General features: G+C 34.6%; 12 protein-coding genes, 1 non-coding gene and 1 pseudogene across 16 annotated transcripts; 6 read left to right on the top strand and 8 right to left on the bottom strand.

The window, feature by feature from the left end:
• The first annotated feature begins 2,935 nt into the window (after nt 1–2,935).
• On the top strand, nt 2,936–7,166 carry LOC114730420 (uncharacterized). Its single transcript, XM_028917477.1, has 3 exons — nt 2,936–3,340; nt 3,533–3,880; nt 6,096–7,166. Exons 1-3 carry the CDS (start codon nt 3,032–3,034, stop codon nt 6,591–6,593), a joined length of 1,155 nt encoding a protein of 384 aa, XP_028773310.1. The 5' UTR covers nt 2,936–3,031; the 3' UTR covers nt 6,594–7,166.
• Nucleotides 7,167–13,381: 6,215 nt separating this feature from the next.
• Nucleotides 13,382–15,945, bottom strand: LOC114730439 (myb family transcription factor APL). Its single transcript, XM_028917522.1, has 8 exons — nt 15,684–15,945; nt 15,517–15,593; nt 15,330–15,396; nt 15,093–15,159; nt 14,893–14,935; nt 14,270–14,772; nt 14,184–14,202; nt 13,382–13,989 (listed from the first exon to the last, which is right to left on the bottom strand). Exons 1-8 carry the CDS (start codon nt 15,850–15,852, stop codon nt 13,624–13,626), a joined length of 1,311 nt encoding a protein of 436 aa, XP_028773355.1. The 5' UTR covers nt 15,853–15,945; the 3' UTR covers nt 13,382–13,623.
• An 8,157-nt stretch (nt 15,946–24,102) lies between these two features.
• On the top strand, nt 24,103–29,571 carry LOC114730410 (ALA-interacting subunit 3). Its single transcript, XM_028917464.1, has 8 exons — nt 24,103–24,501; nt 25,265–25,323; nt 25,426–25,500; nt 25,582–25,692; nt 25,838–25,908; nt 26,639–26,951; nt 28,297–28,586; nt 29,274–29,571. The coding sequence occupies exons 1-8, from the start codon at nt 24,423–24,425 to the stop codon at nt 29,326–29,328; spliced, it is 1,053 nt and encodes a 350-aa protein (XP_028773297.1). The 5' UTR covers nt 24,103–24,422; the 3' UTR covers nt 29,329–29,571.
• Nucleotides 29,572–31,909: 2,338 nt separating this feature from the next.
• Nucleotides 31,910–36,676, bottom strand: LOC114730409 (ribosomal RNA large subunit methyltransferase I). Its single transcript, XM_028917463.1, has 8 exons — nt 36,566–36,676; nt 35,473–35,698; nt 35,262–35,396; nt 34,640–34,862; nt 33,908–34,094; nt 33,234–33,418; nt 32,675–32,812; nt 31,910–32,325 (listed from the first exon to the last, which is right to left on the bottom strand). Exons 1-8 carry the CDS (start codon nt 36,660–36,662, stop codon nt 32,197–32,199), a joined length of 1,320 nt encoding a protein of 439 aa, XP_028773296.1. The 5' UTR covers nt 36,663–36,676; the 3' UTR covers nt 31,910–32,196.
• Nucleotides 36,677–40,202: 3,526 nt separating this feature from the next.
• LOC114730411 (ent-kaur-16-ene synthase, chloroplastic-like) lies at nt 40,203–46,467 on the top strand. The gene is made up of 14 exons (XM_028917465.1): nt 40,203–40,312; nt 41,613–41,665; nt 41,764–42,049; nt 42,153–42,333; nt 42,535–42,752; nt 42,868–42,988; nt 43,170–43,267; nt 43,355–43,578; nt 43,674–43,786; nt 43,879–43,977; nt 44,397–44,612; nt 44,716–44,857; nt 45,134–45,379; nt 45,872–46,467. The coding sequence occupies exons 1-14, from the start codon at nt 40,264–40,266 to the stop codon at nt 46,217–46,219; spliced, it is 2,394 nt and encodes a 797-aa protein (XP_028773298.1). The 5' UTR covers nt 40,203–40,263; the 3' UTR covers nt 46,220–46,467.
• A 299-nt stretch (nt 46,468–46,766) lies between these two features.
• Nucleotides 46,767–62,527, bottom strand: LOC114730429 (inosine-5'-monophosphate dehydrogenase). Of its 2 annotated transcripts, XR_003738836.1 has the most exons (5): nt 61,220–62,527; nt 60,911–61,090; nt 59,864–60,121; nt 59,038–59,189; nt 46,767–46,868 (listed from the first exon to the last, which is right to left on the bottom strand). XR_003738836.1 is itself a non-coding variant. In XM_028917500.1 (4 exons), exons 1-4 carry the CDS (start codon nt 62,213–62,215, stop codon nt 59,118–59,120), a joined length of 1,506 nt encoding a protein of 501 aa, XP_028773333.1. In that variant the 5' UTR covers nt 62,216–62,527; the 3' UTR covers nt 58,754–59,117. The 2 variants fall into 2 exon arrangements, 1 of the variants encoding a protein (XP_028773333.1); XM_028917500.1 differs by lacking the exon at nt 46,767–46,868 and having other exon boundaries at nt 58,754–59,189.
• On the top strand, nt 52,071–58,533 carry LOC114730428 (ent-kaur-16-ene synthase, chloroplastic-like). Its single transcript, XM_028917499.1, has 14 exons — nt 52,071–52,635; nt 53,853–53,905; nt 54,004–54,289; nt 54,393–54,573; nt 54,776–54,993; nt 55,102–55,222; nt 55,390–55,487; nt 55,575–55,798; nt 55,894–56,006; nt 56,099–56,197; nt 56,617–56,832; nt 56,936–57,077; nt 57,347–57,592; nt 58,043–58,533. The coding sequence occupies exons 1-14, from the start codon at nt 52,587–52,589 to the stop codon at nt 58,388–58,390; spliced, it is 2,394 nt and encodes a 797-aa protein (XP_028773332.1). The 5' UTR covers nt 52,071–52,586; the 3' UTR covers nt 58,391–58,533.
• A 3,527-nt stretch (nt 62,528–66,054) lies between the features above and the next one.
• Nucleotides 66,055–68,288, bottom strand: LOC114730407 (vegetative cell wall protein gp1-like). The gene is made up of 3 exons (XM_028917460.1): nt 67,798–68,288; nt 66,545–67,543; nt 66,055–66,119 (listed from the first exon to the last, which is right to left on the bottom strand). The coding sequence occupies exons 1-3, from the start codon at nt 67,883–67,885 to the stop codon at nt 66,088–66,090; spliced, it is 1,119 nt and encodes a 372-aa protein (XP_028773293.1). The 5' UTR covers nt 67,886–68,288; the 3' UTR covers nt 66,055–66,087.
• Nucleotides 68,289–74,908: 6,620 nt separating this feature from the next.
• LOC114730426 (metal tolerance protein 9) lies at nt 74,909–89,823 on the bottom strand. 3 transcript variants are annotated; one of them, XM_028917498.1, is made up of 7 exons: nt 89,542–89,823; nt 88,954–89,066; nt 88,446–88,691; nt 88,242–88,278; nt 76,536–77,104; nt 76,257–76,406; nt 74,909–75,438 (listed from the first exon to the last, which is right to left on the bottom strand). In XM_028917498.1, exons 1-7 carry the CDS (start codon nt 89,747–89,749, stop codon nt 75,133–75,135), a joined length of 1,629 nt encoding a protein of 542 aa, XP_028773331.1. In that variant the 5' UTR covers nt 89,750–89,823; the 3' UTR covers nt 74,909–75,132. The 3 variants fall into 3 exon arrangements, with proteins under 3 accessions (XP_028773331.1, XP_028773329.1, XP_028773330.1); XM_028917496.1 differs by lacking the exons at nt 74,909–75,438; nt 76,257–76,406; nt 76,536–77,104 and adding exons at nt 86,714–87,143; nt 87,634–87,864 and having other exon boundaries at nt 88,198–88,278; XM_028917497.1 differs by lacking the exons at nt 74,909–75,438; nt 76,257–76,406; nt 76,536–77,104; nt 89,542–89,823 and adding exons at nt 86,714–87,143; nt 87,634–87,864; nt 89,154–89,451 and having other exon boundaries at nt 88,198–88,278.
• Nucleotides 82,318–82,391, top strand: TRNAI-AAU (transfer RNA isoleucine (anticodon AAU)). The gene has a single exon. It is a non-coding gene; the product is annotated as a tRNA-Ile (tRNA).
• On the bottom strand, nt 82,767–84,469 carry LOC114730427 (uncharacterized; annotated as a pseudogene).
• Nucleotides 89,824–96,068: 6,245 nt separating the features above from the next.
• LOC114730437 (metal tolerance protein 9-like) lies at nt 96,069–99,650 on the bottom strand. The gene is made up of 6 exons (XM_028917521.1): nt 99,461–99,650; nt 99,253–99,365; nt 98,476–98,721; nt 98,123–98,203; nt 97,793–98,023; nt 96,069–96,536 (listed from the first exon to the last, which is right to left on the bottom strand). Exons 1-6 carry the CDS (start codon nt 99,648–99,650, stop codon nt 96,180–96,182), a joined length of 1,218 nt encoding a protein of 405 aa, XP_028773354.1. The 3' UTR covers nt 96,069–96,179.
• Nucleotides 99,651–103,384: 3,734 nt separating this feature from the next.
• On the bottom strand, nt 103,385–104,842 carry LOC114730436 (uncharacterized). The gene is made up of 3 exons (XM_028917520.1): nt 104,581–104,842; nt 103,534–104,472; nt 103,385–103,425 (listed from the first exon to the last, which is right to left on the bottom strand). The coding sequence occupies exons 1-3, from the start codon at nt 104,840–104,842 to the stop codon at nt 103,385–103,387; spliced, it is 1,242 nt and encodes a 413-aa protein (XP_028773353.1).
• Nucleotides 104,843–119,397: 14,555 nt separating this feature from the next.
• LOC114730459 (DCN1-like protein 2) lies at nt 119,398–127,051 on the top strand. The gene is made up of 12 exons (XM_028917546.1): nt 119,398–119,471; nt 119,542–119,651; nt 120,404–120,465; nt 120,919–121,055; nt 122,743–122,801; nt 123,031–123,054; nt 123,912–123,994; nt 124,082–124,146; nt 124,288–124,337; nt 125,224–125,325; nt 125,433–125,492; nt 126,513–127,051. The coding sequence occupies exons 2-12, from the start codon at nt 119,649–119,651 to the stop codon at nt 126,645–126,647; spliced, it is 780 nt and encodes a 259-aa protein (XP_028773379.1). The 5' UTR covers nt 119,398–119,471; nt 119,542–119,648; the 3' UTR covers nt 126,648–127,051.
• The last annotated feature ends 1,967 nt before the right edge of the window (nt 127,052–129,018 follow it).

Raw genomic sequence — 129,018 nt, 5'->3', positions numbered from 1 at the left:
TAAAAAGTTATTAAATTTTAAATGATAGTTAATTAAGTTTAATGTTTTTTTATCTGTATGAAATATATTAAAAATGACTTATAAATAAAATCATAATAGTATAATCAAGCTTCTGTGTGTGTTAAGAGTATATAAATGGATATAATATAGAGGGGAAATGGATATGGTAGAGGATGTGGATTTGTGAACAAAGTGAAAAAAGATGGATACATGCATACATATGGATGTGGTTATGGATGTGGCCTCTTCAACCAAATGTGAAAGAAACTCTTCATCCTTCTTTCTGCAAAAAAGCACTTCTTAGCTTACAAGATCTTCCTCCTTTCTCTATAACTCATCACTCACTTATTGTCTTCTTCTTCTTTTTATTATAAAGGAAAAAATAAATAACTTTACCCACCTAATTAATGGATCTTTGTCTCTATTATTATTAACTGATGTAACATTCTTCCTAATATTCGCATTAAGACAAGACAAGATGGTGTGGGAAAAGCCGTCAAATAAAAAAGGATTGATAATAATGGACAGATTATGGAGTCAATTGACTACTTTTCTTTTTTAGTTTTAGTTGGGGAAACTTCACTTTGGCCCAAAAAAAAAAGTTGGAGAAACTTCACAACAATACAGCAGAATGAGATAAATAAACCAATAAGGTTGGGTCTAGTAGAAGGGACTAATCCCTCACAACGTGGCAAATCAAAATTCGAATATCTGCTGGAAAAGGTGTCCACATTTAGTACTCGATAGTGCCTCGAATAGGATTGGCTCCAATAAGAAGATACATATGCTTTAGCCAAAAAAAAAAAAAGAATGAGATAAATAAAGAAGAAATTATTAATAGTATAACTAAATTGTCTGAAAAAATAAATTATAAATTTAACTAGGACTATGCTGTTTGCAATTAAAAATTGCGGGTCATCGGTTAAACAATTTACCCTTCGAATATTGGTTGGAATAGTAAAATAGCACCAATAAAAAATAGCGTTAAGGATAAAAATTAAAATTCCTATGAATTTTTTTTTTTTTAACTCAAATCTACTCATGCAAGTTTGATACTGCTACTAGGATGAAAGGAAGGTGGTGTAATGATGAGGCAAGGTTAATATTGGTTGGGATTTGAGAAAAGATTCAAAACAAAAATATGATAGTAACATTGGATGAGATTAATAGATTAGTACACTATATATATTAGCTAGTTTATATCTCAAAAGAAGATATATGTAGATTTGTCCCATTGCTTTGGGATAGGATCCATATGATTTAATATTACTAATGATCCTACCAACTCTGTATCATAAAAAATTAAAAATAAAAAAAAGCTTCTTTAGCCACGTGATTATCTGTGTAAATCATGCTCCATATTTTTTAATTTAATATGAATTTATTCAATTCTATAAATTGAATCACGCTCATAAAACACTATATATTAGGCATTAATTTGGCAATATTGTGAAATAATTGTGTGGTTGTAGCTATATTTAAACTTGTTGATTATAAGAATGACACAAGAAGAAGCAAGAGACATTTCCAGAAAAGAAAAAGATGAAAAGGATTACAATTAAACAATTAAGATAATGTGATTACAGTGTATCATAAACTATGCGAGGCTTATTCCATATGGTGGTGTTCTCTTTCCCATAATGGAATATGTGGGGCCCTTTTGAAATTTATATCTACTTTGAGAAAGTGAATTAATAATAATTTTGATCCATCAATTGAGAATATTATAATTTTAGTTCAGCTGTGTTATTCATATATATAGCAACACTCATCATTTTCACAACAGTACACAATCACACTAATGTAATTAAGCAATATAATTTATTAATTATAAGCTTCACTATGTCATATAGTTTGGTAAAAGTTGCGATCATGAAATCACAGGTCTTCATATTTGGCTTATCTTGAAGAGCCAATAGAATTTGAGGCTGGTGAAAGCTACTAATCAACACCAACACTCCGTCAACTTACTTAACGAACAAGTTCGGCTATATATATAGTACGAATCGTTTGGTCCTTATATATACAAACAATCTATTTGTTAACATGTAACTTTACATTCTTCTTTAAAAGAACAAATAAATCATATATTCTATTTTTCTTTAAAAAGAACCAATGCATCAAAATGTTACCGACAGATTTTCAACGGATTAGCAACAAAATATTCCACTAATAATTTTTATTGCTAATCCAATTAGTGACAAAATAATTAGCGGCAAAAAAAACTGGTTCCATCTCTAAACACTGTCAATAATCACATTTTTTTTTTGAAGTTATATTTCATGCGCATTCTGAAGCTCAAATAAATGAAGAGGATTGTGTTAAGTTTTCAATCAATAATAGTCAACGTAAAACTTTGTCAAGATTGATCTCTTCTACATGAACATAGATCAATGAAAGTCTATAAAAAAAATTAAGTGAGAGACCTTGTGCGTAACTTTTGTGCAAAAACCATCCATTTTTTTCACAAGTCACACTAACTTTGAGATGAGTTTGACTGCATATGGAGGAGGAAAGGGCAATTTTGAGTATCAATTAGGCTAAGCTGGTAACTCTCACTACTGCTACAAGAAAATTTTAAAATTTGACACTCAGTATGTATAAAGTAGAAGACACACTTAGAACAAAAGAATATATACGATGGAATATAAATTCAGCAGCGAAATTTAAAAAGAAGCGTAATTTTGTGGGAAAAGTGGAGAGTGACGGCAAGTAGAGATGGATGGATCAAAAGGGTGGGGCTCAAGAGAGAATAAACAAAGAGAAGTAAAAGAGAGGATCAAAGAGAAACGACAAAGCTCGAGTGCCGAAGCAAATAAGATGAGAATAAAGCAAATAGACAGCCCAACATGCGAGTCTGTATTGTTAATTACATCCCCTTGCTTTAACCCTCTCTCTCTACAGATCATCTGTCCCTTTTGTCTCCCCCCTTTTATACTCCTCCCTCCTCCTCCATCTCCACCCTGATACCCTCTTCTTCCTCCTTTCTTTCTGGTTTCATATAGCAGAAGAAGTAAAGTTCATCAGAAGCATGGGTTCCAAGGGAAGGTGGAGGCAGAGTTGGGCTCCACAGCCATTGACGCCATTAATGGAAGGGCCTGACCCTGAGATGCAAGAAGAAGGAGGCAAGAAAGAGAAGTCATGGGAAGTGATCAGAGAATGGTTTAAAGCTCAGAAGATATCACCTTCTGGCAACTTTGCTCAATCTTTCTATGGCACAATTCAAGCAAAGACACAAGATTTGAGACTCATTCTTGGTGTCTTAGGTTGTCCCTTGGCTCCTATTCCCTTAGCCCATGACCCTACCCAAACCATTCATCTCACCAAAGACGTCCCTTTTGTAAGTTCTCTCTCTTTCTTCATTTCTGCAATGTACTACATTTTATGAGATCTGTACTCTATAAATGGGGCATTGATGATGGTGATGAGCGATTCAACAACATTGCATATATAGTGCATGGAACGAATCAGTACAACATTATTGAAATGTCGGTGTTGCATAAGACATTGGTTAATTGCAATTGAAACACAGGAAACGTCCATAGCGAAGTATATAATACAGCAGTATTTGGCGGCGACGGGGTGTTTGAAGCAGCAGAAGGAGACGAGGAACATGTACGCGAGCGGCGCCGTGAAGATGATATGCTGCGAGACGGAGATCTCCTCCGGCAAGAACGTCAAGTGCATTGGGACGAGAAGCAGCGAGAATGGCTGCTTCGTTCTCTGGCAGATGCTCCCCGGAATGTGGTCCCTGGAGCTCGTCGTCGCCGGCCATAAGGTCATCGCCGGGAGTAACGGTAAGATCGCCTGGCGCCACACGCCATGGCTCGGCACCCACGCCGCCAAAGGACCCCAACGCCCCCTCCGTCGCATCATTCAGGTATGTATCTTCGCAAATATTCCACACGTACCTTTCTGAAATTCTTAAATTTAATCTAAACTCGTATATTTATATACGCATGTAGGTTATGTGTTAATCAACTGGCTCTAATATACTTAAATTTAATCTAAATTCATATATTTATAAATTACAAAGGAGGTCTTATAATTAGAATCAGAGGTAGTGTTATCCACCTATAACACCCTCATAAAAGATATTACCTTCAGTCTTTAATATAAAAGCTACTTTACTAATTTGAGTAGATTGAAAAAACTAGTTAAGTTAGTTATTGATAATAAATAGATATTAATTTTTCTAAAATATCCTTATTAATCAAGTATATTGGTTAGAATTACCATTATTACAAAAACTACTTTAAAAAAATACATAAATATAAGAAACAAAGTGGATTGAGGTTTTATATTTAGGACCAAATAAAAGTCAAAAAAATTATTATATTAAAAACCGAAGTAGTACAACATATGATCTTGTAGCTTCTAGTGAAGAAGATGTAAGTTATCAATGTTTGGTACCATGGAATTAAAAGAAAAATTTTTTTAATAAGTTTGATTTGAAAAATTTAGGAAGTGGGGTTGAATGGAACTTAATTTTTATCTATAACCCTATTTTTTAAATTTTTTTAAATCAAACTTAATTAAATTTTTCCTCCCCTTTCCTTTCCTCCATTTCCTCATATCAAAACCGACCCTTAGTAAATAAATAGTACTAATGTGTATGTTTTTATGGTTGGGCTCCGTGGTTTATTATAAAATATAAAAATCATTTTAAAAAAACTATTAAAATTAGTTAAAAATAATAAATATATTAAAAATATATGAATATGCTTTTATTTATTAGTGGTAGGTGTAAGTGATGAGAAAAATGGAAAAATGTATCAGGAAAAAATAATAACAAAAAAATATATTAGTGTATTTATTATTTAGTCAAACTGATATAAAATCTTGTAAAATTAAAAAAGGACAAATCAATTTTAAAAATTTAAATCCTATAGTAAGGGAATGATTTAGTAGTTTTTACATAAAATATTTTCTCATCTCAGAAAAAAATGCGAGTCAGTTTTTTTTTTTTTGGGGGGCCCCGGGGGGGCGACTCAAAGGAGCAATGGGAACAGAACGGTGTACCAAACAAAGATAAAGAAAGGACAGCAAGATTACAAAAATGAAATGGGAAAGAAGGGAAGCATGGGAGTGGTGGGGAAGTGTCCTTTGCTTTACCCAACACTGAAAGAGTCACCCACTTGTGCTTTTTACGACACTTGCTTACCACGTCACTCTCCTCCTGACGTCACACCCCCACCTCTTCCTATTTGCCTCTCTCATCTTCTCGGGATTCCCCACCACCCCCGGCACTGCCATTCCCTGCTCCCTCCGCCTCGTGTTACACCCCGCCCCCCCTCTTTTCCTTTTTTTGCTGCTTTATTTGGGAAAATTACCTGATCACTGAAACAAAAAAAATAAAAATTAGTTAATTAATTTAAATATATTAAAAAAAATTATTTGAAATAGTGATTTATACTAAATATGTGTTTTTTCATAAAATACCTTTACTAGTAATGTGTATTAGTTAGAATTATCATTTGATGAAACATTTAATATATATAACTACTTCAATAACTATATTAGAAAACTAAATAAATATGAGAAAAAATGAATTAAAATTACATATTTAAAACAAAATTAAATTAACTCTTATATTAATGACCGACAATAATAATTATTAAGAAAACTCAAGATTTATACTCTTTATTTGTTATTAGAAACTTTTTATAATTATATTTTTTTTTGGACTTCATAATAATTTTTCTTTTGTTCTTATTTTGAATTTAAATAGGCAGGTAACCGTGAAAGACTGTAAGATGTAATTTAAAAAATAAGTACTCTTCTAATCCTTAATATAAGAACTGTTTAATTAACTTGATTAGATTAAAAAAGTTAGGTAAATTAGTTAATTATGAGAAATGTGATATGTTTTTCCTAAAATACTATAATCATCTTTCTTAATATCTTTTCTCCCTCTTTTACTTGATTATGGTTAAGAGAGTATCCATAAAGTTAATTTAAAAAAAATTGATAAATATGAGAAATAAATATTATATTTAGGATTAAAATCAATTTAATAATTAGATCTTATATCAAGAAGAAGAAGTATACAGTGAGTGCACAGTAAAGTTGATCTCATTAATTTTTTTTCCCAGGGTTTGGATCCAAAGTGCACAGCCAGCTTATTTGCGAATGCACAATGCTTGGGCGAAAACAGAATCGGAGACGTTGACTGCTTTGTCCTAAAAGTATCTGCTGATCGTGCGGCTGTGGTTGAACGGAGCGAGGGTCCCGCTGAGGTAATAAGGCACATATTGTATGGGTATTTTTGTCAAAAGAGTGGGCTTCTCATATATTTGGAGGACTCTCACCTCACAAGGATTGAAAGCCCGGACGATAATGATACAGTGTATTGGGAGACCACCATAGGCAGCACCATCGGTGACTATAGAGACGTTGATGGGATCTTGATCGCTCATCGAGGGCGATCCATTGCCACGGTGTTCCGATTTGGTGAGATGTCGATGCAGCATAGCCGAACCAGAATGGAAGAGATCTGGACCATCGATGATGTTATGTTCAACGTTCCAGGACTCTCCATGGACCATTTCATTCCTCCAGCCGATATCTATGACAATCTTAATTCTCCTTAATTAAATAAACTAAAAGTAGGTTTTTCATTTTTGAAAAAAAAGTTATATTAAAGGACCAAGATTTCAAAAAAAAAAAAGTTAGCTTAAAAGATCTTAAAAATTATAATTATTTTCAAGAATCATAGTTGTTTAAGAAAAGTGTCATTAAATTTTAGAAAATAAAGCATTTTAAGCTATGAATTTTCTAAAATTTAATACTAAATTTCTTAAAACTTGATTACAACTTTGGTTCTTGAAAATAGTTAGAAATGTTAAGATCGTTTAACCCTTTTTTTTTTTTTTTTGAAGATCTGAGTCCTTTGATATAATTTTTTTCCTTTAGTTTTGGGTTTAGAAGTGTAATTCTACATTTTGGGGGAAGGTATAGTTGGAGAATATTGTGGGGGTGGGTGTATGTATGTAATTTCTTTTGTTTTTAGTTTACTAATGTAAAAGTTCCTGTAATGAGTAGTTGGTGTTTCGAAGTCAATAAGCTAAAATGACAAATTGTAAGGGAAGGTGAAATGGAATAAGTTACTTTTCTGAGAATAGTGTTCGTGTGAAAATTGGATAATTATATAAACTTGTTCTCAATTATTGCATGTGCAGTTGCGCACACAAATTTTCAATGACATTTTCCAATGGAAGAAAATTAAAATGTGCCATTTTAAATAATTTATACAGCCCTATTTAAGCATTTAATAACGTTAAAAGTTAATAAGAGGGTTGTTTGAATAGAAGCAAAACCATGATTTTAAAAGTACTTTTACGGTATACGAAGTAAATATGTGGAGGAATTTATCTCAATTTGCAAAAAAATACTTTTTAGAAACACTTTTGGGTTACCCCAAACACCCCCTAAGAAAGGCAAATTAGTTTGGTTATAAAAAATTTACAATAAATGATAAATCACACTATCGATATGTACTCTTTCTTTCTGATCCTTATTATAAGACATTTTTGCAATGAGATTAGTGATCTTTATTGCAAGTCACCCCTATTTAAATTTAAAGGAAAATATTTATTTTATTTTTAAACAAAATCAATGATTTAATTGGTATTTAGATAGAAACTAAACCATGATTTTAAAAGTGATTTTAAGATATACAAAGTAAATATATAAAGGAGTTTGTTTCGATTTACAAAAAAATACTTGTGAGTGTTCCTAAACACCTCCTTAACCACTTTCTTTAATTCTATTGAGTCAAATAGAGATGCCTTATGTTAAGAGAGAGGGAGTGAAATAATACTCTATTTCATTCCTTATATTTAGGGCATGTTTGGGTGCTCCAAAAACCATAGTTTCAGAAGTACTTTTCCGCAAAATGAGGTAACCTCCTCCACATATTTACTTTGTAATCCGTAAAAACATTTCTGAAACCATGGTTTGGTTTCTATCCAAACACTCCCTAGTGCAATAATGCATACAAAAACATGCTTAGCTTATTCTGCTCTCAACATTACTAATTAATCTTGTTTAGTACGAAACATTAAAAATAAAGAGTAATGATTGAGATTGGGATTGAGAAAAACTATTAAAGAGTGTTTAGTATGAGTAATCTTTTGTTATATAGGATTATCTAATCTCATATAGATGAGATTAAGGAATACCACATTTCTCCATGATATTTTCCAATCCCACATATATGAATTTGTCCAATCCAAATAACAAGTAATCATTCATACTAAATATTCTTTTAACATAATTTTTTAATATCAAATTCAATCATTACTCATCATTTTCAATATTTTGTGCCAAATGGGACCGTTAATGCCAAGACACAAGTAAAAATGTTAGGTGGTGAAGGAAATAAATGGTAATAAAATGTAAGGCCTAAATTATAGTAGTGGGCTTATGGATGGCCTGATTATTCGCAGGCCCATTATCAATTTCTTGAACTGTTCTTTAAGAGGCCCATGATGATCTATGAAGTTTGTATCACTGATGCAAATTATAAACACTGTCACCGATGAGGGTTTGGTTTAATAGAATAGGTTAACTCCTCATAATACAGTAAAAGACTCCCATATTTAGTATCCAACAATGTGTTAAATAAGATTGTCTTTAATAAGATGATACACGTACTTGGGAAAAAAAAAGGTAAACTTCTCTCTTTTGGTTAATTACGAGAGTTTAATTAAACTTCAGATTTTTTTTATCCACATGTCATCTCACATTAAGTCATTAATTACTTAAGATAGCCTCAATATAAATGCCCTATTGCTTTTGCTTAATTAAACAACTAATTCACCGGCTGGTTGCTTCTGATGTTGTTGTGAGATATCCATTAATTTCATGAATTAATTTATCAATGATAACTTCTGAATCAACATATTTAACAACCGTTCAGTGCTACTTCAGTCCTTAAGCCATGAACTAACTAATATTGTAATTAAGAGCTGGATTAAGCCAAAACATGCGAATGCTTTGCCATTAAGCAAACCATCACCAGTGAGAGAGACAGAAAAAGCAAAACGTGTGACAGATACATAAGTAGATCTTAAGTGAAAAGCTATATATGTTATATTAAAGTAAAGATTGATTAGGGGTGGCATGTTGTCCAAATTTGAACAATGTGTACGTACTTTGGTTACTTTCCATGTATCTTCAGAGAATTGATCATGTTAATATCTCCAAACCAAAAGTCTCTTATTAACGTTACTTGATTATGAAGCAAAGGCATGTCATAATTAAATTGAGACTCAATTAAAAGCCAACTTAATTGAGAAAAAGAACAGTGGAAAGAAGGAGACAAATTTAAAGATAAAAATTGCAAATCAAGATAACTTGTGTACGTAATAAATCTTCTATATATAATATTGCTCTTGATCAAAAGGGATTTCCTTGTCTTGCTTCTGTTTTAGCAGCAAAGCATATATAAATAATTACTTAAAGTTCTACCACATTACTTTATGCAGATCTCAGAGAAATAATTCACCAATAAAAGAGCTCTATCTCTTGAGAGACTCATCATCATCTCTAGATCCGGATTTTGTGTAGTCCTCATTGGTATTTTGTCTAGTTCAATGTTCTGCTATGTCATCTACTGTAGGCTTTACAATGATATCATTTCACTTGGCGCACCAAATGATGCAGCCAGAAAAAAGTATTGGAAGATACTAACTCCGGTTTTTAATATAAAAGCTAGTTTGATTTTCAATTTGGTCCTAAATATATGATGTCAATCCATTTTGTTTCTGATATTTATCATCCATGTTTTCTAAGGTAGTTCTTATAGTAGTTGTATATGTTAAATATTATTCCACCAAATGAGACTTGATTAACAAGGGTATTCCAAGAAAGATAACACCTAATTATTACAAATAACTAACTTAACAAACTTCCTTAATCTACTCAAATTAGTCAACTAGCTCTTATATTGAAAACTAGATGTAGTATTTATATTATATATGCACAGTTTAAGTTGTTAGTCTTGAGTCAAAATGGTTGAGTCAGCTAAGGTATGCTTACGTGTACTTGCCTCAATATCCATATCAGCATATACGTCATATTCTATACATAACATCGGCACAATTCCGATTTACCAAATTCTCTTCAGTTCGAAACAAATGATTAATTATTGAGGTGAAAAATCACACACTGCACTAGATTCACAGACTTTTGACCATTCACTCTAATGACTCTATAATATTACTCATCTCTTCGTTTTCTTTGTTTTCTTCTTCCCTGAAATAAATAATAAACAACAGAGAAAAAGAAGGATGACAGTTATATATTTAATTTCTTGCCTGCAGATATGGTAACTGAACTTGTGATTTTCAGTAAGCTCTTTATAAGTGTCTGTGAGAGAAGGGAAGGGAAGGAAGTGGGGACAAAAGAAGCTTCTCCACTTTACTTTGTTAGAGCATTAATATATGTATATATAACAATATATGGAACATGCACTCTTTGGGCAAAGGAAGCTTGGATCGACTCAGATATAGTAAACCCAACATATATAAAGTGTTTGAATCCATCTGCTAATGATTTCACATGAGCATCGATCTTCGTGCATGCCTTGACCACTCATGATCATAATATCAACTTCCTAGCTATATCTCCTTATCTCTTCTTTAAGAAAGACGAAAACTATGATCCAAGAAATGTGTTTCTGTCTGAATATACATTATTGATCGGACTGCCAGCAAGTATAAATAATCGATAACAAAAATTACAAAGAAGAACATATTTTTCTTCTTATCAAACACTTTCTCTGGCCTGCATTACTATCAGATAGTTATCATAAGTACGTACCTTTCTTTAACATCTATAAACTGATAATGAATAATGCCTATGAAATTTAATATGTTTTATGATAGGGGGAAAATAAAAACAAAGAAACTAAAGAAAAAGCAAAGGTGGGTAGATCTGGAGGTGCATGAGCATGATCAGCATATATTCAGCTTTAAGTGGTAAGAGTAGTAACTTTGTGCACGTAAAGATAGAAGCTTCCTCGATATGCGCACGCATGGGAGTGCGTTGTATTCTTCCTACTCTTTAGGCTTTATTAGCTTTTTTCTTCTTTCTCTCATTCTTTCTTTCTTTCTTTTCTTTCTGTGAGTACTCTCCCGGTCTTAGTGGTATGAGAGTGAGGAAGCTACGGTTAACTTTCTCGCCAACTTGCTAGTGCTTATAAAATTTCTCTGCGACCAATAAAGGTATTGGCACCCACACCACCATCTTTTATTTTATTTAATTTCACAGCAAAGAGAAGCTTCATGGATCTTCAGAAGAAAGGGGAGAGGGGAAGAGAGAGAGAGAGAGAGAGAGAGAGAGAGGCATGTGAGCATGTGAATGGGCGCGTATAGAGATATATGGATATAGAGACATATATATATGTATATATGTATACACACACACACTTGATTTAAAGAGACAGTTTACACTCTGGAAGGCAAGGCTAGCTAGTCCTAGGGGTCTTAATAGATCTATGAAGAAAATGCACCAAAAGATCACTACATATTATCTAAAGCAGTTGTAATATCAGTTAAAGGATTGTCTCTTGTCGTTCTTTTCTTTCTCTCTTTACATTAGATTTTACGTCTTGAATTGTTCAATCCTTTACTCTTGTCTAAGCTAATGGGGTTAGGATAACTTGGTATAAAAGAGAATACTGTAAAAACTTTTTACAGTTAGTTACATGTGGTCACTTATTCTCAGTCAATTTATTTATCCAAGCGTTAAACATATAATTAGGTATATATCATGGGCTTTAAGAAACATGGATGTGATATGCTAGAAATGATTCTGTGTGCCCTTTAACTATTGCTTTTAAAAATACATACATATATTTAAAATGTACAAAGCCTTTTCGTCAATTATATTTTTCCCTATTTGCTTCCATTCTATATATATGCCAAGCAGCCCCTGAATACTGTTTACATTATTATTGTGGGCTTTTGCTTCCTTTTTTATAGGGTCCATCTCTATCTGTTGATTTTCTTACAAGAATATATCTAAAGGGTAGATGTCATGTGTTTATGTGAGTAGCTAAATCCACATAAATTAAAGCCCTATATATATATATATATATATATATTGCCAGCACATAAAGCCCTCATAATTAGTTCTCTACAGATAGTTTTAGAATAATGATTGATATGTACCTTCAATTCTTAATATAAGATCTAATTTGTACTTAAAGATTGAAGGTAATATTTAATTTTGCAAACTCTAAAAATAACCCTTATTAAACTGCGCATATTTTGTTTTTAAGGGAGTTCATGTGTATGCTTGGAAGATAAAACTGTGTTGTTTAATTTAAGAAAACTCAAGAGAATGACAAAGGCATATAATTTTGTTTTAATTTTAGAAAAAATGTGTAAATTTTGAAGATAAAAAAATCCTATAATCATGTAAAATATAAAATTTATAACAAACCATACTATTCATGAAAACACATGCTCTACATAATACACATAAGATTCATATCTAGCTAGTTTTAGTCCCAAAAAGAAAAGACCAGAAAGTTCATCTATATATATCTATATGCTATTTCCGATCCTTAATATAAGAACTAATTTGATATTCAATTTGATTATAAATATAAGATCCAATCTACTTTGTTTTTCATATTATCTATTTTGTCCTTAAGCAATCCCTATAGTAGTTGCATATGTTAAGAAGTTACTATCAATTGGTAATTCAAACACATATGATTATAAGAGTATTTTAGTAAAGATACTACAAACAACTAATTTAACAAACTTTCTTCATCTTCTCAAATTAGTCAACTAGATCTCATATTAAGAACCAGAGGTAGTATATAATATAAAATCTTGAGGATGAAGATAAAGAAGAAGTTATTCGCAAGAATATATATGGAGGAGCAGTAAAGAAGACGAGGGGAAAAAAGAAGAGTTGTGAAAGACAGTACTCTGTGTCGGTTTCAATTTATGCCTTAGCAACTTCAAGAGAAAGCTACCAAACAACATGGAATTAATGTCTGCCAATGTTGTATCATTCTCTCTACAGCGACTTCACCTTCTCAAAGCTCATTATATTCTCTCTTTCTCTTTCACACCTTTCCCCCCACCACCTTCTTCACCATATAACCCTCCTTTTCCACTCGTGTTTTCATTGAGCATAAAGAATCTGTAACTTGGCTTCTTATTACTTGTTTTCTTTTCTATTTTCCCGAGAGATTTGCCAGCAGCATATGATTAGGTTAACTTATAATGAGTATGTTGTATTAAACTAACTTCACATATTAAAGCTTCATTATTTCATTAAGTAGTTACAGACCTCGAAATCCTCAAACAAATATCAAAGTATGATTGGGTCGTGCAGTAGTCACTAGCCAAAGGTAAATTGAAGTACAATTATACCTCCTCATATTAAAACATGACGACTCAACTACTGATGCCCTCGAAACCAAAAAAAAGAAAAAAATTAGAACATGACTTACGGTTTGCCATGCAAAGGCATTACCATATATAATAGTACAAGAAAAAAACGAGAGATACTTAATAACCCTAACTATTATATTTTCAAAACCCTAGATCGATCAATCTTGACCGTACAATGATTATGATCAGTTTCAAAAAGAATCTAAAATGGTGTACCAGTGCTAATCATAGGACTCATCCTTTGATCTACTTGTTGAAGGGAATGTGCCCTTTTTGAAGATGGCCCTTCAAGCTTCTTATTATGATCAGTGGTAGTATCCCCTAAAGTGTCCTCTACTTGATGAAGCAAAGGCTTGGTGTCAAAAATCTCCGAAATAGCAGGATCAATATTAATGTTATTCTCAGAACTGGTGGTGGCTCTATCCAGTGACACTGCCCTAAAAGGATCAGTATCAAGACACGAAGAGGCAGTTCCCAGATCTTGATGAAGCCTTAGATCTTCACTGTTCCAAATCAAAGGCCTCTTGTTATTATTCATCATCCCCACACACAGATTTTCAGTGCGTTGCTGCTATTTGGCATGAGCTGATGAAGATGATCAAGCTGGTCACCACCACCGCCATAGATGTTAAGCTGATCTTGAAAAGGAGGGAAGTTAGTGTTCAGAGGGATGGAAGTGAAATGATCTTGAGGAGGTATTATATTGGCTTGATGATGCTGAGGAGGAGGAGCTCCATTAATGGGACTCATCCTTTGATCTACTTGTTGAAGGGAATGTGCCCTTTTTGAAGATGGCCCTTCAAGCTTCTTATTATTATCAGTGGTAGTATCCCTAAAGTGTCCTCTACTTGATGAAGCAAAGGCTTGGTGTCAAAAATCTCCGAAATAGCAGGATCAATATTAATGTTATCTCAGAACTGGTGGTGGCTCTATCCAGTGACACTGCCCTAAAAGGATCAGTATCAAGACACGAAGAGGCAGTTCCCAGATCTTGATGAAGCCTTAGATCTTCACTGTTCCAAATCAAAGGCCTCTTGTTATTATTCATCACCCCACACACATTTTCAGTAGCGTTGCTGCTATTTGGCATGAGCTGATGAAGATGATCAAGCTGGTCACCACCACCGCCATAGATGTTAAGCTGATCTTGAAAAGGAGGGAAGTTAGTGTTCAGAGGGATGGAAGTGAAGTGATCTTGAGGAGGTATTATATTGGCTTGATGATGCTGAGGAGGAGGAGCTCCATTAATGTTCTTCAAATTTTCACCTGCAAGTGTTTGATAAGCCTTCTCTAATATGCTCTGCATGTATTTCCCTTGAGCTTCAATCCTCAGCTGAAGATGTTTCTGAACCTGCTAAATTTATGTTGTTGATTAAAACTTTACAGGAAATTAGAGGATTTCCATATATATATTATATATAGATGAATAATTACTTGGAATCTATATTGTATTTATGGAATATTTGATTACCTCTAGTTGTTCGTGAAGTCGTCGCTGCACCTCCATTTGCATCCTATTTGCACCAACCATGTGTAAGTTAGTATTGAATGCAAGAAAATTGAATTTTCCAGAAAAACACTCAGAAAGGAAGGAAATGGGGAAAGCATAGAAAAATCAAAAATATATTCGAATTTGTTGACTTGTTGCGAAAGAAAATTGATAAGGCATACTCGTTCATATTGCGACCGATCATGGCGGAAGAGGAGGCAGAATTTCGTTGAAGTTCTAAAGCAGACGCTGCCACTATAGTGTAAAAGGATCAATTGTAAATAATATAAAAGAAGATATATATATATATATATATATCATGAAGTGAAAAGATCAAGAAAGCTCAAGGAAATTCTTCATCTTAAAGATAAAATGAAATAAAATAAGGATGAACCCTAGAAAGAAGCGTCGATAATCACCTCTCATGCCATCCTTGATCGAATGATCATTGAAGTCCTTGTGTGGCTGCTTTCCAAGCCTAAATTTCTAACAAAAACAAAAGAACGGGAGAAAAAGACATTTGAAATAACCCAAACCAAAGACCATAAAGAGAGAGAAGAGAATTAACAAAAAGCGAAAGAGACATTGAAGGGTTTGTGTTCAAACCTGAAGGTGACTCTTCAAGTGGTAAAGCGTGAGACCATTCACACCCATCACCCTCATGATCGTCTTGGGTGTTGCCTCTGCAAGTTTCATACATCAAACAGAAAAAAAGCATTAGTTACAGAAAAAAGAAGAAGAAGAAGAAGAATATTGAAAAGATGGAATAGTACTATCAGGGCCTCCGAGCTGGGTGACGGCATCGACGAAGCGTTCATGGAGTTCGACGGTCCAGCGAAGGCGAGGCTTGGGGTCAGTGGTGAGGACGAGGCCAGAGTCAGGTTGAACACACATGCCTCGCTCTTGGGAATTCATAGATGAGGCCTTCTTTGAAGGGAACATTCTCTCTCTCCCCCTCTCTCTCTCTCTCTGTGTTTCTGAGAGGTTGCCTCTGAGAGGAATAGGATGAGATTCAAGAACAAATGCGATGTGCAAATAAAGAAGAAGAGAATAGGGTGCGTTTTTAACACCCCGGACGGCGCTTTAGCTCTAACCCCGGAAAGAGAGAGAGAAGCTCACAGCATTGAAAAGATAAAATAAGTATTAAGGCCAAAAAAAGTAAGTAGATTCAATCTGTGAAATAAATATATATAATAAGGTAATCTGATTTTTTTTTTGTGCCAGCAATATAATAAGCTAATCATCATGGAGTAAAAAGTTCCATACATATATGTCAGTTATATATTTTTCTAATTATACAACATGTCTAATAATTTTGTGCCTCTTCATAATATAAATACTAATTTTATTTTTACATATCTAATTTATAAAATTAAAAGCTTTTCAGTCTAACATGGAAGCCTCCTTTTCCAAAAGGTGTCTCTCTCTCTCTAAATTTCATCTTTATCTTCCTCTCTACTAATATAACGTTGTCCTCTTTAATTAATTAGACTGACAAGTCTTACCATGTCATTTATAAAAATTACCCTGACCAGTCGGTGACTAAGAATGATTGATGATATAGATATATGAAAGCTATGAAACATTTTTTTTATAAAAAAAAATCAATGTAATTTTGTATAAACTCATTATATAATTAATATATACTTCTGTTATATGTATGTGATTCAAAGATGTTTAATCGTATTAAAGTTATAATTCTTTTTTATCGCTATATGTGTATTGACGAGTAAAATAATCCACTGCAAGAAGGTTCTAGCATGCAAATATAATATTACTACTGCTAAATGAAGCATAGAGATACCCTTTGGATATAGTTTTGTAGATATAAACCTTTTCTGAGGCATCATGACTAGAGACCCCTCATGCAATGATGATAATTTGGCGATAGTATACTTTATATATATATATATATATATATATATATATATAGGGTGTGAGAGCGGGGAGAGAGGAAGAGAGGGGATGATAGTGTTTGGTGACTAATGCATTATGGACATAATCTCACATTTGGCTGTTTATGCATTCATATAGATATATATATATATATATATATATTCGTAGTACGACATCCTTTTAGGAATAATTATTATGAAGGTACTCATCTCATCATCATCAACCCTAGCTATATATATCTTCAATGGCATAATAACGAAAAGGTTGGCTTTATGTCATTTTCCCCATAAAAGTTTCAATCATATTCATTCCAAATGAAAAGTGTAACACCCTTAAACTATATTTATATTTTGATTTTCGTCAGGAAACCCATTAATATTTGCGTTATGGTAAGATTTGGTTAGCGAAGATTTATCAGTTCTTCTCACATATTAAAGTCAAAACTCGGGATAAATTTCTCTTTCCAATATTTTGGATATATAAGACTTGTTGGTGTAAAGGGGAGGACTCATTGTATATCCATATCTTTATATAATTGAGTTGGATTGTGATTTGAAGAGTTAATATGTATTTAACATAAAATATATACTTGTAATCAACATATATACACTTTGAGTGATCATAAATACTATTTTTGGCCTTTAATATAAGAGATTGATATATAACTTATTTGTGGATATTAATTAAAACAATTAAGTTAATTATTTGTAATAAGTAAGTGTTATTTTTTCTAAAATATCTTTATTCGTTTGGTGCATTGGAACTATTACTTGATACTTATGTAAATCTCTTAGATAAAGTGGATAGAAGTCTTATCTTTAAAGCCAAATTCAATATCTGACTAGCTCTTACGTTAAATATGGGATGTGGTACTTAATTTATTTTATGTGCTAATTATATTTTATACATTGACTCCGAAAATCCATCTGCTCCTTTGAAGTGCCTAATTGACATATGCTATCTACACAACAATATGATGAGGTAGAATCATATGGTCCAAGAGATAAAATCATAAGAGATACACATCTAATTAAAATTCAATCAAATTCACACAATTTGCCTAAATTTAACTTGGAACCCAGTTCAGCACGATTGACACCAATTACATGCTAAAAGCCTAAGATTAGATGCTAAAAATAGTTTTTCTGACAAAAAAAAAGACGCTAAAAATAATGAAATAAATGGGAAATATGAATTCCTTTTAACTTAGATAAACACATATATCTCTCTAAAGATATATCGACGATCCATTCATTACTTGTTAAAGGGAAAAAAAGATTGAAATACTCGTAACCATCTTTTCCTTTTTGGTAAATGAGCTTAAAAATTAGAGACTCATCAAGATCATATTCAAAAATATTGCAGTCAAAGATGAAAGCTATAGATGTGGAAAAAATGGCCACATATAAGGATTAGAAAGGCACAAAAGAACAAGGAAAAATGGAACCTCTCAACTTTAGGGCGTGTGGTTGGTAATAAGAGGGCACATGAACATCAACAGCGCATAAAGAATATTGCAATATGTGTGAAGCTTTTTATGTCACTAGTGATCAGTGGGGACCTTGAGCTTCTGTTAAGCTTTTTTTTTTTTTAAAACCACTCTTAATTATAACACACCCTAAACATTTCCTTACTTTTTCTTTATTTATTTGTTTTATATCACTAGACGATGGATGTATTAAGTTTTTCTATTGTAAGATTAAGGAATAGAGTCATGATTTAGGGAAAATGACAAACAAAGGAGCTAGAAAATGTGATATTCCAAATTAGATACCTAACACTTCAAATCTCAAGGGAGAAAGTGGTGCCTAATTTGGTATTTTGCAAATGTAGTCAAATAACTAAAATGCTTTTATATCAAAATGTTTATTAACAAGTTGTGAATTAGTGATGATAAGAAATATAGTGGCAATGGCAAGTTATTTATTACCAAGTTGTGAACTAGCAATGAGAAGTGTTGAATAGTTAATGACAAAAAATATACTGGCAATAATAAGTTTGAAACTTTTTTTTTAAAATTTGATACAAGAAAATTTTAGTTATTTAACTACGTTTGCAAAATAACAGATTAGGCACCACTTCTTTCTCTATCATTTCCAACTCTTAGGTACATGAATTAGGAAATGATAATTTCATGATTTTTTTTCTGAAATTTTTTCCAAGATTTAAGATGTGGAGTGCTAATTATAACATTGAAAATCATATATTCTTCTGATGTTATTTTGTATGTTACTTCTAGCATATTTCACTTAAATTAAAAAAATCTTAAATCTGATTAGCTCTACTTTTTAAAATTTAAAAAATTTGTAATTTTACTCATGTTTAATTAATATATACACTTTTTAACAAAATAACAATTTACACAATGATAAATAAAGGATCAAATATATTTATGTTAAAAATTAAATGACGTCATTTATATAAATGAGAGAATTGCAATTACGTCCCACCTGAGGGAGTTAAATACAAAAAAATCCTTGAAAATCATGAAATTATTCTGAAGTCCCAAGAGACTCTTTTTGCAATAAATTTTATTTGTTTTATTACCAAATTACCTTCTTCTTTTTTTTAAGTTTGTATTAACAACTAAAAGAGCAGTGGGTGACAATTTAGGATGTAAGGATTGACAACTATCGCGGCTGGTTTGACAACACATTTTCTCAGCATATCACGCCCTAAGTTGTCAAACCAGCCGCGATAGTTGTCAATCCTTACACTCTAAGTTGTCAACCACTGCTCTTTCAGTTGTCAATACAAACTTAAAAAAAAAAAAAGAAGGGTAATTTGGTAATTAAAAAAATAAAATTTATTACAAAAAAGTCTCTTGAGACTTCAGAATAATTTTATGATTTCAAGGGACCATTTTGTATTTAATTTTTTTGAGTAGGACCTAATTGCAATGTTCCCTTTATAAATAAGCCAAGGAAAAAATTTGTTATGTCTTATAAATAAGACTAAAGTGTTATAGTTTAAAGTTTTCATGAATTGGTAGCAATATATGGACTTTTTTTTTTTTTTGTTAATGCAGTTGGCTAAGCTCTATATATTCGTAATCCCATCAAAAAACAAAAATTTAAGGAACAGTAACAGAGAATAAATGCTTTCTTCTTTGACAATCAAAGAAGATTCCTCTCCCCCAAAGGCTTATAACTTCTGGCGGTCATATATTTATATATCAGCTACGTTCATCGACATTTCTATCTTAGTCATATTTTTCATTACAAGATATCCAGGAAGCTAGCATGCATTGGTCTGAAAAAAACCCATTAATTTTTTTATTAACTGCTTCCAATTAATGGATGATATATATCTGTTGAAGTGGGCTTCTTGATGAATAAGATCATTAATATATGTAAATTGGCTGTTAATATATAAGCCTTTAATTTGTGATATATGTAATCAAGTAAAGCTAATAATGCTTTCTCTTTTTGGTTCAATATATATTCAGTGGAAAAGTGGGGTTCGGTTGTTCTACATATAAATGAATGCCATGTTTGCTTCAATTTCAAGCATCGATCTTTATAAATGGGGCTGCATATGAATATATTCTTCTCTATGAATATATTCCTCTTTTCTCCAATGTGAATTTGTGGGTCCCCTTTTTATGTGTTGAAATTCCCTTACTTTCCTTTTTTTTTTTTTCCCACTGTTTACATCTCTAACTTCCTACTAATATGGTCCATTAATTGTGGTGTGGCTTTTGAGCCCCCAAACTTTTTATTTTGGTTGGACGAAATTAATATGCGCCCAGCGCCCCTTCCCACACTTTTTATTTTATTTCTTTCCAGAAAAAATGACACATAGAGAAGTTTGAAAATGTGAAATGTCAATTTAGAAAGCTAAGAAAATATAATGACAGAGAGGGAAGTCCTTCCCAAATTAAAATTTGAAATTCAGTGAAATGATAAAAATGTCCTTTGTCTTTTTTTTTTCTTAAAAAAGCCTTAGCCACTCACCGGTGGCCTGCGGTCACTGCCTGGCGCCAACGTCGGCCACTAGTGTGGTGGCTGCCGGCGAAGTTTTTTTGTCACAGTATTTTTTTTTTGCATGGAAGAATATTGGTTCAAAGTGGTGGCGATGAAATTTGATTCCACAACCCCTTGGCTATTTGGGTCACGAAAGGAAAAATGACCATTGAGCCATCAAAGACTTCTTAATTTTATAATGCAAATGAAAATATAAGTTGCCTCTTTTACTGTGATTCCAACCCGTGATAACAATTTACCTAAAGATGACAAGTCTTAATTGAGAAATAACAAGCCTAAATTTGATATTAACAAAACAACTTTTCCTGATACATGACAAGTAGCAGCATGTATATTAATTAAAAGTGACCATAATTTATTTGAAAATGACACGTCTTTATTGGAAAATACAAGTTTAAATTTGATATTAACAAAGCAACTTTTCCTGATACATAACAAGAAATGACATGGACATTCATAAATAAATTGTTGTCATTTTTCACAAAAGACATGTCATTTTCCAGTAAAGACGTGTCATTTTCCAGTAAAGACGTGTCATTTTCAAATAAATTATGGTCATTTTTAATTAATGTAGATGTTATTTCTTGTTATGCATCAGAAAAAGACACATTGTTGATCTCAAGTTTAGACTTGTCATTTTCCAGTAAAGACATGTCATTTTCAAATAAATTATGGTCATTTTTAATTAATGCACATGTTACTTCTTGTTATGTATAAGGAAAAGACAGATTATTAATCTCAAGTTTAGACTTGTCACTTTCTAGTAAAAACATGTCATTTCAAATAAATTATGGTCATTTTTAATTAATATACATGCTACTTCTTGTTATGTATCAGTAAAAGTTGCTTTGTTAATATCAAATTTAGACTTGTTATTTCTCAATTAAGACTTGTCATCCTTAAATCAACTTATATTTTTGTTTGCATTATAAGATTAAGAAATATTTGATGATCCAATGGTTTTTTTTTGTTGGTCCAAATGGCCAAGGGGTTGTAGAATCAAATCTCTCCCCTGCCACTTTGAACCAATATTCTCTCATGCAAAAAAAAAAAAAAAATACTGTAACAAAAAAACTTCACCTGCAGCCACCACACTGGTGGTTGACGTCGGTGCTTGGCGGTGGCTGCTAGCCACCAGCAGCTGCCGGCCATCAGTGAGAGGCTGATTTTTTTTTAAAAAAAAAAAGACGAAGGACATTTTTATCATTTAACTGAATTTCAAAATTTCAATTTGGGAATGACTTCTCTCTCTGTTATTATCTTTTCTTAGCTTCCCAAATTGACATTTCACATTTTAAAGCTTTTTATGTTTCATGTTCCCTTCTTTCTATCTTATATATATAATACAACTTGTCGAATCAATCACATCAAATTAAAATGTTAATTAAAATTAATCAACGTCAATAAATATATAAAGAATGTATTTCACTCTTCTGATCCTATTTATAAGTCACTTTTAATATGTTTCACACAGGCCAATAAAAACATTAAACATCATTAGTTCTTATTTAAAATTCAATAATTTTTTAACTTTATCTCTATGTAATATATAATATACCTTACGAGAACAAAGTCAACACAATAATATATGAAGGGTAAAGTTGTACATTCATATAAAAATTTTCTCTTTGCCTTATAAATAGGACTAAAAAGTTTCTTTTTTCTTTGCCTTATAAATAGGACCAAGGGAAGATTATTTATGGAGGAGAGAATGAATGAGAGATAGAGAATGAGGGGTAAAACGATATATATGTGTGTGAGAAATAACCAATGAGATGATATTAATATATAATTAACAAGGGAAATTTTTTTTTTAAAAAAAGAGCTGATTAAAATTTTAGACATTTTTTAGGGGTATCTTACCAGTAGAACCATGTTTATACCAAAAATTACATCTTTTTTTTTTATATATATATTTAGAGGAATGGAAGGGGTAATTAATATTTTCAATAAACTATAAGGTTAAAGTGTAGTTCGCTCCGTCCAGCTAAAATCAAACATACCGAACTTACTTCTTTGATTCAATTTATAAGTTATTTTTTATATGTTTCATGCATACTAAGAAAAATCTTAAACTTTATTAACTCTCATTTAAAATTTAATAATTTTTTAATTTTATCCTTATTCAGTATATATTATACTAAATGATGATAAAGTCAACACAATAATAAATAAAAAATAAAATTGTACATTCATATAAAAATTTCTCTCTCGATCCTATAAATAGAACCAAAAATTTTCTTTTTTTTCTGCCTTATAAACAGGACCAGATGAGTAATTCATTAAGCTCTTAGACATTGTAAGTTTGATGTTAGCTCATATATGCAAGTATATATCTATGTTAAGGATCATACACACACAAGCATGCATGTGTCATGCGTGATTAGAAATTTAATATAATGAATATAAGAAATTTGAGTTAAGTATGACGTAAAAAAATTTCAGAAAAATTAACTAGCACTATAAATGGACTTTAATCATTAAGACATTAACACATAGTTTGTGAGGATCCAACAAAATTATGGGCTAAGCATTTTTTTCTTGTTTAATTCACAGACATGACTTGGGCTTATAAGTTTCCTTTTTGGGCTGGACAAAAGGCCCAAATCTGACAAGAAGGATTTGACCTGGGCCCGAGCGTACATCGCCCTTTGTCAATTTTAATTTTCCCATTAGATTTATTAATTTTGGTGGACTGAGAATAATAATTGAGGACAAGAAACTAGACCAAATCCATGATGATTTTTAGGCGAAGAAGTGGGAGGGTGGAATTTTTTTTGGCAAAAAAAAAAAAATCTTACTTAAAATAAATATATTTTACATATCCTTCTATTCTTTTATATCATCTCCTTTAGGTAAATACTCGTGGGGAATACCAAACAAAACAGTCTTGTTACAAAAAATGCCAATAACTAAAATAATCTCACACATTTTTATTTGAGATAGAAAACTACAATACTGCCCGCTGTCTAATTATAAGACCTTGTTAATATAAAAGAAGTCTTATAATTAGAATTAGAATATCATACAAACTCGTAAAATATTGAAATCAATGACTATTCAATGATCCTCGGTATTTTGATATGATATCTTTGAGTGAGATTGTAATTCATGGAATTTTTCTTTTTTTTTGGCTTCCTTTTGCCCCTTTCTTACCTTTCATACTTTCTTCAAGAATTTTCTTCAAAATTATAGTTATTGTGAAAACGAAAACTGGGTCCAAACTCCAAACCGTGTTATTGCATTGTATTTGTTTGACTTGCCTCTGGTCTCTCTCTAGTTTGGTCTTTACGCTCTTTCTTGTTTTTCTAGATGCACTGGGGGACGGGCGGCCTCAGGAACCATCCTCCTCCGTATCTTTATCTTTCTTTGCAAATAAAAGTCAAATCATAACGAGCTAAAGCAACCCACCTTCCTCACCTATAAGCTGGAACATTATTATCAAATATCTCTATTTTCTTTTCCCAAAATTCAAGGGTTTCTTTAATTCCCATATCTTAATTCTTTCAAGTTCATCGGCTTCGTTGTCGTCGTTTCCTTCTCCAATTCTCCTCTGGCTCAGGTGGGGTTTTCTTTTGAATCAAGGGGTTTCCAAAAAAGTCTTTGAGGGGTTCGGAGACGGATTTGGGTATGGCGTCGTCGTCGAGCTCCGGTGTTACTGGATCTACTGATTCAACAACTGCAAGAAGACAGACCAAGCGACCCAAGTGTAATTTCTGATCTCTGATCTTATATCTTGCTTTATTCAGCTTAGTTTGCAGTTGCGCAGCATTAGTTTATCTGTCTTTGTGATGTAATTATGATTTATTGATTTGTGTTGTATATATCACTTAAAATTTATAATTGGATTGTTGAAAAGAGGAAGCTCATGGCTTTCTTAAGGTATAAGCTGTGCTAGCACTTAGTGCATGACATTGAGACGCCTGTTGATCAAGCTCTAATATATGGAGGTTTTTAATTACTTGAAAGTCCCTCGTTTTTTGTTTGCAAAGGTTCACAGCAAAAAAACTACTATAACGTCACAATACAAAGTCTGTTTCTTCCGACTCCAATAGCATCCTCTAGTACATCTTCGCCTTTTCTCCTTGCTAGTCGTTTGTTTCCGGAGAATCTGTGAGCGGCCATACTTATTATGTGTTTGGTGATTTTGTAATCGGTTGATCCGATGGTTGGCCCAGCGATATGGTTATTTAAACTATTGATGGGAAACATATGCTGAATTTGTGGATACAAGAATGGTTCTTATTGTAATGAATTCGGATACATGGAAGTTCCTATTGGCAAGCTAATTTTCACCTCAGTTTCGGGAGAGTTGACGTTATATTGATTTCCATTTGACTTTTATATGGCTTCTTCACGTGGTTGTGGAGTTCTTTGTAGTTGCTTAGCATGTTCTACTTAAACAACAAATGCATTTGTCATGTAAACTTTACTGACGAGAGGTATCTTTCTAAATGTCTTATCCCTTTCAGATTCAAAGTTTACACAACAAGAACTTCCAGCATGCAAGCCAATTCTTACACCAAAAGCGGTAGAACTGCCTATTTTTATGAATTGCATTTGACTTACTTCGTTGTGAAAGCTGTTGTCCGAACAGGATGGAACTTTATTTGATTTTAAACATTTTTTGCAGGTTATTTCAGCATTCTTGTTCGTCAGTGTTGTCTTCATTCCTATTGGAGTTGCTTCCCTATTTGCTTCACGAGATGTATGCCTAAGTGCGATTATGCTTTAAATTTCAATGTTCAGTCTGATTTAATGCTGACTCTGATTATCTTCTTTCTATCAGGTTGTTGAAATTATTGATAGGTATGAGTCTGCGTGCGTGCCAAGTAATTATACTGACAAGGTAGCTTTCATCCAGAGCTCTGCAGACAAAACATGCAACCGGACTCTAACAGTAAGCATCCTTGATAGAAATTTCTCTTTTTAATTATTCGATCATCATCATACTGTTCATTATTTTTTTAATGAAAATAATGTTCATTATGTTCTAATAAAAGTTGCTCGCACTATAATGTTTTTATTTCTTTTCTCATGATAAGGTGAAAAAGCGTATGAAATCACCTATTTATGTTTACTACCAGCTGGACAACTTCTACCAGAATCATCGAAGGTGTGTACTTGAATTATCTTATCTTCATGTTTGGCATTTATATGAAAACCTATGTATCTCTCATTACTTTTATTCGTTATGAAAGAGGAAGGTGTGGTATATAATGAGTTAGAATTCCCTGGCCCAACTTTCTACAACTGTCGTTGACAATTCCAGCTTTTGTGGTTTTTTCCACTCTAATTTTGGGAATTTTTTTGGGTGAAAATTTCCTTCTTTTTCATTGTGATTCATACAGCAGAACTGTAGATAGACTGTGGGCCAAAGGATATATATCGCTCATAAGAACTGATTTGATCAAGTTATGCTTCGTGTTCACCCATGTTGTTTGTTTAAGCAACATGTTTGTGTTTTTCATATGCAAGTAGATTTTTTCCTTGATGATTAATATGTGAATGGAACAATGGCACTGTTTCTTCCTTGTCTTCTCTTTTAAGGAGGGGAAGAGAAAGCAGGGTATTGTAAAAGCTGCGGTAGTTGTTACCATTTTTTGTTTATAAAGCTCCTGTCAATCTTAGGCCCTGACTCTGTTGGGAGTGATGAAGAGTCTATTTGCATGAGATGGTCTTTTCAAGTCCCATGTGCCACCTTACACTGTCTATGTATTTATCTTATCATTGTGGTAGTTCATAAGTGAATCCAACTGGGTTCCGTCTTAAAATTTCCTGCTTATAGTTAGACATGATGTTAAGTAAATCATTGTTTTTGTTTATGGCAATTTTGCATTATTCAGGTATGTTAAAAGCCGAAGTGATGTGCAGTTAAGAGATCCTAAAAAACAGAGCTCTGTAAGTGATTGTAAGCCGGAAGACATGTTTAACGGATCAGCAATTGTGCCTTGTGGTCTTATAGCCTGGAGTTTGTTCAACGACACATATAGCTTCTCCTTGAACAGCAGGAATTTGACTGTGAATAAGAAAGGCATCTCTTGGAAGAGTGACAGAGACCACAAATTTGGAAATGATGTTTTCCCGAAAAACTTCCCCAATAACTTCAAGAATACGAGTGCTCTTATAGGTGGTGCGAGTCTTAATGAATCTATACCAGTAAGTCTTTATTTGAACTCATGTTTAAAACAACTTTGTTGACGATTATTTGTTTATTCAGAAGAGCCTTTCAAATATTCTGGTCTTGTATTAGTAATTAGTTTCAATATTTTTTTAATATGAATAAAAAAGGAGAAGATAGGTTCGTTACATTAAGAAAAAAAGATCGGAAGTTCCCAAAAGTTCCCAAAAGTAATTGAGCGTGAGAGCTAAATGAATCAAAAGAGACTGAATCAAACATCATTACATCAATGTGGATGTGTAACTTCGTCTTTTAACAAGGCTTTGTATGTGATTTAAAGTTGTTTTGATGTGCATATCGTAAATTTAGTCTTTGGGCATTCTTGCAGGTTTATGTTCGTGTATAAAGCTTGCATATGTTTGTTTTTTGTTACTTTATTAGAATGGGGATGAGTAGGCAGTGTAGTGATGTATAGACATGTCTTGCATTTTGGGTATTCATCCTTTTGTGTTTTTACTATAATTTTAGCCCCTGATCACTTTTTGATTTGAAAGAAAGAGACTAACATAAAATTCTCAGAGACTTGGAATGGAATTACACGTGTTTGTATAATTCTAGTCGGCAGCATATAGGTTATCGCATGGCATCAGATAGAGATGTTGCAGTTCATGGCATCACCGCATTATGATTCGAAAGCTTAATGCAAGTAACTATTGATCATATATTACATTTTTTGAGGATACAATTTGGTATTTAGGCTACGCCTTTAGCAGCGCGGGCTATCTGCTGCTGGACCTTTTGATTGTACTTATAGCCATTACTTCTGTGATCTCTTTTCTTCCATTTGTTATGCTTGCCATATAGTTTTAAATAGAAGTTTTAGTTACACTTAAAAGTTTATGAAGGGGGTCAGAGTCTGGTCAACGCAATTAGGTGTATTGGTAATAGCTTTGACCAGTTCCTTCTTGAGATATTAATTTGCATCGGGAAAATATCTTGTCTGTCTTGACTATAAAATGCTGGGTGTTTGCATGTGTTCCCACTTTTGAGACCTATTCTAAGAGCTTTAAGTCCTTAGTAAGATTATGATGAGTCGAAAAATCTTTGAATTGTTCATTCAAATGGCAGTCCTGTGGTGCTTACTGCTCTTTTTATCCAACAACTCACCCATGCATTTTGACATTGATGAGTCCAATCTTGAATGAAGCAAATAGCAGGAATTATTTGGAAGCCATTTGTATAGATTGAATTACACACAACCCCTCTCTTTCTGATCTGCTGTATATCCTATTATCATCATGTGTTTAATTTGAGTTTCTTAATTGGTAGCTTGCATCAAAGAGATGAGTTGCTCACTTTCTTGAATATTTTTTCGTGAAACAGTTAAGTGAGCAGGAAGATCTTATTGTGTGGATGCGGACTGCTGCACTGCCAACTTTTAGGAAGTTGTATGGAAAGATAGAGACAGATCTGAATCCTGGTGACTCCATTCAAGTGATATTGGAAAACAACTACAACACATATAGTTTTAATGGGAAAAAGAAGCTTGTGCTGTCAACTACTAGCTGGCTTGGTGGAAAGAATGACTTCCTTGGTATCGCTTATCTCACCGTTGGAGGGTTGTGCTTCTTCTTGGCTTTGTCTTTCACCATTGTATATTTTATCAAGCCAAGGTAAATACTTAAATTCTCAACTACTTGTTCCCATGGAAATTTATTGAGGCCTGGCTGTTTTCGAGTGGTTTACATTTGCTTTAGCATGATGCATTGATGTCTTCCACCCGAAATGGTGTTGGATGCATTCTCTGTTCCCCACATTAGCCTGTCAAATAAGCAAAATTTAGTACTGGATTTTGGTTTCTGACCAACCTAGTGGAATTTCTTTCTTCAGATTACTTAGAATATTAGGAGTTACCAACTTCTACTGACTATTGCCTTCTGAACTCCAACTCTTGCATGGTGATATTGGTCAGTTTGATGAGAATCATGCATTTGTAATTGTGCGTTGTCAAGTATCTGGTGCTTACCATATTTGTGTCCTTTCCTGTAATACAAGTGAACTCTTTCCTGCCTTGTGAAGTAAGAGAGAAAAGGAAAGGAATATGATTTTCTGCCAAGTCTAAATTAGCTGAGGGTTAAAGATAGTATTCTGGTTGTAGTTATTAGTGATCCATCACGGCTTGTACAATAATGTATAGGGAGTTATAGAAATGTGTAAACTGTCAAAAGATTTTACAGATACAAGTCTATGTACTCATTTTTCATTTATATTTCTTGTTCATGTCAAACTTCACAAATCTACAATTCTATTTCGACAAATTTAAACCTAATGTGTTTCTGATCTTTTATGTCTCTATGTAGGCAACTTGGAGATCCTTCATATTTATCTTGGAATAGAAATCCAGGAGGGCACTAAGCCAGAGAAACTGTGCTTGGTTGAACTTTCAAGGCTCCAAGGCGCTAGGGTCTTTTTACTTTGGCTGGTGTAATTTTGTATATCTATATTACCAATGTGTACTAGTCACTCTTAAGAAATTACACTGTATTTTTTCTCTTTCTTACATTATAATTTTGCTTGTATGTGTAGAAAATGGAATTCGATGTGGTTATAGTCGCTTCTGATACAACTTGGGAAAACATGAGTCCTTTGGATGATTCACTACTTCTGCCACGTCATATAAAGGCCCCGTCATCTAAATTACCTGCAAAATCTTGCAACAGAAAACATTTAACACATTTCTGTAACAGAGTGCGCGCGCGTACAAGTGGAAAATCACTGATAACCATGCCTTGAACTTTATATGCTGATTTTCTTTTCTTACCCTCAACTGTTTAAAGTTGGCAGAATATCAACTTGGGCTTTACAAGGCAATAAGCAGTAGAAATTGCAATTCGAAGACCTAATATGCCAAATAATGGGAAAGGTTTTTCACTAAGTTGGTCATGATCCAAAAAGATCCGGTACTAAATTTTGATTATATAATACGCAAATGTGTGAAATAGTGAGTGCTTCCGACAGCTTTTTAGGTTGAAGACACAAGGAACACATCACGCAAAAGCAAATGCAAGTCAATCCATGAATGGCCAGATTTCAGAACTAATTTCCACGCAAGCAAACTACAGGGGACTTGAGTTTAAACCTTGGCTTTGATAACACAGACAATGGTGAAAGACAAAGCCAAGAAGAAGCATAATCCTCCAACAATGAGATAAGCAATACCAAGGAAGTCATTTTTTCCGTCAAGCTAGCTAGTAGCCGACAACACAAGCTTCTCTTTGCCATTAAAACTATGTGTCGTAGTTGTCTTTTAATGTCACATAAATGGAATCACCAGGATTCAGATCTGTCTCTATCTTTCCATACAACTTCCTAAAAGTTGGCAGTGCAACAATCCACATCCATACAATAATATCTTTCTGCTCACTTAACTGTTTCATAAACAATATTTAATGAAGGGACCAACTTATCTCTGAGCAAGCTGCCAATGGGGAAACTCAAATTAATTACATGGTGATAATAGGATATACTGGAAGTTAAAAAGACAAATGGTTTCCAAATAATTCCTGCTAATGCCTTTATTTTAAGATTGGACTCATCAAAGTCAAGAATAGTAAGAGGACAGAGGGAGATCATAGCGTTAATAGCTCTAAGTTTGATCAAAAGATGCAGTGGCGAAAAGCCCCATCACCGAAAGCATAGTTTAAATGTCAAATTTTATACTGAAAAGAATATAGTTTATGAACACCGTGGACTTGCATTAAGCTTTTGAATCAAGATGCTGTAAGCTGGAATATCTCTCTTTATCTGGTTCCATGCAACAACCGATATGGTAAGCATTTTTAATCACTTGTAGATTCCAGTGGCATTTTTATCTGCAGAGCTATGGACGAAAGTTGCCTGTCAACAATTTGAACAACCTGACAGAAAATAGGTATTTATAGGTATGGTCAAATTGTATCACAGTTAAATATTTTTATTGGCAGTTTAAAGGTGTAATTCCCTGCAGTAGTTTAGCACATTGAGGAAATTTTCCTCTTCAGTTGAATTACTTCAGAAAACTAGATGCTTCTCTCCCCTGTAAACCTATGCAATATAACATTGTGGTTATTTCTCTTATATTTAAACCCCACTATCAATAAATAAAAATTAAAGTTGCTGGGAATGTAATGAGATGTATGGAGAAAGATTGAAAGATTAAAAAAAAAAAAATTGTATGAAACCCAAAAGGCACATTTTTAAAACTTATGATTAGTTTGGTGTAATGAAACATTCCACGCAAGAGATGGGTAATGCACACGTCAAGAACAAGTGGAAAGAAGGGAGCATTGGTCTCGTGCAAAGGCCGTCACGATTACAGAGCTCTTGGCCAAAAATGGAAGTTGAGAGCAATGGAGGCTATTTTAATAAATGGTTCTCTTTATACAAAAAGTGAGGAATGAATTCTGTGGAATTAGCAGGATTCAGGAAATTGATAGATCAAGCTCATCCTCTGGAAACTTCACACGCGTAGTTATTCTTCAATTCACCTTGCCCTAATATGAAAACTAGGGAAGTCATTTTGTTTTAGGACCGCGATCAGGTAGCATCTGAAGCAGTTAGCATTTGAATATCAGAATTTAAGTACACTGAGCGTGGAAATCAGAAGCTATGCATGGAGCCAATGGCATTATACCCTAATGATATGAAAACTCTTATGTAAATGTGAAATTCCATTTATAACCTCAGGCCATTAGTACTTACCCTCTAATTAAAAAAAATGAAAAGAAGATCCTATGCATGGAAGCATTGGAAGGTTTGGTTGCAATTTAGCCGCAAGAGTGTAAGAGTGGCGGATGCCATGGTGAAAAAGGGCACAATACGTGTTGTTTCCATTCCAACAAACCAAACAAGGCCCGACTGTGTCAGGCACCTAGTTTGCACTACTTGAAAATTTTGAATTGTCTGCATATTTTTTTTAAGTGAATGAATTGTCCAAACATTTGTACAAGAGGAATGGTCCTGGTTAACAAAGAATTCCTTTACAGTACGATTCCAAAAAAAATTGACAACTCTAGCATTGGCAACTGCAATAGGTTTTCTAACATCACATTACATTGCTTTGCTTCCACCAATATGTTAACCTATTGGGGCGTGTGAGCTATATGGATCAATGAAAATCATTGCCTTTAAGTTAGTTCGAGAAGAGCACAATTTGTGCTTGAGATATTAAGCAATATTCCAAATTACACCATACATAGAATTACATGGAAACAATCAAGTGAATGGACCTCTTAATCACCAGCCTCACAGAACTCGTAGTAGGATGTTGGATAGGTATGCACCTTCTGGGTAAGATGGGTCCACAGGATGATCACAAGCTGCTCCAGCCTGTCTTAGAACAGTGATTTTTCTCCCTGCCATGGATGCTGCGCCCTACCAAGATAAACAAATCCGTTTTCGAAATTTTTATTGACTTTTGCTGACAGGCAACTTTAACTGATTTTTACTATGAAACGCAGCAAAACATGTTGATATCGAGCAAAGGATATATCACATATAACTATGTAGAACTTTTTTCTGAAAAAATGGGATATACTTCCAAAGCGCATAGGCCTCTTTTTTTTTTGGTTAACGATATCACAGATTCCCAGTTTATGTAAATTACAGAAAAACCTGAACCATATACTTTCTGTCTTAAATTTAAATCATATCTCCGCAATAAGGAGTCAAACGATCCTTGGGTGACAATCTCGTTAAAAGCCTAGAAAATATAGCTTAGTACCTGAAGAATCCGCAAGAATAATCCAGTTTGGGCTACAGCTCCTGAGCAAGAACAAGTCATTAGAAGGCCGCCTCTTTTTGTTAGTTTCATAGCCAATGAATTCAAATTCCTGTACATGCCTGATGCACTGTGCAGAACCTGACGCATAAAAGTCACATTAATCCGATATTAAGATAGAGATGAATACCATATTTCTTAACATAGGAAGAGAAGATTTACACTCCATGCAAAAAATTTACTTATACAGATTTTAAGAAAAAAGATGAATAATTGAAATTGCCCGTATATTTTCTTTTAGTAATTCTGGTAAGTTTTAGCTCAGCATTTTTTTAAATACAAGTTAAGAGGTACGATTAGTTTTCTATTATTGCTGTATCCACAAACATCTCATATAAAAGGTATGCTAACCCATGCTAAGATCATTTTGCTTCACTTAGGTTTCTTTATCTCTGCTTAGAGTTTCCTGAAGCCCTTTCGTCAACATATATTGCAGCATAATTATATTCCTTGGTAGCAGTAGTCAATACCTTTTCTCACCCAGAAAGAAAAATAGCCCTACCTTTTTTGATGGTGCCAGCTTAGGAGGATCAATGATGACAATATCCCATGACTCATTTCTCGAGAGAGCACTCTTCATAAATGCGGTTGCATCTGCCCTCAAAAATGTTATTCTTTCAGGATCCATATTGTTAAGTACAACATTTTCTTTAGCAAGCTCCAAAGCTGCAAGTGATGTGTCGACACCTGACAAAAATGTAGAGCTAGTGAGGCATTTTAAAATAAATCCAGTCCTGTCTTTCAGAGTCAACATCCACATGGGCATTCATGTGCATCTTGCAAAGAACTTTATCCAAGAATAAGTTACAATGAAACCCCAAGAAAAATTCACCTCTGATAAATTTTAAAGCAAAATTTGAAGAATTTCAAGCAAAGGAAAAAGATTTAACTAATTTAACAATCCTTCCCACAGGATCACATTTGCAACTAATATAGAAGTAAATTTAGAAACAAGTAGTTTAGCTGTCTTCAGTTCCAAATATAAGTCGCAAGTGCAAAATTCGACCATTATCCCTTGCATAACATTTCACATGCTCAATCATTGAAAATTTGTATACTCCCTTTCATTTTAGAAATCAGAATCATAAGTCAGTTGACCACCCCAACTTTCCACAATAGGGTAAAGTATATCATAAGCTATCACATTTCAATAAAGAAACTTGCAACACTACGTACCAGTAACGTTTACAGCACCTCCACGTACTGCATTTAGAGCAAAACCTCCACTATAGCAGCAAATATCAAGAACCTTTTGACCATCTGAAATTCTTGATATAAAGTGGCGGTTCTCGCGTTGATCTGCATAAAATCCTGTCTTCTGACCCTTGAGAGAAATTGCATACAAAATTCCATTTTCCATAATCTGACAGGGGAAAAACACACCATAAAAATCCCGCACGCATTAGTTTCATATTGGAGTGCATCGTTTTCTAAGACCCCAAGCAGTTGCTTTAAGCCGTTCAATTTCATGAGAAAGAATTGTTGCAATTGATGTGCAAGTTTTACCATATGACAAGCATGCCAAACAAACAAAACATAAGTTGGGAATCAGTTGGAATATATAATACACTGTTAATGTGATATCAGTGTACTTAAGGTCATAAAATTATAACCTATTTCATAAAAAAGAATATCCCAATTTTTTCCTCTGTGGATATCCAACAGACTGGCAAGGTTCACTTGGCAGAAAGGTGCAACAAACAGGTGGAAACGAGAGTGGAATTTTGTCAGGACATCACTGCGATAAAATAATCAGCCTTTCATGACAAGCAAAATAGGATATTGTTTATGCAAAATACATCTTTATTTATTAATATTTCTGGCTTAGACTACATAGGAAAATCCACATATGAAAGATTTTCCTGCAGGAACAATTTGGAGTTCGAATGCATTTAGTTGAATGTCTACCTTTGACCTTTCAGGACCAGTAGATGAATGAATTTCCTTCGAATCTGACACATCCATGCCTTCTTCTTTTAAGATATCAACAGATGGTCGCCAATTTATGTGATTGATATCGTCAATTTTACCAAGACATGCCTCTATGTCTGCTCTGTACTTCTCAACCCAAGCAGCAGATGACGCTACTACAGCTACATCTCCAAAGATGTCAATGATCAGTCCTGATAATCTGCAAGGAAGTAAGATTGAAGTTCAAGCATGCAACCCTCTTGAAAATAAATTATTAGATTTGATTGGACCTACTCAAAATAAGAAGCACTACAAATTGAAGACATTCACAGAAAAATGAAAATTCACAAGTTACATCGCATGCACAAGAGATGTTAATATTACTAGGTTGTATTATACAAAGAAACACATCATCTACTCTTAAAATCACTCTAAGATAACAGCAATATAATACTTTAATTTTCCTCAAGTCGATTAGGCTAAATAGTAAATAGTGAAATGTATTCATTAGTGTATACTTGCTGGAAAAATACCAACGGTGATTGTTGAATTGAGACATAATATACTCTGTCCTTAAGACTAATACTTAAAGAAAGAATGAACCATCCCTGAAGCTCACCTATCTCCCTCACTATTGATTAGACGATATGCATTTGTGTGGGCTGAAGGAAGACCCAACCTTTTACGCAATTCAATAGCTGAGGCTATTCTTGTTTCAAGCAATTTCTTGATGTTCAAAGCAGACGATGAGTCACTGTAAGATCAACCAATAAAGCTCAGGGGCTTGATGAAGGGGCCAAAGTGAAACAGAAAGGACTCGCATATATAACCTAGTAGCTTCATCTTCAAACTGCATAAGCCGAACACAGAACATAGAAACTGAGTTGTACATGCCCCACCCAATTGGCTTCTCAGTCCCATCGGCCACCAGAACAATGTCTCCAGTCTTAGGAGGTGGTCTTCCAATTATTCTATCAACAGCTCCACTGTATACCATTGGGTTCCCATCCTTAAAGAGTTGTGACTTCCCCTTTTTCAGCACAACCTTTGCAATACCTACTAAGATAAATAGTTCCAGTGACTCTCCCATGTCGCTTGCACAAATTAATTGTGGATATTATAATTACCTGTTCATTTTACAAATGATCCCACTATATTTGATAATTATCCAGTACTTTTATAGTGTGAGAATCAGCTAAAGAAGTCTGATTCTACTTGATATCATTTAAGCACAAGCAACCAAGCACGGGACATAATCACATAAATGCTACAGATATAAACTCATTTTATTTTCGCCTAGGTAAAGAAGGAGACTTTACAAAATATATTACTAAAATACTAAATGATGGTTTGTTTTAATACTGACTTTCAATCAATTTAAGTTAAACAATGATAGAAGAAAAAAGGCATTATTACAGTTATAAACATTACGTTACTGGCACTACAACTCTATTTCTTATCCTAAAATAGTGAAATTCTGCTAATGCTGCTGAAACGTTCCAGAAATTATATTCCAAAAAGAGGCATTTATTTCCGACAAAACCAAACTGCTTCAGCAAATGGTATGTCACTATCTATTACCAAAGTTCAACTAAACTATAGCTTCCGAAGGCATGAAACAAAAGAAACCAACTCCTTAACATGTTTAATGCCAAAAAATGTTGGAAAACTGTAATCCAGCACAATCTCTTCCAGGCCCATTATAATTTCCGGCCATAAAGAAGTTTTGGGGGGGGGGGATGATGTTCATCAATTATTCATTATTTTCAACTACACTGGCACCTCAAACTGGATAAAGAAGTTCAAATGCTATTTGTATTAAAATATCGCCCAAAACCAAAGCAAGTCCCATGTATGATGAGCAGAATTGCATGTATGTCCCAGCAAACAGTATCGAAAAAGCTGAGAAATAGATATAGAGACCTTTTGGTTGATGGTAAGCAATGTCTTGAAGTGTAGGAGTAGCTGGTAAAGAAGAAACTGAGAGAGACTTTACCAGGCGCGAAGGAAGCTGCATCATTTCTAATTTCTAAATGCTCCGCTGTGGGACGGCTGTGGATCAGTGGATGTTCCAGGCAGAAGAGGAAAGCGAATTGGAAGAACCATGCGGATCGGTGGGCAATTGAGCTGGGCTTTTGTGGACAAAATTGGTCTGGGATTTTTTGGACAAACTTGGGCTCGGGTTAAACAATCGAATACCATTTTTTCTCTTACAAAAATCTCTTTTTCATGATTTGTTCAATTGTTGTTGATGGTTGACTTTTCATGGATATTTTATATCCAGATTCTTTTTTTTTAGAGTTTTGATCTCCTTAAAAAATTTTGAGAATGATTCAATGATTAATGATTAATTAATTGATTATCGTTTCATAGCATTTATATTTGTATTTTTAAATCTACAACTTAAATATTACTTCCGGTCCTAATTATAATAGTTTCTCGTTTGTAAACTACAAACGAAATCTTATAAATAGGACCGAAAATAATAAAATATATCAATTTTTTATTTTTTATATGACTATCTAACTACTATTGTCATGTTTCAGTAAGAATATTTTTTTAAAAAATGGTTTTCTGTATTCACAAACTTAAATTTCAAACCTCAAATTTAAGCCGCAAAAGCTCCTTTCACTAACCTGATGGTGATTAATGAATACGAGCACCTTTAATATTATTAGTGAAGAGCATGTGACGACAAGTTTGACAACTAGTTTATAATGTCTTTTTGATAAATATATTCCTATTAAATTAACGGGTTAAAAGGGGAATTGCAATGAGATTTAAAAAAGCGATTTAATTACTCTAAAATCTATTAAAATAATAAAACGGAAAGCTTTTTGCTTATGTAAAACAATAACATCACAATGATGTTGTTATTTCTTAGTTGCTTGATTATTAAAATAATAAGATAACGCTAAAAAAGTTCTTTAAAAAAATTAATAATTAATTTTTTTGTTCGTTAGGTTCTATCTTCTAAGGTTATCGATCCCACTTCGGTCTTCGGTGTCCCCTTTGATTAGTTTTAAGCTAATTGACTCCTTGTCCTCACTGATAGTGTTCTTTTTTTTTTTTAATTGATAAAATATTAAAAATTTCACTTTTTATTGCATAAAAAGTTAAAAAAATTTAATTCTCAATTCTCATCCAAGATTTTTTGGTTAAAAAAAATCTCGCTGGTCAAAATTATGTATGTGTATTTAAATGAGAGTAATTGTTTCTAATTTCAACATTCAACAATCTTCATATATACAAATGCAAATGCATTCATTTAGAATATGATTAATTCCAAATAATGAACAAATGCCTTCCTTCATGAACACATTCAATGTATCACTATGCAAAGTATTGCCACTAATATTCAAATTGATGTTTGACAAGTTAAATGCTGTGTCACAAGATGTACTTAGGCGTCATTAGGTCAAGCTTTCATAAATGTAGGAGATTTGTTTGGAATTCACTTCTTCTCCTTATTTATTACTTCTCCGCTCCTTAATATAAGACCTCTTTAACTAATTTAATTAGATTAAGAAAGTTAAGTAAGTTGATTAATTATAAGAAACATGAAATATTTTTTCTAAAACACCATAATCATCTTTCTTAATATCCTTCCTCATTCACTTACTTGATTATAGTTGAGGGAATATCTATAAAGGTAATTTCAAAAAAATTGATAAATATGATAAATAAGTCTTATCTTTAGGATCAAAATTAACTTAACAATTAGGTCCTATATTAAGAACTAGAGGAGTATTATTTTAGCAAAATGATTAGTTAATAACACTTAATTATCTCATTCATTTTAGTCATTTTTATCACAACAAAAGCTTCGTCATTAATTATAATTCATTTTATTTTCGGCTCCATAGTTAATTAGTAACATAAGTTTGTCTTATTTAATCACTATGATAAGATAGTTTGAACATGATTTAAACAAAAAAAGATAGCATGAACTCGAACATTATTTATACTTCAATTCATTTTTATTTTTTTGAAGCATGCTAAAATGTTTTCTTCTCCTTTAGTTTGATATTTTTTGAAAAATTATTTTAAAATATTTTTCAAAATAAATATGCTTATTTTTAATATTTTAATAAAGCTTATTAAGATTTAAAATTTAATTTCAATTCTCATTTTAGAAGTTTTGGTTAAAAAAATCTCCCTCATCAAAATTATGTATGTGTATTTAAATGATAGCAATTGTTTCTAATTTCAACATTCAACAATCTTCATATATATAAATGCGGTTCGGAACCTCTCATCTTCTTTTCTCATCCTCTTCCCTCCTCTTCTTTTGTTAACCGTTAGATTAACATATTTTAATGGTTCAGATTTTAATTTTTTATAAACTATTTATAAAAAAAAACTTAAAAACATTTAATGTACTTGCAAACCATGAGAATTAAGTTTTAATATATTTTGTAATTTATCATTTATTTATTTTTATAATTTAATATTTTAATAATAGTTTTAAAAATATTTAAATCTGAACCATTAAAATATTAATCTAATAGTTAAAAGAAAAGATAAGATAAGAGGATGGAAAGGGAAAAGGAGAGACTCTAGACTGATATCAAATGCAAATGCATTCATTTAGATATGATTAATTCCAAATAATGAACCAATGCCTTCCTTCATGAACACGCACAATGTATCACTATGCAAAGTATTGCCACTAATATTCAAATTAATGTTTGACAAGTTAAATGCTGCGTCACAAGATGCACCTAGGTGCCATTAGGTCAAGCTTTCATAAATATAGGAGATTTGTTTGGAATTCACTTCTTCTCCTTACTTATTATTATTTTAGTAGAATGATTAGTTATTAACACTTGATTATCTCATTCATTTTTGTCATTCTTATCATGACAAAAGCTTCATTATTAATTATAATTTATTTTATTTTCGGCTCTATGATTAATTAGTAACATAAGTTTGTCTTATTTAATCACTACGATAAGATAGTTAGAACCTGATTTAAACAAAAAAAGATAGTATGAACTAGAACATTATTTATACTTCAATTTATTTTTATTATTTTGAAACGTGCTAAAATGTTTTTTTGTCTCTTTAGTTTGATATTTTTCAAAAAATTATTTAAAAATATTTTTCTAAATAAATATACTTATTTTTAATATTTTAATAAAACTTATTAAGATTTAAAATTTAATTTATATGTTATCCAATTTTTTATAAAATTACAATGCGATATTAATTCTATTAAAAACATGCACATGAAATAATAATTAATTGATTTCATTTTAAAAAACATTACAGTTGGTAAAAAGTTATGATTTCATTTTTAAAAACATTATAGTTGGTAAAAAGTTATGACCCAGAATATATGGAAGGAGCTAATTATAAATTTCCAATGGTACATACATACATTCGAGGGTATGTGGAAGGGGAGTGTACGATCTTCGGTGCTGAGTGGGTCAGCGAAGTACTCCTACTGACGCGTGTGTCCCTCTCTCCTTCTATATATATATATATATATATATATATATATGTATGTTCATGCGAATTGAGTCAATCACAATCACCCTGGCTCTGTGGTGGGGATTCTGCGTGAGCTTCATTTTGGAGAATAGTGTCTCCAATTTCTGAGAATCTGAGGGACAAGAATGTCTCTCTCACGCCCCATTGCAGCTCTGAATCTCACTTCAGCTTCAGGTTTTCATTTTCTTCCCCTTCTGCATGTCGTTCTATTTCTCTGCGTGTATTATGCCACCTTTACTTCTGGAGGAGGGAATTTGAGTTTTTCCTTTTGCTTTCCTTCTTATTTTCTGTTGATTCTAGATGCCCAGAATGTTCTAATGTTATTATCTTTCATTGCATGTGCTCGGTAAAGTTTCAAAACTTAACAGGTTTTGTTTGTCATTTTCTTTCACCAACAATTGAATATTCGAGGGGGTTTGCGACGCCCAGATTGCTTCTCTGCTGTTGTTTTTCTCTTTTCTGTTATAAAAGTGGCATTTTTTGCCCGCTCCTTTGCTGTCTTTTCTGCTATTATCTTCTTCTGTATACTCACCGTCTTAGTGATCGCACCGCTATAGGCATTCGCATAAGCGTTAATTAATCACCTACTTCGGCCTTTTCTTTATTATTTTCTATCATTTTCTTGTTCACTCTGAGTTTTCTGATCTGGGTGGGTTCTCTCTGGGCGATGTTGCCTTTTTGCCAGTATTTTCAAACCTCTTTCTGCATGATTGTTATCTGCAGTCAAGCCAATATTCAATAATTTAAAACAAGCACAGTAGTCGTGTTTCACTTTTAGCATGTCAAAATAATGGGGTCTCTTGTTCCAATACCTTTAATCAGAACGCTATATATTTCTTGTTTGAAGAGCAAACAGTCCATTGTCTGAAGCTCGAGAGTTAGGAGCTAGGACAGACTCAGGCTCCGCTAAATCAAAGATCCAAATCTCGACGCCTCTTAATTACATTCCTTGCACGTTCTCCCTAATTTCAATTATAATGACCCTTTATTATAATGTCATTAAACATCTGTTAATTCCACATGCAAAGTAGAGCGGATTTCTTGGGTGAATGTCATTGACGGACTAATGTCCTGTTTGGTAGAGAGGAAAGGTTGGAAGGAATCTCCTTTCTTCCTTCCTTTTCATCTCTCTCTTTTTTTTTTCAATTTTTTTTTTGATCTTTTATAATTACCTTTTTAAAGTTTTTTTTTTTGGTGAGTTCAAGGAGTGATTCCTTACTCAAAAGAATTACAAAAATGACTATTTCTGTTCCGTTCTACTCTTCCATTTCATCATGTGTACCAAATGAGCCATACAAAAACGGAAACCATGATTATTTTCAAGTTTTTAAAATATCATTTCTGTTTCATTCTATTGTTCCATTTCATCATGGGTACCGAATGAGCTCCAATGCCCCATTTCATCATGTTTTCTATGCACATATAAATCAATGAATTCTTGTTTGAAAGCCTCATGTGATTTCTTTTCCAACAGCTTGTTTGTCAGTTGAATCAGATGTGAAGAAAAAGATGAGCAGCAGTGCTTTGGTATGGCTTTCCTATTTTTAGCATCTCTTTATCTGGATATATTTTTGTGAGAACTGAGGACTAACAAGGAAATGAAATTCGGCTTTTATTGCATACAGTGCCTTGAGGGGACTAAAGAAAAAATCAAGAAGATGTTCAATAAGGTTGAACTTTCTATTTCTTCATATGATACGGCTTGGGTAGCAATGGTCCCTTCAATAAATTCTCCTAATGTTCCCTTTTTCCCTGAGTGCGTGAATTGGTTATTGGAGAATCAACTATTTGATGGTTCGTGGGGTCTTCCTGGTCATGATCCTTTGTTATTGAAAGATGCCCTCTTATCTACCTTAGCTTCTGTCCTTGCTCTGAAGCAATGGGGTGTTGGTGAACAACAAACTACCAGAGGTAATTATGGCCTATTGCATGTAGCTTGATTTCTTTATTTGCTGTTATATTAATGCATTTTTCATTCTTCAAAAATAACAACACTTTTTTCGTTATTTTGTAGGTCTTCAATTTATTGAGTCAAACATTGCTTCAATCACTGATGAGAAGCAACTCTGTCCTATCGGATTTGATATAATTTTCCCTTCTCTTCTTGAGTCAGCTCAAAGTTTAGGCGTATATCTTTCTCTTGGATCAACTAGTTTAGAAGGACTCATTCGCAAGAGAGAGTTGGAGCTTAGACAGTAATTTTCTGGTTCTCTTTGATTTTTATTTGAGATTTTGCCTATTTAGGTGTTATTTCTTGGATGCTTGAATAGTGCAGATTCCTTTCCAGAATCTACTGACTATTTTATAGTTGCTAAGAGTCTAAGAGTAGGGAGACCTTGTTCAATTTACCGAAATGCACCAAAATGACCTACACGTGGTCTGTTTGTCTTGAATAGAGGCTATCAAAGCAATTCAGAAGGGCGGGGAGCATATCTAGCATATGTTGCAGAAGGTATCGGGAAAAGTCAGGACTGGCAAATGATCATGAAGCATCAAAGGAAGAATGGATCTTTGTTTAACTCACCTGCCACAACAGCTGCAGTTTTTCAACACCTAAAGAATGATGACTGTCTTAATTACCTTCGATCAGTGTTAAAACAGTTTGGGGATGCTGGTTTGTATCACAGATTTATTTGTGTGATTTTTTTTTTTTTTTTTTTATACGATTGTGTGATTTCTTTTTAATTACACTAATCATGTATTGACTGGACAATTTTATGAATTAACAGTTCCAACAGTTTATCCTCTGGACGTATATGCTCGTCTCTGTATGGTTGACAGTCTTGAGAGGTTAGGTATTGATCATCATTTCAGCAAGGAAATTCAAAGTGTGTTAGATGACACATACAGGTAGTAAAACATTTTTAAATTCTTGTGTAACATATCAGTTATTGTAGATTATTAGACTAAGAAAAAAAAGGTTCTTCTCCATATGAGATCAAAGTAGTGATATTGAGATACCATCAAGCAGAAAGTTTCATTTTTTTTTTTTTTTACCATTGAAACTGTTTTATGGTATGAGAGTATGCAGATACTGGATTGATGGAGAAGAAGAGATATTCTTAGACCCCACTTGCTGTGCCCTGGCATTTCGCTTATTACGACTCCATGGATATGATGTTTCTTCGGGTGGTTTAATTTTTTGCCTGTTTGTTGTTTAGAAGTGTTCTTAGTCAAGCAAAGATGAGAAGTTCATCAATCTATTATCTTTTGTAGATTCATTTAATCAATACTCGGAAGATAAATTCTCCAATTCCTTGAAAGGATACTTGAAGGATGTCGGTGCTGTCTTAGAGCTATATAAAGCTTCACAAATCATGATACATCCAGGTGAAGAAGTTCTGGTGAAACAAAATGGCTGGACAAGACATCTCTTGAAGCAGGAATTATCACCTTACCAAGTACACGTTGAAAGGCTTTTTAGTCATGTTGAACAAGAGGTAGTTTCTTACAATAATCTTTTCTATAATCTGGTTCTATATTTTTCTGCAACCTTATTGTACATGCTGAAAACTGCTGTCTTTTTTAACATTAGGTCAGTGATGAACTTAAATTTCCTCATCATAAGAAGTTGGACCGGTTGTTAAACAGGACATCAATAGAGCACTATAATTTGGAAGATACAAGGCTTTTAAAAACTTCATACAGGTGGGCTTCCACTATTTTCTTCAATTTTCTAAGCTTCCCTTTCTTTCACTCTCCATCCTGCGCTCAAATTAATATTGGTTGGCATACTCCAGGTCTTTCAATCTTGCAAACGAAGAATTTCTGAAGTTGGCAGCAGAAGACTTCAATATCTGCCAATCAATACATCGTGAAGAATTTAAGCAACTTGCAAGGTACAAATCTTCGATGTGTTTTTCAGGTTTCAATAATGTTTTGCAGACTGGAATATCCTAAAAATTTTCTACATTGCAAAATTATGCATGGCTGGTGACTCTGGAATGTAAACCATAGCTGACCCCCGAACTATCTTCCTCAATCTTGCTTTCTGCTTTGCTTCTTTTGTTCATACAACTAGTTTTGCTTGCTCCGATATTAACTAAGGCACATTTCTGATTGACTACAACCCCTTTTTTGCCCCTAAAAGCTGAGATCCACATATTAATTTGCTCTGTTGAGATATCACTCAAATTTGATTCCCATAGAATATTTAATTTGCGAAACATTATTTCACGATCATTTGAGTATCTTCCCAAGGACGACATTGCAACAGTATTAGATTTTTCAATACTAAAGTGATACCAAACATATGCAGGTGGGTAGTGGATAGCAAACTAGACAAGCTCGAATTTGCAAGGCAGAAATTAGGCTATTGTTACTTCACCAGCGCAGCAACATTGTTCTACCCTGAGCTTTCTGATGCCCGCATAGCATGGGCGAAAAATGGGGTGCTCACAACAGTTGTCGATGATTTCTTTGATGTTGGTGGTTCTGAAGAGGAGTTAGTGCAACTAATTCAGCTGGTTGAGAGGTATTTTCATATTTAAACTAAAAGGCTTATCATTTCCTTATTTCGTCTCATTTTCTCCTAGAGCTTCTCTTCACAGAATCATGTTATGAAAATTTAACTGCAGATGGGATGTGGATCTCAGTGATGTTTCTTGTTCTGAGCCAGTCAAGATAATATTTTCTGCAGTTCGGGACACAATTTGTGAGATTGGAGAGAATTCATTTAAGTGGCAAGATCGTAATGTAAAAGACCATGTTAAAAAAATTGTGAGACAAATCTTCACCTTTCTGAGGATATATTTTACTGTTCTTTTAATAATACCAAGTGTTGGCATCTTTTACAGCTTAATACCACCTGATTGGATGTTTCAACTTTCAAGAATGTTTTCTTGAAATTCGGCCCATATATAGGAAGAAACATTTTGAAACTGAATAATTTTCATGCATAGTCCTTTTTTCTTCTGAATGTTAAAGACACCATAATTTGCTACCTTTCCTCTAAATTTGCATTCAATTTTAATGATCAACTTATTTGCTTTGCAGTGGTTGGATTTGATGGGATCTATGTTGAAGGAAGCTCAGTGGTCGAAAACACAGTATGTTCCGACAACTGATGAATATATGGCAAATGCATATGTATCCTTCGCCTTGGGACCAATTGTGCTGCCAACACTCTATCTCGTGGGGCCTAAGCTTCCAACTGATTTGGCTGAAAATCCTGAATACAATCGACTGTATGAGCTAATGAGCACTTCTGGGCGTCTCCTTAATGATTTTAATGGCTACAAGGTATATCCTCCCATTTCTATCCTCTCTGCCTTTGCTGCCTAAGCATCTTCTCAATTTTAAGTGGGAAAATGACGATCAGTTAGAACTGATTTTAATCTGCTAGCCTATCCGAACAGTACGAAACAACAAACTCATTAAGCATATTTATCTCCAATGAAAAGAAACATTCCGACGGTCCTATGCAGGGATTTTCTCAAAATGAATTTTTTTTTTCCAATTAAGTGGACAAAATTTGGACTTGCTTTGCCTGTCTTCTGCTAGAGATATTCATAAAACTAATCGAAGCTTATACCTTACGACTTAAAGTCAATTGAAATGTATGTTGACGTGGCGTCAAATAGTCAAAGCCTGTGGCTAAGATATGTAGTTCGATTCCCGTTGATCGTAAAGATGTTAATAAAATCAATCATTGCTTTTACTTCTGAGTTCAAATTAGAGTTGAAATGGTTTCAGAGTTTTGAAAGTGTCTGATGTTTTCTGTCTGTCTTGCAGAGGGAATCTGCACAAGGGAAATTGAATGCATTCACTTTGCGAATTGCTCAAAGGGGTGGGGATGTTACTGAAGAAGATCTGATTCAGGAGATGAAGGATATCATTGAGGAAAACAGAAGAGAGCTCCTGAGACTGGTTTTGCAGGAAGAAGGTAGCACAATTCCAAGAGCTTGCAAGAATCTGTTTTGGAACATGGCAAAAGTTTTGTATCTCTTTTACTTGAAGGACGATGGGTTCACTTCACATGAGTTATTATCTACTGTAAGTGACGTGCTCGAAAAACCGGTCGTCCTCCATGAATTTTCAAAGGATGCAGCTAAGGAAAACTTGAATCCTGTGTCAACTTAGGAACGAGGGTGGTGATGTCTCAGTTCATCTGATTTTGGGAGGCCGCCTTGTGAATAAATCGATCTCATTGAATTGCTTTCTTACATAAATATTTCATCATATGTGTGTCCTACGCTTGGCAAATGATCATGTTCCCCAAGTCACATCTTTCAGAATTGAAATTTTTACCTTGTGAATGTTTCTAATTATTGGAGAACAGATGCTACCATCTCCAAATAATTCCAGTAAATACTTTCCATTGGGGAAAAAAAAGAAGAAATTCTTGACAATGATAAAAACCACTAATTTGACATAGAGCCATTTAATAGAAAAAAAATTGAGAATGCATTCGAGCACGCAAGTAGTTCCGAGAGCGGGGGACAATTATCCAAATAACTGAGATGACTTCTACTCAATTTCGAAGCTCAATAACAAAATATATCATCTCTTGCAGCCCTTTTAACAATACATTCCAACTGAATGCAACGAATTTTCTGCAAGTACTGCAGAGATGAAAACATTAAATCATCATTCAAATATTAAATCGGCAACATTAAGCTTGACTCTATAAGACAATCATAAATATAATTGATGGGAAAGAATTCTTATTCATAAAATGAGGGTGGAATCTTTTCCTTTGCAAGTCCAATATTTTCCCTCCCGAATTTCACTATTCATACAAACTTTTTTGCCACTTAGAAACATTACTTACTTGATTCTCAAGTTTGTGTAGCACCCAATCCCTCTTGACAATTTGGTTTATTCAGGTGACTTTTTTGCTGATTTACTGAGGGATAATTTCCTCTTTTCACTAACATTTGCTAATTGTAATTTGAGACCAGTCCCTCCTGACAATTTGATTTATTCAGGTGACTTTTTTACAATTTTGGTAATTTAAAGGTCTTTATTTGCCATTTTTCCTATATCATTTTTTATTTTTTATATGACTATCTAACTATTATTGTCATGTTTAAATAAGAATAATTTTTTCCACACAAACTTAAAATTTGAAGCCTCACATTTAAACTGCAAAAGCTCCTTTCACTAACCTGCTGATGATTAGTGAATACGAGCACCCTTGTTATTATTTTGGATTTGTTGTTCTAATTATCAATATTATTTATCTTTTAATCCTGTAATTTAAGAAGAACTTAATTACCAAGATGTTCCAATAACAAGTGAGTATCATAAATTAGTTGTCAAACTTGTCATTGTGTATTCTTCGGATGTCAACAAATTTTAGAATAATTAAATCCCTTCCCTGAAATCTTATTGCAATTCCTCTTTAATTTTAAATGAAAAATTTTACCTAAAAAATAATAAAACGGAAACCTTTGGGCTTATGTAAAAAATAACACCACAATGATGATGTTACTACCTCCGGTCCTTAATATAAGACTTCGTTTGACTTTTATATTGATCCTAAATATAAGACCTCAATCTACTTTATCTCCCTTATTTATCCATTTTTTCTTAAGTTAATCCTTATAATAATGATAGTTTTAATCAATACACTTGATTAGCAAGGATATTTTAAGATATACAATACCTATTTATTACAAATAACTAACTTAATTGGTTTTCTTAATCTACTCAAATTAGTCAAGTAATTTTTATACTAAGGACTAGAGGTAATATTTTTTATCAATAGATTAGTTGAGGGTTATTATGCAACTAATAAAATAAAATACTAATTAAATATGAGAATAGTTTACTTCAAGAAATACAATGATCTTAGTTGATTGATTATTATGGTAAAAAAAAAGTTGATTGATTATTAAAATAGTAAGATAACGTTAAAAAAATTAATTATTAAAATATTAAAATATTTCATTTTTCATTGCATAAAAAGGTTAAAAAAATTTTATTCTCAATTCTCATCTTAGCATTTTTGGTTAAAAAAATCTCCCTGGTCAAAATTATGTATGTGTATTTAAATGATAGTATTCTAATTTCAACATTCAACAATCTTCATATATACAAATGCAAATGCATTCATTTATAATATGATTAATTCCAAATAATGATCCAATGCCTTCCTTCATGAACACATTCAATGTATCACTATGCAAAGTATTGCCACTAATATTCAAATTAATGTTTATTATATGTGTGTGCATGTTAGCTTGACAAACAATGCTTGCTAGCCAGATCCAAATACTGTATGTCACAAGATGCACTTAGGTGCCATCAAACCAAAAGGCCTTCTCAGATCAAAAAAAAAAACCAAAAGGCCTTTGACGCATTCATTATATATTAGAAGACATAGTAACACAAAACAATATGGATATTTGTGTATGCATTCACTTTCATGAGTGTAGGATACTTGTTTGGAATTCACTTCTTCTCCTTATTATTATTTTAGCAGAATGATTAGTTAATACTACCTTCGGTCCTAATTATAAGAGCTAGTTGACTAATTTGAAGAGATTAAGGAAGTAAGTTGAGATAGTTATTTGTCCTAAATAGGTGTTATTTTTCTTAAAATATCCTTATTAATCAAGTGTATTAACTAGAACTATTATTGTTAGAAGGGCTACTTTGGAAAAAAAATGTATAAATATGAGAGACAAAGTGGATTGGGGTATTATATTTAGGATCAAAATAAAAGTCAAATAGAGTCTTATATTAAGGACTGGAGGTAGTAACACTTGATTATCTCATTCATTTTCATCATTCACAAAGTACAAAAACTTCGTTATTAATTATTATTCATTTCATTTTTGGCTCCATGATTAATTATAACATAAGTTTGTTTTATTTAAGTACTAAGATAAGATAGTTTGAACTCGATTCAAACCAAAAAAGATAGTATGAATTCAAACATCATTTATACTTCAATTCAATTTCATTATTTTGAAGCGCGCTAAAATGTTTTTTTTTGTCTCTTTAGTTTGATATTTTTCAGAGAATTATTTAAAAATATTCTTCTAAAAAATATACTTATTTTTAGTATTTTAATAAAGCTTATTAAGATTTAAAGTTTAATTTATATATTATCCAATTTTTTATAAAATTACAATGCAATATTAATTCTATTAAAAACATGCATATGAAATAATAATTAATTGATTTCATTTTAAAAAACATCATAGTCCAACCCCCACAACTTGTGAAGCCACTTAAACTGATCCTGATTCAAGTCTCGTTGCTCCAATAAATGTTTAAGGGGTAAATGATCGGTCTTGATAATGAATTTACAGCTGCACAAGTAAGACCTCCACTGTCGCACAGCAAAAATAATAGCTAATAATTCATGCTCATAGGCAGGTAGAGGTTTCTTCTTAGAAACTAAGGCCTTACTAGCAAAAGCCACTGGATCGCCATTCTGTGAAAGGACAGCTCCCAACCTTGTACCCGATGCATCAATTTCAACAGTGAAGGGTTGCTGGAAATTGGGAAGTGCCAACACCGAAGGGGAAGTCATAAGCTTTTTTAACGAAACAAAAGCCTCATTTGCGGCAGCAAACCACTAGAATGGTGTATCCTTCCTTAGCAAATCTGAGAGTGGTTTGCTGATTAGACCATAATTGCGGATGAATCGTCGATAATACCCTGTGAGGCCTTAAAACCCACGTAGCTCCTTAAGATTAGTTGGAACAGGCCAACCAGCCACTGCTTCAAGTTTCTGTGGATCATCTTGGACACCCTGCGCAGAAATAATATGGCCCAAATAATCAATTTGAGTGGCAGCGAAAATGCACTTAGAGAGCTTTGCAAATAATTTATGATGTCTTAGTGTAGATAAAGCCAAATCCAAGTGTCGCATGTGGAAACCCCAATTTTTGCTGTAGACTAAAATGTCATCGAAGAAAACTAAGATAAATTTCTGTAGGAATGCCTTGAAGATGTAGTTCATAAGGCCATGAAAAGTTGCTAGAGCATTTGTAAGCCCAAAGGGCATCACACACAAAATTCATAAAGACCCTCATGTGTCCAGAAGGCTGTTTTGGAAATATCCACCAATTTCATTCTTATTTGATGGTTGCCCGATTGTAAATCCAACTTAGAAAAGAAAACAGCACCAGTGAGATCATCCAAAAGTTCTTCAATCACTGGTATGGGGAATTTGTTCTTAACAATAGCTTCATTCAACCTCCGGTAATCAACACAAAAACGCCAAGCACCTTCTTTCTTTTAAACTAAGACAACAAGGGCGGCAAAAGAGCTAGAACTCTCTCGTATAATTCTGTTCTAAAGCATCTCATGAACTTGTCTTTCTATCTCTGTCTTTTGAACTGGCTCATATTGGTAAGGTCTACAGCTGATAGGTTTATCATATTCATGCAGAAGAGGTATCGCATGATCAAAAGGTTTGGAAGGGGGTAATTATGTCGGTTCTGTAAAAATATTAGCATAGGTGTCTAATAACTTACGCAACTCTTACTGATGCCCTGATGGAAGAGAAGCATTATTTTTTATTCCCACTTGCCAGGAAGAGGAAGCATTTATAAGAAACACGACAGCAGCCGCAAAAAACTCATGGTTTGAAGAGAGCTCAGTCAGATTCGGTGAGGGTAAATACCCCATGCCGTGTAACTCGACCCTTTTCCCATTGTAAGTAAATTCGAACAGCCGTAATTCGATATCCATAGTAAACCGCCCCATGGTTCTCAACCATTGAGTCCCCAAAATCATATCATACCCCCCAATTTTCATCACCAAAAAGTCAGCAGAGAAGGTAGAATTTCCCATGTCCCAAGACAGATTATGACAATATTTAGAGACCATTACCTGGCGAGCATCAGCTACTGTGAGTTGAATAGCATTCCATTCTTAGGGCTTCAATTGAAGGAGTTTAGCTACGGACGTGTGCAACACATTGTGCGTACTTCCAGTGTCCACTAAAACAATCACCTTCTGATTCTTAATCTGACCCATAAGTTTAAGCGTGGGAGCCTTGTCATCCCCCTCGATGGCGTTAATGGTTCCGACAGCATCCACTTGAGCGACCCTAATCGCGTCCTCAAAGTGTTCATCATCCTCGTCAATCGCCAGAGTGAACACATGGGATTCCTTACAGCGGTGGCCAGCAGAGAACTTCTCAGGACACCAATAACATAATCCCTTCCTTCGACGTTCATCCATTTCTTTTTTGGAAAGCTGGCGCGTAGGCTTGGAAGAACCAGTCGTGCTACGGGTAGGAGACGGTGAAGCAGCTGCCGAAACGGTGGACTGAGGCACAGATTGGCCCATAGTTCTATCCTTCAGATGTGCTGTAACATTTGGGATTGGGCTCGGTCTAGGACCCACTAGAGACACCGATGGAGGTCCAGAAGAATAGCCCCCCATTGGAGACCCCGAACAGTGATAGGACGCCGGCGTATTCTCATGGAGTGCGGTAATGGTGGATTCCTGTAATCGGGCCGTAGACATCCCACTCACCAAGGATGCAGGAGCAAAGTTGAGAACAAACTTCTAGATATCAGGCCGAAGACCACCGATAAATAGGTTAATGGCAACAGGTTCAGGAATATCAACTTCAAAAAGGAGTTCATCAAACTTTTGTTCATACTCCAAAACAGGGTCCGAGAGCTGCTGAAGCTTCTTAAGAGTTATCAGAGGGTGTTCATCACGTACATTCACGAACTAAATCTCCATCTACTGAAAATACTCAGTCCAAGAAATATCCGTGAAGGAACGATGACGCATGAATGTTTGGTGCCATCGCAAAGCGTGGCCCTCAAGATGAATACTTAGGAGGCGGATACGCTGGTCAGCTGGGGAGCCATCGACATCAAAAAATTGACGAGCCCTACATGCCCACCCACGAAAATCGGATCCATCGAATTTGGGGAATTCAACTCTGCTCTGCTTTGTAGCAATCGAATAACCAGAAGAGGGACCCAAAGAATGTGGGGATACACGGGGAAGCTTGTGGTTGCGAAGACCCCTCGCCAGACACAGGTTGCTTACCGGCAGGAGAATGCAGACCCGAGAGTTTGGCCGAGATATCTTGCAACGTTACCTTGAGGTTGGCAATGTTCGACGACTGTTGCTCCATACGGACCGTAACAGAATTCAGGATGGTTTGTTGAAGGTCGAGACGACGCTCAATGTCTCCAAGACGCTCCGTCGAGGATCGCGTCTCCGGCGGTGCCATGGGCCAGAGAGCAAAGGCTCTGATACCTTTGATAAGTGTAAAAGGAGAAATAACAGAATATTCTTCACGAATCGCAATTCAGGCAGTACAAGGTATATAACCGAACCTCAAGACACGTCACACACTCATCCTCTCTCTTGTAACTAACTATTCGGTATTTACCTTTTTCCCGAAATATATGCGAACTGAGTCGATCACAATCACCCTGGCTCTGTGGTGGGGATTCTGCGTGAGCTTCATTTTGGAGAATATTTTCTCCAATTTCCGAGAATCTGAGAGACGAGAATGTCTCTCACACGCCCCATTGCAGCTCTGAATCTCACTTCAGCTTCAGGTTTTCATTTTCTTCCCCTTCTGCATGTCGTTCTATTTCTCTGCGTGTATTATGCCACCTTTACTTCTGGAGGAGGGAAGTTGAGTTTTTCCACTTGCTTTCCTTCTTATTTTCTGTTGATTCCAGATGCCCAGAATGTTCTAATGTTGTTATCTTTCATTTCATGTGCTCGGTGAAGTTTCAAAACTTAACAGGTTTTTTTTATCACTTTCTTTCACCAACTTTCCCAATCGAATATTCGAGGGGGTTTGCGACGCCCAGATTGCTTCTCTGCTGTTGTTTTTCTCTTTTCTGTTATAAATGTAGCATTTTCTTTTTTTGTTTATTTTTTTCCTTTGCTGTCTTTTCTGCCATCATCTTCTTCTGTATACTCACCGTCTTAGTGATCTGGGTGGGTTCTCTCTGTGTGATGTTGCCTTTTTGCCAGTATTTTCAAACCTCTTTCTGCATGATTGTTATCTGCAGTCAAGTCAATATTCCATAATTTAAAACAAGCACAGTAGTCGTGTTTCACTTTTAGCATGTCAAAATAATGGGGTCTCTTGTTCCAATACCTTTAATCAGAACGCTATATATTTCTTGTTTGAAGAGCAAACAGTCCATTATCTGAAGCTCGAGAGTTAGGAGCTAGGACAGACTCAGGCTCCGCTAAATCAAAGATCCAAATCTCAACGCCTCTTAATTACATTCCTTGCACGTTCTCCCTAATTTCAATTATAATGACCCTTTATTATAATGTCATTAAACATCTGTTAATTCCACATGCAAAGTAGAGCGGATTTCTTGGGTGAATGTCATTGACGGACTAATGTCTTGTTTTGTAGAGAGGAAGGGTTGGAAGGAATCTCTTTTCTTCCTTCCTTTTCATCTCTTTTTTTTTTTTTAATTTTCTTTATCTTTTATAATTACCTTTTTAAACCTTTTTTTTTTTTTTTGGGTGAGTTCAAGGAGTGATTCCTTACTCAAAAGAATTACAAAAATGACTATTTCTGTTCCCTTCTACTGTTCCATTTCATCATGCGCACCAAATGAGCCATACAAAAACGGAAACCATGATTATTTTCAAGTTTTTGAAATATCATTTCTGTTTCATTCTATTGTTCCATTGCATCATGGGTACCAAATGAGCTCCAATGCCCCATTTCATCATGTTTTCTATGCACATATAAATCAATGAATTCTTGTTTGAAAGCCTCATGTGATTTCTTTTCCAACAGCTTGTTTGTCAGTGGAATCAGATGTGAAGAAAAAGATGAACAGCAGTGCTTTGGTATGGCTTTCCTATTTTTAGCATATCTTTATCTGGATATATTTTAGTGAGAACTGAGGACTAACAAGGAAATGAAATTTGGCTTCTATTGCATGCAGTGCCTTGAGGGGACTAAAGAAAAAATCAAGAAGATGTTCAATAAGGTTGAACTTTCTATTTCTTCATATGATACGGCTTGGGTAGCAATGGTCCCTTCAATAAATTCTCCTGATGTCCCCTTTTTCCCTGAGTGCGTGAATTGGTTATTGGAGAATCAACTATTTGATGGTTCGTGGGGTCTTCCTGGTCATGATCCTTTGTTATTGAAAGATGCTCTCTTATCTACCTTCGCTTGTGTCCTTGCTCTGAAGCAATGGGGTGTTGGTGAACAGCAAACTACCAGAGGTAATTATGGCCTTCTGCATGTAGCTTGATTTCTTTGTTTGCTGTTATATTAATGCATTTTTCATTCTTTAAAAATAACAACACTTTTTTCGTTATTTTGTAGGTCTTCAATTTATTGAGTCAAACATTGCTTCAATCACTGATGAGAAGCAACACTGTCCTATCGGATTTGATATAATTTTCCCTTCTCTTCTTGAGTCAGCTCAAAGTTTAGGCGTATATCTTTCTCTTGGATCAACTAGTTTAGAAGGACTCATTCGCAAGAGAGAGTTGGAGCTGAGACAGTAATTTTCTGGTTCTCTTTGATTTTTATTTGAGATTTTGCCTATTTAGGTGTTATTTCTTGGATGCTTGAATAGTGCAGATTCCTTTCCACAAGCTACTGACCATGTTATAGTTGCTTAAGAGTCTAAGAGTAGGGAGACCTTGTTCAATTTACCGAAATGCACCAAAACGACCTACATGTGGTCTGTTTGTCTTGAATAGAGGCTATCAAAGCAATTCAGAAGGGCGGGGAGCATATCTAGCATATGTTGCAGAAGGTATCGGGAAAAGTCAGGACTGGCAAATGGTCATGAAGCATCAAAGGAAGAATGGATCTTTGTTTAACTCACCTGCCACAACAGCTGCAGTTTTTCAACACCTAAAGAATGATAACTGTCTTAATTACCTTCGATCAGTGTTAAAACAGTTTGGGGATGCTGGTTTGTATCACAGATTTATTTGTGATTCTTTTTTTTTTTATGCGACTGTGTGATTTCTTTTTAGTTACACTAATCATGTATTGACTGGACAATTTTACGAATTAACAGTTCCAACAGTTTATCCTCTGGACGTATATGCTCGTCTCTGTATGGTTGACAGTCTTGAGAGGTTAGGTATTGATCATCATTTCAGCAAGGAAATTCAAAGTGTATTAGATGAAACATACAGGTAGTAAAACATTTTTAAATTATGTGTAACATATCAATTATTGTAGATTATTAGACTAAGAAAAAAAAGTTCTTCTCCATATGAGATCAAAGTAGTGATATTCAGATACCACCAAACAGAAATGTTTTTTTACCATTGACACTGTTTTATGGTATGAGAACATGCAGATACTGGATTGATGGAGAAGAAGAGATATTCTTAGACCCCACTTGCTGTGCCCTGGCATTTCGCTTATTACGACTCCATGGATATGATGTTTCTTCAGGTTGTTTAATTTTTTGCCTGTTAGTTGTTTAGATGTGTTCTTAGTCAAATAAAGATGAGAAGTTCATCAATCCGTTATCTTTTGTAGATCCATTTAATCAATATTCGGAAGATAAATTCTCAAATTCCTTGAAAGGGTACTTGAAGGATGTTGGTGCTGTCTTAGAGCTATATAAAGCTTCACAAATCATGATACATCCAGGGGAAGAAGTTCTGGTGAAACAAAATGCCTGGACAAGAAATCTCTTGAAGCAGGAATTATCACCATACCAAGTACACGTTGAAAGGCTTTTTAGTCATGTTGAACAAGAGGTAGTTTCTTACAATAATCTTTTCTATAATCTGGTTCTATGTTTTTCTGCAACCTTATTGTACATGCTGAACACTGGTGTCTTTTTTAACATTAGGTCAATGATGAACTTAAATTTCCTCATCATAAGAAGTTGGACCGGTTGTTAAACAGGACATCAATAGAGCACTATAATTTGGAGGATACAAGGCTTTTAAAAACTTCATACAGGTGGGCTTCCACTATTTTCTTCAATTTTCTTAGCTTCCCTTTCTTTCACTCTCCATCCTGCGCTCAAATTAATATTGGTTGGCATTATCCAGGTCTTTCAATCTCGCAAACGAAGAATTTCTGAAGTTGGCAGCAGAAGACTTCAATATCTGCCAATCAATACATCGCAAAGAATTTAAACAACTTGCAAGGTATAAATCTTCTCTGTGTTTTTCAGATTTCAGTAATGTTTCACGGACTGGAATATCCTAAAAATTTTCTACATTGCAAAATTATGCATGGCTGGTGATTCTGGAATGTAAACCATAGCTTAGCTCCAAACTATCTTCCTGAATCTTGCTTTCTGCTTTGCTTCTTTTGTTCATACAACTAGTTGTGCCTGCTCCGATATTAACTAAGGCACATCTCTGATTGACTACAGCCCCTTTTTTGTCCTTAGAAGATGAGATCCACATATTAATTTGCTCTGTTGAAATATTACTCAAATTTGATTCCCATAGAATATTTAATTCACGAAACATTATGTCACAATCATTTGAGTACCTTCCCAAGGATGAAATTGCAACAGTATTAGATTTTTTGATACTAAAGTGATACCAAACATATGCAGGTGGGTAGTGGATAGCAAACTAGACAAGCTCGAATTTGCAAGGCAGAAATTAGGCTATTGTTACTTCACCAGCGCAGCAACATTGTTCTACCCTGAGCTTTCTGATGCCCGCATAGCATGGGCAAAAAATGGGGTGCTCGCAACAGTTGTCGATGATTTCTTTGATGTTGGTGGTTCTGAAGAGGAGTTAGTGCAACTAATTCAGCTGGTTGAGAGGTATTTTCATATATAAACTAAAAAGCTTGTCATTTCATTATTTCGCCTCGTTTGCTCCTAGAGCTTCTCTTCACACAATCATGTTATGAAAATTTAACTGCAGATGGGATGTAGATCTCAGTGATGTTTCTTGTTCTGAGTCAGTCAAGATAATATTTTCTGCAGCTCGGGACACAATTTTTGAGATTGGGGAGAATTCATTGAAGTGGCAAGATCGTAATGTAAAAGACCATGTTAAAAAAATGGTGAGACAAATCTTCACCTTTCTGAGGATATATTTTACTGTTCTTTTAATAATACCAAGTGTTGGCATCTTTTACATCTTAATACCACCCAATTGGATGTTTCAACTTGCAAGAATGTTTTCTTGAAATTCGGCCCATAAATAGAACATTTTGAAACTGAATAATTTTCATGCATAGTCCTTTTTTCTTCTGAATGTTAGAAACCATAATTTGCTACCTTTCCTCTAAATTTGCATTCAGGTTTAATGATCAACTTGTTTGCTTTGCAGTGGTTGGATTTGATGCGATCTATGTTGAAGGAAGCTCAGTGGTCGAAAACACAGTATGTTCCGACAACTGATGAATATATGGCAAATGCATATGTATCTCTCGCCTTGGGATCAATTGTGCTGCCAACACTCTATCTCGTGGGGCCTAAGCTTCCAACTGATTTGGCTGAAAATCCTGAATACCATCGACTGTATGAGCTAATGAGCACTTCTGGGCGTCTCCTTAATGATTTTAATAGCTACAAGGTATATCCTCCCATTTCTGTCCTCTCTGCCTTTGCTGCCTAAGCATCTTCTCAATTTTAAGTGGGAAAATGACGATCAGTTAGAACTGGTTAGCCTATCCGAACAGTACGAAACAACAAACTCATTAAGCATATTTATCTGCTATGAAAAGAAAGATTTAAACGGTCCTAAGTAGGAATTTTCTCAAAATGATTTTTTTTTCCCAATTAAGTGGAGAAAATTTGGACTTGCTTTGCCTGTCTTCTGCGAGAGATATTCATAAAACTAATCATAGCTTATCACGTGGCGTCAAATAGTCAAAGCCTGTGGCTAAGATATGTAGTTCGATTCCCGTTGATCCTAAAGGAGATGTTAATAAAATCAATCATTGCTTTCACTTCTGAGTTCAAATTAGAGTTGCAATGGTTTCAGAGTTTTGAAAGTGTCTGATGTTTTCTGTCTATCTTGCAGAGGGAATCTGCACAAGGGAAATTGAATGCATTCACTTTGCGAATTGCTCAAAGGGGTGGGGACGTTACTGAAGAAGATCTGATTCAGGAGATGAAGGATATCATTGAGGAAAACAGAAGAGAGCTCCTAAGACTGGTTTTGCAGGAAGAAGGTAGCACAATTCCAAGAGCTTGCAAGAATCTGTTTTGGAACATGGCAAAAGTTTTGTATCTCTTCTACTTGAAGGACGATGGGTACACGTCACATGAGTTATTATCTGCTGTAAGTGACGTGCTCGAAAAACCGGTCGTCCTCCATGAATTTTCAAAGGACGCAGCTAAGGAAAACTTGAATCCTGTGTCAACTTAGGAACGACGGTGGTGATGTCTCAGTTCATCTGATTTTGGGAGGCCCCCTTGTGAATAAATCGATCTCATTTAATTGCTTTCTTACATAAATATTTCATCATATGTGTGTCCTACGCTTGGCAAATGATCATGTTCCCCAAGTCACATCTTTCAGAATTGAAATTTTTACCTTGTGAATGTTTCTAATTATTGGAGAACAGATGCTATCATCTCCAAATAATTCCAGTGAATACTTTCCATTGGGAAAAAAAGAAGAAATTCTTGACAATGATAAAAACCACTAATTTGACATAGAGCCATTTAATAGAAAAAAATTGAGAATGCATTCGAGCACGCAAGTAGTTCCGAGAGCGGGGGACAATTATCCAAATAACTGAGATGACTTCTACTCAATTTCGAAGCTCAATAAAAAAATATATCATCTCTTGCAGCCCTTTCAACAATACATTCCAACTGGATGCAACGAATTTTCTGCAAGTACTGCAGAGATGAAAACATTAAATCATCATTCAAATATTAAATCGACAACATTAAGCTTGACTCTACAAGACAATCATAAATATAATTGATGGTAAAGAGTTCTTATTAATAAAATGAGGGTGGAATCTTTTCCTTTGCAAATCCAATATCGTCCCTCCCGAATTTCACTATTCATACAAACATTTTTGTCACTTGACTTCATCCACAGCTTTCAGAGAAAGCTACATAGTTTCATACTTTCATACCCATCAAAAATATTTCTTTTCATAAGAAACCAACCCATGAACTCCACCTTCCACCTGTGCTGCTCCAGTTCGGACCTGGAAAAGAGAGAACCAAATAATTTACAACATAAACTACTAGGGTGTGTTTGGATAGAAACCAAACCATGGTTTCAGAAGTGTTTTTACGGATTACGAAGTAAATATGTGGAGGAGATTATCTCGTTTTGCGGAAAAGTGCTTCTGAAACCACGGTTTGGGGATACCCAAACAGGCCCGAACTCAAGTATATCAGCATGTACAAAAAGAAATTTGGGATTCTAAGCTTTGCAAATTGCAGCATAGGAATACAAAAAGGGAGTTGCCATCTACTTTATTGGATTCAGTGCTGGAATAAGGTATTGATCCCAACTTCTTGAGATAACACTTAAGCAAGAATCAACATCTTCTCCAATAGGCAGAATAGACAGGATAAGGAACGTAAAAAATGCCAACACAACAAATTTCAGAAAAGGAGAAGCCATTATAAATCTATCCTAATTTATCTATATTGTAACCCTTTTTTCTTGAGATAACACTTATTCAGCTCAATGTTACAGTAACTTTAAAAAAAAAAGGCACTACGGAATTTTAGAATCTGCCCTTCTCCATGAAAACTAGTAAGTTATTGATGAATGCATGTTCAAAAAATGAGCTATCTTGATTTTGAAAATGCTTCAGCTTTGTTAATAAAAATTCAACAAGACATCTAATTGTGCGCTGATCATTCATACCTCTAGCCTTAACACCTTAGATCTTAGAAGATCATGAGCAGCCTGCAGAGAGGAGGCACCAAGATCTTGAAACCCTTGCTTAACTGCTTGCAGGGTGTATGGTACGAACTTCAAGACAGAACCCTTATCTTTAACTGCTCCAACAACCCCCTGAGCAATTTTTAGCTTTGCAGTATCGCCCAAGTATCTTGCATCACTACCTTTTGTCATAGCTTCTAAAGAGCCCATTCCTCGATACTTTTTGACACGTACACCATTCTGTTACAATGAAAATAGCTGTTTAAATTACTAGAATCTTAAATCTCCATTTCACATGAACAAGTCTTCAAGCCAGAGAAAGAAGTAAAACAATCAGCACAAGAAAAACAAGGTCAATTATGAAAGCCACTGCAAAATTATTAGACAGCAAATAGGAGAGCAGGGGAAATAAAAGAAGATATAAACAATTTAATTAGATGTAACAACATGTTGTCACTCACAAATGTACGAGTGTTTATGTACATTTTTTATTGGGGTGTGTTCACAACAGGTACGTGCTTTCACCAAAATCATAGTTTTGGTTGTTTTCAACATGAAACCAAAATCGCACTAAATCAATGCATGAAAGGCTAATTTTCTTAGATAACAGCAATATTGTACCACAAAATTATCATTACTATGTTGTTTGTTTTTTCCTTTCCTTTGAAAGTTCTCCGTGTTTATATCTCACAAGTGAACTATGTTTTCAACTTAGAATCACACTGGATATCTCTATTAAAAAGATGTTTCTAATCGCCACATGATTCTCACGCCAAGGAAAAAAAACACTCGATCCTAATAAAGACAAAACTAACACAGCCTTCATTGTCACTCCATCCCTAAAGATGGCATAAGTTGCCACTGAATACACAGTTTATCAAAACCCAATAACTTATGGCATAAGCAAAGTTGAAAGGTCCATATATATATATACACGCACACAGACACAGTCGTTTAATCATGTTAGTGGTGACTTCTCTCACAACAGTACAGACATGTTCAATGCGTTATTTTATTAGATTTCAATACCCGATACTCGTAAGCACCAGGAGCTTCAGTGCTCCCCGCCAAGAAGCTTCCCATCATCACAGTAGATGCTCCAAGCGTTAAGGCTTTAACAATATGACCAGAGTTTGAGATGCCACCATCAGCAATAACAGGAACACCACTTTTATAAGCAATCGATGAGACCTTGTAAACAGCTGTTGCCTGACAAACAAGTAAAACAAAATCAAAAGTTTCAGATTTCCATCATTCAGAAATTAGTTAAGAGTGACAGAAATAATAAAAAAAAAAAAAAAAAAAGTGGACAATTTGAGTTCTAATTATGATTCATACCTGTCCTCGCCCTACTGCACAAACCTCTTGAGTCGTACATATAGATCCAGACCCCATACCAACTCGCACTCCATCAACACCAGCTTGAATCAAATTGTCAGCTTGGTACATAGTAACGACATTCCCGCCTACAACATCTAATTCTGGATACTTATTTTTTATGTATTTTATCATCTCCAACTGGTAGATAGAGTTCCCTTGAGAGCTGTCCAAGACTACTACATTCACTCCAGCCTTCAGTAGGTATTCTAATCTTTCTTTGTCACTTTCCCTTGTGCCAATTGACGCACCAACCAGCCACTTCCCATCCGCCCCCACAGAACCTGCTGCCAGTTTAGGATACCCTCTAATCCTTTCAACATCCTCCTTCGTCACCAAATCCAACACCTCGTCGTTGTTCATCAAAGGCACGAAATTTGACTTCTTCTCCTCCATAAACGCATGGATTTGTCCTAAATCAAAGCTCGACGGTACTGAATCCGACGAGTTCACCATATAGTCATATATCTTCACCTCTTTATCGTTTAGTTTCCGCCAATCCAACTTCGAGACATAACCCAAAAGCTTAGATGTCGAAGTGCCCGACTCAGTCACCAAAACATACGGTGAGTCGCCAAAATCATCAAGCGACTCAATCCTCCCAGAGGGTGCTTTGAAGACAGGGCTGGAGAGAATCGGCACTCGACGCGACTTAGCGGAACGTACCATGGCAGCCTGATCGGACGGCGTCGTATTAGAGTGGATAAAAGCGATCCCACCAAGGGCAGCCATGGCGACGGCCATGTGGGCTTCGGAGACGGTGTCCATTGGAGAAGCGACACAGGGGATATTTAGAGGCACATTACGACTGACTCTGGTAGCAAGCTGAACGGCATCAGTAGGGAAGTCAATGTAGTGAGGCAGGAAAATGACGTCGTCATAAGTGTAGGAGTAACCCTGGCAGAAGAGCTTCTCGGCAGTGAAGCCGTCGTCAAACGGAGGCGGTGTGTAGTCCATTATCGGCGCCAGCAGTATGCTGTGGTGAGGGTTCAACAAAGGGGACAAAGAGTGACTTCGTTTTTTGTTGTTTATCAAATAGAGCGACTTCACTGCACGAAACAAGAAGAAACAGACAAGGAGAGAGTGCGAGAGAGCTGTGAAGATTGGAAAGATGAACAGAAGGGGATAAGGAAGGAGGTAGGGAAAGCTTGAAGCCTGCCTGCAGGAGATTCGATGAAAGCAGGAGAGAATGGGGAACAGGGTAGAGGAGAGACGGCCGACTTCCCGACGCACTGTGGACTGAAACTGGAAGAGGAGGCTGAAGATTAGCCTAACAGGCTTCGCTTTGACCCCACACTAAACGCAAAGCATCATGAAATATTAAAAGAAAATAATATATCGGGCTAACCGGCTAAGGTTCACCCAATACCTCAAATTATTTTCTCAGATACATCATTACATTCATATCTCAAGCTAACATAAAAATTAAATTTGACTGTTATCTTACTGACTCAATCGAAGGTTGATCGAAAAATCCTACATGGTGAACATGCAGGTGTATGAGAGCTGCACACCCCAAGTATTTTCTTGAGCAGCATCTTAAAGTTTTGTCGTATAAAATACTCTTTCGATTCTTAATATAAAACCTATTTAATTAATTTAATTAAATTAAAAAAAGCTAAATAACTTAGTTAATTATAAGAAATATGATTTTTTTAAGGCACTATAATCATTTTTCTTAATATCTTCTCCCATCTTCTACTTGATTATGGTTGAGGAAAGATTCATAGGGATAATTTAGAAAAAAATTAATAAATATGAAAAACAAGTCTTATATTTAGGATCAAAATCAACTCAATAATTAAATTCTATATTAAAGATCAGAGGAGTATTTTTTAACTATGTTTAATAACTTGAAATATTTTTTTGATACATCTAGTACTCTAAAATATTTTTTTAAGTACATCTAATACTCAAAAATATTTTTTGGTGTTTCCAGCACTAAGATAAAAAAAAATACTTCACGAATTTTTTAGAATGTTGGATATGTCATAAAATACTTTAGGATCTACCCATCCAAAAATATATATTTGGATATTGGTTCCACCTTAATCCTCTATCTAAAATAGCCAAAAACCAAATTCAAGTAAATGCCCAAATGACAAATTAATATAATGAAACCAAAAAGAAATGAACAAACAAAATAAACAGGATCCTTTTGATTCTTTTTCATAAGAAGACAGCTTTTTTTAAAAAAAATAAAAAATAAAATGACAAATAATTACTGGGCTTCTATTATTAAGTACAAACTCAAAACTGCTGTAAATTACAGAAACCCAAGCCTCACGAAACAGAGCCAACAAAGAAATAAATAACAAAAGAACAAACAGGATTCCTTTTGAGTTTTGATTCTTCAAATCTCGCTCTCCGTGCATAGATCCATGATTGAGATTGGGATCTTCCACAAGCGGTGCTAATACATGTTGGCAGTGCGGATACGGGCCAGCTCGAGAGCTACGAGTTCAAAGCAGTGCGGACTGAAGTAGCCCGCGTCTTGGCATACCAGCCCGAGCCTACCTACATATTCTTTTTTTTTAAAAAAATAAAAATTATTATTATTAATATAGGTTGAGCTTAATTTAAAATGTTAAAATTAGGCTTTAAATCTTGAATTTGAGTAGTAAGTTATGATAAAATAAAGGAAAGATTAAGTTATAATTTAAGAATATATTTTAAAAACTAATAGATTTTTTTATAAATAATTAATTTAACTATTTTTTTTATTCAAAGTAATTTAGTTTTCTTATCCAAATTAATTAAGTAGATATTTTATGTATAAATGTATAAGTATCACTTGTTTATTTAATTTTATAAAGGCTTTTATAATGACACAACAAATAAATAAAAAATAAAAGATGGATGATGATCTTCGTATAACTACACACAGAATCACAAATATATAAAGTGTTTAATTACTTATACAATGATATGAAAGAAGTAATGTTTAATTGTTCATGTAGAATTTAAAGGTCAAAATATTTTAACTATATTAGAAGTTATATAAACAATTAAAAAAAAAAAAAAGCAGGCCCACCCACCAACCCGCAAGCTAACCCGCAGCGAAATGAGCTCAAAACAGTGCAGGCTGGAATAGCCCGCACCTTGACGGTCTGGCATATTGCCAACCCGAGCCCGCCTTTTTTTGCGGGCTCGCGGGCCCAACCCGTATTACCAGCTCTATCTTCCAATATTCAAATATAACTTTTCTTGATTTTAGCATATTTGATTAAATATTTGAGATCTCAAAAATGTGCTAAATGAGTTATTTTTCGTTCAAACAAGTTCTTTCTCAATATAAATAAATATCCAAACAATCATTCAACAATTCATTCTCCATGCTTTTTTCGCTTTTGGTTCTTGATGAAGTTCAAAGCGAAGAAAACAGAGTTTCAACTCTGTTATTTTCACGAGTAGTGGAAAGCCCAATTTTACAAGTAAATTCTCCGATGGATAGACAATGCAACACATACTTCCAGGCTTTCTAGACATGACACTAATTTCCCTCAATTCTGACAAATTCACAATCAAAAGTTGAGTAGCATCGTAAAGAAGAAAAATTGGGAATAAATATCTTATTAAAAATTTAATTAGCAAATGGTACTAAGAATGATAAGTTGCATAAAAAAAATAATACTCCTCCACTCCTTAATATAGTATCTAATTCTTGAGTTGATTTTGGTCTTAAATATAAGACCCATTTATTATATTTACCAATTTTCTCTAAATTACCCCTATAAATACTCCTTCAACCATAATCAAGTAGAAGAGGGAGATGGGATATTAAGAAAGATGATTCTGGTGTTTTAAAAAAAAAACGTGTCACATTTCTTATAATTAACTAACTTACCTAACTTTCTTAATCTAATCAAATTAGTTAAATAGATCTTATATTAAGAGTCGGAAGAGTAAATTACACATAATGAAAGTTAAATTGCACATAGAAAGAATAGATTGCTTACAAAAAAAGGCTTAGTAGCACAAATAGGTTTAGTTAATGTTCCAACTTAATCAAGAGATCAAGATGATCTGTAAAGCATGCTAAAATACTTCCAATCTTCCATTACATTTTAAAGCATCATATTCCTATAATCCTATCGTACATCAATTCATGTTCCAAATTTTATTGAAATTTCTCTGTCCAACATTTCCGACTTGATTGCTTTCCCCCCTTTAACGTTGCACTTTGCAATATATTAATCCATATAAAACATAAAAAAGCGTGTGAAGTTGTTGTGATAATATATTTATTTACTCCTATGAAATTTTCAAAACCAATTTAATTACTAAATCTAGTCTCTAATATAATATAAGTGACTAATTTAATTAAATTTTTTAATATCTGATACCGTAATTTTAAAAATATATTACTACATCAGAATGATGATATTAGACTTCTTTTTTATAGAGACCGGCAGGTGAAGCTTTATCATGTAAGCGGAAATGAGCTCACTTTTGCTGATAGATTAGCTAAATTTTCTCCTAAGTTAGAGGGTAGTTGGTGTCTCCTTGATCGACTATCACTTCTAGAGCAAGGGGCGAAGATTGATGAATGTGACTAAGGATTTTTTATTGTTTTCCTGATTGTTTAGTGTGTTTTTCAGTTTTTATTAAAAAAAAAAAAAGATGTACACTTTCAATTTCAATGCTGAGTAATGCGCACGACATGGAAGTCAAGATAATCGTTTGTATATTTACTTACGAAGTCCAAAACTACATACGTCCCTTATTTCCATTCATTAAAAAAAATTAGGGATTTTGCTCAGGAAAGTGATGTCTCTTCTTCTAATATGGTTGACATCCAAACGTGGTCCCTCTTGTGCTCTATCAAATCAATCATACACAAAGCGGCATCCATCATAGCCTGTCCACAACAAACAACTCTGTTAATTAATAAATAAAAACTGTGCTTTAATCTTTTATCTTTGTTTTAATCTTTCAAGTTTTATATTTTAGTCCCTTAAATATTTTTATTTATTTAAAACATTAGTCTCTATAATTTAATAAAACTATTTTATCCCTTGAGAAACCAAAACTTATAATTTAAAACTTCGAAGACTAAAAGGGTGTTTGGCTATTGCCAAAAGCACTTCCTAAAGGCACTTTTCTGAAAAACGAGATAAATTCCTTCACATATTTGTTTCGTAAACTGTGAAAGTATTTTTAAAACCATAGTTTGATTCCTATCCAAATACCCCCTTAAACTAAAATGAAAACAAATTTGAGAGAACAAAAATTATATTGACCCACATATATATATATATGTAATTATTCATTTTTGTTACTCACTAGGATCAACTGCAACTAGCATGGCTATCCCTCCAAAGTCGCATGATGCACCACTAGCCTTGCTTGCTTGCCAGTAGCTATTGAAAGCGTATGATGCATGCGCATATACAGAATCGGGTAAGAAGCATGGCCCATTGGGCTGTATTGGTCCACAATCCGCTCCGGACCAACACGCATAGTTCATTGCCTCTTGCATGATCGGGTCGGGAACTGAGGGCTTAGCCACACACCACAAGGCGGCAACTGGGGCAACATAGGGCGGCGGCGGCACAAACGGTGGTGGATAGATTACTGGTGGTTGAAATACTGTTGGGCTAGGAACGCCGCCACCTCCGGGGGACGGGAAAGAACTTGGCGGGGTGGGGAAACCACCACCAGGAGGGGACGGAAAAGTACTTGGCGGGCTGGGGAAACCGCCACCAGGAGGGGACGGAAAAGCACTCGGTGGGGTGGGGACACCGCCGCCGGTAGGGGAGGGGAAAGAACTTGGTGGGCTAGGGACGATGCCTCCACCGCCAGGGGAGGGTATTGGATATGGTGGGCTCATCCCTGGTGGGCCTGGATAAATTATGGGCGGGTTTATCACTGGCTCTGGGGAACCTGGGATAGTGGTAGGTGGGCTTGGAACAATTTCAGGTGGACCTGGAGGTGGGCTTTGAATTGGAGGAAGTGGTGAAGAGTAAGAATAAGGAGGCGATGGTGTGGGCAAGGATCCAGATGGGCTTTGAGGTGGGCCTTGGTCCGGAAGAGTTGGGCTGGGAACACCCGTAGAAGGAGGATTTGGAGGATACACACAGAACGGAGGCGTGCCATTATCCGGCGATGGAATTGGCGCGAGAGATTCGTATGGAGGCAGAGAAAACGGTGAGCTAAGGCTATAGGGTAATACATTTGATGAATCTGTGGATGGATCGAGACTAAAATGCTTAATGGCTTTCAATTTCTTAGAATGCTTGTTGCTTGAACTCTTGCGTTTACGCATTATTGATTTTTCTGCGTCTGCACAGGGGAAATCAAAGAGGTTTATGAACTTATCTTCGTCAGGTAAAATTTCTCTTGATCTCGATAATATCACAAAATGGAATTTTTAACATCTTCGTCTGCCACATTGCTCCATAACGCCTCTCACGCAGCAAATCAGCGTTGATTGTGTATGATCAGAATTACTAAAATGTATATTAAAACATGGGATGAAAGAAGTAGGATTAACTCTAATTAGTTCGGAAGAGAGTGATAAGAGAGGGCTTACTTACCACAATGAGAGGGGGAAATAGCTGCTAGAGTCAGATAAAGGAGAAGCAAGCCAGCTCGTAATCTCAAGTAACCTCTGCTTGTTCCCATGACCCACCCTCTTCACTCCTGACGACGGCTTTATTGTACCAATTTCAATCCAAATTCCGAAGACCAGAAGGTGGTACGATAAAGGGTGGGCTTTTATACATGTAGAGGTTGGTTAGATTTGAAGATTGTTCGAGTGAAGGACAAGTGAGGGTGATGGAATACAAGTGTTTCTGTTTGGGGGATAAAGAATGATTCTTTGGGCGGCACAACTTTGCTTTGCTGGAAGATGTATGAATGAAGAAATGCTAAAATTGCAGAAAAGTTGCCACAAATGTGTTCGTTTTCCAGGAATCAGTAGTTCACTCACCGTCTCCTCAGCAGTATTCTTTGTTCGCTAATTTCTTTAAAGCTCATTTCATGATGTTGATGGTATATATGCTTGCTTCGCCACTGGAAAAAGATGAGACTTGGGTTTTTTAAGCTCTTTTGTCTTGCTTGCTTTTCACTCCAATTTCTCTCTCCCCACTCTCTCTTGCCCTCCTTCTTATGAAGACACCAACGCCTCCTGGATAGTAGCGTGAAGAGGAGGGATTGCCTGGTCGACCAACTTTAGGAAAAGTATGTTATAGGCTACCATATATCAGTCTTGCATTACTTGTCCGCGTTTTAATTTTCTGATTTCAGAGTTGTATTGTTCACGCACTGGATGGAGCCTGCCTCTTGAAGTGTGTAATTCGAAACAGAGAAATCATAAAGCTTGAAGATGCCAAGCAAAGCAAGACACCCCAACTAGAGAAGAACTAATTCGAAACACAGCCCATTAACTCGGTCTCTTCCGTCTCAGGTATATATATAGAGTTGAGTTTGTAATTTCTACCTCTGTTAATTGGTGGGTATTGTTGATAGTGTCACAAATCTTATATACTGTTCGGAATGGATGAATCGCTAATGGAGTTGTATTTCTATCTGATATTTGATGGCCTCCCTGATATTTGTCTCAGATGTCCAACTTTCTCCCACCTCGTGAAGCCCATTAAGCTGCTACCCCTATTCAGAATTAGAAAAGTTTTTCCGAGGGATATGTTAAACAGTTTCTAATGCAAACTAATATAATACAATGTTGACTGTTAAATTATTCACACCCATTTTTTAGTCCAGCAGACAAATGGAGCAAAGAGCTTCGTTATGCTTGGGCCGTCAGGCGATCAATCTGCCCAAATAGGTGGAACTAAGTTTACATGAATAAGCAACTTTACATGAACGCTGGGGACTGAATAAGCAACTTCACATTATTGCTAGGAAACAAATGTAAATCATTCTTAACTGTCTTCGCTCTCCAGTACCATATAGTGACCATGAAAGTATTTAGAACACCACTCATACGAGTGTCTGTGTGTTTGTGTTTTCCTCTTTGAATGAGTGAATACTTTCTCCTCTAGACGTATAAGGACTCTTCTTCTTCTTATATACGGAAACTTCTTTTCAAAAAAACGGGGTTGCTCAGAGCCAAAAAAAATGGCTAATCTTCCCTCAGATGGTTGGAAGGCTATCCAAGATTTGGAGAGGAGCTGTGAGCTTGCCACCTAGCGTCCCCTTATGGCCACTTAACTGTCCACATATCAATTTATTGCCACGTCATCACTGACCTGACACCATTAATGCCATGTAAGCACTCTAGGGGTAGTTTTGTATAGAGCTAGTAATACGGGCTGGGCCCGCGGGCCCAGCCCGCCAGCCCGCCAAAAATGGCGGGCTCGGGTTGGCAAAATGCCAGCCCGCCAAGGTGCGGGCTACTCCATCCCGCACCGCTTTCAACCCGCTCCGCCGCGGGCTAGCCCGCTTTTTTTTTTTTTTTTTTTTTTTTTAAATTTTAAATTTTAATTTTTATATAATTTCTAATATGTTATACAATATAATTGGAGGATTTTAACTCCCAAATTTCATATTTACATCTTCTCATCCATGTAATTGCATATGTAATACATACATAAAAGATCTATTTAATTAATTTGGATAGAAAAAATAGTCAAATTAATTATTTAGAAAAAAATATGTGTTAGTTTTTTTAAAATATCTTCTCAAATTATAAATTAATTCTCACATTATTTTATTATAACTTATTACTCAAGTTTAAAACTCCAAGTCCAATTTAACATTACAAACTAAGCTCAAACTTATACAAATAATATTTTTTTTTAAAAAAAAAAAAGTTAGGCGGGCCGGCGGGCTAGCCCGCCAGCCCGCCTTGGCGGGCTCGGGCTGGCAAAATGCCAGCCCGCCAAAGTGCGGGCTACTTCAGCCCGCACCGCTTTTAGCCCGCACCGCTGCGGGCTGGCCCGTATCCGCACCGCCAGCCCGTATTCCCAGCTCTAGTTTTGTAAGTAGAGTTAATTTTAGGGCCCAGCTTTGGTAAACTGGAAAAGTTATAGGGAGTGCTTTACAAGCTTTTAAAGCACAAGGACATGCTTGAAGACGGGTATGCTCAAAATCACATGAAAACCCTTGAGCTTGTACTGTGGACAAAGCACAAAAACCCCTACTCAATGCTGAAAAATGGCATAATGAACTTGTGATCGCGAAAATATATATTTGTCGCTTTTACGTTTTATTTACATGTACGAAATTCTAACATTTGCATTTGCTGGCTAAAAAGCCAGTATTACAGATCATGTCTAAGGTTACAGAAAATTGAAAAAAAAAAAACACACGAACAACTTCTAAGCAGTACTGCATCTCATATAGTCTGTTACCTGAAGACCCTTGATCTTGAAATACGGACAAAACACAAACCCATACTCAATGCTGAAATATAATATTATTTAAAAGAATAGACAATGGAACGGGGGCTTTTTAGGTCAGAGGCTATTTCTGTTGAAAAAATGATAAAATGAAGACACGTTTGATTTTATAAATTTTCTTTACACAGGATAGAGGATCATGACAAGAAGAGACTCATGCCCAGTAGCATATATATTGTGGGGCCTCTCTGTTCCTACCTTCTTTTTCTCTGGTAGTAGACATTTTTATTTCCATTGACGCACAATCCACCAGGAGAATTCTGAGTTGTACACTGTTTAAGAATTGCATAATGATCAGAAAACGAATGGCAACAACTTAAGTTTTCCAGAGACAGCATATACTTATTCTTCTGCACTTGAAGTCTCCTGGTCTAGACTGTCAATTGCTGGGATGAAAAGGTGGAGGCGTGTGGCTATAAAGGGCCTGGATAACATAAAATAAAGAAGATCACGAGAGGTCTTTATGTGTTTTTTAAGGTCGGGGGGATGATGACAACCCTTGAATTGTGAATAGTTCTTTTGATGCTTTGACCCACAGAAGGATTTTGAAATGGGACCAGTGGACCCTTTTTCACCAGTTGTGGAATATAATCCTGCACCAAAGAAGGACAAGAACAAGGGAGGCCTCTCATGTATTTATGCCCAGCTCCTCTGCAACCTGAAAAGTCACTCAACTTGGGACACTAGTTTATGTCATCAATTTCATTATTATTCTATAATTTCATTTTAAAATCAAAACACATTAAATTTTCAATAAATGACAAAAAAGATCTTAATAATTAGATGCATTTGCTTAATTGTTGGAAGATTATTTGCAAATGATTATATGTTCAGTAATAAATTGTGGGAGATGAGGGTTGATTCCCTTTGACTATTTATATGTATTGGCTAAAACAATTTTTTTAATCTTTCATAATAAAGATGGAAACATTATGAAATTTTCATACATCAATGTTAAATTTTAGAAAATCAGTGCAAAATTTTTGCGTTTATATATATATATATATATGACTAAAATGAGTTATTTCTAATTTTTAATATTAAAAGTTGGAACATCAATTGCAAAATATGTGCAATTCTGTGTGAAATTTGGGAAGATTGTAAATATCAATTTTTAAAAAAAAATAACAAAATTATGATGAACTTTAAATGAGGTGCGGGCATAGAATAGTAAACTAATGTATATATTTTATCTAGGTCGCACCATACAAACAGAAATTTATTTAAAATATGGTGTGAGGATTAAGATTCCAAGGTCAAATTGGTGTAGGTATCATCAATTAAAGTAGTTCATTACAATGTTCTCTTGTTTGAATATCCAACAAATTGTTATTATTAGTGGCAAGCTCTCATTAGTCTGACCAATAAACACAACTTTACAGAGTTTACCTTCAACTTTTTCTCTTTTTCTCACTTAATCTCCAAGTTGAGTTAGCTAAACCATACGTATCTTCGTTCACATATGAAAGGAGCATATCATGATATGATATTTCAAAAAGAAATTATATTCCATTTGCTTTTAATTTGTTATGGTCAATAATGTTACTTTAAAAAAAATTTATGGTTTCAACTTGGAAATGGAAACTAATATGAATTTTATTGTTTATTACTAGAAAGACTTTGTGTATTTATGTGGAGTTTAAAATAAGCCCACAATTTTAATGGATGGTATTGCTTCCTTTAACTTCTGTTGATGAATCCAGGTTTAAATCTTTATTGAGAGAGGTACCTACATTTAGTGCTCGACAATGCTTCGAATATAATTGCCTTTGATATGAAGATTCACGTGCTTAACCAAAAAAAAAAAACTTTTATAGATGTAAATAGAAAGAATTATATTTTTTTGTTGTTATAAAAAAAGAATTATATTTTTTTGTGTGACATGCTTACATGATTATTTTTGTTGAATTTTGAATTAAAAAAATTATTTGTATAAATTTAATCAAATGCGCATTATAAGGTGGTAGGTTGACGTCCTTTCCAGTTGAAGTTATCTTTTTTTATATATATAGACACACATATATATATTGTGCAATATTTTCACCACTTGATGAATTAGTGGGTTGACCCATTCTTGTGCAATGTAAGATATTTTTGTTGAAATTTGACTTGAAAAATTGAATAGCTCCAACAAAATTATCCATAAACTTTTATTTCTGAACTTTTTTTAAAAAAATGAATTTAAGATTAAAAATTTGAGACAACAATACATGAAATTTAAAATCCGACCAACAAAGCACACAACTCAAGTCAAATAAGAGATTGTGATAATTTAATTAAAAATTTTAAATTCCAAGCCCTAAATATCCAAATTTATCAAACATTTGTTGGCAGAGCTTGCTACGTACCCCGATGTTTCCACTCGACTCTATTTGAATTTATTGGAGCTTGATATGCCTTTTGGACACCATGTGCAAATGCCAAGTAAAAAAATGGGAAAATTTCACTGTAGGACCACAGAAGACAACTAATCTCAAAGAGCCCCAAAACTTTCTGAAACCTCACTGCAGGACTAAGGGGCCAATCTGATATTAATTCCACAAATGAAATGACGCCACTGCCCCTAGTAGGAGGGAACAAGTGCGGGAGAGTGCATTTGCAATGAGAACTAGCCAATTTGCAGAATAAATACATATGTTCACACGTGGAATCAGTCCGTTCACATGTGGACTGGTTCACCTGATGCATGCGTTCGTGAGGGAACAAGTATGGGAGACGCATTTGCAAGGGGAACTAGCCAATTTGCAGATGAAATACATATATTCACATGTGAAATCAGTCCGTTCACATGTGGACTGGTTCACCTAATGCATGCGTCCGTGAAGGAACAAGTGCGGAAGAGCGCATTTGCAAGGGGAATTAGCCAATTTGCAGAATAAATACATATATTCACATGTGGAATCAGTTCGTTCACATGTGGACTGGTTCACCTGATGCATGCGTCCGTGAGGGAAAAAGTGCGGGAGAGCGTATTTGCAAGGGGAACTAGTCAATTTGCAGAATAAATACATATATTCACACGTGAAATCAGTCCGTTCACATGTGGACTGGTTCACCTGATGCTAAGGGTAGTGGCGTCATTTCGTTTGTGGAATTAATATCAGATTGGCCCCTTGGTCCTGCAGTGAGATTTCAGAAAGTTTTGGGGGCTCTTTGAGATTAATTGTCTTGTGCGGTCCTACAGTGAAATTTGCCCTAAAAAAATCCTTCACTCAATATGAATTTGGAGGGGTGCAGATTGAATTAAAAAAAAAAAAAATCTCCGACCTGCTTTTCTAATCTTATTTACAAGACACTATTAGCATGTTTTATCGAAATTAAGAAAAATATTAAATTTTATTGACTTTGTTTTGAAATTTAATATTCCTCTGATCCTTAATGTAAGACCTAATTAATTAATTTGAATAGATTAAATATGTTGGTTAAATTAGCTAATAAGATTTTTTCCCCTCAAATTCTTAATTGCCTTCCTTAATTCGCTTCCTCCCTCTCCAACTTGATTATTGTAGGAAAATATCAATAGGATTAATTTGAAAAAAAACTATAAGTCTTGCATACAAAACCAACATTTATTCTTAAATTAGATCCTATGTTAAGAACTAAAACTGAAAGAGTACTTTTTTATTTTTAATTCTTATTTAATTTATGTAGCTTTTGACAAAATAACAGTCTACAGACCAATACAATAAAGCTCAAATTGGATACTTATATGATAGAATGAACAAGACCACTTATATTATGGGATAAGAAAACCTTCTCCTTGCCTACCCTACCCCACCCCATAAAATAGGTGGACATGCCACGTAGGAAGATCATGTGGGTCGATGAAGCAGGTCAGGATTGTGGGTCAGCCCATCCCAGAGGAGGACATTGGTGTCCATAGAAAGTCCTTAGTGGAAGCTCCAATCTTTGAAACACTTTAGAGCCCTACCCAACGGCAGAGGTACCTTCCCCACTCACCATTTTTGTCCAAGAAGCAAAAATTTAAAAAAAATGTAAAAATTCATTTAATATTTAAAAAGTGATAGAGCAGTATGCTCATAACCCACAAAGTTATAAATTCAAATTCTACTATCGATGTGAAGACATTATTGATAAGCGATTTGTAAGTATTTCTGTAAGTACTTTTATAATCTAAAAGCATGCTCTATTTCTACTAAGTCTCACTACCCAATTCATCTGAACTTTTCTTATATATAAAAAAGAAAAAAGAAAAGTAACAAACACAGGTGCTTCCACCGCCTCCTAATGTTGATTCCACGCTTTCCCACTCACCATTTGCAGGTTTTTATGTGCTTAATTTTCAAAATTTATAAATAATTTTCTCCAAAAATTCAAAAGTTATGACCATAAAGTTCCAGGGACATATGCGATATACATGATCTAGAAACCCTTTCTTCCCCAAAAAAATTACAAAACTGTCTTAGCTAGCTAGAAAGTTATTGCCTTCTGCAGAATGTTAACTACTTCAACAACAAAAACAAAAACAAAAAAAAAAACTTGTGATGTTCAAGCCCAGATGGCTAGAGAAGACATGGAAGCTATGCCGAGAAGAAGAGAGAGATGAGCAGAAAGTTGAATCTTGGAGTTGGATTGAAGCTTAGGGTTCATGAAATCAGCAGCAAGAAGATCAACCAAAGCCATATATATGAGAATTCCTGCAGATGCAGAGTTGAAGACTCCTTCCACTATGAGAGCCGCTGGGGTGTTGCCTCTGTAAACTCCTGATATTCCCACTCCTATCGCTATCCCCATTGGCGTTGTCAGTGAGAAAAATATTGCCATTATTGCTGCCGATGTTGACTTGAATTTTGCCTGCACATACCCAAACATGTTATTACAACATTTCATTCCATGGAATCACTTTATGTACACATACACATATTTATATATAGAGTCACTTTATGCTTATTCAACAAATGTAAAGCTCCTCACTTTATATTCAAAAGCAGGTTCTTATTCCTTAATCACTGCTCTCTCTCTCTCTCTCTATATTAGTTGTGCAAGCATCATTCAAATTTTGTTATTCTTACAAAATCCTTTAAAATTTAGAAAATTTGACTGAAAAGTCCCCCATTTGTAAAGTTTATTACCTAGAGATAACTAAAGACCTAAATTTTTATATCACACATCTTCAACTGTGCACAATAAATATATATATATATATATATATATATATCTTTAGCTATATATGTGCAAATGTTCGTTTCACACATAGTTGAACATTGATTGCATACAACTAAAAAAAAATTGCACTACCGAAGATAGATTGCACCTAGGTGTCTTTAAATAAACCATTTTGTAATAAAAAATTTCAGCAATTCTTTCTAAACTTCAAAAAGAGGTGAAAATCTCAAGCTTTTTCATCAAGATCCCTTTCCACTATTGAGAAAGCATCCAAATGAAACTTTCTTTAGTCAAATTTTGTTCCTAATTACATATTACTTTCCTATTACCTTCAATCCTAAATCTAAGAGTTGGTTTGTAGTGCAAATTGCACTACAAACCAACTCTTATATTTAAGATTTGAGCAGTATTAAATATGAATTTGATGGGTTCATTATATTTTGGCCCATCAAAAAGATAAAATTTAATAATTATATATATAAATATACACACGCACACATATATACCTGGCAAATGCAGCCACCAAGACCCATGCCCTCAAAAAACTGATGAAATGAAAGTGCCACAAGAAGAGGCTTTATAGTTTGAACGCTTTGCGCAGCTCCCAGTGATATCCCAATGATCACAGAATGAACCACTATTCCTAACTCCAACACCTTCACTCACAAATAATTAACATCATCAGAACAATACAATTATGTATATGTATATATATAATCACACATAATAAACCAATTAACAAACATATAATATATACTGATCATCATAACTAATTTTTTAACTACCTGCGATATGATTCTGTGACGGATCACTTCAGCTGATGATGATGTTAGTAGTTCGACATCGTGAGATGATCCATGAGCATGGCCATGTGTGGCGTGGGTATGCACATGAACGTGACCAGCATTTTCATTTCCTGATTCTAATTCATCAGCATCTGTAGAAACTTGCTTTGAGCTGTTGAAATGTTGCTTCTTATAGTACCCTGTGGCGATTGAATCTGTCATTAGCGTCACCACCGAAGCCGCCATGGCGATGAGGCCGGTGAACGGGAATTTGGACCACGGGCCGTGCTTCAAGCACGGCGAAGTGAGAGTCTCGAAGGCGTCTGGTAATATATGAACGAACCCAGTTGCGAGGATCACGCCGGCGGCGAAAGCCTTCACCATGAAGAACACGTCGTTCTGGGGGTCGAGATATGGGACTTTCCGGCTCAGTAAAGGGAGGCTCACCCCAAGAGCACCGGCGACGAGGATGGAAGCGATAGAGACGACTTTGAATTTGAGAGTTTGGCTTGGTTTGTCCTTTTGGGTGGCCGCGTCTGGTTCTGCAACATCACACGTGCATTCACAGGAAGCCATTGCTGGGAGAAGGAGGAGGAGAAAGAGGAAGACGATGCAGTGATGAGTTTCAAAGTTTGGCATTTTTGTGATCGAGAGAGAAACTAAGGATGGTTGGCTTCTTTGAGATGAGCGTGTGAGGAAGATTTCGGAAGAGTGTTGTTATTTAAAAGGCCAAAAATTCTTGTGTTATGTCAAAAACATATTTTAAAATTACAGTTTCATTTAGTAACATGAGCTTAGAAAAATGCTTTTTAGCTCCAAGTAAATATGTAAAGAGAATTTTATTTTGTAAATTGTAAAATTAAAACGGATATTTTAAGATACTCTCAACTTCATAATGGGAAAAATGATAATTTAGTCACTGATAAAGAATTTGATGGTAACCAAAAAAACCATGTATGATGTAATTGTCTTCCATCCTGACGTCACTTTAAAGTTGTTTAATTTCTCTCATTTAAATGCTTAATAAAACATTAATTATTCGACGCCTTATTAATGAAGAATATATTTGAAAGCTCCTTTGTTTAAATCAAAATCACGATTTTGACGGAAGTAACATTTTGATATATTCTCCCAAACCCGTCATTAATTTGGTTTTGAGTCAGTTTTATTGTGTATCATCTTTTTTGACCAGCCATTTGTTTCTTTTGTAATATCTTTGTTTTTTTTTATGTTATCATCCAGTATCAAGTGCTTTTTTTATTCTATTAATAGGTATTCAAGTAATCAACCGATCCACTTGGCTGGGATCTAGAGTTCGATCATATATGGGTGTGGGTTAAATTTGATTAATTTGAAAAAAAAACTATGAATTATATGTATTTTATTTACCACGAAGACAGAATGTTATGTACACGACTAACGATATAAATATAAAGATATTGTAATATTAAAATACCTGTATATAATATTATTTTTTTATGTTATGTTCTGTCCCTCTTGGGACACACGATAAAATGAATCTTATATAATACTAATAAATATTATGATTTTTAATATAAGACCTATTTAATTAATTTGATTAGATTAAAAAATAGGTAAATTAGTTAATTATAAGAAATATGATTTTTTTAAAAACATCATAATCATCCTCCTTAATATCCTCTCTCCCTCTTCTACTTGATTATGGTTGAAGGAGTATCCGTAAGAGTAATTTAGGAAAAACTGATAAATATGATAAATAAGCTTTATATTTAGGATTAAAATCAACTCTACAATTAGTTCCTATATTAAGAACAGGAGGAGTACAAATTTTTTAATAGGATCAAATATGAATATAAATTTTTATATTTCATAGCATCCATGCTCATTATTAACCAATGGTTAGTGAGAGAAAACAAAAGGAAGAAGAAGAATAAAAATAATATATAAAATATTTAACAAAGGCCCGACGAAAGGCTAATAGGGTGTGAGAATCTTATGCAGCGAAGGACAACCACTGAAATTAAGGTAAAAGGTGAGATACACATACGGATTCATTAATTAAAAATTGTTGAACGGTACTGAGGACGGCATGTGATGTGTTGAAGAATGTTTAAAGCCTTTGAACACTAATTATTAAGAATAATAGTGATGAGTACCACTTCATAATCATAACCTAAACTTAGTTCATTGCCTAAATCTTTCTCTTTTAATTAAGGACCTATATGCATTGATGTGTCATAATAGTTGACAGCAATTTAAGTAATTAATATAGAGTAATTAATAGTCTAATAGAGGAATTTCTTAGAGCTAATGAAACCATTGGGGAATTTGGAACTCTTCATGGATTAAAGCTGTCAAAGCAAGTCAATTATTAAGGAGTTTCTTTAAATTGAACTTTGATCTCTATTAAAGTTGTCTAATTAAGGTAAAAGTAGTGTTTAACATGTTTAACTTCAATGTACTACTATAAATAATTGACTACTTACTTATAACATTTTGGTATGACTCATTTGACCCGCTAGCTAAATTGTCTATTGTCTCTAATCACCTCTCCACTTTATTTTATTTTTTAACTTTTAATTTGAGCTTTTCTTCATTGATTTCCTATTATTGTTCATCAAAATTTGATTTTTCACTTTCAATCTCCTACTAAAGTGGCTATGGCACTACTAAATTTGGCGTCAATTCATAATTGATGATTTATTTTGACATGTTAAACAGACAGATCCACTTAACCTATCTAATGAATCTGATTTAGTTTTCAACGTATCTAACCAATCAGTAAAAAAAGATTTGCTCTTTTAACTCATGATACCTTAAGCATGTGGCCTATAATGAGCAAATTGACTGGCTTTATAACTTTGTTCTACACCCATCAATATCAATGTAGCATAAGAAAATTGAATGCAATGACATTGCTATTTTACTATTTATGATATGATTACTAATTTAAACTTTTAGTTTGGACAAATACTTTATTGATTCAAATTGTATACATCTTTTTTCTAAATTTTATATCTTTCTACAAGTATAACAGTCCATGCCAGTTTAGTCATATATTTGCAATGTAACTCAATGTGAAATAGTGATGTTGATCCCCAAAGCCTACTATTCCCTCCAAGCCCTGTTTGTTTCTTGCATTGATTCCCTTCCCATTGTTAAAAACTTGATGGATTTAAATGAGTAGAATCCGGGATTCATCTGCAACTATATGATTCTCCGTATCCATTTATCAAAAACCTACTCTTCTATACATATGTACATTTTCTTTCTTCCTTTTCCCTTTTTTTGGGGCCTCCTACTGTGTATGTATGTGGGAGCGAGTCAATCGATGAGCGCAATATGCTGAGATTCATGAAGCAACGGAGGGAAAGAAAAGTAGAAAAGGTAAGAGGGAAGGAGGCAGTGGAAGAAACATGTCTTGCACACACAAAAGTTATCAACTTTGTGCAAATGAGGACAGGATGTTGTCATATGACCTTAATATATTCAAACTTAACCTCAAATTAGCAGCCTAAAGTGCCTTCATTTCCTCAACCTAACCTAACTATGTCGATATTATGTCCTCAATCTCACCTCATCATCTTTTCCATGGTGGAAACTTCAAATAAAAAGTGCCTAATAAAGTTATTGAGCCCATCAACTAATATTAATTAGTATATTTATAAATCCTACACACACACACACACACAAAGGTAACTGCAAAGCCGTCATCATATATCTGATTTCATCCAAATTAAAAATAAACAAAACCAACGGCAATTCTTTAGTAAATACAGTTTAATACTTTTCTAAAGTGACAATTATTAAGTTAATTGCTATCAACGTCCTTATCTAATGTCAATAAAGCAAGATACTATGATATCAACTCGTACCAGAGAATTTTCATGAACGGTATGTGATTAAAATAAAGCCTTTACCCCAAAAATTATACCTTGGACAGCCGATTAACTCCTTAAACGCTATATTTATGTTACATTTGAACACACATCACTCCTTGACAAGTAATTGGTCATATGAAAAAAGAACGAGTACGTTAAAAGAAATTCAACAAATTTAATTAGTATGCTTAGAATTCATGAATAGACTTTGGATTTCCGGTTCGGAACCTCTCCTCTTCTCCTTCCATCTCTTTCCTCCTCTTCTTTAATCATTCGCTTAATATTTTAACTGTCTAGATTTAAATTTTTTTAAAACTATTATTCAAATATTAAATTATAAAAATAAATAAATAATAAATTACAAACTATATTAAAATTTAATTCTAATAATTTTCAAATGTACTAAATATTTTTTAAAAAATTTTATAAGTAGTGTATAAAAAATTGAAATCTAAACCGTTGACATATATTAATCTAACGGTTTGAAAAAAGAAGAGGAGGAAAGAGGAGGGGAAAGGAAGAAGAGAGGCTCCGAACTGTTGGTTTTCTTTCATATTATGGATGAAAGCTGAAACTAGAGGATTTTGCCTGACCCTCGTGAAAGCAAGAAAACTATTTGGAACCAAAACCAAAGGAGAGTTGTACAAAGATGGTCCTAGCTAGCAAGGTAGATGAACACATGAACAGATTAAATTTGGCTTTATATGGATTTCTATGAGCATGTGGTTCAGAACAGGAATAGTGGTTGGGAGTAGGAGAAAAGGTTGAGGACACTTGAGGCTGACTTGAAACCGAAGAGCCACAACCTCTTCTGATGGTCCTATCCAATTTCATCATCACTTGTTTTTCTTTTTAAGCACATGTAATCCTTTATTAGAGGTAATCCTATTCGAACCATTGTCCTGTACTAAATGTGAACATTCTCCTAAATAGGAATTCAAACTTTAATTCGCCAAGTTGTAAGGAACTAGCCCCTTCTATTAGATTTATTAACCCTAGTTGGTCATCATCACTTATCGGACAATTGCCTTAAAGTAGTGTACATCATCAGACAGGGACTCTAACATTGAGCTTAAACAACAAGAAGTGGACTCTGACATAGGGGTTTGCATTGCTGACAAACACACAAATGCTGGCAACTAAACTTGGGCTGACAAGTCCCACAGGAAACTTCAGTGAAAGGCATGATACCCGTTTGACAAAGACAGCCATTGTGCTCATCATCCATATCCCATGAAGGAGTATGTTGCTTCGTCCAAGGACCATTCTAAATCATATACTGAAGATCAGCTCTGTGATGGAAATGCAAAACAAAATTATTATGGTAAGCCTGAACAATAGTCATCCATACTTGGAGCTTCCAGTGCAAATTTAAAAGGATCTTGAGCTGAGATGAATGCATCCTGTTTCTGTAGCAATCCCAGCACTAGAAGAGGCATCATCATCAGATGCATAAAAAGTAGGAGCAGAGTTTGAAAAACCCAATTTAGTTTATAATCAGAATGTTTGGCTTCTCCCATTTTATTTCTTCAATGAGTTGATCCTTGCTCAGATTTTGATCATACCTGTATATATTTAAGTCAAATACACATTCTGAAGTCAGAAAATTTTTACTCTTTTCTTGATAGAAAAAAGTTTAGGTGCCCGAAGGCACTATCTCATATACGCATATACTTTATACTTAGCCAGTCTATATATGTTGATGATGTTATGAGGCCTACGTTTTTGGTCGAGTTTCTCTGTCCTTCCTTCTAGACGATTCTTCTGATTGCAATAGTTTTGTTTACCTTCTTTCTCAATCCATAGCTAATGGCATTCGTCTCTTGGGGGGGGGGGGGGAATCCGCAGTGTTATGTGATTGAATAACTTCTATTTTCTTTGTGGACTAATTTATATTGGTTGAACGTGTGCATCAACATGGCCTATTAGCTCAGTTGGTTAGAGCGTCGTGCTAATAACGCGAAGGTTGCAGGTTCGAGACCTGCATGGGCCATTTTCATTTTATTTTTCTTCTTTTGTTGTATGGGAACTTTCTTTTCTACCGCTTTTGGCTGACAGAAAAATCTGTTCTGTTTAATCATTTATAAAACTAAGCTTTCAAGCACTCAGAGATTTACCATTATCTGCTTTCATGCTACAATTGAACACAACAGAGAGGTAATAGTATTATAAAGTATTGCCATGAAGGCAAATAAAACAGTCTGTCCTCTGATCAATGTCAAAGACATTAATTAAACCATACTTGATCCTGCCGTATAAAAGACAAGTCAAATGTCAGGAATTAGGCTTTTAACGCAAAGAAATACAAATGTGCAAGAGAAAACCCAGAAAAGATGGCATTGAAGTGAAGTGACTACAACCCACAGTATAACAAGAAACTCCAACAGAAATTCAATATTTATGAGAAACCAACAGTATTGAACTCTGCAACATACTTAATCTCCAGTTACTCAAATGAACTTCGCAGGTTATGGCATATCTATATATACACACAAACAATACACGTCATCTATAACAGCTAGAACCCATTAGCATTCCCTGCTCAACTATATACACTCCGGTCCTTCAACTAAACCCTTACCTGCTAGCCATTCACCAAATTAGCTACATCTAACATAATAGGATTTGAATCCTACACATTGCCTGAGAAACAGCTCAACAAGCACCAGTCTCACATTACATGATATTAACATCACAAAACAAAACCAAAAAAATAGTATCTTCCATTTTGGAAGTACCAATACTTCATTGTTAGTTGCTATGAACATGTGGCTAGACCATCTTGTGGTAGCAGAGTCTCTTCGTGATGTAATGTCTCTCTGACTACACGGTATAACTCTATCCAAGAAGAGAGGCATCTACAGGAGCTGCTAAGAATGTAGGATTTGGACTTGCTGGGCAGGCAATAATCAGATCAAGAACTGAAACTGGTTTGACAGTTCTTGGGAAATTGAAGGCTAGATTGTCCACTTTGTGCTCATAAATTTTTCCATTTCTGTCCAGTTTATACCGTGAAGTTCCTTGAAATTCCCCTTTGGATTCCCAAGGAACTCTAGGGATTCCTCTCAAGTTCCACCTTATCAGAATCTCATTCTCTGAAGGTTGCCATATCCGATAAACATCAAGAGCAATCTCACGGAACAACATTTTCCCATGAAACCGCAATGCCCAGAATATCAATTTGTACTTCTCAATTCCAGTAAATGTGTTCAGAGGGTCCATGAATGTTATATCATCCCTGAAATGATCAAAATTCCACCTTTCTGAGAAAAAGCTAAGCTTCAAAAACACCAATAAAGAAGGAAACTAAAACCCAATCTTGGCATGACGGAAACTAAAACCCCATCTTGGCATGACCCACTATCAATTGTTCTCTCATATATAATTGGACTCTATTTCAACATCATAGTCCTTTTTATCCATAAAAAATTGAACAAAACCATCTAATCGCCTCTAAAAAGTAAGAACTTGACACAAAACCGTACTTGAGAGTATAAAGTAAAAATTGGGTACGTATCAAAGAAGTGAAAGGAGAAGAAAAGAAAATGACCTGTAAATGTCGAAATTGAGATCTTTGATGAAGAGCAAAGGCAGGTCTTCACGGAGAGTACGAACAGCAAGGCCGAGATTGAGAAAGAAGTCGTGTTTTTTATGACTTTCGTCTTGGGCAGGAGGAGGAGTGTCGACCTGCGCAACCTGTGAAGTGGGATTCTGGAGAGTGGTCAATGAAGACGACAAAACTGACGAAAGAGGAGAGAGAGAAGAGGGTTTGGAAGGAGAAAGGGTTTGGTGAAGAGGTTTCTCTTTGAATTTAGTGGAATGGGGAAGGAGAGAAACAGGGAGGTTGTGGAGAAGAAAAGCCATGGCCTTCTTCCTGCTCAGGAAACAAACCAAGGTGGTTCTTTTCAAATTTGGGACGCCCGGCACATAACCTTGAAATGAGATTGCAGAAAATTCAGAAAATGATTGATTATAATATCCGCACAAAAATGTTAATCGCACAAGATTAAAATGGATAGTATAAACGAAATAATTAAAAAAAATCAAAGTATTTATATTCCCAAAAAAATATGTTGTTCATCTTTCCAGAGTAAGTAAAGGTATAACTAACTTTGGCGGGAGGGAAATGACCACCGTATAACACAAAGGAAAAAGCAAAATTAGTTGATGGTGGATGGAAAATAGATATTTTGGGATAGACACGAAACGTTTCAAATATCAAGCACATCATAATACTGCCTCAGGTTGTTAATATCAGGATTAGTTGAAAATTGTATCTAGTCTTAACTTTTAAATATAAAACACTAATCTATTTTGCCTTCTGAATTTGTAATTTATTCTCTAAAATATCCCTATTAATTATACATATTGAGAGAGTTTTTATTCAAGGAGAGTCAATAATTTTTAAAAAAATTTAACTTGTATTTATTGCAAATAACTAATATAATAAACTTTTTCGATCTACTTAAATTAGTTAAACAGCTCTTATATTAAGGATAAAAAATAATAGGTACAAAAAGGCATGCATTTGATACGTAAATTATTTGAATTTTAGTAACAGGCTATGAAAGGGGAAAAGGGAAAAAGAAAAACATGAAAGAGACAAACACATAATTGAAGAGACCAATCCTGTTTAAGTATAATCATTTCTTCAGCCATCACTAGCCATTAAAGCCAACATAATTAGAAGATAAGATAAGATGGAACTGTTGAAGCAACCAAACAAAATAATGAGAATGCGAAAAACAGGAGGGACATAGAATGCAATAATGTAAAATAGCTATCAAAGAAGAGATGGGGAAATGAATAGTGGGGTTGTGATGGTGAATGGCCAAAAAAAAATAAAAATAATAAAAAGATTGGTGCATTATTGGATTGGACGTGAGGTTTGTGCCTTGGATAAGAGCTGAAGGAAGTGACAATGATAATACAAACCGACTCGGATTTGAGAGGGTCCAAGGATTCTCATCTGGATATTCTTTCCACTCTGTGTGCCCACCACAGCACATTCCTTTTCTTTATTCCCTTCCCTTCAGCATCTTCCTTCATCCTTCCAAGGAAAGAGTTGAACACACAACTTTATATTTAAGTAAAACTTTAGGGACAGTTGAGAAGATAATTTAGAAGTTCTTTAAAGACTCTATTCGTTTTCCTAACAATCAATGAAACCTGAGAGAAATCTCACGGCTCATGATTTAAGGCACCTAAGTCCATTTTTAAGACTTTGTTTATAGGATTTTTGGCAGTTATATAAATACTTTTTTTTTTTTTGCTAAAGCGTGGATATCTTTCTATTAGAGACAATCCTGTTCGAGACACTGTTAGGCACTAAAAGTTGACACTTCTCCTAGTGGAGATTTAAATCTTGATTTGTTATTTTATGACGGATTAGTATCTTTAACTAGACTCAACTCGGTTGGTTTGTATAAATACTTTCTTAAAGCTTAAGTACTCTTTTTTTGTGAGTAATAAAGACTTTTGCCGATTTTTGGCCCAAAAGAGACTTGTTCGGTCTGCCTCTAGCAAATCCCCTCGGGCTTTTGAAGCCCAATTAAAGACAAACCGCAACCCCTGTTTCTCGTATTATAAAATCCTATTTTAAAAATTAATTATCCTGGTAAAAATAATTAATTTCTTGAAAAGTTCTTCTATTAGTGTATTCTATCCTATTATTTGTCTCAGAAACGAAATAAAAACAACGAATACGGAAATAGAAAAGATGCTTTGAAAAACCAATGCACAAAAATTGATCCTAAAATAGGGAATGAGGATAAATGGTAAATGAATTTGAAAGGGCAGATCCTAAAATCAATGTACAAAGATATACATAACTTGCACTGGTATTATAGAGTGTTCATTCCAGAATACTTGTTGAAATGCAAATTTGAAATTTTTATTTTAAAAATATTAAATAATCGAAATTCTTTAATTAGTGTTCCCGATAAAAATTTATTAATGAAGATTTAGTCATAATAGAAATTATTGTTCCTGATGAGAAAGTAAACAAAGCAAAATTAGATTCGGCCTTATAACTCTGATATGTTCATTAATTTATCCCATTAATATAAGCCGCGTTCCTTAAAGAAAACTCAGTTATATATTATCATTGATACTCTAATTTTTCTGTAGTGCTTCAATGAAGTAGTTTCAACCAGTCATACTGATTTAATTTAATGTTCGTTCTAGTTATCGTCTTCACTCCTAAATCCCATATCCTTTGATTTGACAAAGAAATTACTTGCATCATAACCCTCCAAAATATGGCCAACAGGGGAACTCGCAACATAGCTTCAAAGTCATTTGCTTTTAAAAACAAAAAAAAAAACAAAAACAAAAGAAGTAGATTGAAGTCCCTAGTGCAGCAAAAGCCAGGCAGAGATCTCCTGCAGAATCATCATCATCATACCATGGTCTTGTGCTCGGGCCTGTGAGTGAATTCAAAATCTATGTGCACAAAAGCCCTCTCAACTTCTGGAAGCTGTTCAAGCTTCACCTGAAGTGTCTCCCCAATATTGTGTGCTTCGTTCAGAAGCATGTCTTCTGGCAAGACGATATCAACTTCCACAAAGTAATGAGCACCAAAAGTGTATGCTCTAACTGTGTCTATGTGCTTAATTTGCTCATGGTGATTCCATATCAGATAGGTCAGTTTTGTCAGATAATCCGGCGGCGCTGTTCTTCCGATCAATGACCACACATTCTCAATCACAGTCTTCGCCCACGTGTTTATAGTATATAATGCTATCTGCCATTAGATTTTCAGTGAATTTCATTAGTTCATCAGTCAAAAACTGGCCTTGCAAGAGCAACCTAAGAAACATGCAATCAAGATAACACTGCGTGGACACTTAACTTTTGGGTTCCATTTGAAGTGTTAAGCATCTGATATCATATGGCTCTCGTCTCATTTTAATGTATTGGGGCTTCATAGGCAACAGGACATGCACAAAACAAATATGAACGCTGACTTAAGGTTAATTAAATCTGAAGTGTTATGATCATTGTTTGATGAAATTGTCAAACATGCATCAGATATGATATATGGCTCCTATTTTTATGATTTCGTGCTTCATAGATGATAACTTCGCTTCAAGATCATACAGGGTAGATGATTGAAGACAATATGGACGGTGCATAATCATGAGCTGATCAATATGTGTATCAGATAAGGAAAAATAGAGTCTTTGCCCTTTGGAAAGAAAAGAAAGCAAAGTGCTAGTAATTTCTAAACTCACAATGATAGCTCCTGTTGGATCAATCCACCAGCGGAACTTGACAGCAAGCACAGCAGCAGCTAAGCCAACTGAATTGGTGACAACATCAAAGAAATGATCTTGTGCATAGGCTCTGACTATTTCGTTTTTGAATCTTCTACAGTAGACCATAAGAATGAACTTCACTAAGGTCACAGTAGCCATAATCCCAATCATCCAATGCAGCTCTCTGGTATTCATGTCTGACTGGTGCTGTAAGAAAAGAATCATTAAAGAAATTAAATAGTATTGATAATGTTTACACGAAATCAATAACAGAGACCTCTGTGCTGCTATGCTTTTGAGGAACATTAATGTGCAAGAGTTGATCCAACTGTTTGGTATCTATTTGACAAACCATCAATATAAAGAAAATGACGTTCTTCATGAAGATATGTCGTTGCATGGAAGAGTGGGCTTATAACACCCATGTTTGAGACCAGATATGACAAGGTTATGGATCTAAAGGGTATAACAAGCATAACTGTTCCAGCCATAAAATGGTTTCATCTAATTTAAAGTGACGCAAAAGTTGAACTCAAATACCCCTGCAATAAGTCTCCTGGCAGACTCAAGCAAAATCTGCAGTCCCAGGGTTGCCATCACAGATGCAAAAACAATGATACCCTGCATCAGAAAACATGATCAGTATGAATCTGCCATAGGCCTTATATGGCTCTAATAGCATATAATTTTCATTCCCCCTCTAATAGCATTGTGAAACTACTCTACTCCTGGCTACATGAACAAAGTAACTCTGCTGGACTGAATCAGCTTATAGACTCACTTCTTACCACTGGTTGCATCCGTTTCTTGCCAATTGGGTAATGATATTGGTTTGGGTTTTTCATGGCATGGGAAGTGAACCACAATATCAACCCAGATAAGAGATCCAGGAGGGAGTCTAGTGTTGAGGCAATGACTGCTAACGATTGGCTCATAACTGAAGCATAAACCTTTGCTGAAAATAACACCAAGTTAGCAAAATTTGACACATGAACTGCCACTCTCTCCCTCTTTGCTAGTTGCTTCATTTCATCCTGAAAGACATAGCAGGAAAACCAAAGCTTTAGTTTGAAGATTACGAAGAATTATACATCAACAGATGTTCAGATAATCTATGACCGTTTGACAACAAATTTCACTGGGAGTCTGTGGCTGTATTCAACGGGTACATAGTATTCTGGTTCTATGTTCCTTTCATTCGTGTTTTTTTCTTTTTTGATAAACTCCTTTCATTCGTGTTATTTATACAGAAAATCTGCCAAATTTTAAGTCAGGGTGGGTGAAAGGATAATTAACCTCAGTGAGACTTCCGGGAAAGAAACCCGTTTCATTCATTGTATCCATCTCATTGAATCCTTCAAGGAGCCTTTCTTGGTTCTTGTAATATTCTGCCACCTTGCGTTGCTTTCCTACAATTAAAAAGTGTTGTAACAATAATATATGAATTGTGAGCATAGAGTCTAGCGAATGGAGACGATAGTCACAAGGAAAAGTACCATATGCCAAGACATAACACCAAAGACTTGAGTCTAACCCACATATTCTGTAGGACAGGCACAGGAAATATAGCAAACGATTCGTGAACATAATTTCAAATTAAACCAAGTAGAAAAGTAGGCAAGATATTTATGAACAGTTAGCTTCAGATGGAATTCGGTCTTTCTTACGCATGCAACATATTCTTTTCCTCACATGGAATCACCTAGTTTATAAACACGACTACTTCAAAAGAATCAAAACTGCAACCAACACGATTCTCAAATTTATAAATACACCAGACTAGATACCCACTGTTTCTATAATAATAACAGAGGCTTTTCATATTTAAAAAATAACAGATCCCTTCAAGTCTAACGACAGCGAAAAGAAGTGAAAGAAAATTACGGGGTCTGCGAAGAAGGCCTTTAAAGCCGAAAGAACGGTGATTAGGATGGTCACCACTATGGCTTGGCAAACGAAACTCCTTAACATTGAGTCTCCAGGACATTGGAGAAGAAGGCTTCGCCGACTTGACGTCCGACGACGGAAGAAGCGGTTCCCTTCTGCCGGCTTCCGTGATGGCGCTACTGCGACACTCATCCACCTCTGCCATGATTTCCGGATTCTTCTGAGAGCATTACGCTTTCTGTTGGTGGTGGTGGGAATGGCCGTGTATAGCACTTTACACGAAGGTTGTTACAACAAGGACGAAGTATGGGGGGAATATAAAGGACAATTTTACATCTGTTAATAATAATAATAACAATTAATAATCAATCTCGTGATCACTAATTCTTAATTTTTTTTGGAAGGCAATTAGCATTTTTCTTATTTTAATGCAATATTCATAGGCATAAAAACACAACATTTATTCTTTTTCTTAATATAAAAATTACCTTAATATAAAAATTAATTAATTAATTTGAGCAAATTGATAGAATTAAATAAATTAATTAAGTATAATAAATATATAACATACTACCATTATATAATAATATATTATATATTAATTTATAAGTTATTTGTAAATTAGACTAACTGGAAGAAAAATAATAAATATTAAAAATAAAATAGATTAAGATTTTATATTTAGGATTAAATCTAACTTCTTAGTTTGCCTTTGTATCAAGGATGGAAAGGAATGTAATTTATGGGATTCACCAATTATCTTCTTCTCATATTATCATTTGTAATTTTAATTATTAAAATCTGTGAGGTGTACGCTTTTTAACAGAAAGTGTCCAAGAACATGAGGTGTTCATACCGAAATAAGCAATATATAGATTATATATATTATATTGTACTTTTAAAAGACGTCCACAAATTTACTATATTTTGAATAAAAAGACAGCTGATTTTCCTTGAAGTAAAGTAGGGTAAGATTTAAAAAAGAAAATGAGAATAAAAGAAAAGGTAAAAATAATGCAGCCCACATTTTTTTTTATAAAAAAAAAATTATCTCACCCGTTTCTCTGTGTGTGTTTTGGTTTCTTTACTTGACTCTCCTCTCTTTTAGGAGATCTAAGTAGAAGACGTAAGTAACAAAATGAGCCATTAATTTGATAACTTTAATGGGCATGTTGGGCATTAGTTTGAATTTGTTGATGATAATGGTAATAATTTGAACATTGGAAATAACTGGAGAGCTAGAAAAGGAAAGTTGGGATTATCCCCTTTGACGTGTCGCTTTTATATTGGAGTTTTGAGGCTATTCGGTTGCGGAGAGTCACTGTCTGAGAATATTTGATAATATTATTATTATTATATTATTTGTGGCTTTTTTTTTTTGCCTCCAGAATATTTTATGCTCTCAAATTTTATCTCTGCTTTAAAGCGATCGCCAACACATAATTAAATAATATACTAAATTTATTAAATTACTATATATGTTATTTAGTATAAGAACTAGTTAACTAATTTGAATAGATTTAAAAAAACTAATCAAGTTAGTTATTTGTAATAAATAGGTATTGTATTTCTTAGAATATTATATTGTCTAGAATTATTACTATTACAAGGATTAGGCGGGGAAATGGATAAATATGAGAGAAAAAATAGATTGAGATCTTATATTTAAGACTAAAATAAAAATTAAACAAGCTCTTCTATTAAGAACTGAATGTAGTAGTATTCATAAAATAGATTATATATATATTAATTTTTATTATATTTGTTGACATTTTAATTTTTGGTTAGCAAGTGCTATTCTAATTTTTTTATAAAAAAAATACCTTAGACTTAAAGCACAATAATATCTTGTATTATAATGCGATAAAGCTTGTATTTTTTTTAAAACCAATGGCATCTTGTTATTGGTGCTGCTAGTTAAATATATTTATTTCATCTAAGACTTAATCTAATTTTTTTTTCAATAAATCAGGAGAAACCCCCAAAAAATACTCAAATATTCATCAATATACAATAACGATCAAATTACCATTAGTATGTATCAAATTGATTTGCCAAGAGTTCTATGTCATGTAATATTGGCGTTTTCTATTTAAAGTTATTACAGGTCACCTACCTTGATAGTGTCTACTAGTATTATTTTGGACCAAAACCAATTAAAACATCATAATAAACAATTATATACTTCTTCTCAATTTATGAGACATGGAATGAGATGGATTTCGTATGGTACAGTTGGCCCCTATCCAAAGAAAGCGAAAAAGCTGTTAAGCGCACTAAAGAAGGATTAATGCATATCCGTTACTTGATGTAATAGTCAGTTAAGTAATTTGAGTATATTAAAAAAAATTAGTTAAGTTAGTTATTTATAATAAATAAGTGCTATCTTTCTTAAAATATATTTATTAATCATATGTATTAGCTAGAATTATCATTTGATAAAGGATTTAATATGTGTAATTATTATAAAAACTATTTTATGAAAAAAATATAAATATATGAAAAATAAATTTAATTAAGATCTTATATTTAAAATCAAATTAAATATCAAACTAGTTTTTATATTAAACATTGAAAGTAGTATATTTGTATTGTGGAGAGACGTGCTCTTTTTTTTTTTGGGGCAATAATGAAGAGACGTGTTTTGTTGCAAAAATTCTTTTTGATAACTTGTTTGACTTGACGTTCTTCAAAGTAAAACAAAACAAATCTTTCCATTCGCTTTCATGGAAAAGTAGTTTGGAACCATAACTTTAAATGTTGGCACACGTAGGGTTGGCTTTAATAATTTTTGGAATAATTAAGATTAAATCCATATAATGAGTAATTTTTTTATTTTGTTTAAATGTATAACTTTCTCTTTTTATTTTAAAAACAAGGTAGAAATTGTCATTGTGTATGTTAAACGGGAAAAAAAAATAATTTAACCGTATTAATACTAATATGTTCATTTTTGTGGAGTATTAAACAATTTTTTGCCATCTATGGAGTATCAAACATTTATGGTAATTGATTGAGATAAATTATTCTTGAATTTTATATAAATGAAAAAATAAGCATGTAATCATGTGTTTTGATCAAATTTAAAAATGACATATATAATTTTTAATAATGATATTCGTAATAAAAATTTACAAATAAAAAAAATATAATCTCAGAAAAAGCAATAAAATAAATTTACATCATTTTTGAAAAAATAACAGTAATTAACAAGAAAGGAACATTATTCCTCAAATGCTTAATTATCAAATCATAAAGAAGTTAGGTCGGCACAAAGACTTTCCTAAAAGAGTGAGATGTTTCAATCATATAAGGAATTGAGCAGGGCACAATGGGCACCATTTGCAAATTTTTCTTTTTTAAAAAAAGAAATCTACTTTCCGTATACATATTTTTTTAAAAGAAACTTTGCGTATATATGTGGATAAACTTAAGCATGCTCATTTTTTGGGTGGAATAAATATGCTCATTTAATAATTATCACCATCATTATCATATTCATATGGCGGAGCATGTTGATGTGAGAAACAGACAATAAGTCCTCTCTTTTTCCTTCCCACCCACTTAGTGCGAGTATTATTTTTAAGGGTTACGCTGAATCAGCATCCAAAATATTTTTTCGGCTGATCCAATATACTAAAATTTTTATGATACATTTAGCATCTTGAAATTTTTTTAAAAATATGTCTATCATTTTAAAATATCTTTTTTTGCATCCAATATAATAAAGTATTTTTTTCGTGTGTCTCACACTAAAAAATATTTTTTGGCGCATCCAGTATCAAGGCAAAAAAAACTACTTCAGCGTGCTGGATGCCTCTGAAAAATATTTCAGGGTGTTAAATACATCACAAAATATTTTGGGGTGCTATATGCATTGCAAAATGTTTCAGGATGCTAAATGCAAATGAGAAAATACTTTCTTAATCCCATGTTCAATTGATTTATAAAGGCTGGCAAATGAATTTCATACATAATACTCCTTCGATCCTTAATATAGGACCCAATTCTTGAGTTCGTTTTGATCATAAATATAAGACCCATTTCTCATATTTATCAATTTTTTTCTAAATTATCCCTATGAATAGTCTCTCAACCATAATCAAGTAGAAGAGGGAGATGGGGTATTAAGAAAGATGATTATAGTGTTTTAGGAAAAATGTGTCACTTTTCTTATAATTAACTAACTTACCTAATTTCCTTAATCTAATCCAATTAGTTAAATGGGTCTCATATTAAAGATTAGAGGAGTAATATGGTTGATACATTATATTATAAATATTCAAAGAATATTTTAATCATCTAAAAAGCAGAAAAACGTGAAGAAAAAAGAGGAATGCTTTAAGCATTAAGCCTTTAAAGCTTTGACTGTGCTTTTTCTAGAAACATAAGATATTTAAATTAACCCATTCGGAAATAAATGATTTGATTAGGTACATAAGTAACAGATTGTGTGTTAGATATGGCCTTGGCCTGTTGATGGGTGCTTTTAATACTCGAATAAATAATAAATTACGTCGCTCGCACTAGGAAGAGATAAATATCAATGCCCCACTATTAAAGTCTATCATTTAATCATCATGTCTGATCTGTCTAATTATTACTTAATCATTCTGCATAGTGCATGTTACCAAAATGATAAGTCTTATATTAAGAAAATATGTATTTAATTGATTGGAAAGAGAGAGCTTATTGATTAAGAAAGTGATTTCATATCTGAGATCACAAAGTGGATAGAAGGATTAATTAATCTTTTCAACGCACTAATTCTAATCTGGTTCATCATGCTTGAGATCTTTTTGCAGATCACCTAGTGTATGTTTAATTTAGATATCAGTAACATAAAATGGTGTTTGAAAATGTTCAGATTTTCTGGCCAAAAAAAAAAAGAAAAAAAAATCAGTTTTGCCCAAAGTAATCTACTTGCACTAAGTAGATTTTGATCAGACTAGTCTAATGATATGCTTATCTCACACTCCTCCATTTTTAAATGTAGGGGTTGGTTATACGGTTGATTTTGATCCTAAATATAAGATACTGACCAACTCTTTTGTCTATTTTATCATTTTTATGAAATTAATTTATATAATATATAAACTCCACATAATCTAATGTTATATAAGTTATTTCAGATAAATCTTATTTGTTATAATTAATTATTTTATTTAACATTTTTAATCAAAAACGTCCTCCATGAAGTATAGGAGCTTGAGAAACCATTAGAATAAAGACATATTTTAAAGGGGCCAAAAGATATTGTTTCAGAATCCATTGGACAATTATTTGTTTTTGAATATCCAACAACATATATATAGTTTGAACAACGGTAAAAAAAAAAAAAAGCAAACATATTGGACATTTTTCAAAGACATGAAGAGCATATATTCTAGCAATAATATAAATTAAACTTAACTTCCTCCGAAAATTGAAGATAAAGGATAGACATTTTCTGACGTACAGAAGTATTTATATATCAATTAGTGACACTCATTTTAGGTCCTTTTTTTTTGGCCGAACATTTTATGCTATACAAATAGGTATATTGAAAAAAAAAAGTATTGATAGTAATTGCGATACATGTTAGTATTTGAAATAACTTTTAAAATTTAAATTGCTTAAATTGTATTTAAGTTCAATTGTGTTACAAAATATATTAAATGAGTTAAGGGAGTGTTTGGGATCATATAAAAGTACTTTTTAAAAAGGAGAATTATAATGAAATCTCAAACAAGAAAAACAATTAAAAAACAAGTTTCAGAAGTTGTCATTCTCACTAGAGGACTTGTTATTATAGACTGTTGAAGTTGTTATTGGGACCTTTTGGTAACTATTTTTCTTCTGTGAGATTTGGTTGTAATTCCTCCTTTTTAAAAACACTTTTTCGTAAAATGAGACAAACTCCTTTACATATTTATTTCGTATGCCTTAAAAAATACTTTTAAAATTATGGTTTGGTTTCCACCTAAATACCTATTAAGTGTATTATAGCTACCGAGAGTGAAATATTAAAATTACTTTAATCATAAAACTTTCATAAATGCCACAACTTAGAAAGCTAAACAATGATAGAAGAATTAATGAATCACATTATAAGCTCTTCAACAGATATAAAGTCATGGGATAAAAAGAAAAGCCTAAAATGAATCCACATAACAATTGTTCCTTTAGTCCTATTTATAGGATAAAGAGAAGATATTTTTTGATGCTATCTATAAAGCACTGAAAGAAATTTTTTATATAAATATCCAATTTTATTCTTCATTTATCATTGTGTTGATTTTATTTATGAGATATAACATATATTAAATAGAGATAAAATTAAAAAATTGTTGAATTTTAAATGAGAGTTAATAAAATTTAAAATATTCCTTAATCTATGTGAAACAGAAAAATGTTTTTTTTAAAAAAATCAAATCAAATCACAATTAATCACCACACTCACCTCAACAATACACAAGTTAATTAAAAATTAAACAAGAAATAGCCACGCCTCATCACATCCTCATGTAGTCCATTTTTTTTTTTGGCCAAACTCATGTAGTCTAAACTAGCTCTCTCACGCATCGGCGCCCACGAATAATTTTGTTATTTGGGCCTGAATTAATTAGGTCAAACATTCTTCAATTTCCCCCAAATTAATTTTGTGGCTGAGCCTGAGGATTGTGCGAGAGCTTGTGATCGGCGTCAAGGTCGACATGAACGAAGGCTCGTTCGATCTCAGGGAGCTTCTCGAGCTTATGTTGGAGAGTCTCGCCGATGTCATGAGCGAGAGGAAGAGGAGTGTGTTGAGGCAGTACAATGTCGACCTCCACGAAGTAGTTGCAGCCGAAGGTGTAGGCCCTCACTGTGTTTATGTGTTTTATCCTCTCGTCGTGGTTCCATATCAGGTACGTCACCTTGGCCAGGTACTCCGCCGGCGCCGTCCTTCCGATCAGTGACCACACGTTCTCCATCACCGTCCTCGCCCAGTTACTTATCGTGTATACTGCTATCTGCATTTCCCCAAAAAAAAAAAAAACTTCATTGCTGTTTCTGGGCTGGCCTTTTAGGTAAACTAATGGGCCTTAACTTATCTACATTGTAAGCTGTTAAGAAAAGCTAGAATAGGCTAGAATGCCAACGTCAATGAACCTAGGAAAGTTACTTATATTTAGTATCAACAGGGGAAAAAAGAGGGTAGAATACGTGGAAAGAAGATGCTCCAACAGGGTCAATTCTGTCTTTGGACTAACTTTTGGGTAAGTTAATGGGCACGAACTTACCTAAATTGTACCTCATTACGAAAATCTAGAGAAGGCGACAGGTGTCGAGTCTAATAAAAAAAAGTTAGTTTATGGTAATACGATAAATTAAGGTTTAAATTCACATTAGGAAAAATATCCATCAAGCACTGTCTCAAATGGAATTATTTTTAATAAAAGAATACTTGTGCCTAGCAAAAAAGAAAAAAAAACAAAAAGAGATCAATGTAGATTGGGTTTTGGCGTAAAGATAGCCTCTTGCAATGTAATAAATTAATATTCAAATTTCTAAAAAGAGACGTTGGTTTAGCTCAAAGAGTTGACGAATTAAAATTCAAATATCTAGAGAGAGATGCGTATCTACTGCTCTTGAAGAAGAAAACCTATGCTAAAAGCAAGAGAAAAACTAAAGAGAGCTATAGGGAGGTACTAGAATGGCTGGTACCGCGGGTACCTCCTGACAATGAACTTGGGAAAGGGGGAAAAAAAGGTACAATATGCGGAAAGAAGATGGCTCCAAAGACGACCAATTCTGTATGTGGGCCAGCTTTCAGGCAAGTTAATTGGCATAAATTTATCTAAATTGTAGCCTGTTAAGAAAATCTAAAAAGACGAACAGGTTAAATCCAGTGAAAATAGTTAGTTTTTTTATAATATAATAAATCAAAATTTGAATTTACATTGAGAAAGTTATTCATATTCAGTGTTTGATTATGTCTCAAATAGGATTGTCTTTAATATAATGATACTTGTGTCTAGCAAAGGAAAAAAAAACTAGAGAAAGACCAACGTAGACTAAGTTAAGCATAAAAAACTAACCCCTCACAATACAGTAAATTAGGATTCAAAATTCTGAAGAAAGATGTTGGTTTAGCTCAAAGAGTTTGTCCTTTACAATACGATGAATTAAATTTCAAATATTTAGAGAGGTGCTTATTTACTGCTCTTACAAAAGAATACCTATGCTAAAAGCAAGAGAAAAGCTAAAGAGAGCTGTAGGGAGGTACCAGGATGGCTCCAAGAGGGTCAAGCCACCAGAAGAATTTGATGGCTAAAACGGCAGAGGCTAAGCCCACAGAGTTGGTGATGACATCAAAGAAATGATCCTGTGCATAGGCCCTCACGATCTCATTCTTGAACCTCCTGCAGTAACTCATCAGCCCTACCTTCACCACCGTCGCTCCTACCATTATCCCCACCATCCATTTCTCCTTCTCCTCATCCCTGTCCGGCTGAGCCTGTCCTTCCACGTCCAAATCATTTTAATTACTCCTCAATTTTAATCATTATTAATCAACTTTCTAAGCATGCTTTATTAATTCATTATTCTTGCATACCTTTGTCATGATTTGCCTTGCTGATTCAAACAGAATTTGCAGCCCAAGAGTTGCCATCACTGATGCAAACACCACTATTCCCTATACAGATATTGCAATGGATTGAGTTTTATTATTGAGAAAAGACCAATTGAAATGACTCTAGATTTCATAAGAAAAGCTCTAATAGTACTGAACTAAGTCATTGAGAATAATAATGTTTCATTTGACATGTGGGGCCTGTCAAAATCTTATCTTTTTCTCTCTCAACTTATTTAGTTTTGGATTTGGAGAGAAATATCTTATTTCTCAAACTCTGCACATCTAATCTGTGCATAGAAGAATGGAAGCTGACTTAAGAATGATCGAATTACCACAGGTTGCATGCGGTTCTTGCCAACAGGGTATTGGTGAAGATTGGGCTTGTTCATGGCATAAGAAGTGAACCAGAGAATGAATCCAGACAAGAGATCCAAGAGAGAGTCCAGAGTGGAGGCTATCACAGCCAGTGACCTGCTCTCTATGGAAGCAAACAACTTTGCCACAAACAGCACCATGTTGAATATGTTTGATGCATATATTGCTGCCATCTCTCCCCTCTCTAGCTTCTTTGTCTCTTCCTACAAATCATCACCATAGCCAACAATATAACTCATTTCTCAGACTCTATACAGTACAAGAAAAACTATACATATGCTAGTTATGAGGACCTTGCAGCCCAACTAACACTAAGTACCCCATATTAAGTACTCTTTTATTCCTATTTATAAGGTAGAGAAAGAAGAATTTTTTTAGGTCCTATTTATGAGTTATCTTATTAAATTTTTAATATGAATGTACTATTTTATTATTCATTTATTATAGTGCATATAGTTATTTTTTTAAAGGTGTATATATTGAATAGGAGTAAAGTTGAAAAGTTGTTATATTTTAAAGAAGAATTAATACAGTTGAAGGTTTTCTTTAGTCTGTATGAAATATAATAGAAGTGCTTTATAAATAGGACTAGAGGAGGAGTATAAGATATTATGAGCTTGAATATTTATTAGAGAATATAATGGGTGTGTGAGTTATGAGAAAAGAAGAGAAATTGTAAAACCCATAGAATTCAAATTTGAAAAGAAAGTAACTAGAGAATCAATCAAACCAACCTCCGTCAAACTATTGGGTAATACGCCCAATTCAGTATATGAATCCACTTCCTGATAGCCTTGCAGGACCCTTTCCTGCCTATTGTAATACTTGGCAAGTCTTCTTTCTCTCCCTGCTTGTATAGAACAGATGAAGATGGTAACAAAATCAGGCAAATTAAAGTAGCAGAACATAATTGATCATCATTGAGATTAAGGTATTAATTACTTAATGTGTTGAGGAAGAAGCCAAAGCCAAAATGAGAGTGCATGTTCCTCTCAGGCAAATGATACTGATCCATATTGATTCTCCATGAGGGTTCCCTAGCTGCCATCGTCCCATTCTGCAGCTTTGATAAGGCTGGAGAAAGAAGCTCGGTTCTGTAATCAAACGACTCGTTTCCAACATCATCCTCCATTTTTTCCTCTGTCTTTTCTTCTGCTCTTAGCATATATGCATATATATGCTATCTGCAAATGTATAGAGTGAAAGCCTCAAAGGGGTTTATTATTTTTTATATTATGTGGTTTGGGTGAAAAGCATCACCTGAGATGGCTATAAGAAGGCATGAAGAATGCTTGAAATCCCCAAAGTTCTCTTGTTGTTGCCAAGTCTTCAATCTTTAATTTTCTTAGTGACTTCTCCGAAGTTGACCTCATCAGGTTTTTTGGAGTTTATATATATAGTTATATATATAATAAAGTATGAAAGGAATATTCTCATTGGGAATATATGTTCATGGTGTTTTATAAGTAGTAGGTTTTGACTGCGTCACTGTGGGAAGCTTTGTATAACAAAAGATATGCTAAATGAAAAAAGAATCTAATCTATGAAATATAATGATAAGTGTGTATATGAATGCTGTCTATTTCTGATATGGAGAATTCAGCGATTAAGTGTCACGTTACACAAATTAGTTTAGCTTCTCCAAGTTTCCAGGCTTTAGTTTTTGAATAATTATATTTATTTGCGTGTTAGCATGAAACATGAACGAGAAGTGAGGCTTAGGCATATTAATTTCTTCAGTCTTCACTAACTGGCCAGCCCCAGCATTGGTCGAAATTAAAGTTCATGATATTCAAAGTCACCACCCATATCTTCACCTAGGAAACGGACGGGGGATTTTAATAAGCTGAATTTAAAAAAAAATGAAGAAGTGGGGTTTCAAAATTTTAATTAAAAAAAGATGTAAGATAAAAGAGTAATAAAAATTAATTTAAAGTTTTTAACTCCACTTCAAATCAAGTTCATTAAAATTTTCCCCATTCCCTCCATTTTTTTCATACCAAACGGACCTTAAGGTCTCCTTTCTTTAATTATTTTACATTTTTATTTGTACAGCAAAGAGGCCTTGATTATTTCTTTCTCTCTGTTTTTTTTGGGAAAAAAAAATAAAAAAAAGCATTAGTTATTTTAAGGATTAAGGTACATCTAGCATCTTAAATTATTTTGTCAGGTATATCCAGCACCTTAAAATATTTTATAGTGCATCTAGCATCTCGAAATATTTTTTAAGTGCATTCAACACCTTTAAATATTTTTTTTGGGCCTTAGTGTTGGATACACCAAAATTTTTTTTTTAGATGTTGGACTCATTGAAAAAAATACTTTAAGATGTTGGATTCACTAAAAAATATTTTAAAGTATTGGACGCATTTAAAAAAATATTTAAAAATACTAGATGTACCACAAAATATCTTAAGATGTTGGATGCACTAGAGAAAATATTTCGGGATATTTGAAATATCTTAACTAGGGGTGAAAATAGGCTAGGCTCCCATTAGAGGTCCATGGCGTAGCCTACATAAAACCTAGCCTAGCTATTTAGTAAATAGTCCATATCCATATTCAGGCCTATTTTTAGGCTTATTTAAGCAAACAGGCTAAGCTTATGTTCATAAAGCCTAGCTTACAAACTTACAGACTTAGTATATTTAGTTTTTTTTAATTAAATTTGTGTTGTTATATATTATAAACCAATTTTATAAAGTATATATAAAATCACAAACTTTAATTTGACCATGAGTTTCACATCATAACATTCCTATGTAACATTCTAATTTTCATATATTTAATATTTAAACAAATTTTTATAGAATAGGTAGAGGTTAAATATACATATATGTAATTAAAATAATTTTGATTTTATGTATGTGTGTGTGTGTGGGTATGAGAAAATGAAAAAAATAGCAATATTAAGAAGTCCCACATTGATTAAATGATAGGAAGATGGATAAAATAGCAATGTTAAGAAGTCCCACATCAACTAAATGATGAGAAGAGGAAGCTGTAGGAGCCTATATATAGGTGGTAGTAGGGGAGAGTTAACGATGAATTAAATAATTTTCGCACAAAACTGAGATAGTCTTAGTAAAGTGTTGTTTACGGGTTTGTAAACCATTGGATCGGGCTGCAATTCGGTCAGCTGATCCTAGACTTCAAACTCATTAGTTTCAACGGTTGGATCGTCAATTTAATGTCTGAGTTACAGGTTATTAGGTACGTTTTTCATTTAGTTTTTTAGATTTGGTAGATAGAATACTAGATAGTAAATTAGTGTTTTTAAATTTTTTCACCATTGGATTAACCCAAAATTTAGAGAGTAGTCTTGGGACATGTAAGACATTAAATTCAACGGTTGGATTAATAATTAGACTTCTACAATAAGAATAAATTAACTCATATTGAGGCTATTTGTCTAAATTCTTTGAAGATAGAACATAAGTTATAAATTGAGGGTTCTTTATCTAGGTTATGAATTTGGTGCTTCAAATGATATAATTTAATAATTAAAGATAACGTAAGTTAAGAGAGCCTAGGAATTGAGTATAAATCATCACATATATGCTCTTACCCTAAACCTTAGAAAAAGCCTTTCGAGCTAGAATTTCGAGTAACAGCTGAGGGTATTAGAGGGAGTGTTAAAGGTTAGAAATTTGTGAGTAGTTTACTCTAATACTGTAGAAATAATATTTTAATTTCAATTGTAGATATAAACCCTATTGTGGCATTTTCGAGTACGGGCCTCATTTGTACTTGATTGTTAGCTAAGAGACCAGGTAACTAAATTTCTATCTGTTACATGCATTTGTATGAGGTTGGTGAGTGATTTTATAACTAAGTTTTGTATACATATATTACGTTTTGCATGAACTATCTTGTGGGATACTGTTTTGAAAAGAATTGAAATCATTTGTCTTGTTAGAAATTAACGATTATGACTATGAGGTGTCATTCTGGAATTCGGTTGATTATACATATAAATGTGTTATTTTGAACCCTGTACATCAATGAACAAAAAACCGGATCAGACACTGAACCGGTCTAGATAGTGGGTCAAGGGTTAATGGGTCAGACCGGGGTCAAACCGGTTATATTAAAATAATATAATTTAATTAGCAATGACAATAAAAATAACATTCATTAATAATAATCATTTAACAAAATACAAAAAATAACCAACGTGGTTTAAAGTTTAAACATTTAATTGTATCAAACTACCATTAACAAATATATATCTTCATCACTATAGAAAATCAAAATCATCATTAAATTCATTGGTAGGGCCAGGAATGGAGACATCAATAATTGGAAGAGGAAAAGTAGAAGGAGTAGCAACATCAACTTGCAGAGGTGGAGGTTCAACAATATTCATATCATCATCACCACCTAAATAAGACAATAACAAACTGTCAATTAAGTGTAAATCAATATTAAAATAAAAATATTTATAACTTCTAAGAAACTAAGATAATAATACCTTCATTATCCCTCCCAGGAGTTGTCAAATTTGAAATGTCTTCATTGTTGAAAACACTTTCAAATGTCGCCACATCTCTATCATCAAACTCTGGAACAGGATCTTCTTCAGTCACCCAAAAGTCCACCAAATCAATGTTTTCATAGTCAATAGGATCATAACTTGCCTTCTGCTTCTTCAATGTACTCCTGACAAATAAAATTTCAATTAGATGTAAATCCATATCAAAATAAAAGCAGCCATAACTTATAAAATTACCTATGCTTCAATCGCAAGTTATAGTTTGTGAAAACTAAATCATTTAGCCTCTTGTGCTCCAATCTATTTCTTCTTTTTGTATGAATGCGTTCAAATAAACTCCAATTCCTTTCACAACCAGAAGAAGAAGAAGTTTAACTAAGAATGCGCATTGCAACACGTTGCAACTCTGGCACTGAACATCCATAATATGTCCACCATTCATCTAAATCATGAAAATATGAAATATAAAATTAGTGAATGACCATCAATATACTATTAACTATTAAATACAAACACTTACAAGGGTCAAGTTTCTGTGCTGCTTTTTGACATGATGGTCTAGTGAAGGATTCTTTAGCTTCACGATAAGTAGTTGCTTGTTTCATTACCAAGAAGCCATCAACCTCTTCATCTGAGTAAGACTCTACCACATCAATTAAAGCCATCATTAACTTTGACTTGATCGGGCAGTCTGGAGCATATGTGATTGCAGGATTCAAATGCTTATCCCATCGAGTTTGAATGATTGTTGTGTGCGGCTTATACATGTCCTTGTTCTTCTTAAACATCTCTTTAATTTCCATTTTTGCCCTTCGCATGCCTTTATAAACATAAGGTAATGAAGGCTTCTCATCTGAATCAACAATTCTCAACAATTTTATAAGAGGAGATACAATTTTCACAACTTGATAACAATCATTCCAAAACCGATTGTCCAATATGATTGCACTGAAATTTTTTCCTGCTTCAGTCCTTGATAATTTGTGGTCCACATAGTGTTTATCAACAACTAAAGCCTGCAAGTCATTCTTGTGCATATATATGCTATGCAATGTAATAAATGTGGTAGCAAATCTTGTGGCACCAAGACGCACAATTTCTTTCCAAGTCGGTCTTTTCCTCAGCCATGATAAGAAAACCATATGATTATATGCAAATACAGTTATCTTTGATGCCTTTGATGCAAGGTCTGACACATGAGGCATGCTTGAAAAATCTTTTAATACAAGATTCAAACAATGTGCAGCACAAGGTGACCAATAAATACTTTTATACTTCTCTTTAATCAATCTACCACATGCTACATAGTTAGCTGCATTGTCAGTCACCACATGAACAATATTTTTAGAACCAATCCACTCAATGACTTCACAAAATAGTGTGAATAGAGTTTTGGCATCTTGAACTAGATCTGATGCATCAACAGACTTCACAAATACCATACCATGTGTAGAATACACTAAGAAGTTTATCAAAATATACTGTCTAACATCAGTCCATCCATCAGCCATGAGTGTGCAACCATTGTTTTTCCATTTAGCTCGATGGTTATCAATGAGTAACTAACATTCTTTTCTCCAGTCACTCAACAAGTTGGTTTTAAAATCATAAGCTGCATTGTCAGTCACCACATGAACAATATTTTTAGAACCAATCCACTCAATGACTACATAGTTAGCTGCATTGTCAGTCATCACATGAACATTGTCAGTCATCACATGAACAATATTTTTAGAACCAATCCACTCAATGACTTCACAAAATAGTGTGAATAGAGTTTTGGCATCTTGAACTAGATCTGATCCATCAACAGACTTCACAAATACCATACCATGTGTAGAATACACTAAGAAGTTTATCAAAATATACTATCTAACATCAGTCCATCCATCAACCATGAGTGTGCAACCATTGTTTTTCGATTTAGCTCGATGGCTATCAATGAGTAACTGACATTCTTTTCTCCAGTCACTCAACAAGTTGGTTTTAAAATCATAAGCACTAGGAGCTTTAAACCCAGGCCCTATTGAAGCAATGCCATCCACAGCTTTTTGAAATAAAGGACAATCAAACGCTTTAAACGGAATGCCGTTTACAATAGCCCATTCAGCAATCAATATTTTCACATTATGCTTTGCTTCTTTAGTTGCTAATGCACTCTTAATGCCAGGTTGGGAATCAGGAGTTGTCCTATGAGCAAAAAAATTGTCTATGCTCCTAGAAGCTTTCCTCTTCCTCACACTACTTGTGACATTTGGTGATTCAACATGAGTTTCTCCTACTTTCTCTTCTATGTTTTCAATTGTTTTCTTCTTTGACCCTTCTTTTAAAGATTTTGTCATTCTATAACGTACATCATGTGGAACTTTTTTACAAGCAGCTATTTGACCAACAGTGCCAGCAAGATGTTGCTTCATCCTATTTATCCCACCTCCTCTATAACTATTAGTACAAAAAAGACACGTATATATATTTTGTGTTCCTTCTTTTTTGTACGCAATATGTGCCCATGCTGGATCAGTTTTGGCACGTAATGAGGATGTGGGTGTGGAGGTTTCGGTAGGGGGATTTGAAGATCCAGTATTAGGAGTCATGTTGTCATTTCCAGAACTTTGGTTATTTGAAATATCCATCACTGCTACTAAAAAAACAAATCAAAAGCTTAACACAACATTAATGATTAAACAATCAAGTTATTCAGTTTCAGATTTCATATTGAACAAAGTGGGGAACCGTCCATAGTTTTAAAACCGAAAACATATTCAAACTTCACTACTTCAGTATATAACTATATACAATGAAATGACCACAATTTTAAACCAAGCACAGTTCACAATTTTGAAACCAAACAAGTAATTCTAAACTAGAGCATCAAATTATTCCAGAGTACCAAATTAATGAAATTATTCCCTTGTGCAAACCAAACATAGAATATCCTCAAGCAGATACAAATTAATTTTCACAGAATATCCTCAAGCAGAAGCAGAATTCAGATTCCAGAATGGAAAAATCAAACCATAAAAATAATAGATGGCAGAGATTATCATCGTCACTTCCAAGTTCAAACAAAAATGGGTGAGTTTGCTGAGAGTGGCCGAGAGCAGAGACTGAGAGTTCAAACGAAAATTGAGAGGCTGGACTTGGGAGAACTGAGATCGACGAGCACTCAGCCGCTCACTAACAACTTGGATCGGCGACGACAGGGCACCGACAGCGTGGGCAAGGAGAGGAGCTTCAGGCACGGGCAAGGCGAGGAGCTTCAGGCGAGGCGACGGCAAGGCACCGAGCAGCTTTAGGTGAGGCAGGGGACGACGATCGACAACCACACCGAGAGTGAGGGCAGTTAGGAGTGCGAGCTTCAGCGAGTTGGGAGATTCAGTGAGCACACACCGAGGACGGGGCAGTGAGCACACGGTGGCGAGATTCAATGAGCTGGGACTAAGGACAGGGAAGTGAGCTGAGCACACGGCGGCTGCGAGGGTGACCGAGGACGAGATGGAGATTGGAGACCGAATGAGGAAGAAGGAGACGGGCGTGGGGTCAAGCAAGGGTGCGAGGTCGAGCCGGTTTTGGATTCGGTTTGCAATTTTTTTTAAATGAAATGACGCCGTTTTTTGGCGCTAGAGGGGGCAGAACAGTGAATCGAATAAACCACCTAAACCGGCAGTTTACCCGGTTTAACACCAGCTCAACCGGTTTACCACTGGTTCAAACCCTGGCCGGTTCTTGCCTTAACCCAGACCGGACATTAGGCCAGTTCACCGGTTGAACCGGCCGGTCATGTCTGGTTTTTTTTCCATGCTGTACATCTAGTTTCAGTGGGGGATGGAGATGATTGGAGTTATTGAGATTTATATACTTACCACGTGGTATTGGCCTCCTTATGGAGCTTTATGGTTGGCCACTATTTTTTCGAGGGACTGCGACACCCCACTAGTTCTTCGAGGGGGGACCCTGTTGGAATGGCTGAACACCCAAGAGGGGGGGTGAATTGGGTGTTGATTAAAATTAAAAATCTTTTCGCATTGTAATGAAATTCATAAGAAATTCTGAGTATAAAAACAATGAATCGAGGTAAGCATAATCACAGTAGTAAAATGGTTTAGCTGGAAATATAAAGAGGTAAGGGAAGAGAAGATGCAAACAATGATTTATCCTGGTTCGGTCCTCACTGACCTACGTCCAGTCCCCAGGCTCCCCCTGAGATTTTCAATCGACTATCTCCCTCAAGTTTAACACGGGTACTTGAGAACCACTACAATCACAAGTTTGATCCGGGCACTTGTGACGCCACTTACAATTCTTAGACTAATCAGTCTATTCAGCAGCAACCTCACACCGAGGTAAATACTCCCCCTTACTCACCGTAAGGATACAATCTAATAATGATAATGAAGATTGAATATTTCTTCTCTCAAAGAAGTGATAGACGACTCTTTAAGCACGTTTGGGAAACTCTCCTCTCTATCTTACGAATACATAAGTTTTAATCTATGAAGTACAGAGACAGGGAGTTTTCTTTCGGAGCTCTAAATGAGAATACGTTGCTTCGGCATTTTAGCACTTGATGTTGTAAGCTCAGACTCTTCTCCTTTTTTTCTTGTTTTGAATGCTCTTCTATTTATAGATGATGTTGGGTACTTGACCGTTAAGCATTTTCTTCCCGTTTGGCTTGAAGAATATGACCGTTGAAACTAGCCGTTGGAAGCTCCTGATGAAAGTTGATTCTTCACATCATAAATTCGTTGTGGCTCTTTACCTGAAATAATCTTCCTCAAATCAAGTGATAAGTATCTGATAATCTTAGAAACAATAAGTTGGAAAACATGGAATCAATCATCAGATCTTCAGATATTCAGAAAGTAAAATAAACTTACTTAATCGATGCCTTGATCGATAATCCTTTGATCGATTATATTATCGATTAATTACATGAAGAAAAGATATAGCAGATAGATGCAATTATCGAATAGATTATGGATCATATGATGATCGAACAAATTATCGATAAATGATGAAGCATGAATACAGTGACCCAAAAATGATTTATGCAAGAATAAACCTTTTCAAGTTACTTTTGCCTTCGTATCCTTTTAATAGAGAGTTATGTGTAAAAAGAAGGCTGAGAAAAACTTAAAGATAAAAGGATAAAAGATTTCGAAATCACCGTGAAATGCTGTTATGAAATGAACTTGCACAATGATCGAACAAGTGATCGAAAACTTGTTGATCGATCAGGTTATCGATAAACAAAATGTTATAGAATAGAATTTTAAGTAATGATTTTCCGAACACATTATCGATAAACAAATAATAGATAACCTTATCGATAAACAATAAGCAAAAGTATATTCGGAGAAAACACATGCTATGTAGGTTGATCGAATAGGTGATCGATTAATGAGTGATCGATAAAGTTATCGATAAAGTAAAACAAGGAGATTTAATCCTGTAAATTCAAAGAACTAATTTATCGATCACGTTACATGAAAAACAGGGTAGACATGTAAGAGCAATGATCGATCATATTATCGATAAATCACTGATCGATGAGGTAATCGATAAATGGAGACTAAAGCAAAACATAGAATGAGTAGAACGCATTACCATTTATCTGTCTTCTCATCGATAATCTATTTATCGATCATGCTATCGATAAATGCCTATTTATCCATAACGTTAACCTTGTTTATCGATCAAGTGATCGATAAATACATTTATCCATAATGTTATCCGAAAACCATTTATCCCACAGGTTATAAAACCTCAATAATGCATATGAAGATAAAAGAGAAGAATTGAGGAGATAGTACCAGTAACTCGATGAGTTTGTAGTCGCTTGATCTGGCTCGAGTAGCATGTGATAATGGCTTTTCATTTCTTCATCTCTTCTAGAGCTTTTACTCAATAACATGTTTGAGTAGCATGTTGCTTGAGAAGTTAATTGTTCAGTGTAGAATTTCTGGTCTTTGCCTCAATAAATTCGAAGTCTGATTCCAGCAAAACGAAGGTCAACTTTGAGTGATCATAACTCTTCCAATTCAACTCAAAATTTTGCAAATGACATATCCCTAGAAAGATCTTTGAGTCTACTTTCTAACTCAACAAGAATCACCCCAAAATTCGTTATGGTTGCAAAGTTATCTTCATCACAATGACTAAAGGTCAGAATAAAGGCGTTAATCCTTACTGCAATCTTTCGAACAACATATCTCCCTCATATGAAACTCTTTGAAGGTGAATTTGGTGTCCATAAACCGTGTTCTGAGTCTAGTTTCATAGGAATCAAGTTTCACCTCAAACGGATTTGTGATTTGAGAGATATTGAAGAAATACCAAACCTATGTCAGAGCTGAACGAAGAACAGAGTATAACAGAGGATGTATTTTATCGATAACTTGATCGATAAATGGATGATCGATCAAGTGATCGATAATTGCCCATAAAAATCACCTCTGAAGCTTATTTTCCATGTTTATATGAAGGGTGACTCAATATATGATGGTATAACTTCCCGTTTGTATATTTTAGATTCCGACTGAGCCATTCAAACTTCTGATTGAGTATAGCAACATTTAACATCAAATCTATGAACTTGAATCTTGATATTTTCATTTGATCTTGCAAGTTCTTCTTTTCTCAATCTCTCTTCTTCTTCTTCCTCTTGATCATTCTCCATAACTTAAAGTGCAACATAATAACTCCTTTCTTTTCTTGAGGAAACTATACATGATAGTAAGTATGATAGTTAGTCAAAATATGAGATAAATAATTTATGTAAACTTTTTGCTCTATTATTTGACGTCATCAGAACTAATCATATCTAACAGACCCGTGGTCCACTGAGTGCTCTGTGGTCTTTGATTGGTTCATATCACTCGAGTGGTGAGTTTGTTAGAGTAGCCAGTCAAATGGAAAGAACTTAGCCCATGGGTCCAGTCGGCGGAAATAAGGAGGATATAAGGATGGATTTAGGTTCATGGATTTCATATGACATGGTATCTTCATTTGATATTTATATCTTTTGAATAAAATGAAAAATATGTTATCTCTTTTGAAATTTATCGGCTGTATGAGATTGGCAGAAATATTCGACTTATATGGTTATTGTGAGTTTAACTGTTAAATAAATGTCTATTGATTGTTTTTAACTCGGTGTATCCCACCTAACACCTCGTTAGCCCATGCTAGTGTGTGTGATAGGTAGGGTTTTAGTTACTGAGACGTTGTCTCGTCTTTATTGTTTAACATTTTTCAGGTGAAAGTTTTAGATGTGGGACATCAGGGAAGGCTTAGGAGAAGTAAAACTACATTAGCAACTTGTAGCGTCTCCTCGATTTATGAGCTATGTTGTATCCTATATATTATCACTTTAGGATAAACTGTGTTTAATTGATTCATGCATTATTATGTTTTATATCATTTGAGTTGTACTGTTGTAATATGCGTGCTGGTAGTTGGCTAGAGGCCTAGGATCGCATGTGATTTGTTTATGAATTATAAAATATGAATTTCTCATTTAATTCTCAATATTTTGATCTATGAGCTATATTATATGTTGTTTTGTAACCATATTAGATGGGATTGATCATTTCTTACATAGGTTGTATTTGAATGAGTTAAGAAAAGTTCTTTCATCCGTGATAGGATGTATGATTGGGTGCTGCTCTTTTCTATCACAGATAACATTATGATGTAGTTAGTTAGTGTAGACGACTGTGATATAATTGGGTTCATATTTAGCATGGTTTTGTTATAAAAAGCTATTTCTTAAAGTTACTATTAAAAAAAAAAGTTAAGTTTTTTTTGTTTATTTAGGAAGGTTTTTTCATCCTACATAAGATCAACCCCTTTTCATTTATAATTCATCTCTACCTCTCTCATTTTCTATTGTTCAATATAGTAATGTTAGCTCACTTCTTCTCCCTTAATTTTTGTTATTTAAAGGCCTGTATTTTAATTAGGCTTTTAGACAGGTTTCAAGTCTTGTGAGACCTTTTGAAGACTCCAACTCACACCTTTAAAAAAAAAAAAAACTTATATACAGGCTTAGGCCCAAGCCTAGATTTTAGATATCTATTGCAGGCCAAACATGTTTAGCTAAAACTTAGCCCAACCTAGCCCATTTTCATCTCTAATATTACTCTTGTTTTAATTACAAGGCATTGGTTTCCCCAATTCCGACGACTAGGTTTCAAGTGTTCTCTTTAGAGAGGCCAGCTAGTCATAACGTGGAGCAGCCAAGACATAAACTCTCAAAAAAGTTGCAATGCGGAGAAAGATGCAATGTCATGAGTTTCACATCACGAATGTTGCTTTGAATGAGGGCCCTTATAAGAATTTAGATTGCTCAACACCAGCAACTAATTTTTAAGGTGTGGTTTTTCCAAGGACTTAAAGATAGATTGCTTTCTTCCTATTTAAAAGCGTGAAAAAATTCTGAAGCTATTATTATCCTCATCCCCGAATGAGATCATATGTGCCTTTTTGTTCTGAGACAAAGATTTGATTGAAACAATGGGAGCTATTTTTAATTAGGTCTTTGTTTTGGTAGTTCACAAACTGTGGATATATTAATGTTCCCGGAATGTTAGCCACTCCTTTATACTTAATATTTTGTATTGTGTGTATTGCTTCAACGCATTAATCACACCACACTTCTTCCTTCATCACCATTGAAGTCATACGTACAAAATTACACAAATTGGTGACCCAAGCAAAGCAAAAATATACTGCCTCCAGTTCTAATTATAAAACTTTATTTACAGACTGCAAACAAAATCTTATAATTAAGACCGGAGGTAATACTTAAGAAATTGCATTACCCAAATTGCCCTCGCCCCTTCCGCTAGCCTTACCCCCGACCTCTCAGTTTGAAGGTGTGTTTGCTGCAGAAACGTTCAAAGAGGCTTGAAAACATGTCTACGGGATAGAGGAAATCATTTGTATCTGATGCTTATATCATTCGAATAATATAAATTAAATTACTCATCTAATTTATATAAATATTTAATATGAAAAATCAGTTTATTAAATATTCAGTTTCCTATCGGGGTGGGTCGGAAATCGAGCAATATTAGATATGGAAAAACATTTCTAAGGAGAAAGCTGGATTCTCTCGGGACACTGAAAATTTTAAGTTTTTGAGAAGTTAGATCTCACACTTTCTTTACAATTATACAAGTAACTTCCTGAATAAAATTCAAGTTGTACTTTCCTAACATTTTTGTCTATTAAATCAAAAAAGTACTAAGGATAAAGGTAAGTCCAACTTGCAACTTGAAGTATTTTGTCAGATTGGTTCAGAATTTTTTTTTTGATTAATAAGGGGGGGACACCAAAGCAAAACTAACTACTACTCAAGCCATTCTTCCTGTCATTCTGCAGAAGAGGCCGAAACTTAACAGGCAGCTCAATTAAGAAACACCAATCTGTCCACATCGACCATGCCTCTTTTGCCAATGCATCAGCTAGTGCGTTTGCATCTCGGTGGCATAGGCTAAGTTCCACGTCCCAGTCACGCTCCAACATGTGTTTGATTTCATGAAGAACACCATGGTCAGGATGGATGTCCAAAGCGTCGGAGTATATAAGGTCAAGAACCTCTTTGCAATCACTCTCGACAATGAGCACACGAACCCCATTATCCCAAGCAAGTTTGAGAGCCCATAGAATGCCCCAAGCTTCAGCAGTCACCTCTGAACCGTGTTTCAGTTTATACATGAAGCCTTGGATAAATTCCCCATGCTGGTCGAGTAACACACCAGCACACGTGCAGGAGTTCGAGTCAAAACTCTTCGAACCATCAACATTAAACTTTACTACATCTGCAGGTGGTGGCTTCCAAGAAGCATGTGTCGTAGTGTTGCGGTGCTGTTGGAGACCGTTTGTCCTTCCCCAATGGAGAACAGCACACGAACGGGCTATTATAGTCTCTGCCTTCCATCCTCTGTTTTGAAAGATCTTCTCGTTACGACCCAACCAAGCATGGCGGCACATTACTGCGAATAGATCCCGAAACTCAATCCCCCAAACATGGAAGCGTTGACTCAGACTCCATTTGACCCAGTCCTGAGAGTTGGTAGGCACGAAGAAATTATCCCATCGGTCACGAGGTACCACATTACACCACACTTGTTGTATGTAGCCACAGTCTCTTAGAGCATGTACAGTAGATTCCTCTCCCCTCATACATATTTCACACAACCCTGTTGGGTGTAACCCACGTCGGGATCTCATTTTATTTGTTAAGAGACGATCCTGTACACAAAGCCACATGAACATACGGTACCTTTGGGGAACATTCAGTTTCCATAGTGATCGCCAAAAGCTTATATTTTCAACAGCGTGCTTCTTTGTTAAGCTATAGTAAGCGGACTTAAGAGAGAAGCTCCCGCTAGTTGTCCAACGCCACATTGGGGTATCTCGCTGCCGAGCAGTATTCAGCTGCACATTGTTAATGAGGTCCACAACATACGAAGGGAGATACTCATGAAGCTTTCTACAGTCCCAATCACTTGACGGTGTCAGCACATCAGAGACTCGCCAATCTAAGGCATGAGCTGGTACATCCCTCACCACCAAATTCTGTAGTGGCTCCAAATGCGGAACCCAGACGTCCTTCCAAAGTCTTGTGTCCCTACTGGTGGAAACCTGCCACGCCAAACCGTCCTGCACCTTTGGCCAACTGGTTTGGATCCCCTTCCATGTACTGGACTCACTCCTTCTCCGTTCAATTACTGGTATAACATCGTCACTAGATTTGTACTTTTCCCGTAGGAAGCGTACCCATAGCAGGTCCTGTCGGGTGATTAGAGACCAACCAAGTTTCATCATGAGAGCCTTGTTCTGGAGCTGTGTATGTCGAAGCCCCAGTCTCCCTTCAACTTTTCGTTGGCAGATGTTGTCCCAAGAGACCAAATGAATTTTTCGTGCTGAGGTGTTACTCCCCCACAGGAAGTTCCTGCTTCGTTTGTCTATTTCGTCACAGACCGAGATAGGTAAGGGGACCGTCTGCATCGCATAACTTGGCATAGTAGACACTACTAACGAAATGAGAGTTTGCCGAGCAGCTAATGAGAGTGTATTCGCTTTCCAGCTAGACAGACGGGAGTCCATTTTGTCTAGAATAAACCTGTAAGTATTCTTAGAGACTCGTTCATGGTGAATAGGCATTCCAAGATACTTTCCCAAGTCCGACGTCTGAGTGAAGGAGAGGAAATCACTAATCTCCTTACACCTATTGTGGTTCATATTATGTGAGAAGAAAATCCTGGACTTTGATGTGTTAACCCGCTGCCCAGACAGATCACAAAAATCATCAAGAATAGCCTTGACCACACCAGCTTGCTCCATGTCTGCTTTGGCGAATAAAATGAGGTCATCTGCAAAAAATAGGTGTGATATACCCGTACCATTTTTGCTGAGTCTAAAAGGCTGCCACTCCCCATCCTTCACTGCACCTTGAATCATGTGACCTAGACACTCAATAGCTAGAACGAATGGGTAGGGAGACATTGGATCCCCCTGCCTCACCCCACGCGTAGGACAAAAGGTATGACCAGGGATGCCATTCCACAAAATTTGCATATGGGGAGAAGAAACACACTGCTGAATCACATCCCGTATATAACTTGGAATTTTGAGCTCTTCCAAGCAATGAAAAATAAATTCCCACCGGATACGATCATACGCCTTCTCGAGGTTGATTTTTATTGCCATGAAACCATCCTTCTTCTTCATCTTCCGCATAGAGTGAATTATCTCTTGAGTTAAAATAATATTATCAGAGCTTTGCCTCCCCTTCACGAAGCTACACTGATTAGGAGCTACCACCAGCGGCATAACCGGTTTGAGCCTATTCGTAATAATTTTGGTAATGACTTTGTAGATAACATTACACAAACTGATAGGTCGGAAGTCACGAATAGTCTGAGGGTGGTCAATCTTGGGAATTAACACAATTCGAGTTTGGTTAATCTCTCTTACTTTATCAGGGTGCTGAAATACTGATTTAACTAGATCAATAACTGAGGCACCAACCGTACCCCACTGGCTCTGATAAAATAGAGGATTAAGACCATCTGGGCCAGGAGCTTTAAGGGGGCCCATATCAAATAAGGCTCGCTTAATTTCCGCATCTGTGACATTCGCCTCAAGATCCTTCCTATTCGCTTCGTCTACCGCCGGGTAAGTGGCCTCGAAAGAGATGGAGGAAGTAGGGGGCCCTTCCTCAGTGTAGAGTTTCTCAAAGAAGAGACGACCCATTGTCATGATTTCCTGAGTATCGTAAGACTAGTCTCCTGAATCAAGTTTTAGAGCCTCAATCCTATTTCGTCGTCGTCTGCCATTGGCCATAGAGTGAAAGTATCGCGTGTTTCGATCTCCCTGGGAGTACCATTTTGATCTTGAATACTGGAGCCACATCACTTCTTCTTGTTCTAGGATCCTTTCTAATTCACCCCAAAGTTCCTTCTTTATCCTCTCGAGTCTATCTGAAGCACCGGTCAAGCCCATCTTGCGATTCACTCCCTCCAAACGCCGATGTATTTTATTTTTCTTGAGTTTGATATTTCCAAACACTTCCTTGTTCCAGACAGACAACTGTTTTGTAAAGCTAGACACAGAGGAATTCCATTCATGGGAAACGACCCATTTTTCCTTCACAAAAGCCGGGAACTCAGCATGAAGCACCCAAGGAGCAAAAAATCTGAAGGGATGTTGAACTTTTGGTGTAGACCCACCCGAACCTATGTTGAGGAGTATAGGGCAATGATCGGAGTTATATTTTGGTAGGTGCACCACAGAAGCATTAGGGAAGGCTTCATGCCACCTATCATTCACAAGAGTTTGATCAATTCTGCTTTGGCTCATACCTCGACCCCAAGTAAATCGAGGGCCACTGAAGCCAATATCAATCATACCACTATCTATTATCCATTCTCGAAAGCATCTGTCCACCCTACCATTGTTTTGTGGGTTGCTACACCTACGGTCTTCCGCCTGTGCAACCGCATTAAAGTCACCGATCACCACCCATTTACCAGACATGCCTGCATGTATAGTTGAGAGGGAATGCCATAGGTTTTTGCGTAACGCAGCGTTGGGGTTGCCATAGGCAATCGTGAGGAACCATTCCTCATTTGAACCCCTTCCCACAACACCATGTATGAGTTGCTCTGTTGAAAGAGAAACTGTGAAGTCAAAGTTAGACTCCCAGAATACCCAAATACCACCACTGAAACCACGGGCTTCCACCACGTGCATGTTCTCCCATCCAAGCCTTCGAGCGAGCAGTCTCGCTCTATTTCCCTCTTGTCTGGGTTCCAAGAGAGCAAACATGCTTACTTTATGACGGTCACACAGGTCTTTGATCAGACGGCGAGTTGAGGCACCCCGGGCACCTCTAGAATTCCAAGACATAATATTCATTAAAACCCCAATGACGAAGGTTTGGAACTGAGCGACACGAGATCATTGCATGGACTTACGTCCAGCAACGTCGTCCTCGACAGCATGCATGGCAACATCTATATCCTCCACCAATGGGTTTGAATGGGACGTAAAAGTATTCCTACTTGCCCCTGGGTCCAACGGATTGCAGGCTCCATTGGATTTCTGAGGGGGGAGATTTAGTAACCACCGTTGGGTCTCTATGTTGTGACGTCGTTCCCATTTTGTTAGAGTATGATGAGCTCGGTAAGTTTCCCTGCTGATCTGGAGTGTCGAAGGAGTCGTTATCTCTAATGAGGCCCACGTCTACCATTTGGCTTTGATGGTCCACATTCAGATATCCTTGGGTAGTCAACTTGTTTTTAACATTTTGGTATGCCACCATTGGGCTTACAGCGATGGTCGTATGACCCAGTTCTCTATTCCTCTGACTGCTACGTGTTTCTTCGACTATCTTCCTTCCACCTTTCGCATCCCATGATTTTTGGTGTCTAGCATTTAAAGCCTTATCACTGCTACTTTCATGGGGTGTGTCGTAGGGAACAATCTGTGCATTGATTATCTCAGGATCTGTGGAGTTAAGCTAACTCAATGCCGTAAATCTCGACCCTTTCCTCATGTTGACGAATCCATTCCCACCATTTCGCCTAGAATGTTGCGTCTGTTCTCCAACCAACGGCTGCTGTGTTTTCAACGGTCGTCTCCGGCGAGGTGCAACCATCCATTCTCCAAAGTCTTGGTTTGACTCGGGACTCATCTTTTGCTTCCCCTCCTCTTCAGATCTTCTAGTATCTCTTGGCATATCAGAAGACGGTGGAGTTGCGACAGGTTGGTTGGCTTTCGGAGTCAAGCAATGTTCCGAGTCATGACCGTACTTCCCGCAAGAGAAACAGATCAAGTGTAGTCCTTCGTAAACAATTTTCTTCTCTTTGCCATTGATTTGAATAGACGGCAGCAGAGGTGAGGTAAGGTCTAGTTCCACACACAATCTAGCAAAGCGCCCCTTGGCAAGGTTAAGAGTAGTTTTATCGACTTTGAGCACCCTTCCAATCTGGTTCCCTACAATGTGTAATAGACCTTTATCGTAATAATCAACAGGCAGTTTTGGAATCCTTACCCAGGCTGCTGTATTAGCGACGTTCTCTGCATTAGGGTCGAACTCGGGTTTCCATGGTTGCACCGCAAGGTAGTGTTCTTGTATCACCCACGGCCCCTCGGATAAGGCGAACTCATAATCCTCTGCACTAGAGAACTTGACCATGAAATAACCCAAACCAATCTCCAGCGTTTCAACCGTTCCTCGACGTGCCCACATCCGCTGCAACTTGCTGCTAAGAATGTCTTCACGAACGTCCAAGAAGGCGTACAAATAAGGACGTTCTCCACCTTCTTGCTAATTTCTTTTGAAACTCGGGAAGGACAATAACATTGGGGCCTCATTCAGTTTTCTCCACAATTACTCTTGATCTCCAGTTATCTCCACGCCACCACTCACCCTCATCCTCCTCATCACACACCTCCTCCTTGTCCACACATGCATCTTTATATGATTTCTTGGGTGAAGCCATTTGACCTGGTTGCACTGTTTCCTCATCAGACATCCAGTCCTCCGTTCTCGGCACGACGGCACGGTCATTTGAGCAGTGGCCCTCCCCTACCCTGACTTTCTTGCGGCTACGGATTAGGGTGTCGGCCTCTTCCGCCGATGTTGCACCAGTGAGAGCGTTTTCCTCCATCAAATTATACCTCCAGATTGGTTCAGAATTTTAAAATATATTATGGTGCGTTTAACACTCTGCTATATTTTTCCAGATATATTTAGTAGTCTAAAATATTTTGTTTTACAATTTTGATATTAAAGTGTTAATTTTTTCAGAAATAATTGTACTTTTAAAGCTTTATGTTATGAGTAATTTTAACTTCGTAACTAACTTTTCAAAAGGCTTGTTAAATAAATGTATATCAAACATTAACGTATCTTTTAGAATGCCTAAAAAAATATTTTAGAGTGTTAGATAAATTACAAAATACTTTAAAATATTAGATGTAAGTGAAAAAAAAAATTCAATGCGCTAAAAACACTATAAAATACTTTAAAGTATTAGACACAATTAACAAAATATTATATGCACCTTAACCAAAAAAGAAAATTTCTATATATATATATGTTTGAAAAATAATTGTACCTTCGTGAGAAATACAAAATTAACCAAGTAATTTATAAACTAACTTTCTTAAGAATTAACTGTTCCTTAAAACTCGAGTTAATTTGCCAAGAAGTTATGTAATTAAACACAGTGAGGTCAAAGAATAATTCAAATTTGATTCTATTATCCAAAGCATACCATTCCATGTCTCTTACAAATTGTTATGCTACAACCAATTTTTTTATATATAATAACTAGTTAATTCATTTGAGTATATTAAAAAAACTTGTTAAGATAATCATTTATAATAAATAAGTGTTTTTTTAAAATATCTTTACCAATCATTTTTATTAGTTAGAATTAGTATTTAATGTAACTTTTAACATGTGCTATTAATAATACTATAATTATTATTTTTAAAAAAATAGATAAATATAAGAGATAAAATAGATTGAGATCTTATATTTAGGATCAAATTGAATATCATATTAGTTCTTATATTAAGAATAGGTGCTGATATATGACAAAATAAAATTCACCATATAAACTCTATTTTTTGTGAGCACCATATAATTATTATTGACCTATGATTCTATGAAAACACATTTTCCACCAGCAACCTCCACCTGCATTTAGTGCAGGGTTATAATCTTCCAATTATTAAATTAAATTAAAGTATGTTAGTTTGGAAATTAAATTAAAGTATGAATATTTAATACTCATGACCCACAGTATATTAGCTTTTTTGTTTTTGTTTAAACAAAAACAGAAATATAGCCAACACATCACTCTCTTCAAGGTTCCAGTCTACTGAGAGCCAAAAAGGAGGGACCACGAAAGCAGACCAGAAGAATCGAAGGCAACGCACACCAGCTTCAAGCATCAACCTCCCTTTCAGCTGAATCCGCTTGCGGAAACCTTGGTTTCAGACGAATCACAAACTCGACAATCCCTGCCCTACTCTGCCTGCACCGGCTTGCAGGACAAGATCTCCGTCTTCCTCGAGGTTTTAGGGTTTTTGTTCTCCAACTCAACGATGGTAATTCTTTTTGAAGTTGATGATATGGTGTCGAAAAGTCCCAATTTTTGTTTGGGTGTCTGTTCTTGTTAGCCATATGACGGCAATCCCGTTCGTTTTTATCATGTGCCTCCCATTTGAACGTTTTTTAATTTTTTTCTTACGTTTTTTAACTGATAGATGAAGTGAACTTTTCTTTCTGAATTTTCTGGGTAAGTTCGGAGATTCGAGAAGTTATATGTTGGCAATCGATTTTTTTTCCTTTCAATCTTATCTTCCTCCTTTCAAGTTTTTTCCCTGTGGGGTGAAGTAGCTTCTTCTAATAACGATTGAAGTAAAACTTTTTCTAATTTTTTGGGTGACTTTCAAGATTGAGGAAGTCATAGCATCATTAAAATTCAGTGCAGTGCATATATTGTTAGTTCGCGTCCTTATGCCTGACAATTAGGCGAATGAAGTAGCATCTTTTACTGACTTCTAAGGTGAACTTTTCTCCGAAGTTGTCAAGTTTCAAGGCTAGGGAAAATTATTGGAGTCGTCAAAATTCAGCACTCCGAATATATTTTTACCTTTTCTCCGTGGTTAGAAGGTTATGATGCTTATATATGCTAGTAAACACTTTTCAGTTATGATTTTCTCCCATTTTATCAGTTTGCTTAGAGTTATAGTTTTGTTAATCAACTTCATTACTCATGTTTGATTATCAAAATTGCGTAGATAACTGACATAAATGAAATTTATGACTTACTGATTACTTGTTCTACTTTTGACAGCACAAACTGGGGAGAGGACACCGTGATAAACTCCAGCAGTTCATGACCATAACTGGAGCTAGGTAATGAATCGCTTATGACTTTTGACTGCATTTGGTTTGCTTCCAATTTATCATTTACCTTTTGAGTCTAGTAATTTATTTTATATCTTGTGTATGTGTGGGTTGGGCAATGTGGGTTTCGGGATGATTGCAGACAAAAGAATGGGGATATATATTTTCTTTTCTGTAGACTTGAAAATTACGCATTTATTAATTTGATTGCTTCACCATATGTTTTCAGGGATTTGCATGCTTTTAATAATAAACACACACACACTGTCAGTCACTCTCTCTTAGGACACTGTAGAATTTTCGTATGCAACGGTGTGGATAATGTAGTTACTATCTGGTACTAACACTGAGATATATGGAATTAGTTGGTTGGGTTCCGATGGATATTCATAGGAATTTCCTGCATTACACATTTTTTAAACTCTTTTCATCACTGAAAAAAATCTAATTATGTATGTGTAGTGAGAAAGTGGCTCTTCAGGCGTTGAAGGCTAGTGACTGGCATCTTGAAGGAGCATTTGATGTGTTTTACAGCCAGCCGCAGCTTAAAACAGTAGCTGATTCCAGACACTTGGAGAAGCTTTACAATAGATATAAAGGTTAGCGATGAAGCAAAAAGTTAAAGACACTAAAATCTTGCAACTGATGCTACAAACCTGTTGGTGAATCGTTTTAATATCAGCGGCAAATTGAGCATAAAAATCTTGTGCCATTCATGTTTATTCATGTCTTTGTTCTAAAATTTAGTGCTATAAAGTACTTGTGTCATTGGATGTATTCGGTTCTCATATCTGTACTTTTTCTGGTACCATCTTTGCTGTTTTCTAATTTAACTAGACACGTTTGCTCATGTATTGCTTGGAGTTGAAAAAATTAGCTCCACTAATTTATTGATTATGAATCGTATGACTTACTGTAGTTTTCTTGTATGTATTGGTATATTGGTTCTGAATATTTTAATGTACTGGATCTTCATAATGCTACTTGCATGATATACTAGATTGATCCTTTTTCTCCCCTTTCAATGTATTTATTTACTTGTTATAGCCTTAAATGATCTTAACACTCCATTGATTTGTTAAGAGGAAGAGAGAACATTTAAAGATTATATCTATTTGTATCCTCTGGTTGTTTGTTGTGGAAAACTTGCTGCTTCCCAAGGTTGCATTCTATTGCATAGGAATAGCTTTTGGCTAGGATATGTGTTTATGTTGTTTTAAGGGAGTAACGTCGTTTAGCCTGCCCATCCCCAATTAATTGCCTCTTGTCTGCCAGAACCAGAATTATTTCTCAAGCTAGAAAGTCCACTCCTATGATAAACCAACAGAAATTACTGATTAATGCCTTGGTTGTACTCCCTCCAATCCTTATTATAAGGGCACTTTTAACTACCTCACCGGAACCAAGGAAAGGTGGTTAATTCATTAACTTTGTCTGAAAATGAAATAAATTTCTATTTTTGACCATATTTGAGCTGAGAATTTTCAAATTTGCATTTCATTCTCTCTCATAGTGACTTTAAAAAGGGGCTATATGCAAAAAATTTAATCAGTATCCCATCTAGTAACTTATAATAAGGACCATCCATTCATTCTAAAAGGTGCCTTATAATAAGGACTGGAGCAAATATTTATTTCAGAGAAAATATCACAAAATTTTATGGCAAAGTGCACCTTTGATCTTTTAATTTTACACAAGGCTTCATTCAGGTCCCTTGATTTGATAAAATGTCTTTTCATTTCTTTAACCCTAACATCGTTAGTTCCATTAACAAAAATGGCTGAGATTACAATTTTAAATGTTCGCAAAAACATTAACAAATGGTGATATATTAAGTTTAATTTTTTAAAAATAATTATTGGAACAAAAAATATCATTTGAGACTGACAGTGTTAGGGTTAGAGGACTAAAAAGATATTTCATAAAATTAAGGGACTAAACTGAAAACTTGTACTAAATGAGATGACCGAAGTTGCACTTTTGCCAAATTTTATCCAGTCTTCTTTGGACGCAAGACTTGATCTTTGTGCTCAACAATTTTTGGGAACTTCAAATCTTGATATTCTGGATCTCGAGTTGGTTATTCCAATTGGACAATTTTTACTGAATGGAACCAGCCCATTGTTTGAATGAGATTAAAGGATGTGGAAGATATTGTGGGTTTGAAACTTGTGCTATTGAATTCATTTACTTAGTTTTCCATTGTTGATATGTGGTTTTTGCTTATGTAAACGTGGTACGCAGTGCCTGTATTAATTTTTTTTTTTGGCACTAATTTCCATGCAGATCCATATGTTGACATGATATTGGCTGATGGTATCACTCTTCTTTGCAATGATCTCCAGGTTGCTTTTTGAAAATGCAATTTTTTGAATCATGGATGCCTGTTTGAACTTTTCAGTTGGCAGGAACTTGCTGGTTAATTAGATGTATCATATACAGTGCACACCATATGGGTGTTTTAGCATTTTTTTTTCTCTTTTTTTTTTAATGCTTTTGATTTGCTTCAAAGGTTAATAAAATCATTTTCGTTTTGTACTCTAATTTATTTATTTTTTAATTTTTTTGGTACAGGTGGATCCTCAAGATATAGTGATGGTATGGCTTTGCTTTCTAATAGTATTTATTCATCTAGATTCTGTGTAATTTCTTAGGTTTATTTATTTTCTCCTTTAACTTAGTGTATGAAGTATAAATTGGAATAGTGTATGAAGTATAAATTGGAAAGCCAGCATTGTTTAAACTGTGATCAATAAAGGTAATAATACATAATAACGTAAAATTCAGTATTGTATTAAAAAATTTGGGTTAATACATTGTTAGTCCTTATAGTTTGATTGAACTTTGATTTTAGTCTCTGTAGTTTTAAATCATGATTTTTGGTCCCTATAGTTTCATAAGGACTTGGTCTAAATTTAATGGTGTTAACTAAAAGTTAAAAATTCGTTAAAACTACATGGATTAAAACCAAAACTTGTTAGAAGTAATAGGCACTAGAGGAGTTTTAGTTTTGTTGACTGTATTTTTAGCGAGTTTTGATTTGGTCCCTATATTTAGTGGCATTAAACATGGAAACTATAGGGAACAAAATTATGATATGAAACTACAGGGCCAAAACCAAAATTCAATCAAACTGTAAAGACCAATAATGATATTAACTCCAAAACAATTTAGATGTGCATGCATGAGTTGCATATTCACAAACTATGATTTATTGTTGTGTCAAAATTTTCGGATGTCTAAAGGATATTTAAAGTAGCAAAGGTAACATATTGTTTCTTGTAAACAGGAATGATAATGTTCTCACTCATAAATGCTGATGCATGATGAATTTAGATTTCCTCTGGTAGACTGTTGCAATTCTAAAATTTTTTCACATAAAATGTACGTTTCTGTTTAAAGTTTATGTTGTTGTAGGAATGCTTTTGGTAACTTGCGATATTGGCATCTTGCAGTTAGTTCTTTCATGGCACATGAAGGCTGGCACCATGTGTGAATTCTCCAAGCAGGAATTTATTGGTGGTTTACAATCTTTGGGGTAAAGCTTTCCATGTTTTTGTCAAAATAAGTTTAAATCTTACTCTTCAGTGTCTGATACCCAGTTGATATCTGTACAAAATTTCAGGGTAGATTCCATAGAGAAGTTTCGTGAAAGAATACCATATATGCGCTCTGAGCTTAAGGATGAACGTATGTATGATAGTACAAATACAGTTCATAGATTCAAAATCCAAACTAGCTATAGTTGATATATTTCATCTCATTAGAAATTATGTTCAATGACTGTTGAAGAAGCTCCCTGAAATATATCTACATTTTTGGATTGTTCAGAGAAATTCCGTGAGATATATAACTTCGCTTTTGGCTGGGCAAAAGAGAAGGTATGTTATGTTCCCATTGTTGCCTTAACATCAGTTTGTGCTGGACGTGATATCTGTTGGATGTTCCCAATCTTGTTCTTCTGAGTTCTGAGGTTCATTATTCTGTGGTCTGTTTCTTTGTTAGCCAACTCAGCTTGTTTCTGCTTATTTCTTCTTTATTTGCTGCATTTTTCTGTCTCTATAGTATTTGGAGCTCTGCCCTTTTTCAGTCACTGGGGATTATAATTAGTTACTATCATCCTATCCATATGCAGAACCTTCTTTACTAGTGATGATGACCTACCGAATTCTTGTGGGTATGTGGCATCTTCTGGATACTCTAGAGCTGCTTCATGTCCTTCTACAGTGTTCAAAACTCAATTAAACTATTGGAGTATACAGGATGGTTAATGACTCATGATTTCACTTTAGCATGAACTTGTTTTCTGTGTTTGAAGTCATAATCTTTCAAGTCTAGGGTTTCTGAGAATCACTTGTTATGGTTTAGTGTCTTACTGACAACGTGAATCCATTTACAAAATTAAAAGAAAAAAAATCTCAAAGTGGTGATATTCATAGTATAATGATGTGAGTCTATTTTAAAAATTTGAGGGAGGTATAAGTTGAAAAGACAAACACATTCACTGCTGCTACCATGAGCGAAGGTTCCGAGATTAGGCAGAATAGTAAATTGATGCTAATTAGTCTGGGTATATCCTATTAAGTGTCAGATCAATTTCAGTCACAGACCACTTGCTTGGGCATAAAACATGGACATATTTCCATAACTTAGATCGCTGTAAGCCTGCAACATTGAGTACTGAGTTTTGGACACGCATGCAGTTATATTTTGGTTGTGTATGTACTTCAAGATAGATGCTATACGAATTTGATTTCCCTATTTCAGGGTCAGAAGTCTCTGGCTTTGGATACAGCTATTGGAATGTGGCAACTACTATTTGCGGAAAAGCAGTGGCCACTGGTTGATCACTGGTGCCACTTCTTACAGGTAATTTACTAATTATTAGACTGATACAAGTTTTCATCTCTCAAGGGTTGTAACTTTGTTGGAACTTTCTGTATTTTTCTTCTTTTCTTTTTTTGTGATTTACTCAGGCCCGGCATAACAAAGCAATCTCTAGGGACACGTGGGCTCAACTATTGGAGTTTGCTAAGGTAAACTTTTAAAGCATCGGAAGACAGCTTAGCTGGTATTGGTTTCTTGAAAATAAAGAATAAGGAATCTTTTATTCTTTTTTGCTGTCCTTTTTGATGCCTATGTCTGACCAACTTGCTAATGGTAGCTATTATTGGCGTGGTGGAATATGAGGGGTTTGGTTTTTAACCCTTTTCATAGGTTTCCCTTGTGCTCTTTTCAGTCAAGTAAAGCTGAATGGTTGATAGGGCTCGTAAAATACCAGCCCATTGGCTCTTAAATTATGCAAAAATCAGCCACTTGCTGTGGCAGCTGCCAGTCAGCGAGCACCACAGCTATGGCAGCCCCTTTAGCACCATTACAGTTTTAATCAATATGATAATATATCGGATAAGGAATCATCACAATATCATCACATTCTTTGTTTGTTGGGTTTGCAAGGGAAATGATAATAAATATATGTATGATTACTTTCCTTTGCAATGCCTAAAACATGGCTGAGCCTTGGCAAAACAAAACATGATAACTTTCCCCTTCCACTTGTGAAGGGAACCGAAGCATAAATTTTTGTTTGTTGACGTACTTTTTTTTGGGGGGAGGGGGTGTTAGAGGTGTTTAACGATGGGCCTCCAACCCTAAGTAACGGGATGTGGGAATGGGGACAATGAAAAATTACAAGACATTTCGCCAACCCGAAGGCCCGTCTGTTGAGTTTGGTGTCCATTGTTTGAGTTGGAAACCCAGGCTTTTTCGACCATGCTTAGGGAATCACAAATCAAGCTGAAGTAATCTTGCTGGTCCTTTTTTGACGTCCGTTTGTTGTGGGACAAAACATGAGTTTAGTATCTTAGATTTATTTTATTTAGTTCATTAAAAACATGAAATTTGGATATTTTCTACGGGGAAAGAAGAGTTCCTTCAGATGTTTTTGTCCGTGCATCTGGTGGCAAAACCTAAAGAACTTTATCTGAAGTTGTGCTTTTTTGGTATTGATTTTATGTATCATTGAAACCATACATTTTTAATGCTCTGTTTTGCAGACTGTCGACCTAAACTTATCTAATTATGATGCTGAAGGTGCCTGGCCATATCTTATTGATGATTTTGTTGAATATTTGCACGAAAACGGCATCATCCAAAAGGGTGAGGGTGCTGATAGTAGCCTAAAACTATGATGCATTTTCTGAGGTGTCCATTGAAGAGTATATGAATATGCTCTGGCTTCTGGGTGTGATATGATTTGTAAAATTGTGGTTGAACATCTCTTTGCCGTTAAGGAGAATTTATTCAGTCAATCCAAAAGGGAAAAGGGGTTGTGGCATCTAGCTTGGACTCGTTATTGCTGACACTTAGTAATAACATCATTTTCTTCAGATTGACGGTATAATTTTGTGAATTTTCTGGGAAAATGTGTTATCAAGCCATGTAACCCAACTGGTTTTCTGGATTTCTTTTTATATTTTTTATTTTAATTGATATTTCTAGGTTGATGTCTTATTCTGTCCCAAAAAAAAAATTGTGGCGTCAGTGACTGTTTGAAGTATTCATGAGAATGAATAGAGGGAGATTTGTCTGAAAATGAAGAGGATTATGTTGCTTCAGTTTTTTAGGTCCATTAGGGGGTTGAACGTTCATGCTTCTTGGCTTTGTGTTGTCCCTGATGGAAGTCTGGAGAATGGAAGTAGAAGCGAGGGTGGAAGTCAGATTTTTGTTTGGTGTGCCTATGGCTGAATATGAAAAGACTGTCACACGCTTGTTCATAACATTTCAAGTCATTTTTATCCCTTTGATTTTTTAACCCTAAGCTAAAGGTCCGTTTGATCTGAGGAGGGCACCACGGTCTGCCGCTTGGTAAGCTCCAGTGACGGCAATTGAGTGCTTGTTTAGTAGGGCGTTTCGTTTCAGCAGGCAAAAAGTAGTTCATAGACCTGGAAGGTCAGGCAAATTTGGGAGTAATTTGTAGCAACTTTTGATCAATCTGATTTATGAGTCAAATTTGTTTTTTTAAGTATGATTGTAGAACAGCATTTAAACTTTACGTGTGACGTGTAAAAACAGTTGTTTGGAGTTAAATATGTTCTTATGTTTATCTATGTATATATTTCGTGTGTTTACTGATTACTTTTTAATTATTTATTTTTAATATTTTATTAAGTAAAAATAATTTTAACAGTTTTTATAATATTTTTAATTTTTAATATTATTTTTTAATTTTATTTTTACATAAATTGTGTGGAGTATATCATTCAATTAATTATATGATATTATTTGGTTTAAAAATGTTCACAATTTTAACTTTAAATATATTTTATTCATTAAATATAATTTTTTCCTGTTATAATTATGTAAAATTATTATAGTGTAAATTTATATTTTTAATCATTTTTTATAATTTAATAAAAGTTATACTTATTTTTGTCATTCTACAAATTAAATTTATTTTTCAATTATAATTCAAACAATTTTTTTTACTTTAGAAAGTAATTTTATAAAATTTAGTATAGAATTTAATTGTTGAATTGATTTTAGTTCTAAATATAAGACTTATTTTTCATATTTATCAATTTTTTTTAAATTATTTTGATGGATACTCCCTCAACTATAATCAAGTAGAAGAAGGAGGGAGAATATCAAGAAAGATGATTATGGTATTTTAGAAAAAAAAAATATCATATTTCTTATAATTAATTAATTTATTTAAATTTTTTCAATCTAATCAAATTAGTTGAATATGTTTTATATTAAGAACTGGAGGAGTAATAAAGAAATTATTTTGGAAATAAATTTTGAAAAACTAAGACTCTTTGAATAATTATTATCAAAATCACTTTTTCATGTGTAAATTTACTAAAAAAATAAATAAATAATAAATATACAGATACAAGACCAATTTATTATTTACATAAATAATTAATAATTAATATGTATGTGCATTGATAAAGCCATGGTTTTTTCACTCAAAAAGTAGAAAAAATGCATTCTTGAAAAATCATGTTTTAGTCTCCAAGCCATGGTTTTAAGGAGTATTCAAACATTTTTTCCACAAAATATATTATACTCTAAATCTATTACTACCGGTCCTAAATATAAAAGTTAGTTGACTAATTTGAGGAGATTAAAGAAATAAGTTGAGTTATTTATTTGTAATAAATATCTATTGCCTTTTCAAAAAATATCCTTACTAATTAAGTATATTGGTTATTGGTTAGAACTACTACTATTAGAAGGGTTACCTTAGGAAAAAATGCATAAATATGAAAGACAAAGTGGATTGGGTTTTATATTTAGGATCAAAATAAAAAATAAATAAGGTCTTATATTAAGGATCGGGAGTAGTATCTTAAATCACTTTTTCCAAAAGCTAATTATATTGGCAAGAAATCATGGTTTTGGTACAAGTTAGAGATAACAACTTCTGATGATCATTTTTTCCCGCAAAATCTATTCTACTCGAGAACAAATTTTTCACACAATTTATTATACTAAAAATCTATTCTTCAAAAACTAATCCAAACGCACTACTTTGGACATTTAATGAATTTATGA

The sequence above is a fragment of the Neltuma alba genome, unplaced genomic scaffold (assembly GCF_004799145.2).
Source record: "Neltuma alba isolate B1F8T4 unplaced genomic scaffold, ASM479914v2 tig00012732_pilon, whole genome shotgun sequence".
Classification (NCBI taxonomy): Eukaryota; Viridiplantae; Streptophyta; class Magnoliopsida; order Fabales; family Fabaceae; genus Neltuma; species Neltuma alba.
The sequence above is the reverse complement of the archived record's forward strand: the minus strand, read 5'-3'. Positions and strand labels throughout refer to the sequence as shown.

Coding starts and splice junctions, on each gene's coding strand:
- LOC114730420 (XM_028917477.1), top strand. CDS start 3,032: ATGGGTTCCAAGGGAAGGTGGAGGCAGAGTTGGGCTCCACAGCCATTG. Junction 3,341..3,532: donor TCACCAAAGACGTCCCTTTT/GTAAGTTCTCTC, acceptor ATTGAAACACAG/GAAACGTCCATAGCGAAGTA. Junction 3,881..6,095: donor CCCTCCGTCGCATCATTCAG/GTATGTATCTTC, acceptor TTTTTTTCCCAG/GGTTTGGATCCAAAGTGCAC.
- LOC114730439 (XM_028917522.1), bottom strand. CDS start 15,852: ATGTTCCCTTCAAAGAAGGCCTCATCTATGAATTCCCAAGAGCGAGGC. Junction 15,594..15,683: donor CCAGCTCGGAGGCCCTGATA/GTACTATTCCAT, acceptor TGAAACTTGCAG/AGGCAACACCCAAGACGATC. Junction 14,936..15,092: donor ATCGGTCGCAATATGAACGA/GTATGCCTTATC, acceptor TGGTGCAAATAG/GATGCAAATGGAGGTGCAGC.
- LOC114730410 (XM_028917464.1), top strand. CDS start 24,423: ATGGCGTCGTCGTCGAGCTCCGGTGTTACTGGATCTACTGATTCAACA. Junction 25,324..25,425: donor CAATTCTTACACCAAAAGCG/GTAGAACTGCCT, acceptor CATTTTTTGCAG/GTTATTTCAGCATTCTTGTT. Junction 26,952..28,296: donor GTCTTAATGAATCTATACCA/GTAAGTCTTTAT, acceptor TTCGTGAAACAG/TTAAGTGAGCAGGAAGATCT.
- LOC114730409 (XM_028917463.1), bottom strand. CDS start 36,662: ATGATGCAGCTTCCTTCGCGCCTGGTAAAGTCTCTCTCAGTTTCTTCT. Junction 34,095..34,639: donor CTGGTCCTGAAAGGTCAAAG/GTAGACATTCAA, acceptor TTCCCCTGTCAG/ATTATGGAAAATGGAATTTT. Junction 32,813..33,233: donor AGCTGGCACCATCAAAAAAG/GTAGGGCTATTT, acceptor TTTATGCGTCAG/GTTCTGCACAGTGCATCAGG.
- LOC114730411 (XM_028917465.1), top strand. CDS start 40,264: ATGTCTCTCTCACGCCCCATTGCAGCTCTGAATCTCACTTCAGCTTCA. Junction 43,787..43,878: donor CTTTTAAAAACTTCATACAG/GTGGGCTTCCAC, acceptor GGCATACTCCAG/GTCTTTCAATCTTGCAAACG. Junction 45,380..45,871: donor ATGATTTTAATGGCTACAAG/GTATATCCTCCC, acceptor TCTGTCTTGCAG/AGGGAATCTGCACAAGGGAA.
- LOC114730428 (XM_028917499.1), top strand. CDS start 52,587: ATGTCTCTCACACGCCCCATTGCAGCTCTGAATCTCACTTCAGCTTCA. Junction 56,198..56,616: donor GAATTTAAACAACTTGCAAG/GTATAAATCTTC, acceptor AAACATATGCAG/GTGGGTAGTGGATAGCAAAC. Junction 56,833..56,935: donor CTAATTCAGCTGGTTGAGAG/GTATTTTCATAT, acceptor ATTTAACTGCAG/ATGGGATGTAGATCTCAGTG.
- LOC114730429 (XM_028917500.1), bottom strand. CDS start 62,215: ATGGACTACACACCGCCTCCGTTTGACGACGGCTTCACTGCCGAGAAG. Junction 60,122..60,910: donor CTGGTGCTTACGAGTATCGG/GTATTGAAATCT, acceptor TCATTGTAACAG/AATGGTGTACGTGTCAAAAA. Junction 59,190..59,863: donor CTAAGGTGTTAAGGCTAGAG/GTATGAATGATC, acceptor TCTCTTTTCCAG/GTCCGAACTGGAGCAGCACA.
- LOC114730407 (XM_028917460.1), bottom strand. CDS start 67,885: ATGGGAACAAGCAGAGGTTACTTGAGATTACGAGCTGGCTTGCTTCTC. Junction 67,544..67,797: donor TATTTCCCCCTCTCATTGTG/GTAAGTAAGCCC, acceptor TCCCCTGTGCAG/ACGCAGAAAAATCAATAATG. Junction 66,120..66,544: donor GCTAGTTGCAGTTGATCCTA/GTGAGTAACAAA, acceptor TGTTGTGGACAG/GCTATGATGGATGCCGCTTT.
- LOC114730426 (XM_028917498.1), bottom strand. CDS start 89,749: ATGGCAGAGGTGGATGAGTGTCGCAGTAGCGCCATCACGGAAGCCGGC. Junction 89,067..89,541: donor AGGCCTTCTTCGCAGACCCC/GTAATTTTCTTT, acceptor TTTTAATTGTAG/GAAAGCAACGCAAGGTGGCA. Junction 88,279..88,445: donor AGAAACGGATGCAACCAGTG/GTAAGAAGTGAG, acceptor TTTCTGATGCAG/GGTATCATTGTTTTTGCATC.
- LOC114730437 (XM_028917521.1), bottom strand. CDS start 99,650: ATGGAGGATGATGTTGGAAACGAGTCGTTTGATTACAGAACCGAGCTT. Junction 99,366..99,460: donor CTTCTTCCTCAACACATTAA/GTAATTAATACC, acceptor CTATACAAGCAG/GGAGAGAAAGAAGACTTGCC. Junction 96,537..97,792: donor ACCCTCTTGGAGCCATCCTG/GTACCTCCCTAC, acceptor GGGGAAATGCAG/ATAGCAGTATACACGATAAG.
- LOC114730436 (XM_028917520.1), bottom strand. CDS start 104,842: ATGGTATTTGTGAAGTCTGTTGATGGATCAGATCTAGTTCAAGATGCC. Junction 104,473..104,580: donor GAGTGACTGGAGAAAAGAAT/GTTAGTTACTCA, acceptor TAAACTTCTTAG/TGTATTCTACACATGGTATG. Junction 103,426..103,533: donor AGCACAGAAACTTGACCCTT/GTAAGTGTTTGT, acceptor ATGGATGTTCAG/TGCCAGAGTTGCAACGTGTT.
- LOC114730459 (XM_028917546.1), top strand. Junction 122,802..123,030: donor TTCTTTGCAATGATCTCCAG/GTTGCTTTTTGA, acceptor TTTTTGGTACAG/GTGGATCCTCAAGATATAGT. Junction 124,338..125,223: donor TTGGCTGGGCAAAAGAGAAG/GTATGTTATGTT, acceptor TCCCTATTTCAG/GGTCAGAAGTCTCTGGCTTT.